Raw genomic sequence first — 144,179 nt, forward strand, 5'->3', positions numbered from 1 at the left:
CGGTGGAAAAAGAATGGAGAAAATTCAAAAGTTATCTTAAGGACTATTATAAACTTAATGAATGTTAGAGTGTTGTGGTTTTCAGGAACAAAAGGATACAGTGATATAAGGTCAGATTATAGAGATAACTAAGATGACAGAGGTTGGAAAGGTATACTTAGAAGTTGCTAAAAAATACTTTGGACATTGGGATGCAGAAAGGGGGGGTATGGGGGAGTCCCGGAAAAGAAGTTTATGAAAAAATGTTATGAAATTATACGTGTTTGTTTGTTTTTATGTGTTTGTTTATGTTTAAAAAATCTGTAAAACCAATAAAATTTTAAAAAAGAAAAAAAGAAAAAAAAGAAGTGGTTTAGTCATGCTGGCCACATGACCCGGAAAGCTGTCTGTGGACAAACACCGGCTCCCTCAGCAATCTTGGTTGCATTTTCAGCACTTACTGGAGACCTTCCTCTTCCAACAAGCCTTCTCAGTAGAGATCTTTTGCTTCCCCAGTCTGCATTTGTGTTGGAATTGCTCTTGGGAGGTTTGAGATGATTTTGATTGTTTTATCACTCGTGTGTTTGCTGCCCTGGGCTACTTTGGGAGGAAGGATGGGATAGAAATGTAACAATCAATCAATCAATCAATCAATCAATCCAAGCTTTGTGCCATATACACATGATGTTGTCATCATCAAAACGTTGTCCCATATTATTTCCCCTTTTGATCCAGATTTTCCATTTACATGAACAACTCTGTAAGTCAAAAACTCCACAATCCATGCAAGAGCTGGCACGCTGATTTCAAGTTCAGTCAAGTCTATGGAGAGGTCAAGGAGAAGGTTGAGAAGCCCCTTGCAACTTGTTCCACATATAAAACAAACAAACAAACAAACAAACAAACAAACAAAACCACTCTCCTTCCAGTGTTCCCCCAGTACTCAATACAGCACTGCCACAGGCCAGTATTTATTGTCATTTTAACGCATGATGAACCCAATTAATGAACTGTGAGAAGGGCAGAAAGCCACATGACAGTGTATGATAGACATCTCTGGGCTTCAGACTTTACAAGATCAGACAGGCTTCATTTTTCTTACTTTTGAAAATTTTCTGCTAAATTGATTTTTCAAGTGTTGTTCTGAATGCACATGTCTCCCATTATATCTCTAGCTGGCTGTGGCAGGCACCGTCACTGCAATCCCAATTAACAATGATGGAAATATTGTTAGTGTGACAACACAAATTAAAGCTTGCTCCCTCAGTCTAAGACCAACAAGTGTCAGATGTAATATGTGCTGAGGAACAAAGTTATTTTTATAATTACAAAGGCTGGAGTAGAAGCATTACAAAGAAAGATAAATACTAAGCATTGACTAGGGTGTGTGGCTTCCACATGATGCCCTTGAGGGAGTGAGGCTATCACTCCATATTCCCAATGTGTCTGATATCCAGAGGCATTGAACGCCTATAATATAATAGAAAGTTGCTCTTCATTTACTTAGCCTAGCCAAAATCACCAGCATATGTCTCATGCAGATGGTCCTAGATGTAATCCCAGACATCCCTTCCCTGCCAGGGAAGAAGGGGTGAGGGAAGATCTACATCAAGAACAAGGAGGGAGGGAAGATCGACATGGGGTTCTGCTGTTCCAGTGAATCATGCCGCCTGAGGCAGTTGCTTCACCTTGCCTCATGGGTGGGCCAGCCCTGAATAGGTTTCTGTGTTCACCAGTGAAAAGTGCAAGAACATTAAGGTCCAATACTGCAGATGTTCATCACTTTCAAATACTGATTTAGGAAGCCAATTTGAGATTCACTTGAGACTTACTTATTATCACAGTACCCAATTTTTTGTGATATTTCAGTGCCTTTTTGCAAACCAATAGCACTCTTGCCACAATCTAACTCTTTCAAAGAAAACCACCTGGATTCTCATACTTTAATCCCTTAGTACCAATTAGTCTTAATTCTTGTGATAGTTAGCACTTTGTGCCAAACTCAAGCAAGTTAACAGCCTATGCATGTCTAGGCAGAAGCAAATACCCATGAGTTCTTTGAAACATGGTCACAGATAAATGTGTGTAATATTGTGGCCTCTTTATACAGCCTTAAGATAAGACTACAAGACTCATGGTGCAATGTATCTGTGAGCAAAATGCAAATGTGCCAGAAACATGCTTTTTTCAAAGTTGAAAAACTGAAGGTCCATGACCTGACATGCTACTGAAATTTAATTGATGGATGTTCCGCGAAAGTATTTTTTCTGATTTCCCACATAAGGAAAGAAAATCTCACAATCAAAATTATATTTAATTTAAATTCCTGCTTTTTGTCACACAGACTCTGCTACAGATACATAGTGCTCGCAAAGAAAGAATTACTTCCATTCTACTCACCCAAAGAAAGTAATGCTATTCCTGCTCAATTTACAGTTCAATTCACGATTTGTTCAGGTGCTCCTCTGCATTTTGTTTTTTAGCCTGCAGACTTTTACAAGCTGCTGTCCTAAAGCATAAAATATACACAAGAAGACTAAGAAAGCATAAAAAACACACAGTGTAATGTGAAGAATTGTTTTATTTCTTTCCCCAACAATTATGATCTTCAGGGTTAAACAGCAGCATCTCTTTTCAGATAGGTAAAAATGGCAAATGTGATGGCCATAATCAAAGACAGAGTTAAATTTAATGAAATGTATATAAATTATTGAATTAAAATTAAAGTTGGTTTGAATTACAATTCTTCCAGAGTTCCATCACAAAAGTAACTTAATTCCTGTTCAATTCACCTTGAAATTATATGAACTATTTCCAGGTGTAATTCAGAGATTTTTGAATTAATTCAGTTCGCCTGAATTAGTTCATTTCAAGCACTATACACAGATATATATAGATAACAATATTTTGTTAAGGTCTGGCTGTTTTCTTTCTTTTTAAACTAAACCTCGACTCCCAAATTTCAATGCCTAAAAAATTACAGAGCCAATATTTTGTTTACTGAAAAATAAAATCAGGGACAGGAAAGCCATTGTGATCCAATGACTAGCTGTCTCAAAATTTTCATCATTCATATATTCAGTAATAACAACCTTTCAAATAACACTTGAAATAGTAATGTACCTGACTAACACAGCAGCTTGCAGGACTTTTCCAGCTGTGTTACGTACAATTGCTTTTCCATTAATAATATTGTACACCTGATGCCCTCATATGAGTGGAATCATGTTTGTTATTTTCTCTGTTGTGTACAGTGAAAACATTCCTATTCTCTTTTCCTCCCCTTTAAGGGACTGGCCTCTGTCCACCCTTTCTAATGTCTTCAAAGTATTTATGCATACCTTCCAACGTGATGTGGCCAAAAATTGGGATGCCATCTTCTGAGGTGGCGCTCCCACACATGTCATGTGACCTGTGCAAAATTATGGCCCTGAAAAAGTGCTTGGGGGGGGCACAGCGCCCTAAAATGAGAATTGTGGAGTGCTTTGCGAAATTGCTGCCCAGAAAAAGATTGTTTTCAGGGTGAAATCGTGGCCCCAAATTGCGTTGAGATCGTGGCACCCAAAATTGCCACCATGCTCTCGCACAAGAAAATGAGATGTCCCAGGACAGTTGAGGGGTATGCATACGTCAGTAGTGGGTGAGGCTAGAGACAAAAGTGGGTCAAGCAACAAATGTAAATTTTATCTCTGTACAGTCGGCTAGTTTCCTCACACACCCCTCTCTCTATCCTCCATTTAAACAAGCAGGAGACACCATTGTCCAAGGGCAGATTCTATCCTGGCAAAAGCCCATGGGGTGTGAAGCAGGCCCAGTCAGGGCAAGGATAGGGTGAAGGCCACATTCACTCCCCAGGCGTGATGGTCCAACACCATTGCTGTTGGCCTTCCCTGTCCCTCATTGGACTAATGCCCTGTAAGTAGGCAGCTTGGTGGCCTTCATTGTAAACATCTCCAGCATCTGTCTCCCTCAGGGTGTCTCCAAGTGGCAGAGTCAACCTAGCAGAAGAAGTGAAGATTATGGGTCATTCCACATGCTGTTCATGCAGGCCCCATAGAATTGTCCCTGCAGTGAAAAGCCAAAGACTCTTCACCTAAGAAGTGGAGGTTTGGAGCTCTTCCTAGGATGGCTCAGACCTTGCCTTTGTGGGCTGTTATTCTGCTTTCCCATTCCCACTTAAAAAGGCACAAGAATGGGATAGATTTGATCACATGAATGAAGAGTGTTTGGTTTCTTCTGCACTTTGAAGAGCTCACGTTTTCTTCCTCTCTCTTCCCTCAGCCACAACACAAGGACTCTCCCCTACCCTCTACAATGCACTGGAATTAAATAAAAGATCATCTCATGTGAAACAAGGCCCCATGAAATGAAACTTCAAAAAGATAAGAAAATCATTCAGGATTCAATAAAAAAAGCCCGGCAAGATATCAGAGTTTGTTTTATTGCACATAAATCAGCAGCAATAATTTAAATTGTGATTAATGCTCTGTATCATTTCTTTCATGTACATCCCTAGATCTCTGCGCTATTATGCAGCTCCTGTCTCTTTAAATTCATGGAGTTTGAGAAAAGTGCCCTCAGTGTCATCCTGATGATAAACAAGATTTATAACTGGCTGTGAGTCAGAGGAAAAGGAGAGCTGATGAAGAAAAAAGAGGATTTCTTTCTTTCCGCATTGGAGCAATGCAATTAAAACGAATAGGAAGGGAGGCTGAGATTAGCAGCACAGTCATTCTGCATTGTGTCTTCTATTGCTTACGTCTCTGCTGGGCTGGACTAAATCAACTAGGGTGAATAGTTCTCCCGACCAAACTTCCTTCTTACCCACCCAGCCAGGGTGGAATCTACACACATATAAAAGCTGTTCTGAAAATGCTTTTTTAAAAAAAGTATTTTTTAAAATACATTGAATTTTCCATAAGGCTCATCATCACCATCTAGTGTCACATTGTATATTGCACTTAAAACACACTTAAAACGTTTTATTTGCAGCTGTATAGCTGAGTCTCAGGGTAATCCTTTAAGCCAGAGTTTTCCATACTGTGTGTCACAACATGTTAGTGTGTCGGCTGCAGTGCGAACGCTCCCCACGAAAGGGGTCAGTTTAACCTCTGGTTTGCTAGTAAAACAGAATCACTGTGTCATGAAATGGTGCATGTCTAACAAGTGTGTCACCAACATGAAAAGTTTGGCAAGATATTTGTGTGTGTTTTTTTTTAAAAAAACCAAGCATAGTTTAGACCAACTTCAAATGGGGATCGTACACTCCAGCTACCTTCAGATGGTCGCTGTTTTGTGGAAGCAATTCGTCGCGGGGGGGGCACAGGGGTGGTTGCCCAGGGTGCAAAAATGTTAGGGGTTCAAAATTTCAACACCCAGTGCTGCCTCAATACAGCTGCTTCCGTCACTGGGCTCCATTGAAAATGGCTTCTCCATACAAACCAGGAAGTGAGCTCTCCAAACAATGGAATGACTCTTTTCTTATTTCTGTAGCTATGATCTCCTGGGTGATGTGGATGCTGTTAGGCAATGTGCATGTGCATGTATACTCTGTCCATTTCCCTCCCTCCCACCCACCTCACCCAACTCCATCTGACCCCAGGCACTGGCAACTTACACTATACTACTGGCTGTATAAAGGTAAAGGTACCCCTGCCCGTTCGGGCCAGTCTTGCCAGACTCTAGGGTTGTGCGCTCATCTCACTCTATAGGCCGGGAGCCAGCGCTGTCCGCAGACACTTCCGGGTCACGTGGCCAGCGTGACAAGCTGCATCTGGCGAGCCAGCGCAGCACACGGAACGCCGTTTACCTTCCCGCTGGTAAGCGGTCCCTATTTATCTACTTGCACCTGGAGGTGCTTTTGAACTGCTAGGTTGGCAGGCGCTGGGACTGAACGACGGGAGCGCACCCCGCCGCGGGGATTCGAACCGCTGACCTTTCGATCGGCAAGTCCTAGGCGCTGAGGCTTTAACCCACAGTGCCACCCGTGACCCTTACTGGCTGTATAACCACCTCACAAATCAGGATGAATGCTCAATAAACTATACTTCGTGCACTGGTTTGAGAGCCAGTGTGATGTAGTGGTTAAGAGCGGTAGATTCGTAATCTGGGGAACGGAGTTCGCGTCTCCACTCCTCCACATGCAGTTGCTGGGTGACCTTGGGCCAGTCACACTTCTTTCAAGTCTCTCAGCCCCACTCACCTCACAGAGTGTTTGTTGTGGGGGAGGAAGGGAAAGGAGAATGTTAGCCGCTTTGAGACTCCTTCGGGCAGTGATAAAGCGGGATATCAAATCCAAACTTCTCTTCTCTTCTGGTAACCTCAAGGCTGGATTACTGTATGTGGGGCTGCCCTTGGGTCTGATTCGTAATCTCCAGCTGGTGTAGAATGAGGCAGCCAGACTGCTGATGGGGGTGTCTGGTGGAGGACACATGACACCATTATTAAAACAACTGTATGGACTGCCCATCTCCTGCTGGGCCATGTTCAAGGTTCTTGCCTTAATTTACAAAGTCCTGAATGACTTAGGTCCAGCTTACCTCAGGGATCGCCTGAACCCTTTTGTCCCAGCTCGATCACTGAGATCATCTGCAGGAGCGTCGTTCCCTGAGTTGGTGAGGCTTATTTGACAACAACAAAAAACTGAGCCTTTCGTGTCATTGTCCCAGTCCTGTGGAATACTCTGACAATAGATTTTCAGCCGGCACCTTCTGTGCCAACTTTTAAATGCCTGCTGAAAGCTTTTCTATTCTGCCAGGCCAATGGAGGCAATTAAGAATGCATTTTCCCACAATGGTTAATTGATGTCTGTATTAAAAATTATAACATGGCTTGTTTTGTATTTTTTTTAATCATTGTAAACTGCTTTGATTTTGTATTTATTTTTTTTTACACGTGGTAAATAAGCATTTTTATAAATGCATAAACAGATAACCTGGAGGGATCTTCTTTTTCGGACACGTTAGCAGGGCAAACAGAGCTGAAAGTTTTCTGAGTGTACCTCTTTGGAAAGGAAATGCCTTCAAAAAGAAGTGGAGAAATGCTACATACAGTAGCTAGCAGCAAGCGGCAGAAACCAGAACCACATGAAAGCAGGTTTCCAGCTCTGGAATTGGAAGATTGCGATGGCAGCTAGCAAAGATGTACATCCTTAACCCAGCGTATCGCCACCTTAATGGAAAATGCTTGTTTGCTCTTTGAATATCACCTTGCTTCCATAAACATGTCAGCACCGTCAACTTAAACAACAACAACACATTTCCAGTTAGGTGATATGTATTGCTGCAGCTAGCAGCTTTGCAACATTTTTAGAACCGAGGGAAACCGAGATGACCATGGTAAACACGGTTCAGAACATTTACGGTAATGTTGGACTTTGAGTCCCAAAGCTGGGAAGCTAGAGACTGACTTCAGTATTTATATCTTCCTGGTGCTGCAAGAGGAGACACAGACATGCACATTCCTAGCTATAAAAGATGAGCTGTGCTGTTATTGGCATAAACATGTTCCAACGAACAGAGAGAAAGGAACAAAAGCGGGGGCAATCGACTCTTAGGGCAACGGAGGGCCGGAAAAGAAGACGAAGAAATAGAGCAAAGCTCTTCTAGGTCACGCTTGGGTCTTGCAACTAGCAGCCTTTGGGATAAGTCCACCCCCTGGGGAGGGCCATCTGCCTCCCCCTCCTTCCTAGGCTTATGGTAACTTCTTGTAAGAGACAGGAGGCATATAAGGAACAGGAGCCAGAATTAGATTTAGGAGGGTTTTTATTTATTTTTGTATTGTGGCATTCTATACCCTGCCTTTCTATGACAAAATCAAACTTGAGGTGGTTTACAAATTAAAAAAAATACGAGTGACACGCTATTGAAAGCTGTCCTAACAATGAAATTAAAAAAGCAGACACACACACACACACACACCAGCAACAGCAACAGCTCCCTCCATTCCCTGCACTTACTCAAAAGCAAACTGCTGACCAAGTTGCTGATTTTCTTCCAGCTTAGTGAAGCAGTAGGCATGGAATCATATAATTGTAAATTCCTATAAAGTTAGATGCAGCTTGCTGGGTGGTGCAGAGGCATTGCATTGGCTTCCTTGCGCAGGAGTTGCTGTTGCTGAGCGGCAGGAGAGGGACAAGGTGGCAGGGAGGTTGACATGCCTGTCAGTGCATTTGCACCACACTGACCTCCCATCGGGCCAGATCATTATCTCTGCCACCCCTCAACCTCACAGACCCCGTTCGACAGGAGGGCAGGACTGCCACCTTACCAATCACCAGGTATCATGATATCAGGTGACCCTTTTTTGACCACATGGTTTGAAAGGAATCTGTGCAGGCAAAGGCACAGCCCACCAAACACTGGTGATCATTGGCACTTACAGAGCACTATACATAGAGCTTTGCAAATTCCAGCTATCAGCCATGCGCTGAGCTTCACAAGGCCTGGCAATCAGCAAAGTCCAGAGAGCAGCACTTTACTGCTTGTCATGTCTTGTGAAGGCCAGGCCGCCTCAAGATCCAGCCACTGGCTGATCACGAGAGCTTGTGAAACCCTGTGCCGTGTCTTCACCTGTCATCTTGCATGACACCCGGTGTAGAGCTGGTTGGAACAGCTTGACTAAAATGGCCTTGCTGGCCAAATGGGGAGTTCTGATGAACTTAATTAGGCCTGCGGACTGGAGGTTCCCCACTGATAATATACAGGTTGCACAGAGAATGATATATCCCTCTAAGTCAGGCCTGGGGAACCTGTGGCCCAACAAATCCTCATTGACCCCAACTCCCATCATCCCTGACCAATGACCAGGCTAGCTGGGGCTGATGGGAGTCAAGTCCTGTGGGTGGCCACAAGTTTCTCACCTGTTGCTCTAAAAATGAAAACCAAAAAAGAAGAAATTGGTGTTAAGAGTCACCCCCCTCCATGTTTACATTAAGTGTACACGATGTTCTTATGTAGAGCATTGTTTTCAGACCTCTTTGATCTTTCTTCCTTTTCAATCCACCTTGGTTTTCTTTCATTTTATGACTGCTTTCCCTGCTTAGTTCACTCTTGTGCAGACTTGAGAAGCGAGGGCTCTTCCAGCGATGGAATGGATGGTTGACTGTTTCGGTTCCTCCCCTGCTCCCACAGATGAAGCTTATCTCTTGTTTCAGTGAGAGGAGGCTTCCAAGAACATGATGCCAGGCAGTAAAAGAAATCACATTTTTGGCAGAGCGAGAACAAAATAAACATCCGTATTCTGCACGATTAGCTCCTTTGCATGTTTTACTGCCTACACCCTTCCAATGGGGGTGGGGGAAGTCAGATAAGTGTTTCAGAGCAAAATCATTGCTAGAAAATTGCTGGTGTGGAATGACAGCACTTTGAAAAAATACTTGGGGGGCAAATAAAGAGTAAAATACTTTCAGAGGGGAAAACTTTTTCTCATATATATATATATATATATATATATATATATATATATATATGGTACTAGGAAACTGGGCTTTTTAGTTGGATGGGGTAAATACCTTTTTCTCCCAAAGGGGAACCTTGACCTGTCTACCCAATCTCTTCCTTCCTTTTCCCTCAGTATTTCTGACATGCATGAGTTTAAGGGTCTACATACACATCTCTCATGCATTGACTTTGTAGATGCAAAAATAAAGAATGAAATGTGTTGATAGGGATGGATGAGCATGTCAGTTTTGGTGTCCCCCAGTTGCTCATATTTCCAACCGTAAATTCAATTCACCACATTTCTGCAAAATTTTGCAGTTGTTGTTTTCTTTCTAAATCCTCATAAAAATTCTTCGGCATTTCAGTCTTGAATATACACATTTTCGCATGCATTTTTTCAGAATGTAATTAATTTTTGTTATTTTCAATACGATATGTGCATTTTTACACATGCTATGCCCAAATGCATGCATTTTCGTTGTTGTTGGAGAACTGCACCACAAATTTCAGAGAAGTGCAAATTTTGAAGGATTGCTGTGTTTTGTTTCAGGAAGTACAGCTTAGCTCAGTTGGTTACAGCATGGTACTGATAGCGCCATGATTGCAGGTTTGATCCCCATGTGGGGCTTCTGCATATTTCTGCATTGCAGGGGGTTAGACTAGATGATCGTCAGGATCCCTTCCAACTCTTCAATTCTATGATCCTTATGAACATGTGTATAAGCATGAATGCAAACGAAACTGAATTCTTATCCCCTCCCTTGGTGCAGATCATTCATATGGAGCCAGATGCATATAGGGTAGATGTCCTGGTGGGGTAGAAAAGCAGACATGATCCCAGCCTCTGCCCTCCCCATGTATAAACTGCCAATCTGCATAGGGCATGGAGTACAGTGAAGACACTATTGAGGGACATCTTAAAATTCACTATAGAATGAGAAGAGGAGCCGGTATCTCAATATATTGATGTTTTCAGAAAGCTATCTGAACCCTCCTTGTTTGTCAGTGTCCTGGAGGATCTGCTGAGAGATAGATTTGTTTGTCGACCGAACGATGAGAACAATCAAAGCCTGTTAATGGCAGAAGTAAACTTGGTCTGGGTCAAAACTCTGGAATTGGCAACAGCCATGGAAGCAGCACTGAGGAACTTAGAGGATCTACACCTGAAGCCTCGTTAGACCCAGAGAGATTTCATAAGCAAATTCCAAACAAAAGTCCAGGCCACAGAAAGGTGCTTCTGTTCATTCAACCTTAGCCTGCAGTCATAAAATGTCCCAGTACCACAGAGGCATCAAAACAAGAGACTCTACCAGAAAACATAGAAAAAGCACATGATATAGAGAATGCACTACTATGTCATGAAAATAACAACAACAACAACAACAACAACAACAACAACAACAACATAAAAAAACAGAAGACTTGCTGTCTTGATAAAGAGGAAGGAGAAGAGAAGGTGATTCATCTGGGACATAATGCCAAGTCAAACCAAGGCTTAGCATGAATGTGGGGTCCTAGAGAAGATATCACGGCTGTGATCTTTTTAGCTTGGTGTAGACCAGCAGCTAAGCCAAGGTTTGCTTTATTGTGTTGCCCAAACCTGGGCTTGTGGTTAAGTTAACTGCTCCTTAACCACATACTCTAGCCAAGGTTTGGTTAAGGAGGAGAGGGCATGACACAAGCCTGGGTGCAGATGATATGCTAAGACAAACCTTAGCATAGCTGCCATGCAGAGCTAAAAGGACTAGAGAGAACCAAGCCCCCATCCCAGTACGCCATGGTTTGATATACTACTGTATTCAGAATGGGCAACAACCATACTAGCAGTAGCCAAGACAGTTTATACCAGCCACATTTATGGCAGCTCCAGTGTCACAGTAGACTACAGTAAGTGTCCAAGTAAGACAATTACCTCATTTGCAGAGGAGAAGCTGAACAATTCAAGTTGGATATTTTGTATAGACTGCTTTGTAGGCTAAAGAGGCCCCAAAGCGACACATAAGAAAAGAAGATACAAATGGAAAAACAACAATAATATAACATTAATCAGCAAAACAAGAAATCAAACGCACACAATCAGTATCCAGATGTGCCCTAGTTTATTAGTGGATGAAATCAGAGGAGGACTTCGATAAATTTATTGTCAAAAGCACCAAAAAGGGTTTATATACTAGTACATTACACCACTTTTAGCATCCAGGATCTTCTGGCAAGGCAGCTCCAGGGGGTCGTGAGACATAATTGGAAAGCCCCTATTAATTTCCCCAGCTTACAGTTACAGTATATTAAGGTTCTATAGCATTGATTAAATTCTTGTTCCTCTAATATTGGCTTTTGTCACCCTGCTTTTCCTCACTCTTGCCTTCCTGACATCCACAGGAAAATTGTGCAAGAGATTCTTAGAAAATGTTGACAGACCAGACCATTGCTTTGTTCACAAATGCACTTAAAACTTTCATAGGCAGAATCTGCAAGCCCCACACCACTTCCCCAGTCATGTTCACCACCTAGGAATTGTGGGTTAGCTCCTTCAAATAAATTGCAGGAGCAACGCTGATGTAATTACATGTGTGAAAAGGAAGAGCAAGAATACTTTCCAAGCAATTAAAAACACCACTGAAAACCTTTGCTGACAACATCTTCATAATGTTAAAATTACAAGTTCTTTCCTGATGAACTGATCTTTTGATTAAAATGGCAACATATAAGTTGCAAGAGAGGGGGGGAGGAGAGAGAGAGATAATACTGCTGATAACAAGGTGGATCAGACTCTGAGGTTTGTGCAATTTAATATCTCAGAGGTTATCATATTCTCAGGCCATCTGAACATTTCTACATTTCCTTCTAAGAAAACAAAGAGGAACTTAGATCTGAGAGTGTTTCCTCCCGGGCTTCCAGTTCTGCTCTGCCTTAATGGAGGCAGACCCCATGAGAGCAGGTGATCGTTGGTGAAGGAAAAACAAGGACGATTGAGGGTAATTATCCTTGCAAATTCCCCACAGGGACAGGAAGGAATGGGCTTCACTTGCAGTTTGTCTGGGTACCTGATTCTCACTCCGAAATGGAATGTGGGGGGCAGGGAGGCACTGAGTGCGAAAGCACTTCACCTGCCGAAAACCCTCCAATGCTGCCATTACGAAGCAGAGGCTCTCCTGTTAATTAGAGCTTAATTTGACTAAAGTACAGGTGTGTGCTAGAAGAGATGAGATCACAATCTGCGGGACAAATTAAATGCAAGGACGTAAAGGTTAGAACTTGAGATAAGACTTCACTCAGTTCAAAAGACGGTGGAGGGAGGGGAGCCTGCAATTTCATTATTTAAAGTTTTCTTCTCTACATATATGATTCAGCAACCCTCTTCTGAATGTTAGTTCAAATTATATTTGTACAAGCGAGGATGGAAGAAATTGATTATAAATATGAAATATAATATCAAATGGAACTGTGTGTGTAAAAAAAAGGGAAAAGGGAGAGAAGCTCTATTTTGCAAAAGGTTTATGATGGAAACTTAGAGCTGACTCTTCTGCATCCTTTATTATTAATGAAGTGAACTGAATAATGCTAAGAGGACTTGGTATTTAATTTAATTGGATATATAATTGCTCATATATCTTCTGTTGGAAGGAAGGATGAAAGGAGTCTGTGAACTGCCAAGGAACCGATAAGGTTCTTTACTGAGTCATCTGCAGTTCGACAGACTGCTCTTCTTCCCAGGCTGAGAGAAAAATGTTGACAACAGGTAACATTTCCTGGGACAGAGTGACTTTTGCAGCTGTTGTTAAAGTTAAAAAACATCAAAGCACAGGATGGAACGATGGAGAAATTTCTGGAACAACAATGGGATATCAGCTCTGCCCAAGGCATGATGGATAACAGCAACAACCGGGGGAAAGAAAGACATAACATCTTACAAGGACAGGAAGAAACACCACAGACAGAATAATTGCCACACACAGGAAGAACAAGGATATAGTTTGAGTTCCTCACTTGTACTTTTATAAATCATTTAATGTGTCAACACAAATATAAGTTATTAATATTGCTGTTGTTGTATGAGCGCTTATTATTATGATGGGAATGTAATTGAAATTAATAAGATTTTGGAATGCAAAAATAAAGAAAATCAACAAATCTAGCACACGGGGGCACTTTAACTAAATTACATAATTTGGTATTTGAATGATTGGTATTAATAATTGTAGTATAAATTGGTATTGTTATAATGAGGCTATAATTGAACTGTAATTGAAAACTCATACAAATATTATTTTAAATATATATTATTTTAAAAAGAGAGTGTTTCCTCTCTCAAATAATTCTTAGCTAATTATACATGTGTCAGTGACATGCTGGATTTTTATTTAGGTAAACTTCCTTCCAACTTTTAGAGCAATCTGTGCATTAGGAGGGGGGGAATAGTCATTCTGGGTGTCTGGCAGTTTTGACTTTGAAGGAAGCTTACAGCTTGAGGCTGAGACCTCATGAATTATAATGGGAACGCACAATGGGGTGGCTCACTCTTGATATCTCTTACACATTCCCTGCCAAGTTCAAAAATTATGAAGGTAATAATCAACTATGTTTCACTCATTGATATTCATGAACATAACAAAGTTTGGTCCATTAATTCAAAAGACAGTGGCCTAGTGGGCTACCAGCTACTGTGGGTGCTTCAGAGTCCTCCTCGGGCATAGAAAGGAATGGAGATATGCAAGAAATCACTCTGGCATTTCTTTTCAAAGCTGGTACAATGAATTCTATCAACAATAGCATTGAAGCAACTTTAGCTGCTGTGACTGGATGGTAGGTGGAGGCCTGCAGGCAAGTCTTCTATGATTCTCTGAACATAGCTAGATATGGGCAGAATGAGTCTCTTTAAAACTCACCTGCTTGTTCATGTGTCTAGTCTACGCAGCCAGATCTTACAAACATTTCACTCAGTAAGTCCATCTGTCTTCAGTTTTCAAGCCTGCAGCCCCAAGCTGGAGAGTTTTGCTGAAGCCTGTTTAATATGCTTAACTGCTATCTGTCTTTTTGCATCTTTGCTAATTTTACGGAGCTTTCTTTTCTTCATAAGGACTATGCTTGTTTTCTCTAATGATGCCCTCAATTGCCCCTGCATGGAGGGCAGGATGTACTGGCACAGTTTATGCAGATTTCCTCCAACAACCGTTTGGTTTTCTTTGCCTGTGCTTGCCTCCGGATCTTCACTTGCACTCTTAGTCTCTGCATGTTTTAATACCTTTTAACCTTCACTTTTGGAGATCTATCAACTTTTTCCTGTACGATCTTGAGCTCTTTTTAAAAGTCTGTTCTATTTTCAGTCTAATAACCACTTGAAGCCTTGACTGGGATTTAGTGCAGCGGCTTCCAGTTTCCTTATCCTGGTTCGAAAAACACACACAAAGAATTATTGTTTCTTTGTTTCTGTTTAAAAAAAATAAAGGAAAAAATTGCAATCCTTTCCAAAAAGAGTGGGGAGTGGGCAAGGGCAGAATGTTCCTCTATGTGTTGTGTATATCTCATAATACCTTTTTCTTCTTCAGTTTTCTAAAACTAGTGTTGGGTGCTGAAAGGATTCATTCTGCATTGCCAAAAATTGCAGAGTGGATTGAAGAGGTTCAAGCCTCTTTGTGCAAGGCCAGGGGATTCTATTATTAAATTTGTATGTCACCCTTTTAGCATTCCCTATGCTATGCTATTTTACTTTCTTGGGTTCCATGATCACTGCAGATGGTGACAGCAGCCATGAAATTAAAAGACACCTGCTTCTTGGGAGAAAAGCAATGACAAACCTAGACAGCATCTTAAAAAGTAGAGACATCACCTTGCCGACAAAGGTCCGTGTAGGTCCGCTATGGTTTTCCCAGTAGTGATGTATGGAAGTGAGAGCTGGACCATAAAGAAGGCTGATCGCCAAAGAATTGATGCTTTTGAATTATGATGCTGGAGTAGACTCTTGAGAGTCCCGTGGACTGCAAGAAGATCAAACCGATCCATTCTTAAGGAAATCAGCCCTGAGTGCTCACTGGAAGGACAGATCCTGAAGCTGAGGCTCCAATACTTTGGCCACCTCATGAGAAGAGAAGACTCCCTGGAAAAGACCCTGATGTTGGGAAAGATGGAGGGCACAAGGAGAAGGGGACGACAGAGGATGAGATGGTTGGACAGTGTTCTCGAAGCTACCAGCATGAGTTTGACCAAACTGCGGGAGGCGGTGGAAGACAGGAGTGCCTGGTGTGCTCTGGTCCAGGGTCAGACACGACTAAACGACTTAACAACAACAACAATGCTATGCTAGGCCCCTGCCTCACCTATTTTAAGACCTCTGATGTGATGAGTTGGCAATGGCTTCTCCAGGCTGCACAAAAGCCTCACTGGAGACACATTTCACTAGTGGCATTGCTACCCCAGAGTACTGTTTGCTCTCCCACCTGCCCTGGTTGCTCACTGTGTCCACGGCCTCACTTAACAGGTAGTGCTAAGGGAAAGAAGAGGCCTCTTTTTGTTTGGGAGGATAAAACAATATGGACCTGTTTGTTTGTGACTTGGACAGTAAGGAGGGAAGAGAGCTTCATTTTTCTTCTTTATTCTTCCCCACCAATATAAAGAAAGAGGAAGGGACCCATTCTCTCTCCCTTTTTACCAGGCAGTGGTGCAAACTCCTTATCCAAGTTAAACTAATTCCATAAGGGAGACTGTTATAGAGAATCAGGTCTGTTATACAAAATCAGAAGACTTTGTAGTTTTCTGAAGCATTTCCTAGATGTCTTCTTGGTCTCCCTGCAAGTTCAGCCATCCCAGTGGATCCATGTGCAGGAATGCATTTTGGTTCTCAGGGGAAGAATTGTAGAAGACTAAGGTGGAATCTACACACATATAAAAAAAAAGTTCTGAAAATGCTTTTTCGAAAACCGTTTTTAAAAATACTTTGAATTTTCCATAAGGCTCACTATCGCCATCTAGTGTCACATTGCATATTGCACTTAAAATACACTTAAAACATTTTATTTGCAGCTGTATAGCTGAGTCCTAAGAGCAGCAGTGCCTGAGATTCTCTCTCCTAATATATTTATTTTCACAAAGCAATTTCCCCTACTTTAGATGCATTTCTGTATGTTGTTTTCACTTATATGCATTATGCATACAATGCGTTAGTATATGCATTTTTGTACATATTACTTGGTTGGAGAACTTCATTGAGAAATTCAGAGAGGTGCACCTTTTGCATGGTGAGTTCCAGTTTGTTCATTGTTTAAGAAACTGCAAATTAGGCAAATTCACTTTGCAATGTGAACTGAATCAAATTCCTCCTCCATCTCTTCCCATGACATATCAGGGGAGTTTGGGGGCAGGCTCAACCAGGAAAGGTGTGTGGAGAGAGAGAGAGAGAGAGAGAGACTTGCCTTCAGATGGAGTCAGTCCCCTGCTTCCCAAGTAGCCTTTTCCACTCAGTCTCTGACTTTTCTGCTCTCTGAGGCTAGTATAGAGTTTCACTGGCACCTCTAGACTTATTGGGACCCAAAGACCTACCAATTCTCCCTCCCTTCCCATCATTCCCCATCGTTTCCATACCAATTTACATATACAGTGGTACCTCGGGTTACATATGCTTCAGGTTACAGACTCTGCTAACGGAGAAAAGTGCTTCAGGTTAAGAACTTTGCTTCAGGATGAGAACAGAAATCATGCTCCAGCGGCGTGGCGGCAGCAGGAGGCCCCATTAGCTAAAGTGGTACCTCAGGTTAAGAACACTTTCAGGTTAAGAACGGACCTCTGGAACGAATTAAGTACTTAACCCGAGGTCCCACTGTACACCTTTTTCATATGTAGCTGTGTGGCGACTGTAGCATCACCAATAGCCTTGGTTTTGTGTCCCTCATGGAAGTTGCCATCTGATGCTGCGGTAACTGAATGCACAAATGAATAGACATGCGAGGTCAGCATTTGGGCAACAGTATCACGAAGGTTGGTCATTTTTGCTACTGTTCCTAAGTTAATTAAAGAAACAGAGCTTTAAAGGCAACTGTGAAATTTGTTGCACAATAAATGCACAGCCTTTCCCCTTTCTAAATCCAGTTTCACTTCTTTCCTTTCCCAACTGATCCAGGGCCCTACTCTCTCTGCCGCCGCCTCTCTCCATGTTGCATGCTTCATTTCCATGGGGGGGGAGGGATGTCTTATGGAGGGCATTTTCCCCTCTGCTTATCTTTTTACTGAGCCATCTGGTAGGTTTAGTTCTTAACCAATAAGAGCAGAGGGTGCAATATCTTTATATGTATCTCGTTAGTCACCCAGCAGATCAGGGCTGAAACCTGATGTAAGAAAACATGACTTACCTCCCCAACTCCCCAAATAGAAGACCTCTCAAATGAACATACTGTCAGTCTATGCCTAAGGGTGGGGGTTTTTTACTCCCCCCCCAAAAAAATCTCATTTAAAAGATCACATGAGGAATGACAGGGTGGGATTGTGGTGAGATAATGTAACAAATTAAGACTCTGTTCTATCGAATATCCCCATAAAGACTTGAGTGGGGGAAATGTTACCCTGGAGGGCTGTTATGCCTAGGGCAGAGCCGGATTTACTGAAGGTAATGGGGCCCTTTATATGTCCAGCTGTCCTTTGTCAACAACAAATTGTCACTGTTTTTGTGTGTTGAATACCGTGTTTTTCGCTCTATAAGACGCACCAGACCATAAGATGCACCTAGTTTTTGGAGGAGTAAAACAAGGAAAAAAAATATTCTGAATCCCAGAAGCCAGAACAATAAGAGGGATTGCTATGCAGTGAAAGCAGCAATCCCTCTTGCTGTTCTGGCTTCTGGGATAGCTGCACAGCCTGCATTCGCTCCATAAGACGCACACACATTTCCCCTTACTTTTTAGGAGGGAAAAAGTGAGTCTTATAGAGCAAAAAATACGGGTATGTGATATATGGTAATTTATGGACCTAACAGGTCCATACACAACACAAAACACTGTTGCTGTATGTAGGTTTTATTTTATTTGTTTTTATCTTATATTTTGGAAATGTAGATCCAGTTTTTTTCCCTAAAATTTTTGGGGGGGGCCCCCAAGACAGTGGGGCCCTAAGCTATAGCTTGTTTAGCTTATACGTAAATCCAGCACTGCCCTAGGGTCATTGTGAAGGCTTCTACTTCCTCCAAGGATATTGCATTGTGGAAGGCATTGATCCGCCTGAAACATAAACAGATTTTAATTAATTTTCCCAAATCACTGGGGAAATAATTCCCTGTGATTGAAAACTGGCACTGTCTGTCATCACGAAAGGTCTGCCTGCCTCTCTGCTCCTTCCACTCTTGAGCTTTTGGTGTTTTTCCAGTCAGCTTGTTTTGTCTGTGAGAAGAGGAAAGGTTTTTTGACAGGCACAGACGCAAAGCTAGTTGGAAGGTTAGGGAGTCCCTGATCCACTTGAGATGCCTTGTTAATAACATGGTCAGACTTGGAAATAGGAGAGCCTTCCCCAAATCACCCTGATTCAACTCTTAATTTGGGGGGCACACAGAGTTGAGGCACTCCTCTGCCTTTGAGTATCAGTTATGACATCTGTGCTCATTCTGCTTGTCTTTCCTTATTCTCCTTTTTAGTGTTGTTCTTTTGTAGATCATTTATCCTGTCTTACTGTGAATTCTTCATAGCTGTGTACAGATTTTTTTGAAGCTAAACCTGTCAAAGTCAAAATTTGTTTAAGCATTCCTCCAGACGCTTCTTCCTTTTCCAATTCTTTCTGTTACTTTGTCAGTTGGTGATGTTCCCGCTTATCTTTCTCCTCAAGCTGGTGAGGCTGGTGCTATGCCTTCCCTTCATTTTTTCTCAGAGGCCATAACTGGCTAAGTCTTGTTATTTTCAGCTGTCAAATATTGTTCAAATTGGGTACTTTCTTTAATTCCATTCTTACTTTGATTTGTTGTTTCATTTTTCTCTTGATTGACTAATTTATAATAAGATCTTAGTCATTCCTCTTTATTGCCTCCTATTTCCAATCTTCTCGTTCTGTTTTGCATTCCTCTCACTACCATATTTCTTTCAGCATGCACTTTTATATAAAGGTTTTTATTAAGTTTTTCAATTTTACATCTTAAAATAAACATTTTACGTACTGTCAAATCTCCAACGATTTTATCTTTCATTCCTGCATATTTTGCTATAACCATTTTAGTTCTCAACTTTTACATCACTCAAACATTAATTACACTGTTGATTTTATCTTAATGCTGCCAGCGTTTTCAGCTGTGTACAATCATTTTCCGTATACTCAATAAATATTTTTCACTCTTCTTTGAATATATGTTCTTCTCACTCTCTTATTCTGTATGTTAAACCTGCAAGCTCTGCATATTCTAACATCTTAATTTGCCAGTCCTCTTTGTCTGGGACCTCCCTCACTTTCCATTTTTGGGCTAACAAAACTCAGTCCACTGTTGTTGCATACATAAATAAATTTTGCTGACATTTAGACACCTCAGTCTGAATTATTCCCAACAAAAAGGACTCTGGTCTTTTTGGGAAAGTTATTTTAAACATTTTTTTCAACTCAGTATAGATCATTTCCCAATATTCTTTTACCTTTTTACATGTCCACCACATGTGAAAAAACGTTCCCTCCATTTTCTGCTTTATACATCTTGGCCAACCTCCTCAGAGTTAAATACCATCTGTGAATCATTTTCATATAATTCTCTTTCAGTGAATAACATGCAGCACATTTCAAATCGTTCTTCCAAAGTTTCTCTCAGAGGCTTAAATCTATGTTGTGTCCTATACCTATTGCCCAGTGTGTCATTAAAGCTTTGACTAGCTCATCTTTTGTTTCCCATTCTAATAAAAAGTTCTACATTTTGTACAATAGCTTGTCCTTATTTTGTAATTATTGTATTTCAAATTGTGAGCTTTGGTCCAGGAATCCATTTTTTTTATACTGTAACTTAAACAGCATATCATGTAGCTGATGATGCTGTAACCAGTCAGTAACTCGGCTCCTTACGTCTTCCACTGGTTTCAGTCTGGGTTCCCTCCCTGTAAGGTCCAACAGATCCCTATAGGTCACCCTTTCTTTCTGCATGCACTTTTGATCTTTTCATCATTGCTTTCTTTTTCTGTTTCACATTTAGTTTAAGATTCTATTACTTACTGTCTAATGTGGGGTAGTTAACAAGGTGCCCTCCAGATATGCTGGGGCTCCACCTCCCTTCCCCCCCCCCTGACCCTAGCCATGCTGGCTGGGGCTGATGGGAGCTGTAAACATTTAGAAGGCACCCTGTTCAATTATCCATTGTCTGTCTTCTGCTTATCTTTCCACTTCCTCACCAGTCTCCACTTATGGAGAGGTCTCCTGTATCCTAAGGCTTCTGGGACACCCAGGGACCATGGAGTTATCCATATGATTCATTTATTTTGGCTTGCCTATCTCTAATTGCTCTGATTTTTAGTTTCATTGTTAGTCCCATTCATTTCATATGTTTTATTTAGGACCTAGTTTTTTATAATATTCTCAGCTTATAAATATATTATGTGCCATGTGTCTGCATCAATTCTAAAAATCTGTTGTGAGTCTATACTGTGCACAAGGACAACTTTCAGGAAATGGGCAGAGAAGGAATGCCATCAAAGACCTCAGAAATTCAATAGACAGCATTTTTAAAAAAATTCTTTTGGCAGAGATAAAGCCTTGCTGGGGCTGTACATAAAATTCTTCAATATAATAAAGTAATTAAAGTGTCATTTCAGATAAACTCTGTTTGTTACTTTTGTTTTAAATGTGGTGGTTGTGCAATAAATTGTCTGAAGCAAGTGTTTGAATCTGGGCTTTTACGACTGCGTGGCTTCCTTTTCACTTATTATCTACCAGCCTTTTCCAAGAAGTAAGTAGCCTGTATGGCACAAACTAAATGTAGCAAAGGATGAGTTGATGATTGCAAGCAGAAGTCACTGGCACTCATACCTGCAAGATGGATTCTTGATGTGGAATATTTTCTCTCTTTAGGTGCATGTTGGAATCTCATGCTTCAGTTGTACTAGATGAACTGTCTTGTTCCCTGCGGTCCCATTACCCATTAGTTTTCACATTAGGGCCAACTTGCTTGGTAAGGTGTTTCTATAACCATTGTACCTGAGGCAGTTAGATCTAGAGATACACAATGAGGTGTGGTATTAAGTGAATCTCTCCCTCTCTCTTGTTCTGAGAGAGAGAGAGAACAATGTGTTCCCATCAATGTATTATTCACCTACCAAATTTTCACCTGGTTGTTTTGAAGTCTCAGTTGCTCTCAGCTTTCAGCACTCAGGTCACATTTATTTTCAGGAAGACTCAAAAGGTTACAATTACAACTGCAGGTTATTCACGTGTCAGGGGTTGACCCACATATTCTCTCCCTTCTCTCACATACTTGTTAATTTCCATTTAGCTTTCTAGACCGCTGTCCCCAGTGATTGTTTCTGGTTTATGAGAGAAAATTTAAACATAATAAAACATAAAGAGTTTTATTTAAAATATATTCATTCTCAAACCAGCCACACTGAATAACTGAAAAGACAGGATGATCAGATCAGCCTGGTAGCATATCGATTGCTGTTCCCTGTATCCATGAAAGCCCACCCTGTTTCTCATCATTCCTTTCTCTCCCCAGGGAGAGGAGACCCCGCTCCTCACAGTCACAGTTGACAGACAGGAGGAGTTTGAAGTACAACAGATCCTGAGCTCTCAATGTCATCTCAGTAGGCTTCAATACCTGATCCACTGGAAGGGTTGGAGTCCAGAAGATTATCTGTGTAAGAACACAGACAATATTCATGCCTCTCACTTAGCTGGGATCGTTATCCAGAGAAACCCAATCCCAATGACCAGGGTGTGTGGCAGCACTTGGGAGAGGGGATGATGTCAAGAGTCACATGGAGGTGTGACGGAGGGCATGGTCAGATCCTGATAAGTGAGAGGAGCTTGGGAAGATAGATCTGGAGGACTCTGGGGAAGGTCCCCGGGGCATGAGGGTAGTGGATTTTGAACTCCAAAAGATGTCTGATTCCGATGAGATTCCCCAGAGGTTAGGGACTGGAGAGCCGCCCTCTGAAGGAAGATCTATCAAACTCTCAGAAGTTTGTGTCATTACTTCAGGCCCGGAGGTGCCTGCCTTGCGTGATGGAAGCCCAAGATACAGTGTCCACCTTGCCTTCGCCACCCAGCCTGCAACTTCCACCACCAGCAGAGAAGCCTACACAACACAGATAAGAGAAGATGGGCAATGGTGGTGGTGTTGCAGTGGGATGTGTGTGTGGCATGTTCCTGTTTTGCCTCAACTGGAGTAATGTGATGTGCTGCCCCTTCATAACCTCCTTTCCAGACACGCACCTCTCAGCTTCTCCAGCCAAGGAGCTGGCTCTGGAACCTTCCTCTGTGACACAGGAGCCTCTCCATTCAGGGAAGGCAGCTGAGAGTAGCAGCAGCAGCAGCAGTAGTAGTAAGCAATAGTAATAGCAATAATAATTTATTATTTATACCACACACATCTGGCTGGGTTTCCCCAGCCACTCTGGGCGGCTTCCAACAATATATTAAAAACACAATAAAACTTCAAACATTAAAATCTTCCCTAAACAGGGCTGCCTTCAGATGTCTTATAAAAATCAGATAGTTGTTTATTTCCTTGACATCTGATGGGAGGGCATTCTATAGGGCAGGCGCCACTACTGAGAAGGCCCTCTGCCTGGTTCCCCCTAACTTCGCTTCTCACAGTGAGGGAGCCACCAGAAGGCCCATCAGTAAACCTGATGCCAAGCCAACATCCACTCTGCCTCCATCACCTAGGACACAGAGACACCAATGCCAGCATCCATGACCCTCCCCTAGCCAGCCCACTAGAAGGAGTGCCCATTTACTTGCCCAGTCCCTGGCCACTTGCCATGCTAAATTTTGGGCCTGCCCCATCCTCCCAAAGGAAAGTGCAGGGAGCATGTTGCTTATTGGTTCATTGGCTTAGCTTGTGCTAGCCATGCTTTTGACATCTTGTACAACTTGCCTTATGTACTGTTCCGATCTGAAAATAAAAGTCTTTGGCAAAAGCCAGAGTCATAAGTCCCTGTTCATCATCAAATGAGGAAAGCCAGGACAAATCCTTGCAACCCCAAGATTGGCACACTGTGTGGGGAAGAATTTTAATGTATTTATCTTATTACATGTATATCTTACCCTTCTAGCCTGATGGAACTCAGTGCGGTGTACATTAAGTTCCCAGGCTGTTTCCCTCCAGGCACTGATCAGACCCAGACCTGTTTAGCTTCAGCACGGCTCTGTATCATGTGTCCCCAGGTCATCTCCTTGGACATGAAATGCCTTCTATCTGGCATCAGCATCTAACCACTGCACTCTCAAGCATTTCTCACTACTGCTTTAACATAGCAAGTCCTCCCTCCCTCCCATCGCACACCCATTATAGATCTGGCAGCTTATGGGCCACACATTCCACTGTATTTTATTACTAACAACTCAGGCTGCGAGGTGAAAGAGACTGGCTTCCATCGCTAGGTTGTAGCATACTTTGTGAACTTGGCAAGGCGTGCGTAAGAGATGTCTTTCCAACAGAATTACTGGTGGTGCGTGTGTGTGTGTGTGTGAGAGAGAGAGAGAGAGAGAGAGAGAGAGAGAGAGAAGGGAGGAATGAAAAGGAAGTAAGTGTGGAGGTTGGTTTGCTTATCTGAGCAATCAGATTGCTCTGCCTCTAAATGTGCATTTGATTTATTATGTTTACCTATTAGATAGTGAGCTGAAACTATTTAAATTATCTGGCCAAGAAAAACCCAAGCGTACTTGCCCCTCCCCCCCCAGCAACCTCTGAGTGCGTGTACAAACATGAACAAACACCAGCACTCTAAGCTCTACTTCTGATAATCTTTCTCTGTCTGCTTTTTATTATTTATTTTTTAAGAGTCTGAAATGAACAAATGGCCTGCTTTAAATTATATCCTGTACCGGAGACCTGGGCATGCAACTTACTTCACTAGCTCCCATGCACCTTTAAATTATGTGGCCATCGCTTGTGTAGCAGGATTGTGGTACAGGCCTCACAGGCAGACACTGGCAAGGCTACACAGATCACATTATTGCACGGATAAACTGTCCTTGAACATGTTCTCTACTGATTTAGAAAAGCAAAGGGCCATTCCCCACATCCAAATCTGATTTACAGTATTGGTTCCCACCTTTGGCCTTAGTTTCTGAAGGGATAAATTCTGGAAGTGATTTCCCATGATTCACAGTGTTTTGGCAGTAGCTCGTGATGCTATTCCATTCTTTTAATGTCTGAGGAATTTAATAATGTATAGATTTTTTTCTGAATGACCATCCTGCTGTTGGTGTCTATCCAGCTTATGTTCCTTACTGTTACTAGCAAAAAACTAAGACGCTGCCACTTGTTTCTGACAATCATTATGAGAAGGATGGGCAGCCTGCTTCTGAAGGGATCTCCCATCAACAGTGCTCAAATTAGCGGGGAAGGGAAAGAAAGGAAGAGGGCCCTTAACTGAACCCACAAGCCCCACTCCAGGGACTGGGCAGAGGAGGAATGGTGGAGACCGCCTCCCCAGCCTGACTCTTCCAGAGAAGAAGTCAGTTCAGAATTACAACAGGGTTTGAGGGAGGTCACAGCTCAGAGGAAGATGAGGGGGAAGAGTTGGGAAATAATGGGAGAGGAGGAGGAGGCAGAGCTGGAGCATCAGGCTGACATGTTATCACTAGAAAGCATTCCAGACCCTCCATCTCCCAGAACCTGGTGAGCCTTAAAAGTAGGAGAGCAAAGAGCTCAAAGACAAATGGCCCTGAGTGACAATTGTCTTCTTTGATGAATGAGGAAGTCGGAGAAAAGGGGGAGGGGTGGAGATTTACTTGTGGGAGACTGTTTAGGATTTCCAGTGGGCTAGGATTGGAATTGTCTGTAATCCTGCCACTTAAGTCACATTGAGTTTGCGCAGTTTGCGTAATTGATGCACAATACAGAACCAAGAGAACTGGTTTTTATTGACGTAGAGCACGTTCCATCCTTCTGTCTTTTCATGCAATGTACTCCGACTGTAAGCCATGGTTTTTGCCAGTTTTTGATGCCAGAGCATCATGAATCCATCAGTTTTGGAGGTTCACCTTTTCCTGTTGCTTCAGATTGTGGTCTTGACATCCTAAGCCTGGATATTTTGGAACAATAGCAGTGGTAGTATGCATATCCCAGTCATGGTCAACGTCTCCTCTCCTCATCTTATGAAATGCCCATATGCTAGTGGTGGATTGCAAGCTATCTTGTCACTGTCCTGGGCCAGCCTGTTGGTGAGTGCAATCCAGGGCTTTTGTGCCTCTTCCGTATGCAAGAATCTCTAGTGTTTGGCTTCTTTACAGAGGCCCAGGTGGCACATTTGCATTAACTTGCATAGAACTACTACCTAAACAATTCCTCGGTTTAGTTAACACCTTGATATAAACAACTTAACAGTGCACCTCTGTTTCCCCATTTTTATCAGTCCATCTGGGACTTTGTTCACTAATCTATGCTTTGTGAAGGGATTTGGCCTAGGCTCAGGGTAGCTGTAGTTTGTTCCTACACTTGCATTCCTGATCCCACAAAAATCTGAAACGTTTTTAAATGTGCAAAAAAAGAAATAGAAAAGAAGAGGTGGTGGTGTCTGGTATGTGGATGGTTTTATACTATTGTACATTGTATTTAAATTCTAACATTTATTTCTAAATTTGTACCTATACCTTTGCATCAACACATGCAAGTATTATCGAAGCCTCTTAAGTCCTTCTTTTCAGCAATGCATCTCCTCATTTGGGGCAATGCGTTAAGTGGCCACTCTAGTCTCAGGCAGAGAGTGCTTCCCATCACTGGGTACCTTGAACTGACAATACCAGGGGTTGAATCCGACACCCTCTGTGTCAGGGAATGGTCGGAACAGGAAGACTGGGAAGTGTGCACTCAGTCTGATCAGCTTCTGTCCGAAGATGATGAGGAGGGGGAAGTTTTGCCCTCCCCTTGCCTACAACAGTTTCAGGAGGAGAGGGAGAGAGAGAGATGCCATACCATCCCAGGAGGAATTATCTAGTTACAAGGTAATGGAAGAAGAAGGGGAGGTGAGAGTGCAGCCTGCAGAGACCTCCCTGGAGAGTATGGGGGATCCTCCATCTCCACAGGCCCGTCGGTCCTTCTGCATCCTAGAACAGAGGAGGCAGAGGGGTGGGACTACTGGGAGTACCCGTTGGCACTCAGGATGTTGCTGGGGACGAAAGAGGCAGGGCTCAGAGTAGCCAACGTCTCTCTTTGTGTGGAGACATGGATTCCTGGCATGCATGCAACCGGATAATTGAATAAAAAGGATTATGAGATATGAACTGTTTGTTATTCTTGCCTTTGATGCTTCTGGAGGAGGAGAGGACTCTCTATGCCTGGCACTCTGTAGGCCAAGCAGGGCCACTCACCTATGGCCCCACTCCCATACTGTGGACAAGCAAAGAGCTATGAAGAGTACAGGAACACCTCAGCAGAATGGGTATTATGTGGCTCCTGTAGTATGCCACAGCACTGTCTGTCTGTCTGTCTGTCTGTCTCTCATGCACACACACTGCTGCACAGAAGGAATTCATTTCATTTCATAGTGCAAAAGATGTATCAGCAACAATACTCCGACTTTCCCCTTAGGACATCCAAACTTCTATGAGTGCTACAAACTAATACGCTGAGAAGGATTATGAAAATCCTCTCATAACATGCCAAATCACTGTATGAATCTTTTAAAATATTATTCAGCAAGTTGAGCTGAACTCTGGGACAGCTTGGCCCACGTTGTCACTGTGTTATATAAAAGTGCCATCAATTACCTTAAAAAAAATACCACCTACCCCCCACCAAACCCCAGTCTGCCGCCACCTCACTCTTTCAGGAGCTTGCTAGGCCATAAAAGAGCACAGCTAACAAGAAGCTAAGCAGCTGTTGTTCTTGGCAAGGGCAGTTAGATTTTCCCTCTGCGTGTGGCAAATTCAGCTGTAGGGAAACAAGAACATCCCATTATTCAAGTGGGAGAGGGTTGCGTTTATTGTGAGCCTTTGAACCATCTCCTTCCCTGACCTTAGACTTCTCCTTAGACTTCTGAAAGTCTAAGAATTTATCTTTAGAGCTGGGGGAGGAAAAGGTGGAAGCAGCCCTTGTGGAAGATTGTTCCCCAAAGGAATGGGGCTACAATGCAAGTACCAGCCCCAGACTCCCCTGTGGGAAAATTATATAATTTGAGGCATTTCTACTGTGGATAAGACCTTTGGCAGCGATGCATGCTCCTAAGGCTTTGCTGGGGAAAGATGCTCTGCTGGGACCCTGTCAGTGGCCATTGGCACCAGGGATGGGGGAGATATTCATTTTGTGTAGGGCAGGAAAGGATGGGCATTGCCCTTTTCAACTGCAAAATGGTGAGGCCCTTGTTATGTTTTTGTAATTCGCACTTCCAGAAACAATATGCAAGCCAAAACTCAGCTGTCCTTAAAAAGCGGCACTTTTCCAAATTTTGTGATACTGTTCTCCAGCATTCTCCCCTTCCCCACAAAAGTGTATAGCAGTGGAAAATATGCCCAGAAATAATAGCGAAAATAACAAACAAAAAGGAATTCTATTGGGGGAAACAGCTTGCAAAAACAGTTATAGTATGAGAACTGTGCACTGAAATGCAGTCAAATCTTCATGAGGGCTTCAAAGCAATATTCGCAAGCAGATGCAAAGATGCAGTGAACTGAATTTAAGATTGGGAAAATGAGAGACACCGAGAGAAACCGAAGTGGGCAGATCCACCCTGCTTCCTAAATTTGCTACTGCTTCTGCTCACCTTTGTTTGCCCACAGGTATGAGGCCTTTTAACATGGGTAGAAAAAGTGATACCAATGGCAGATCAAGGTAAGGAGGAGCCTCCTCATATCCTTCCTGTGGAGAGTTCAGCACTAAAGGAATTAAGAAGCATTTGAGGGAAGAGTCCTAGCCCAGTGGCAAGCTGCTTTGCATGAAGAGGTCCCCCGACGTCTCCCAGTGTGGCTAGGAGAAACGTCCTGCCTGAAATCCTGGACAGCTCCTGTCCATCGGTGCAGACAATGGTGAGCTAGATGGACCAGTGGTCTGACAGGATATAAGACAACTGCCCATCTCCCTTGCTCCTCATGCCCTCTTCAAATGCTTGCAGCATTCCAAGTATAATGCTAAGGTATAAAAGCATAAAACTGGATTGGGGGAGCAGGAGAGGGAAGCAACAGAAACAAAGCTGTACAGTGGTACCTCAGGTTACATATGCTTCAGGTTACAGACTCCATTAACCCAGAAATAGTGCTTCAGGTTAAGAACTTTGCTTCAGGATGAGAACAGAAATTGTGCTCCAGCGGCACGGCAGCAGCAGGAGGCCCCATTAGCTAAAGTGGTGCTTCAGGTTAAGAACAGTTTCAGGTTAAGAACAGACCTCCAGAACGAATTAAGTACTTAACCCGAGGTACCACTGTATACTTTAAAGCCCTAAACGGCCTCGGCCCAGTAGACCTGAAGGAGTGTTTCCACCCTCATCATCCAGCCTGAGGTCCAGCTCTGAGGGCCTTCTGGAGGTTCCCTCACTGTGGGAACTGAGGTTATATGGATCCTAGTGGGAAAGCACATTTCTGCCTTTGAATTATTCTGTTTTTGTGTGTGTGCAGAAGGAAGACTCCCCCGTTTCTGCCAGCCCAGCTCTTTCCCCTGCCCCACACATTCCACAATCTCACAGGCTTCAATTGCTGAATTGCAATTTATCAGGGTTGTTTTTTTTACAAAACCACAACCATTTGTAGGGTAGAAAAGAGGGCAAAATTACACTGTCTAAAGTTTGGGGGCAATTCCACCCCCACCCCCCCACTAGACATCCCCAGACATTTGCTGTTTTGATTATAGCTTATCTCCAGCAGCGAGCTTCTCTTAAATAAGACAGTAATTGCTTGTTTCGAAGACATGTCATTATAATACAAACACGAGAGACGCACGTCATTTCGATGAAGAAAAGAGGAGCTGCGGAAAATGACTTCAAAGTCTTATTCGAGCTCTCTCCCTTCTCCGAGAAGCCCACTGAAAATAAATCACTCACCCAAATTAAGTATGATGTTCCAAACTCGTCTGATGTGATTGTCACGGAATCATAATGCAACATTTGCTATTCAAGCCGCAGCCACCAAAATGCTCCTGATATTGAATTGATTGCACCTCCTTTTACCAGCACAAATTTAGATTAAAAACACTTCCCTCCCCTTCCCTCTCAAGGTCCTTTCATTACCATCAGTCAAGACAGCCATTTGCATCATTTAACCTTTGTACCGTAATCATGATACTTAGCATTTGTATCATGCTTTCAAGTGTTCAGGGTACTTTACACGTATTATTATCTCGTTACAAACCCATATTATTATCCTCCACATTGCGGCAAGTAGAGGGGCAGGAAGACCAAGTCGAAGAGAGTGATTTGCTCAAGGGCAACTGATGAGTTCATGGCACAGGTGAGCTTTGATCCAGGAACTTCCTGTTTTGCAGCTCAGTCTCTTAGCCACATGATCTCATGCAAGCCTCCTTTCAACGACAATGGATTAGGGTATTGTGACACTTCTGATTCCTTTACCACCCTTCAAAGTGCAGGAGAGCATCGCAGACTCATGGACCTTCTCCCCAATCTGCCTCCCCTCACTGAAGTAAATATCTTGTCCCCTCATTTCCCATCTTTAACCATGGTTTACTATTCCATAGGAACACACACTGCCGTGGGTTGACATTAACTATAACCAAGGCTTGGAAGCAGGTCCCCAAGTCCATGCTGTCCAATGTGAACATTTGATCCTGCAATAACGTTTATGTAATATGAACAGCATGCACCAATCAGAACCCAGAAGTCATCCAGGGATTTGGAGTGCGATGTCGCCACCACTCTACTGATGTCACTCAGCTCTATCTCTCCATTCAGTCTGAATCAGAAGATGCTGTAGGTGTGCTGGACTAGTGCCTGGAGGCAACGAGGACCGATAAACTATGACTGAATCCTGACAAGATGGAGGTGCTGTGGATAGGCAGCTCTCATGTCTGGGAATTGGGGAAATAGCCTATTATGGTCAAGGGAGCACATCCCTTCAAAGAGCAGCTACAAAGAACTTGGGAGCAGTCTTTTACTCAATGCTATCACAGTGGAGTACGTATTTCCAGCAATGGCTAGTTTGGCCTCTATGACCATTCCTGGTCCAGAATAGTCTGACATAAGTAATTTATGCCTGGGTGACCTTGTGTTTGAATAATGAGGGACTGCCCTTAAAGATGGCCTGGAAGTGGTAGCGATTGCAGAATGCCGCTGCCCAGTTAGCAGCTAGGGCAGACAAGATGGAAACATGTGATGCTGATCCCAAAAACACTGGGCTGGTTGCTTGTGTGCTACTAGGCCTGGTTGAAGGCACTGGCATCTAAAATCCTCAACAGCTCAGAACCAAAATATCTGCAGAAGAGTGCCTCTTCCAATAGCAGCCAGTACTGAACCTTGTGATCAGTGGAGGGACTCAGCTTGCTGTTCCCCCCTTTCGATTCAGGGTACAAGGACATGCAACAGGGCCTTCTCCACGGTGGCACCTCATCTTCACCTCATGTGTAGGCAGTTTTCTTTACTCAGGTCTTTGGACTGATCCAGCAGGCCTCTTCTTATGCTTTTATAGCTCAGCCCTGACTGTTTAGAAGTGTATCAGAGAGCATGTCAGTAGTTATGGGCACCTAATAATTGGACATGGAAGATATAGATCTCAAGATATAAATCTTGAGCTCTGAAAGTGGCAAACATACTTCTAGGACCTCCTATGGTTCAGAGATGGGAGAAGTGTCTCTTCCAACATTTCCCCCCATCCACACATAATGGTACCTCACTGCAGGCATTTAAAGATGTGGCTGTTCACTCATAAACCAGCATAAAGGGGGAAAAAACATGTTCAGAGTTGCATAGGAATCTGCCTTATACTGAATCAGGCCACTGGTCCATTTAGCTCAGTATTGCGTACAGTGGCTGACAGTGACTTCCCAGTTCCACCCAGCTCTGCATGCATCACTGAGCTAAGGCAGCCCTTCTGAGCTACCATGGAGCTGCAGCAAAGACCCTACCGCTGACCCCATGCATCAGAAGATGGAAAGTGAAACCCCCCCAAATGTACAAAAAAACAGTGGAGCATTGCTATGGGGCATTAACCTCACTGTTCACCGTCTCTGCTGCTTGTTCTTTGTGTCTGGTATATGCAGCTACCTTCTTTCACAGGGTACTCCTCTGATGTTCCTGGAAGATAATTTGTGTAATTAATTGTGCCAACCTTTCATGTGGGAGCTGGAGGGAAAGAACAGAGAAAGGGAAAGTGCCATGGCCTTTAGCATTCTCTTATGAGAACATATTTTCGGTAATCATGGCATCAAGTTGCTTGGCTATGGTTTTCGCTCTACCCTGCAGAGCCAGAAATTTTTGCTGCGACATAATCTTCTCCATTGAATTCCCTTAAAATGTACCTTTGAGCAGCAGTGAAACAAAATCTATGCTCTTTCTGCGTTTGTGGTTCTATCGCTTTTACTTTCACATTTTTTGGTACTGTTTTCAAGATGTGGTCACTGGGAGCATTATAAAATCTGGAGTGACTGTTTTTTAACAAAACCAAACCCTGAATATGAGTCAGTTGCCCACGTTTTCCTTTAGTACCGAAACAGAAAGGTACTAAACTTAATACATAGCAGCCTTCAAAATAATTAGAAGAAACACTCCTTCTTTACAACAGGACAGACTGAATAAATATGATGATTCCACAGTTGAGGACAAGAATCACTCTAGCCAGCACTCTCAGGATGGCAAGCAAGCAGGTGGTTGCTCAATGGCAGAGCAAATGGTTTACACAAAGAAGGTTCTTGGTTCAATCTCCAGCACCCCAAGGTAGTGCTGGGAGAGACCCCCACCTGAAACACTGCAGAACTGCAGCCAATCAGCATGGACAGGACTGAGTTAGATGGACCAATCATCTGACACAGTTCTAGGTATGTTCCTGGGTCCCTATATACATACCCTCCAACATTTCCCTGATGAAAATAGAGACGTCCTGTTCCATGATGATAATGCTACTATTTATACTCCACACATCTTATTGGGTTGCCCCAGCCACTCTGAGCAGCTTACAGCATACAGTGGTACCTCAGGTTAAGTACTTAATTTGTTCCAGAGGTCCGTTCTTAACCTGAAGCACCACTTTAGCTAATGGGGCCTCCTGCTGCCACTGCACCACAGCTGCACGATTTCTGTTCTCACCCTGAAGCAAAGTTCTTAACCTGAGGTAATATTTCTGGGTTAGCGGAGTCTGTAACCTGAAGCATATGTAACCCGAGGTACCACTGTATATAAAAACATAATAAAACATTAAACATTTTTTTAAAAACCTTCCCTATACAGGATTGTTTTCAGACGGCTCGAGGCTTGGATAACTCCATACCCTCCAATATTTCTCCAGTGAAAATAGGGACATCCTAAGGAAAAACAGGACATTCCAGGCTCAAATAAGAGACTGGGATGGCTTCTCTAAATCACGGATGTCCCTGGAAAAGAGGGACACTTGGAGAGTCTGTATATATTCAAACTTCTGCCAATTACAACTAACAAAAGTGGGTTTCAGCCTTCCCGGCTACTTTTATGTCATCTCCAGGTCTTTATGCTGCTCCAGGTCTGAGAAGGCCCTTTTGCAAACTGCCTTTGGTGGGTGAAAATCACATAGCTGTTTGACATCTGCTAGGATGGCATTCCACAGGGTCTGTGTGTCTACCTAAAAGGCCCCAGGCTGGTTCCCTGTAACCTCACCTGTCGCAATGAGGGAACTGCCAGAAGGCCCTCAGAGCTGGATCTCAGTGTCCAGGCTGAACAACGGGGGTATAGATGCTCCTTCAGGTATACAGGGACAAGGCTGTTTAAAGGTCAACACCAACACTTGGAAGTGTGATCAGAAACGTACTGTGAGCCAATGTAGTTCTTTTAGGACCTGTGTTATGCGTTCCCAGTCACCAGTCTAGCTGTTGCATTCTGGATTAGTTGTAGTTTCCAAGTCACCTTCAAAGTTAGCCCCACATAGAGTGCATTTCAGTAGTCCAAGTGGGAGATAACCAGGGCATGTACCGCCCTGGCGAGACAATGTGCAGAATGGGCACACTGAGCTGTCCTAAGTGTTCACAGTCATAGCAGGGTCCCTGTGTGATAGCACTATAATGGTTACTCCAGCCCTGGAAAATCTGAGCAGATGTGGTTCCTAGAAATTAATTATTCCTTTGCTGTAGGAGAATAGCTGGCTGTATGCAAGATGCATGGAGACAAGGGGGAATGAAATGATTTTGTCCAAGCTGTCTGTATACTCTCACGTATCCAGTTTAAAAATTCAGCTGTAATTGTGACCCATTTCAGTAATGAAACATTCATGCCAGACTGTGGAAATGTAAAATACACACCCTGCAGAAAAATGTGGTTAGTATCCAGGACCGATAAGGCAGATGGCTGTGAAAGTTGATGATGAATTATCTTCACAAAAAGGGGAAGGCAGCCAACTGTTCAGGTGGTTGATTTATTTAATGTTATCACAGCCTTTGCTAAGGAACTCAGTTTGCCATGTTTGACTTGTCTACACATCTCCCATTTTATTTTATTTTTAAATGTGTAAGATAAGGCATGAGTCACAAAGGCTGAGGCTATAGCAATGGATATTATAGGGATTACCCTATCAGGTGGGAGGAAATCACTATGTGGTTGATGAAAGGGGTTAAGTCCCCTTCCCTTAACCACTGGTCAGTTTCCATAATGAAGTTTTCATTGATATTGTAATAGAAGATCTGGCGTCCTCTTTCATCATCCCTAGCCAAGGAGAAGAAGGTGCTGGCTAGTTAATAAAGTGAAAAAGCAGGTCAACAAGAATAATTTTTGTGCAGGACACAAGAATAATTTACTACATGACAAATTTAGAAGAGAAAGTGACAAAACGCCAGCTCATCATTCACCTGCTCATCCTCCAATGCAATACATAAAACAAAGAAGTTAGTCTCTGCACAAAGGAATAAGCAGACACAAATCTGGCATGTGACTAAAGTTGGAGCAAGCAGAGCCATGTCTGCATCCATCACTGGTCAAATGAAGAGAGAGAGGGAGGGAGAAGCAGGAAATACTACATGTTCCTTCCTCTCTGCCTATCAGCAATACAGCTCTGTGGTGTTAGCCCCTTCTCATGCTAACTAGCAAGAATATGCATTGGTTATGTTTGGCTGCTAATCTCCCACAACATTAACCACGGAATCATAGATGGAAACAGATCACATAGTCCAGCAGGGGTGGGGAACCTCCCGTTGTTGTTGTTGTTGTTGTTAAATGTGACCTTCCAGAACTCTTCCCAAACCATACCTAAAGCTGGTTATACTCTAAATATAAGTACCGGTATTTTGCCTGCATAGTTTTTTCTGCTGCTATTGCTGTGAACCAGTGAATGATTCTAAGTAAATCTTATTTTTGATCTTATTTCTCAGATTGTTGCCTGATGCTTTGCTAAGCAGGATAAGAAGGAAGAAGCCAGCTTACTTGCTGTGGTCTAAACTACTGAGCCTATTGGTCTTGCCGACCGGAAGGTCAGTGGTTCAAATCTGCACAAAAGGGTGAACTTCCATTGCTCCCAGCTTCTGCCAACCTAGCAGTTCGAAAGCACACTAGTGCAAGTAGATAAATAGATACCGCTGTGGCGGGAAGGTAAATGGCACTTCCATGCACTCTGGCCTCCGTCATGGTGTTCTGTTGCACAACAGACAGCTTTCTGGGTCATGTGGCCAGAAAGCGGTCTGTTGACAAACACTGGCTCCCTCAGCCTGAAAGCGAGATGAGCTCCAGAACCCATAGTCGCCTTTGACTGGACTTAACCGTCCAGGGGTCCTTTACCTTTACCTTTACCTTTACCTTACTTCATAGCTGGACTTAGTCAACACAAGGTTTTGCAGCCTAATCCCTATGCTTTTAATTTTGTTGCCAGGGATGGGATTTTGAAACTCTGTTCCATCCACCCACATGGGCACCTATAGCAATAAATGGCAATTAATATATCCTTTCCTACCAATTAAAACCCATCCCACAAATGTCAAGGTGCTTAATATGCGAACAGGTGAGCTTGGTTAGATGACTGGGGAACCTGGACACTTTTGAAGGGGGGATAAGGACTTCTACGACTATTGCTCTTCATCAGTCTATATGGTACCATCTGGGAATTAAGCAGATGATGCTATGCTCACCTGACTCTTCTTTCATGTTATCCACTCCTAGCACTGACCTGGCTTCCCTAAGGCCAGCTTTCTGCATTGTCCTCACCCCTTCCCAGATAAGAGCAGGTCTTCCTTCTCAATGAGAAGTGAGCAGTGCAACAGTGTACTTGTGACATTTAGAAGTTAGAGAACTTTAGCGGGAAATCAAAATCCATGGCCAGCAAGAACTGAGAAACTCTCACCTAACTGTTGCATACAAGAACTCTGAAAAATGCCACTGAGTAATGAGAAAAGAAAATGCACCATGTCCTCTTCGTGCTTAATGATATGCTCTACTTGACATTATTAAAGCACTTAGAGGAACCCTTGTGCCTCATTCTCTGCCTGCATTTTATTTAAACAACTGCAGACAGCAATGGGCTTTAGTGCTCGCTCGCAGAGGATTTGTTTTTAGCAAATTGCGTCCTGAAGAGAGTACTAATCATGCTGACATGTTCTCCAGAGATGGAACCCATTTAGAAGCGTGCGTAGGAATGCCTGGTGACTCTGCTGGTTTAATTTTGCATTAGTGGGCTGAGATCACCAGGCATTACACTGATTGGAGGAGATTCGCTGCCTGCGCTGCTCCCAGGTTTTGCTGAGTGGCTTGATGGGCAGGGAGATTTACAGCGAGGATTTAGAGGAGGCAGTAATATGCTGCCTTCCGGTCTTGAGCCTACAGAGGAGAAGGTAAAACTGAAAGGGAGGGGAAGGAGATGTGAGAGTCAATAGGATGATGGTCCCAGGGAAGGTATTTTTGGTAACAGAGTGTTCCATCTCAAGTACATGAATTATGGAAGGATTTTTAAAAGCATGAATGGAGACACTGGAGTATTAAAAATGAGCACAAACCTTCTAACTTTTCACGAATGAAAATGTGGTTGCAATCCTATATCCACTTACTTGTCTCTTTAAGCATAAACTCAATTTAATAGGCATATACAGAGATGATTGTACTGCAGTTCTTATACCATGCACTGCTGTTCTTTATAACATATCACTGAAGACCCTTTTCTACTTGCTGTGTGTGTTTTCTCTGGAATTAACTTGCTCTTTGCTGAAGATGTGGAATTCCTTTTCCAGTATACCTGGTAAATCACACTGGTCCTCCTACAACACCTCCTGCAGTCAGCACTTCTAATAGACATTGGTCATGTTGCCATGGGCAACATGTGGCCCTCTAGATGTTCTTGGAATCTACGGTAAGTCCCATGATGCCTGGTCAGGAACAGGGATCATGGGACTTGTAGTCCAGCAACATCTGGAAGACCACAGGTGCTCCATCCCTGGCGTACATGAATGTGCAGCAGAGGCAGCATGCATCTACCCTTCAACCCCACCTCTAGGTGAGATGTGTAATTTCTACATATCTGGCAGTGGGGCTGAAACCTAAGAAGGCGAGTTCGAGTAAACTAACTCTTAACAATCCCAAAAAGAATTCCAGCTGTGCAAAATGAAAAACAAGTAATGTGATTTTCCAGGGACATGTCCTGAGAAATTGGGACTGGTAAATAGAGGCATTTAGAGCTTATGGATCCAATCACCGTCTGAATGATGTTAATGGCAAAGCTCAGCATACCTTCAGTTTTTCTCTAGTTACTGGAGAGGGGTGAGTGTGAGAAAGAAGTGAGTTTTAATTTGGAGGAATTCAAAATACATTTTACAGAAAAAAACTCATTACATTTTTGGCTAGACCTTGACCCTTTTGAATTTGGGTCTGGCCTCAAATGAATTTTGACCCCATCCATGCTGATAGTCTCCCTGCCAGTTCCCTTTGTCTCATTCCAATATAAACAAACTTGCCTTTGAGAAGCTGTGGATGAACCAGGAAGTGCTCACTTGAGAAACAAAGTGTCTTTTCCAACTTCTCTTTAACCTTTACAAGACAATCTAGGGGTGAATTCTCTCCCACTAAAAGCAATGGAACAACAACAACTTCTTCTCCTTCTCCTTCTCCTTCTCCTTCTCCTTCTCCTTCTCCTTCTCCTTCTCCTTCTCCTTACCTTACCTTAGTGTAATCATAACCAATACTGGTTGCTAAAACACATAGAACAGCTTTGCTCAACCAAATGTCCTCAGTATGTTTCATACTACAAATCCCATCAGCCCCCCAACTAGCAGGGTTAATTGGAGCTGAAGGCCAAGGTATTTGGAGCAGAGGCAGCAATGGACACACTTGGGTTTTTATTATTTCTTTAGTTATTTCTCTCCCAGCTCCCATGGATCAGCTACCCCCACAGAGCAACAGAAAGATAGAAAGCGTGCATAATTTGCTTGCCGAATGCAGTAGAATTAATCTGAGACTTAAAGAGCACATCAACCTGAAAGAGGAACTGGGGGAACACTGAAAGAGAAAATGGCAAACACCCTCCCCAGCTCATGAATGAGGGTAAAGCAAGGAGGAGGCCTCAGAGGCTTCTTGGGCACTGGCAAGGGCATGATTGTGCCCACCAGCGCCACTTTGGCGATCCCTGATCTGGAGTGATACAAAAGCTAATTTAGAACTATCTTGTAAAAATGCCTCTTTGGAAGGAAAAAAAGTTCCATCACCATGGTTGGAAACAATATTTGTGATGGCACTAAGCATCTAAACAAAGCGCTTGGTAATTCAAACCAACTGCTGATTTTAAGGTTCTTTCCCCCCTCTTTCCATTCATTTTTGGCACTACATCCCACTGCAGTCTTGACTAGTTTCTTTTAGCTCTGGAAAGAAAAAAAAAAGGTTTGGAAAAAAAATTGAAAGGGGAAGACAGGAATGAGGGAATTCTTACATTGCATGAGTGTGGTTTAATAGTGTGTGCTATTTGTACACATCACTAACTGGGGAAGTTAAATCATTTTTGGATACAAATTGCTTCCAGAATGCTGTTGAACTCAAGTCTTTAAAGTGAAAAATCTTCACTGCCTGTTATTACAAGGACTCTTGCCAGCTAAAACCAGTTTCTCTCAGGATTTTTATTTTTATTGCTATTTGTGCCATGCTGTCTAAGAACCTCATGTTTATGAAGCTTCCATTTTCTTTATTAAACGCATAGAATGTCTTCCATGGGTGATTTTACTAAAGGCAGGTTTGCAAGAGCAGCTCTTTCAGTGTAACCCTTCCTTCATAAGCTTCGGCTCCTGTTTTGTTCTTATAGGATGCTTTCTTCCATGCGTCAACATCACATCACAACCACTCCTGCATTATTATCATCATCAACCTTTATTACGATCCAGAGACCCAACAAATCGTTACAAAGCGATACACAATTCATACAGCCTACCTCCAGGTTAAACAAGCATTATTATTATTTCATTTATTTAATTTATGGAATGCTTCTCATGAAGCATCCTCATGAAAACAGAACGTGTGTGTGTGTGTGTGTGTGTGTGTGTGTGTGTGTGTGTGTGTAACAACAATATTTAAAATCAATTCAGATCCAGTACATATACCAACTGGGAACTGTTTTTTAAAGAGCAAATATTCAGACAACACAGTATCTGAACAACAGCAAAAAAAAAATACTTATTAGGAATGTATAAAAATCGCCTCTGATGATTTGCTAACCTCGTATGAACTTCTTTTAAAAAATTGTTCTCAGTATTCCTCTAAAAAATATGCCCAAGCAAGAACTTCCAACTTCTGCATGAAGTTTCCCCAAACTAACTCCAAATACTTCACTACATGCAGAATCTAGTGGCAACTCCATGTGGCAGTTATACTGTGCTTGTAGCTGGTGAAAATCCTCATAAAACTTAGATTCCAAACCCCTAAATGAACTTTTTTCTCTTGATATTTGGCTGATTTTGGCTCTGGGGAGGTTTCATGAAAGCCACCCCTTTTCTTTCAACAAACAAACAACCTTTCCACTGCCTGCTGGTAATCCTGGCATCAGTGATCATGATCCTCACTGCATTGTCCTCTTGATTCGTCTTCAGAAATCATTGCATCACGAAATTTCATGGCTATGGGACGTTATCACAAAGCCAACTCAGAGTGAGGGCAATGCTTCCTGGTGTCATATAGTGGGGAGTGGAATCACTCTTGCCAATAAGTGCAACAGAGCCTTCTGAAAACTTGCCCAGTTAGTAGGAGACATTGTCTGCAGCCTGTAAAGAGGGTGGCAAAATTTGGCCATTCCATCTCAGCTCTATGACTGAGGGATCTGTCATTAGCTGAATCTGCAACTGCCTAAGTTGGGGCCACTTTATTTCCTGCATTGCAAGAAGTTGGATTAGATGAGCCTTGGGGTCCCTTCCAACTTTACACTTCTATGATTCTATGATTTTTCTTTACAGTGGAGTAGGTACCCCTGCTTCCATACTGTTGACTCATATGAATATAGGGTCCCCATTAGTTAAATCAGTAATGATATACTGGGCAAGAGACTTTGGCTATAATATGCAGTTTGCATCATGGGGGAAGTTATGGAAAGAGGATTTGAAGTTTATAGCCTGCTGTTTGTTAAAAGAAAATAATATGAAAATGATGTACCGTTGGTATCTGACACCCAGCAAAATTGCAAAAATGTATAGAACCAGTTCGAATGTGTGCTGGAAATGTAAAGAGAAAAAGGGTACTTTTTATCATATGTGGTGGTCATGCTTTCTGGGAAATGATATATAACGAGTTGAAGAAAATGTTTAAGATAACTTTTGTTAAAAAACCAGAGATGGGGGTTTTTTTTTGCTAGGCATCATGGGTGAGGAACTACCAAAATAAAATAAAAGACTGTTTATGTATGCGGCGATGGCAATGAGGATGCTTTTGGCCCAGAGATGGAAAGAAGGAGAAGAACCGACCAGAGAAGCGTGGCAGACCAAGTTAATGGAATATGCGGAAATGGCAAGACTGATGGGAAAGATCAGAAGCCAGGAACACCAAGTATTTTTAAAAGACTGGAATAATTTTTAAAATATATTTGAAAGACCGCTGTAAACAGTTGAAATCACTGGCAGGAATACAATGACACTTGCAAAGTAACATGAACTTAGGTTACCATGATTATATAAAAGATGGAGCACAGTAAAAGATGCAGGAATAAAATTTGGAAATGGAACCTATAGAGGGAGGGAAGGAGGTCTAAAGGTTCGAAAGAACCTCTTTTTATTTTTGGAATGGTTATATTTGTTGTGTACGACTTTATGTAAAACTAATAAAAACTTTTTTTTAAAAAAAGAAGACTATAGGGTCTCCATCAGCCCTTATGTGGATGCCACATTTAACAGCTGTGCATATTCCTGCCTGCATACTGGCTCTTGGAAGCCTTCCCAGTTTCCTGGCACATATAATTTTCCAGTGCTTGCCTCCAACAGCGTACGTTTTAACAAAGAGCTCATTTTTGTGTGTAATGCAGCAAACCTTCCTACAATGGATCCATATGTGTTGAACTCTTCACAAATTGGCTCACTCCACCCACAACCAAGTTTGGCTACTGAGTGGGTAAGGAAGTGCTGTGCTGGTGAACCCCTACAGCCCAAATCACAGCGCTGCCACTTAAGCCTTCAGTATCACTTATGAACTTAGGAGACATGTATTTACAGATGATAGGAGGACAGATAGGTTAACCCCAGCATGATGCTCAGAAACTGTATGGAAGAGATTTGAATAGAGTATCCAATCTTGGTGTGTTTGACCCTTTTGGATATACTTTAAGCCCTTGTTGTTGGGTATCTAAGCAGCCACTTACCTGGGTTACCTGTCAGCTGAAACATTTATCAAAGGATCTGCATCCAGTGTCCTAATATTTGGAAGTTAGGCAGGTAGTAATAGAGAGAGGACCTACAGTAAGTGTAGAAAAAGTGTTGTTGTTGGACTACAATCCAATGATCCGAGGTACTGCTGGCTGGGGCTGTTTAGAGTTGTTGTCCAACAACAAATGGAGGACACCATACTGTCTACCCTAGAAACCTGGTGTTTGCCAGATGTCATTGAACTACAACTCCCATCTGCCCCAGCCAGCATGGCCAGTGGTCAGAGATGATGGGAGCTGTAGTCTAACAGCATCTGGAAGGCACCATATTGGGAAAGGCACCAACTATGGAATCCTCCTAAGACATGTTCACCAAGTCCCATCATTACTATCAGGCTAGGTATGTCCTGTTTATCTGAGCTTTCAAAGGTGTGTAAGATGTCTGAGTGGGATTAACTAAGTTGTGGTGTGAGTGGAATGAGGTCCACTCACATAACTGGGACTTCCTGTCTCTCTTCCCCACATATGCCCCTAAATTTGCTCTGGTGGGTTTGGGGAAACCACCACAACAGGTTTAGTGGGTACATGTGGTGGGAGAAGAGGAGGGGAAGTCCTGTTGCACAAGGGGACCTTGTTCCTCACACAAATACTCCACTTAGCACTATGCTGAATTCTGCCCTCTGCTGTAACTGCATTCATTACATTTCTTTCAATATTTTATACTGCTTTTTATTGGTGCCTTGAGGGCTTTTAAAATGGAAAGGTGGCAGAGCAGAAATGTCTTAAATAAATAAGCATGTAGCTATGGGTTTGTGTTTTTGGGGTGGGGGTGTTCGCTTTGGTAGTAGAGTCATCTGGAAGCGGGAACCTTTCTAGCTTTTCACCACTAGACAAATTTGAGGCAGCTTTCTCAAATCAATGATAGCTCCAGCTGGTGGATCAGTCCAAGAAATATTCGAGATTTATCAGGAGATCCTATTCTCTCTCCCACATGGCAGTGCCATCATCAGTAAGCCTCTTGCCTCGAATGAAATATCCAGGCAAATAATGTTCTCCCTATCACCAAACAAGGAGAGAGCACAACCCCTACTTCCTTTGCATCCCATTGCCCAGCTGTAACTTCCCCGTGGATGCATGTGATTAACCTACTAAGCATTATTGGAAACCAAATACATTGTTAACAAACCTAGCCTTTTTATCTCCACTTAGCACACAGTTTTGTGAGTGGTAATGAGCTATTCTGCTAAAAGGGCCTGAGGCAAAGATTGGGAGATTGCGCATGTTATGTAAACACATTTATTTTGGGAACTGGAGGGCTATTTCGTGCTGCACTTAGACCACATTTGTTCTGGCTCCATAATGACCATTTGATTCCATCTGATAATGAGGGAGCGACAATGCAGCCTCCACTGTCAGTGAGTTTGTTTCTGTAGGAATGAGATGGAACAATGTAAGCTTTTAACAGCGAATATTCAGGCTCTGTTAGGAGTAAATAAAAATTGATTCTCTCCCCTCCCCCTCCCCCAAAAGTTGCATGTTCTCAATTAGACTCAATGCACAAACATCTTGATTTACTTTTTAATCAAAAGGTCAAAACTGTTTGGCACCAGAGTCCTAAAGTTGTTGCAAAAAGAAAAAGAAAAAATGGATGCCATAGAACTGGAAAGGGAAATCAATGTGATCAAAGGGTTGGAGCACCTCCCTTACAAGGCAAGGCTAAAGTGTTTGAGGCTTTTTAGTTGAAAAGAAGGATGACTAAGTGGGAACATGATCAAGGTTTACAGAATTATGACTCTTGTTTTTATCCCTCTGTACTAAAACTCAGATCATCCAGTGAAGATGACGGGGAGAGGGTTGAGAATGCATTTCTTTCCACAATGTGGAACTGACTTGAAGAATTCAGGACCCCAAGATGTGCTGATAGTTAGGGGGGAAATTGGGGTTATTCAAAAAATGGAGCCACCCATCTAGCTGACATTGGATCTGGAAGTCAGCACTTTCAGCTACTGATACCACTTGGACCTCCAGTGACAGAACTGGACCCAAGAGTACTTCCAGATTGTGTGCTTCCACTCAACCCTTTGTCCCACATATCACCTTGTCCTGTAAGCCCTCAGCTCACAGGGGGCATCTCAAGTACATGCCTGTAGTTTTGTCATAAAATTGAAGCCATTCCCCAGGTTGTGGGCAAGAAGCATGGCTGTTTCTCTTAAAATCCTTGGTGAAGGATATGGCTTCCTTATGCCACTCCTTGGCTTTCCCACCTCCAGATCCTTCTGACACCAGTCCATTAGCAACATGATGTCCTGTGCAAAAAACAAGCATTCTGAAGCGCTTGAGAAATAAAGCACCACAAGGGTCAATAAGCCATCAGAGATTCTGGAATGGCTCCACTTCAGTAAGACGTTGGATCGTGTGGATCATCAACTTTGTATTTTTTTGGGGGGGGCGCCATTGTCTATGAAACAAAACCCATGTACAAGTGAGGGATAAAGACTTGAGAGAGCCCTGACATTTGTGTAAGTACAAAAAATGAGAGAGAGGGAACCCTAAGGCAATGAGGGGTGGGGGAAACCCAAAACAGACCAACAAAGGCTTCAGTGGCCACTGAAAAAATGGGAAAGTGGGACTGAGTGGGGAGGACAAGAAAATGGAATAGAGAGACCGGATATTCCAATATTATGGTGCAGGTCCCACTGAGAGTAACCCATAACCCCACTTTCCTCAAGCCCAGCCTCAAATGTAAGCAGATAACAGATCAGATCAGGGCCAAGAAAGACTGATTTTAAATGAGTGGTTCTTTAAATAACATGGCAGCTGCCTTCTCCAAGGTTAACAAGATAAATGATCCAATTTACTTTGCCCGTGGATTTAAATTATAATATAAGTTCATTTTTTCAAATGTCTTGGGGCACATCAAAAAAATATTTGGATAAATGAAAGGTCAGATACAGGGAAGTGCTGTTACATATAATCACGCTGACAGCTAGCTCCTAGGAGAAGGATTTCAATAGCCAGCAAAATATGTGTGAATATTTTCTTTCCTTGCTGTGAACATTGGGATATGTTAGAGCATGATTGGCCAGCTCAAGGCTGCATTCCATGTAGTTTGTTCCAGTTTCCTGACGTTTCCAAAACTCTTAATTTCTGCGCATTATCACTAAGCTTTTGCATGAAGTAAAAGCCACTTCCAGAAATATAGCAGAATATAGCACTCATTTCTGTGTTATATGCAAATGGATTTTCCCCCGGAAGCAAATAACATGGCAATGAGTGCTAAGCTTGCACTGTATTCTCCTATATTTCTGGAAGTGGCTTTTACTGCTTGTGAAAGCTCAATGATAAGGCAGAAATTAACACAGGGAAATGGTGGAATTAGCTTCAGTAGGACAGGCAGAGTCTCTAAGAAGTATTTAAGGAGATCCAATCCCCAACATTTATTATTAAAGAAGGGCGCCATGGCTTTATACTGCTGCTCCCAATTCCTGTGTTGTTGTTCTGTAATGTTATCAATTGATTTTGAGAGTAACAGAAATAAAATACAGATACCTTCTCCAATGAAATGGATAAGAGGGCAATATGGTCTAGAGTTTGACTTACAGATTTAATACAAACCACATTTAGTGTGGTTGTATGTATATAAGTATGTGGGGGGGGGAGCAAGTTTTGTGGTTGTGTGAGTATAATTTCTGAGATTTCAAATTCATATTTCCACATAGATTTTTTCCACAGCAAACTTAGATTTTTATTATTACTTTTGACAAATGCCCTCCGGCATGCTCCTAGAAACTATGTTTAAAATGTCTTATTAACACCTTTAGTTTATCAGCGGGGGAAATAAAGTTCTTCAAACTCCTCACCGCTCAATATTTGTGGCCCCAGGATTGGAGGTTGCTTGAGCAAAATCTATTTTGCTAGTTAATAACCATTAAAAGACCATAATTACTATACTTGAGACACATTTATTGCAATTTCAGTGTTGACCTTGTGACTTCCTTCCTTTTCTAGCTCAGGTTCAGTTTAACATAAATATTTAACTTTAAGGAAACTCTGGATTCCTCAAAGTCTGGAGGCAGCCCAGTAAACAGATGAAACAGCAACGGACGTGCAGAACTGAGTGAGTGCACGGAAATGAACAAGTGACCTGAGGGAGTAGATTTGTGTGTGCGCGCGTGAATATGATTTCTTACCTGACCTTCACCACTGAGTCCGATTTCAACAATGTACAATTCTAAAACAAGTTAAGCTGTTCCAAATGGAACAGCACAGTAGAAACTCAGAGCAAGAGGTGCTTTCCACAAAACAAAATACCTTAACTGGCAAAGGCCAGGGTCAAGACGTATGCATCCTCAGCATATGACAAAAACTGTACAATGAAGGTGCAGCAGGTACTATCTCTGTGGGGAGGGAGTTCCACAATTTAGAGCTGCCACGGACGAAGCCCTCTCCTGGGCTGCTCACTGAGGATGGTGGAATAACCAAGAGAGCCCCCTCTGCACAACTCCTGATAAGGGCAGCAGGCACAGAGATATTTGGGGCCGAGACCACTTAGGGCTTAAATCATTAAAGTGAACAACTTTGGTTGGGCCCAGAGATGAACTGGCCACCAGTGCAGTTGCACCTGCTACTATGCACCGTGGCGTTGGTGCTTGCATGCGTATTTTCTGCTCCACCACAGGAAGCAAAACGTCATGGGCCAGCCTGGCCTCAGAGTTGTGCTGCCAGCCAGAGTAGGTGATACTGAACTAGCTAGGCCAATGATCTCACTTGGTAAGAGGATGCATTAGCAGAAAACATTCTCAGGGTTTTTGCTTTTTTAAAAATAAAACCACCACTAGTATGCTATGGGAAGTTCTGGGTGGGATTAAACTAATGAGTCCTGTCAGCAGGTACCCTGGACAAGGACATTCACTTGAGAAATGGTGATTTCACCTCTCCTCTCTCCTCTCCTCTCCTGCCCCACATGCTCCCAAAATTGGTCCTGGAAGGGGGTGTCTGGAGAAACCACCCTGTCCCTGTACACTGCATGGGAGGGAATCGTTCTATCAGACAAGCCCAATGCTGATGGAACAATCGCCATAGCACAATGTTGAATTCCTCCCACTGTACTCATCAAATATAAGAGAAGCAGTCTGTTCATGTATTAAAGAACATTGGGGGGTATTCCGCAAAACATTAGATAAATGAAGATGTACGTAGAAATGCCCACACATAGCTCTGTGTATGTGGGAAGGAAAGGAGAAGAGTTGGCAGGGTGCCCCATGCGTGGCAGCTCACAGGAGAAGGAAGAATGCAGCGGAAGACTAGATTGTTCCCCCCTTTGGTTTTCAAAGACACTGACATTTGGCTAACAGGCCTCAAGCTGTGTTAATAAACGGCTGTCAATCTGAATATTACTTCCAGAAACACGCCTTGCTTCCCACCACTGATGCAGAGTTAAATAAAACATCTTTGAAAAATGTCAAAACGGACCTATGCAGAAGTTATACGGGACTGCAGAAACATTTCTGGAGGGACCTTATTCTGTAGCAGCTAGCAGACACAGCCTGAACTGAACTCTTTCTGCAATACTGACCAAGCATTCCCCATCTCTTCTGACACAAACCTCCAGTTTGAATAGCTGTTTTAACACCTTCTATTGCTGTGCTTTTAATGGCCTTGTTTAGTTGTGCACTTCAATTGCGGGTGGCGATTTTAATGCTTTGATGAAATTGTTTTAATGTGTATTTTAATTATGTGGGTTTGTGTCCTTGGTAATTGGTTATACACTTGCAAACTGCTTAGAAGCCACTTCGGCAATTAAGCGGTATATAAATTAATTAAATGGTAGTAGTAGAAAAAGAAAAAAGGACGCAGGTGGTGCTGTGGGTTAAACCACAGAGCCTAGGACTTGCCGATCAGAAGGTCAGTGGTTCGAATCCCCGCAATGGGGTGAGCTCCTGTTGCTCAGTCCCAGCTCCTGCCCACCTAGCAGTTCAAAAGCATGTCAAAGTCAAGTAGATAAATAGGTACCGCTCTGGCGGGAAGGTAAACGGCATTTCCGTGCGCTGCTCTGGTTTGCCAGAAGCGGCTTAGTCATGCTGGCCACATAACCCAGAAGCTATATGCCGGCTCCTTCGGCCAATAAAACGAGATGAGTGTCGCAACCCCAGAGTCGGGCCACGACTGGACCTAATGGTCAGGGCTCCCTTTACCTTACCTTTAGTAGAAAAAGAAGAAATGTAAAGTAAAATGTTTACACTGGCCAGTGGAAATTAAATGTGATGTACTTGTGCGTTTGGGTGGTTGTTCCTGTTCCTTTTCCTGTTTATTTGAAAATTAGATATCTATGAAAACTAGCCTATGCCATTCAGTTTAGAGAATGGGGAAATTGTCTGTTGATTTATTGCAGGGATGTGCTACATTAATCAAGAGCTGGTTACGGTGAGGGAAAAGGTCTAAGATGTGCTAGCAGATTCTGGCTGGACAGCAAATAAAATGTTTCAGTTTCCAGCTGCAGCTTAAACAAGTGTATGTTGATGCTATGTATGGCTTTACTGTTGATCACACTTACATTTTGCAGTATCTTGCTTCCACTGCTTCGTGGACTGGCCTCAGCACATGAGCATTGCCAAAGACCTGCAAAATAGGCCAAGGGAAGCAAGACTGATCTGTCATTTAGGCATTATTGTGGACAGGCTGTGTGCTATGGGAACAGGCAGCCTCTTGCCCTGCAGTGAAAATCTGCAATCAAGTCCAGTCACAAATGCAGGATGTCTGAGCCCTTGAGAGCATTTGCTGGTGTGCTGAATTACATTTAGAGCTGCTCAAATCTGTCTGTGGATTTGTACGCTTCACCTCTGACCTGGATTTGGAATGGGATTTGGATTCCTGTCTTGCATTAACACCTGTGCCGTATGTGTTTCATGCTAGAAAGCTATGAGCAAGAGAATAAGCAGACAAGAGAGAACGGGTGAAACTGAAACATTGTCAAAATAGTCACATAATTTATATGCTCCTCACCACTGCAGAATAAGTCTATAATATCTGAGGAATTGCTAGGAGAAATGGACTGTCTTGACCTTAGGCAATTTAATATTGTTCCCCATTGGATCTTGGAAGGCTGGGTCTGCCAATCCGAATCTTGATTCATCCTACGAATGCAGAATCCTGATGGGGTCTCCCTTTGCTCATTCTGTCCCATGGCTGCAGGTGCCCCAGCAACACAGAGAGATTTATGCTCCATACCCTCCAACATTTCTCCGCTGAAAATAGGGACGTCCCATTCCATAATGATAATTTTACTATTTATACCCCACACGTCTTACTGGGTTGCCCCAGCCACTCTGGACAACTTCCAACATATATAAAAACATAATAAAACATTAAACATTTTTAAAAAACTTCCCTATACAGGATTGTTTTCCGACGCATCAGATAACTCCATACCCTGTAACATTTCTCCAGGGAAATAGGGACACCCTTCCCTACCCTCCAACATTTCTCCGATGAAAATAGGGACATCCTAAGGAAAAGTGGGACATTCAGGGATAAAATCAGAAACCGGGACAGCTTCTCTAAATCAGGGATGTCCCTGGAAAATAGGGACATTTGGAGGGCCTGATGCTCCCGTCCAGTGCTGATCAAATTCATTGGATGCCTTGCCCTTTTCCTTAAACTGTATAGCCTGTCATAAACAACAACAAAATCTTGCAGCATCTTAAAACTAACATTTTGTAGACTCTGGTCTAGGACTGTGCTAAAATTTTCTTTAGCTCCCCCCCCCCGCCCCCCCATTTCCCATTAGTTAAGGAGATAAGAAATTGCATTTGAAAATTCTCAAGAGGGAGAGGAAATTCAGTGATCTTCTCATTGGTCAGGTGAATGGTTTTTGTTCCACTTACCTTACTTTTGAGCTGTCCTTTCTTTCATTCACCAAATCATCTCTCTGGTCACCTGCATTCTGCAGCCTTCTTGGATGCTCCCACTTCCGGAGAACCTCATGATGGCCTCATCTGGCCTATGCTGCAGACATGGGAAGGTGGGAAGGCTGCTTACAGTGCATCTGATAAATGTTTAGTGCAGTCTTTACTTTTGAAAAAAATCTGTGTGAAAAGAGGTAAAAGGAAGAACAAAATAAGGGTGTGTACTGGTCTCAGGCTCTTGGTAGCCAGCTTCCCTTTCCTAATCTTCAATTAAAGCCCAGGGGTAATTCAGCCTATGGCAATTTTTCAAATCAGAAAATATGGGCACCTGGGGAGGCTGCAGACCATTGGGATAATGTTTAATGAACACACACACACACACACACACACACACACACACACACACACCACTCTCAGCCACTTCATGATCACAAGGTCATCACCAAAATTATAACACGATCTCCAAAGCTCCTGGAGAACGAGGTAGGAAAACAGAAGATGTTTTCCCTGGGAAAGAATACTTAAAAGAAATTGGAGAAGTGGGGCTGGAGGAGCATCATTTCAAGAGTGCATGAAAGCTTGTGCTGTAATAGTTAAGTCTTTGAAGATGCTATAAACTTTGTACTGTTATAAACATTAGCTGCTCACCCAACCAGAAACGTAAGTATGAAATAAAATAAGCATGATTGGAAGCAAAGTGTTTCCTTGCACGGAAGAGTCTTGGGGCTTCGTCAGATATTCCTTGTCGGCTAAAATTGCTATATATGAATCTGCCCTAATTTCTAGCCAACCTCACCTCTTTCACTATTGGGACTCTAAGCAAAGCTTCTTGGCTAGCTCCCCAAGCATCTCAGTTATATCTTAGCAAAACTGTGAGATCTGGTACTCGAGCAGAAGAAAAACAACACCATCCCTCTACAAATAAGGTAAAAATCCACAACAAATTCACCCAGAGAGCATTAAATAAGTATAGTTGGATACTATATAGCTTTGCCCTGCACAGCCGTTGCTTGATGCTCATTATTATTTCTTTATATACCACTCAGATGCCAAAATGGCTTCTAAACAGTTCAAAACTATAAAATCAATTATAAAATCCATACATAAATTGCACAGTAACAATTCAATGTGGGGCATTAAAACATCAGTAGACAGCTGGGGTCACTTCCAGAACATTCGTTTTGCATTGGGCTCCCCTCTCCCAAGTCATTATTTGGCACTATCACCTGGTTCTGGCTGGAAGACCTCAGGGTTCTAGGAGCTACTGATGTGTTTGATTGAATCTATGTCACCCTTTGATTCAAAATTTCCAGGCTGGTTTACAATAACAAATGAAAACATAATAAAATAGCACAAAGACAGTGCCAAAAGCAATCACAAGAAGAAATACATATGCAGGTGCCTAAGTTATGTTAGAGTACTTCTCTGGAGTTAGCGAGACCCCATGGCTGAAAAGACCCTCTGATCTGTGCCCCAGGCCTCCAATCTCACTTCAGATGGCAGAGGAACCCAGAAGAAAGCTTCTAATTAAGTTGTTAGTGTGCAAGCTGGTTGATGTGGAGAAGACAGTCACTCAATCCCAATCCATACTGGGCTTTGAAACTAAGCACTAGCACTTTGAATTGTGTTCAGACAAGAAGCCAGTTGAGCTCTTTAAGCACTGTTGAGATATGCTCTGGCCTAGTTAGTAGCCTAGCAGCTGTTTTTTGGATTGACATCAGTTTCTGGACAATCTTCCAAGATATGAACATAAGAGCCCTACTGGATCAAGGTCCATTCTGTTCTCAGAGTGGCCCATGGGAAGTCCACAAGCAGGACATGAGCACAACAGCACTCTCCACTCTAGTATTCCTTAGCAACTGGTATTCACCTTCAGTGCTGGAGGTAGCACACAGTCAAGACTAGTAGCCATTCATAGCTTTGTTCTCCATTTCTAATGCCCTTTTATAGCTGTCCAAGTTGGTGGCCCTCAAGGGTACAACCTCCTACAGTAAACTAGCCTGAGCATGGAACAAAGTAGATCGCTAGGTCTGCAGTCTGCCTGTGTCTTCCTCAAAGACAGTCTTTCCATGTTTTCATCTCATATCTGCCTTCCTTCCTTCCTTCCTTTTTTTCCATATTCAATGTGCATTTAAGTTCCTTAGAAGGAAAAAGAAGAAAAGAATTTGCTCTTTTGGTTTGCAGATCATCTGGGCTTTTACAGCACATCCACACACGCGCACACTTTGGATGCTTTCTGCCCTTCACAGTGAGTCTGCCTGCCAAGCTGATTCTACCTCCCACCGAGCAGAAATGCCTGAAGGGTACATTTGCTGAGAGAGGAGAACCAGAAGGCTTCTTTTCCTTAATTCATATAGAGAGAAAAGCAGCTTTCACTGCATGCTACCGCTTGGGGTGACATGCATTGCTCTCATCCCTTCTATGTGCATTAATTAATTAATACCATTACATAACGGGTCCCATCTGCCAGCTGACACCAAGGTCAAGCCCTACCTGACTCACAAAGAGGCATAAAGAAGTCTGAACGGATGCTTCCAGAATAAGGCTGTCATACAAAGAGTTTGGTGCCACATTAAAGATGATCAAATTTGTCATGGCATAAGCCAAGGATGGCGAGCCTGTTGCACTTCCAGATGGTGTAGGACTCCAGCTCCCATGCACCCCAGCCAGCATGGCTAGTGGTCAGAGATAATGGGAGCTGTAGTCTAACACCAGCTGGAGAGCCGCAGATTCTTCATCCCTGGAATAAGGTTTGGTGATCCAGAGTCCATTTCATCAGCTGCATGTGAGTCAGATTATCTCCATTATCTTGAACCAAGGGAGTCACAACATGGTGCCACAGGCATCACTGTAGTTGCAATGCCTTTCCTTAGTGCCCACAGGTAGGGGCTCCAGACCCTAAGTGAGGGAAGGGTTTTTGTGGTGCCAAATGAAAGGTGAATCATGGCAAGAACGTTTCCCTTACCTTCCTTGGGAAGTGGCAAGGCTCTGAGTTTTTATGACTCATCTCCCTTGCCCCAGGCACATGTGAAACCCAGCTCTGACTGCCTTAACATCTAGGATCTGCCCCACCATGAGGCAGAGCAAGGCAGCAGCCTCAGGTGACAAATTCTGAGGGGTGGAAAGTAGCAGAAAGAAACATAACCACCCACTGTGGTCATACCAAGGAGGAAGTCTCCTTCTTCTTGAACGCTTGAGGTCTTCTGCTGTGCAGAAATTAATCCTGAAGCCTGTGAATCTGCTCCAGGGAAGTCAAGGTTGTGAGCATCTGCTTCAAGGTAGACAGGCTGATGAACCTAGTTACCTTGTGGCTCCATGTGGTTTGCCTGCCCTAAGCTAGTGGGACATGGGTGGCTCTGTGGAGAGGGACACGGGTGGTGCTGTGGTCTAAACCACAGAGCCTAGGGCTTGCCAATCAGAAGGTTGGCAGTTTGAATCCCCGCGACGGGGTGAGCTCCCGTTGCTCAGTCCCTGCTCTTGCCAACCTAGCAGTTCGGAAGCACGTCAAAGTCCAAGTAGATAAATAGGTACGACTCCGGCGGGAAGGTAAACGGCGTTTCTGTGCGCTGCTCTGGTTCGCCAGAAGTGGCTTAGTCATGTGGGCCACATGACCTGGAAGCTGTACGCTGCCTCCCTCGGCCAATAAAGCGAGATGAGCGCTGCAACCCCAGAGTCGTTCGCAACTGGACCTAATGGTCAGGGGTCCCTTTACCTTTAAGCTAGCTTAGTGCCCTAGCATGGCCAGTGCACCAAAATGATGACATGAGGCAATCCAACTAGGGCAGCATGCTCTTCCCACCTGGAATCTGGGGCAGGGTGGGAAGTATCAGTGGCACGTCTTGCCTTAGGTGTCAAAAGGTCTTGGGCTGGCCCTGTTAACACCTTTCAGATAAACAGCTCCTTGATCTCATATATAACTGGGAGAAATTCACCTCTAGTCAGGGAAGTGCTTTGCCAACAGGACTAGATAAGAATCCTTCAAGGCCTGAATTTCAAGGCACTCCTTTTGAATGTTCCAATTTGCTATTCCTTTGCTGTTCCACTGTAGTTAAAGCAGGATGTCTGTGTTTCGTACCATGCAGCATTCAATGAAGACAAGGGGGTCAAAGAAAATGGGTCAGGGGAGGCAATGGGGAATATGTCCCAGAGCACACCAGGCTTATTTTTAGGCCCCAGTCCACTGAGATAAACCAAATTTCTGCTGCTGTGACCCTTCCTCACACAGTACAATAGTGTAATGTTTACTCAGGAGTAAGTCCTTTGGTGTCTAATGGGACTTAATTCCAGATAAGTGGATACAGGATAGCAACCTAAGTTTGTTTTAGGGTTGGCATTGAAGAAAAACGAGTTTCCTGTGACTTCTACAGCTGTATGGCAGGCTGTTCAACAGGTTAGGCCAGGCTTCCTCACCCTTGGCCCTCCAGATGTTTTGACACTACAATCATCCCTAGCCACTGGTCCTGCTAGCTAGGGATCATGGGAGTTGTAGGTCAAAAACATCTGGAGGGCCGAGGTTGAGGAAGCCTGGGTTAGGCCTTTTCTGGTCTGGAACTGCAATTATGGAAAAATTTCCAGCATGACAGTACTCTTTTTATTTCTGTGTTATGCCAGGCAGCCATGTTGTGTCTCATTATGCCATGCCCACGAGTCAAAATGTGCCCATTGGTCCAAAAAGGCCGACAACCTCTTTTCTAGTAATTTCCAGCAGCAAATCAGAAATGACAGAAGAAAAGCACCTCTTATTATTCAACAAAGTTGTCCCAACATCTTTGGTTTAAACCATATATTGTAGAAGAAATTTCAGGAATGTCTGAAAGTCCCCACTAAAAATTGGTGACTATGCATCATAAGACAAAGACTAATAAAATTAGAGAAACAGAGAGGCAAAATAGACATTCACTGGAGAGCCATAAATGCTTCATAAATCAATTCAATTTTTTATGACTTGCCTGGAATTTGGATTTTGAGTTTATTGCAATTGCAGAACTGCCCTGAATGACTGCCCAATTCAATTCCAACACAGGTACTCCCTTAACCCGTAAAAAACATTTGTTTCATGCCTATTCTCCAAGTTTTTTATTGCTAGCTTTATAGAAAAAAACGTTTTATAACTGCAATCAATCAAGGCTCCTCTTGCTTGCTTGTTAAATCAAAAACCACGCATACCAGAAAGTAAGATATTTGCAGGATTTGAGGTCATGTTTATTTTTATAAAAAAAAATTAAAGCAAAGACTGTTGTCCTTGCTTCTTGCAATGTCATCTGGATTAAGCTTGGCTGTCCTGTAACTGCTTCCCAATCCCCAGCAGTGCAGAGATCTTTATTATGAATTGTCAGACCTGCTCAATAAACTTTCCATCCCTTTGATTTCCTGAGCCCTTCTGATTGTGGAGTTCAGCACCCCCTTGGGAATTCCTACTGCATAAAGCAATCTGCAAATGTTCCCCTTGCTTGTAAATGTTTTTGAATTTATAAGTAAGAAAGCTATTTCATGGATGATTAGAAGGGTTTTTATTTATTAAAATGTCATGCCATCCAGACTACTGGCTTGACTCTCAGGCAATGTCTCAGGCATAATAATGAAAAGTTCCTGGTTTAAATAGGGTGCAGATCCTGGGCCCGGCTTCCAGATTACCTTTAATCTCCTTATTTTCTAGATGGGAAACTATTTCCTCTGTCATTTCACTCTCCTCCTGCTGCAAGCGGTTTGTGTGGCTGCTGCTGGTGCCTTTTTTAGGCAGCAGGGCAGAAGTGTGCTACTGAATCATAGCATGAGTAAGAATAAAAAAGATGGAAAATCATGTGTATCATTGTCATTGTTTTGAAGCTGCTCAAGAAGTATTTTGAAGGCTACACGATGCTGAACTTCTCTTTGTGACTGGCAAGAAAGGGAGGAGGAATTCAAGGCTGTGCCCTTCTGTCCATACCATCAGTGGAAGCATTTCCGCTTCCCAGATGAACCCCCTCTCTTCCCCCCACCCACACTATGGGATAAGAGGTCTACTTCATTCTTTACGCCACTCGCTCAAAGAGCTAACCTGTCTGTCCATGCCAGTTTTTGCTTCCTGTGCAATCAGCTCAAGTCCAAGCTTTTTTTGTTTAGTCGTTTAGTTGTGTCCGACTCTTCGTGACCCCATGGACCAGAGCATGCCAGGCACTTCTGTCTTCCACTGCCTCCCGCAGTTTGGTCAAACTCATGCTGGTAGCTTTGAGAACACTGTTCAACCATCTCGTCCTCTGTCGTCCCCTTCTCCTTGTGCCCTCCATCTTTCCCAGCATCAGGGTCTTTTTCAGGGAGTCTTCTCTTCTCATAAGGTGGCCAAAGTATTGGAGCCTCAGCTTCACGATCTGTCCTTCCAGTGAGCACTCAGGGCTGATTTCCTTAAGAATTGATAGGTTTGATCTTCTTGCAGTCCATGGGACTCTCAAGTGTCTCCCCCAGCACCATAATTCAAAAGCATCAATTCTTCGGCGATCAGCCTTCTTTATGGTCCAGCTCTCACTTCCATACATCACTTCTGGGAAAACCATAGCTTTAACTATAGTGGAAATCATTGGTTTGTTGTGCTAGTAGACAAAGTAGGGCTATCATCTCCAGCACTTGCCCTAAATCTGATGGGAGGTCTCCTCACAACTCTCATGCCTCTGTTTGCAGGGATCATGGTCTTCACCTTCCACGTGCCTACATGCCACCACCCTTTTGCTTTCTACTTGCTCCTCTCAGGCAGGAACAAGAGGGAACCTTTCCATCAATTCAAATAGAGCACATTTCCCTCCTTACTATAGAGCGAGAAGCCTCAGATTTCTCACTCTTAAAAGGATCAGACAAAGAAGAATGAACAAACCCATTGAAGGGCTTTCCTTAAGACAACAGTGGAGGGTGTCTGATCCAATAATCTAGTGTCAAAAGCCAGAAGTTGCCAACTTGACAAAAAGAATTAACACAAGGAGGCATTCTCACTGACAGTCAATGGTCAGGGATGGTGGGCATTGCAGTCCAACAACATTGGGAGGGTACCACACATTGGCCAGTTCTGCCCAATTGAATCTCCAGTTGAATGTCATCCAGTAGAGCTAATCTAAGCAGTTCCAATGCCAGAACGAAAAGGGCCAAGGAAAAATGTATCACTTAGGCAGTGTTTTTTTCTAAATAAAAAATAGGTGCCAGTACTCACCATGGGACGCAGGTGGCGCTGTGGGTAAAACCTCAGTGCCTAGGACTTGCCGATCACATGGTCGGCGGTTCGAATCCCCGTGGCGGGGTGAGCTCCCGTCGTTTGGTCCCAGCTCCTGCCCACCTAGCAGTTCGAAAGCACCCTTAAGTGCAAGTAGATAAATAGGTACCGCTTTATAGCGGGAAGGTAAACGGCGTTTCCGTGTACTGCTCTGGTGCCGGTTCGCCAGAGCAGCTTCGTCACGCTGGCCACGTGACCCGGAAGTGTCTGCGGACAGTGCTGGCTCCCGGCCTCTAGAGTGAGATGAGCGCACAACCCTAGAGTCTGTCAAGACTGGCCCATATGGGCAGGGGTACCTTTACCTTTACCTTTACCTTTACCTTTACCTTTACTCACCATGAAGTTGTTGTAGAAAGTGCCATACTTTTTAACCACAACGAAAAGGTGCTGTTACTGCTTACGCCTGAGTACCCCCTGAAAAAATCAGTGCATCTAGGGCTTCCTGACATTTGCTCAGTCAAGATTATTTCTGAACCTTGGCCAAAAAAGGAAGATTGAACACTGTTAAGAGATGGTGGGAGAACCCTGGAAAACCAGATTTTTGAACCAAACAGGAATCCTAAACAAACAGTGCAGATTCCCCGATGTTGACAGTTGCCCTCCAACTCATGAGGGACAAATGGAAACAAGACAGAGAAGGTCAGGACAAGAGCGTTCATCTCCACTTTTGCCTCTACATGAATAGCATCATGTGGAGGAATAAATGCCTGATTATGACTTTTGTCAGCAAACCATCCATCAAAAATATCACAGTGACATGACAGTGCATTTTTTAAAAACCCAAATGAAGTGTTTACTCAACTATGCAATATAGCAAACATCAAGCTAAAGCAATTAGGTTATTGAAAACATTGCCACTCCATGTATTAAACCATGAATATTCGCAAGTTCCCTTCTAATCCTGTTTCTGAAAGGAAAATGTTGCATTTGTGAACAGATGGATGCCACAGAATCAGGACAGAGGAAAGACCTGGAGGCAATTTTCATGGAGATGTAAGAAGGGGTTAAAAAACACACAACACCTCAGGATTTTATGTCAACTGGAATATGGTGGATTAGCCAAATCAGTCTGCCTAACTAATGAAGCTATTACTCATTTCCACAGCAGTAAGCAAGCAACCATGTTGAGGCCAGGGCCATGAAAATAAATGTGGGCCAGGGTTCCCACCACTGATATATGAATATGCAAACAGATGTACCCCTTCCTAAAGGGCAGTAGCAAATTGCATAAAACCCAGTTTTTAAGGATCATAGAATAGATGTTTACAGAATAGATGGAACTTGTAAAACACACTGAGCTTTAAGAACAAATCTCCAGTGAGCTTTCATACAATCTTTTGCTTTAAATTAGAATAGCAGACAATCCTGCAAAGAAGTATTATTGCTAGTGTGCAGTAGTGTCAAAGAAAAGAAGTATCCATTCTTTGTGCTAATGAACAATAGGGAACAACAGGAAAACATGGAAGTTTTCTTACCATCTCATGCACTTGCCAGATCGAAGAGGCACCACCAATTACCCTGGTGCTCTAGGTGATGATGTCATCATTCCTGCACCAAAATAAATAAATCCCAGAAAAGTGTTTCTCCGTACTTCCTCTCCACCTATGACAGTGCCTAGGAATGATTCAGTTGAAGCACATATTGTTTTGATTCTCTGGCTTTTGTAAACCTCATGTGGTAATTTTGTTGTATCTCCATGTGGAGTCTACCACAGCACTGTGGTCTGCTGTCACATTTTCCTAAAATAGATAAAAGAGAGGGAGAAGAGAAAGTGAAATGTTTGAGCAGCTGACTCTCCAAAATTCTGAGTCAAGCACAAAAGACCATCAGGAGTAGATCGATATTACACTCCCTCAAATAATACACGTGGGACTCTTCATTGTGTTGCTGTTAATGAGGTTTTAAAATAAATTTTCTAAGGAGTTAAATGCCAGACTTTGTTAAAAAAAAAAGTAAATCCCACCTGTTCTCAAAAGTCAGTCCTCGCAGTCCTGTAAATGGGATGGTGTGGAGTGATATCAGCCCCAACTTTAAATTATACATGTTGATATCAACTACGTGTGAACCTGCTCCCACTTGCATGCATTCAGGGCTCTAACATTTTTATGCGCTTCCCATAGAAGTCCCCACCATGGTACTATGTACCTGGAAACATTTGGCTTTCAAAGTCATAAAGCCGGGAATGCTAAGGTGTTGCAATACAGGGCACCCTCCTTGAGAGGCTGGATGAATCCTATATTTCAAACATTGTTATGAGGCACATAAAATCTGGCATGAGATTTGGGTTTTGGGTGTAGACTGAGGGGGTAATGAGTGCAGTACAATTCCCAGAATGGATCTCATTTGTCAAACAAGATTTATTTACCCATGCAGCAACTGCCAAGTCCACCCTTAAGGCGGTCTGGCAGGTTTGGAAATAGCAAAAGGATACCTTCTGCCCAGGTTTTCCTCACTTATTCCATTTCACTGTCACTCAGAATTTGCATGTGATGATAGTCGGCTTCCTGTGCAGCCGCTGGCTGAGGCAGGGCTTTATAGATCAGGGACTGTAGTCTATAAAGCCCTTTTGCACCATCCCAACTGCTCCCAAGGGGCATGTGGAAAACTCAACTTAAGTAATCCAGTATTTCATGGTTGGTATGGTACCTAGCTGGGAATTTAATCAACAACCAAATATTAAAGAGCAGGCTCTGAGGAATCTTGCTCTCTTTGAGCAAATATTAGGCTCTGCAATGCATGCAGAATGCAGAATGTGAGTTGGTCTCCAGACTGTAAACAATAACAAAAACAATAGGAATAATAATAATAATGATAATACAGCCTTTTGGCTGGCATTTTAAAATGTGACAGGGGTTATTTTGTTATGTAAGGTAAAGGACCCCTGGATGGTTAAGTCCAGTCACAGGTGACTATGGGGTTGTGGTGCTCATCTTGCTTTCAGGCCAAGGGAGCTGGAGTTTGTCCACAGACAGCTTTCCAGGTCATGTGGCCAGCATGACTAAACTGCTTCTGGTGCAACAGAACACCATGACGGAAACCAGAGTGCACGGAAACGCCATTTACCTTCCTCCCACAGTGGTACCTATTTATCTACTTGCACCGGCGTGCTTTCAAACTGCTATGTTGGCAGGAGCTGGAACACAGCAACGGGAGCTCACTCCATCACGGGGATTCAAAACGCCGACCTTCCGACTGGCAAGCCCAAGAGGCTCAGTGGTTTAGACCATGACGTCTACCCAATGTGGGTTCTGCACTGGGAGAAAAGTGTGGTATTAAATAAAGAAATAAACTTGAAGAGTAGTTTACAAGACTGAAGAAATGAGGATACCGAGGAGGAGGAGGAGGAGGAGGAGGTGGGCGGAATGCTCCTCTTGGTTTTTTGATAAAACAGCTCAATGAGATGCTTTTAACAAAAAACTAGAACATTCTTATTATAGTGAAACCCAACCAGGCTATGTGCTTTCTTTCTGGCTGAAGCAGAAGATAGCTGCTAACTGTGAAGCACAGTTCTATTAATGAATATTCATTATTGCAAAGCTATCCACAAACCTCTGCTCTTGCAGAGTTGTTAAATAAAAATCTGTGGTATCTTCTTCCCTCAGAACCTGGATGGTTGTGTGTGTGTGTGTGTGTGTTTTAAATGCCAGCACCAAATCTTAGAGCATATTATATCATAAAGGGGCAAATGCAAACACCATTTCCCTCACCACTTGGTAGCAACAGTTTGCCTCCACATATCTCTGATGAGGAGTATGGCTTTCCATGGTGAACAGTGTGGCTTCTAGGCAGCACCAGTGCCAGGACTACTCTTATTAAGAAATCCATTAACACACAGTGTGTATCTTCACACTGGCCTTGTACCCAACCAAACCGGATTCCAAGCTTCCCTGCTGCAGCTGGTACCAACTCTGCTGTGTCAGCAAAATTCACACGCCCACTCTTGCATCGGCCTGCTGGGAATGGGATTAACAACAGCCTGCGCCAGTTCATGTATTTGTTCAGCATATAAAGCTTTTAACGAGGGAGGATCAGACATACCCACACACTTGAGGTTTACATGAAAGGGATCGTGGCGCTGCACCAGCTAGCTGTGACCCCCTCCACCACACCTAAGAGCCACTCCCACTGCTGTCCATGCATGCATACATACATACCCTCCAGGTGTCCTGATTTTCCAGGGACAGTCTGTCTGACAGATTTCATCCACAGCACCTCTAGATAGAACAGGGAAAGATTTTTGTCTGAAAGCTTGGAGAGCCATCGCAAACCACTGTAAACTATACAGAACTGCATGGACCAAGGCAGCTTCCTATGTGCAAAATATACACAGTGATGTTCAAAACTGTAATATCCTATCTCTACACCCACACAGCTTGGTACTCCAGGAAAAGCATTGTTTTATTCTTCAGTGCTGATAGTACTAATGAACAGTGGTGGCAATCCTTCACCATTAAGAGTGAGAGATGGACTATGACAAATGGGCTGAAAATGTTGTCTTCTGCTTCACTTTGATTCGCATTGCTTTGAAAGAGCAAATAAAACACACATAGGCCCCAAATGGTAAAGCAAAAAGCATTCTTTATTTACCATTTATTCATATTTACAAGGATGGCTTAGGATTCTAAGCCACCATGCATGGCTGCCTTGTGCAGGAGAGTGTGAGCTTGGCAAACTACAAAGTATATTTCGTTAGTCTCAACCCTGCTCAATCCATGCAGAGTTGCTTATACCCAAAGTTACTGGCTTAAAATGTAGTGTGAGGTGATTTCTCCCAGCTGAATATCAAAGCATATTTGCCCGTGGTTGTGCACATCAGCATGGTTGGATATGTTTACATGTTGTCTGTTTTCTGCCCACACTAGGGAGGTGAAGAAGTGGTGTGGATGTATTCGTGTGGTTTGCATTTTCAAACTGGATCAGAGCTGGGTGTGTGGGAGGAAATACAGCAAAAGGCAGTATTTTTCAAGAAACTACAGGAGAGCTGTGAGTTCACAGCTTCACACGTCACTGGATGCAGAGTACATGGGAGTGTGTACACAGCCAGAGATTCAGACTCTCTGCAGGGAGGCATGGAAAAATACTCCAAGCCTGATTGTTTTGTTCCTCATGCAAGAGTGAAATCCTCATGTTCCCTCAGTGGTAGGAGTGTCCTGAAAGACCAGTTCCTTGACGACAGAAAGCCCAGAGATAATTATATTGCTGCATAAGATACCAGGGTGTATGTGTGGAATTCGTTTTGCCTTCAGAAGATGCAGTGGCTGATACCAGATATTTACATATTTGTTGTGAAAGCTGTCATTAAGTGTCTTTTGAGGACTTAGAGAGGAGTTGAGAATGAGTCCAGAAGAACTAACAAAACTCTGAAATACAATAATTATTATTTCAGATATTTCTATGCTGCCTTCCAGGGCAAATCTCTGCAAACAGGGGTATCTGCATGTGTCACGAGCATGAATAAAGACATTAAAAAAAGAACAAAATCTCACTACCATAATAAACTAAAACAGCCGTCTCAAAGCAGCTTCTAAATGGTTTTAAACTAATCGTGAGAAGGGAATGCTGACGGGAGCTGAGGAGTGTTCTGTTTGGAACAAATTGTCCCTGAGGGATGAGCGTAAAAAGGTTATGGTTGTTGAAATTGGGGATGACTAGAACTAGACATTTTGAGTACAGGGGCGCTCCTGACAGCAACTCAGAGAGGTCAAAGCCTCAAGGCGTAAAACACACATGTGAAAGACATTTGGAGAAAGACAAGGTGTACAGGTGTTTATATACTCATGCTAGAAACCTCTGAGGCAAGATGGGTGAGTTGGAGAGCTTCATCTTTGTTGTTGTTGTTTAGTTGTTTAGTTGAGACATCTACTTCTGCTTCATTGACTATGCAAAAGCCTTTGACTGTGTCGACCACAGCAAACTATGGCAAGTTCTTAAAGAAATGGGAGTGCCTGATCACCTCATCTGTCTCCTGAGAAATCTCTATGTGGGACAAGAAACTACAGTTAGAACTGGATATGGAACAACTGATTGGTTCAAAATTGGGAAAGGTGTACGACAAGGCTGTATATTGTCTCCCTGCTTATTTAACTTTTTTGCAGAATTCATCATATGAAAGGCTGGGCTGGATGAATCCCAAACCGGAATTAAGATTGCCGGAAGAAATATCAACAACTTCAGATATGCAGATGACACAGCCTTGATGGCAGAAAGTGAGGAGGAATTAAAGAACCTTTTAATGAGGGTGAAAGAGGAGAGCACAAAATATGGTGTGAAGCTCAGCATCAAAAAAATGAAGATCATGGCCACTGAGCCAATCACCTCCTGGCAAATAGAAGGGGAAGAAATTGAGGCAGTGAGAGATTTTACTTTCTTGGGCTCCATGATCACTGCAGATGGTGACAGCAGTCACGAAATTAAAAGATGCCTGCTTCTTGGGAGAAAAGCGATGGCAAACCTAGACAGCTTCATCTTAGAGGGGAGTGTGTATGTATACAAAGTGGGCATGATGGAAACATGATAGAATGGAGAGAGCCAGTGGGACATAGTTGTTATCTCTGGATATAAATTCTGTGGGAAGGACAGGGAAGGGGGTACTGGAGGTGGTGTCACTTAAGAATGACATAGAGTACTAGCAGCTAGAAATCCCCAAAAGTGTGGGGGCTCTTCCACAGAATCGCTGTGGATGGTAATACCGGCCGCAAATTTGGTCCTGGAGACATGCTCTTGGGTCCCTTTGATGTCTAGGGTGATCTTGAAAGGGATACTGACATCAAGGAGGTCTCTCAAGGAAGCAGAGCTGAAGTAATGGGTGCCTTCCATTCTGAATACCCTAAATACTTTGCGCTCAAGAGTAGAGGGTGCACAATTCTCAATTTAAAAGTTGACTGATGCCTTCTGGAACCTGGTGCGAGATGTAAGCGTTGTTGAACCAATAACACTGACCATAATACTATCAAATTCGACATATATGTAACTGGGGGATTTCTAAGAAAACCCAGCACAGCCACACTTGACTTCAAAACAGGAAACTTATCAAAAGTGAGAGAATAGGTTGAAGTTGGTTGAAGCAAGGAGGCTGCATCCTCATGGCCTCACCCTCACCACTGTTCTGCGTCACCCCAATCCTGTCCAAGTGTGCAGAGTGCTGCAGGTATCATGAGGAAACCCACTTCCCAAAAGCATATGTGTTCCTACTGAACACCACAGCAAATGGGACAGAGTCCTGGCCTTAAAAGTTTGCAAGGTAACTACTGTGTCGTTCTTTTCTTTTTTGCTAACACAAAATACTGCTTTCAGTATGTTAAGAATTTAGTTTTAAAAAATAAATATTATGGGTAGAATGCAAGAAAGAACCCTTTATTAACAGGGCTCTCTTGGCCTATAATATCTATTAATACGAGGCTTGGCAGCTGCTAAAAGGAGTGCCAGGAATCTCATGGTTTCCTTAAATGCGTAAGGGTGGATAAAAGGACTGCTCATTAAAGTAACCTGATTGGTTTCATGTACCTTTGACTGTTTTTGTACCAGAAAATGCAGTAATAATAACCAAGGGAGGGGTTGTTGTTTTTCTACTCCGAGAAGACCTGAGCACCTGCAATTACCACTGAAATCAATCGGATTTCCAAACCAATTCCTGGATGTGGAAATCATATATTTTGTTCCTTTCTGAAAAAACACAACGGTGCCTGTTGTGCTTTCACAGCTGATTAGTGGCAGAAGAAGAAGCCAAAGGATTTCTCTTTGTCTCCTTGGCACTCAGCTTTCAGGAATAAAAGAGACGGGGATAAATAAATGTTCCCGACTAGAGTACAGAAAGTAGATTAACTAATGGGCCTGCCATGCTCAAACTGGGGCATCTGCTCACATGTTCTTCTTTGACACAAGTGACCCTTTGTAGTTACATATACAAACACACACACTGTGGCTCTTTGTTATCTGTGATCAGCGTGTCTGTTCCATTCAGCCAGAGTGACCACATTCTTCTCTCCCGGTCCCCGCCCCCACCCCCATCTCTCTCAATTGCAGCCGCAGTCCATGTTACCACAGCAAATGAAAGAGGCAACCCAAAAGGAGTTTGAAATTGCCTGCGCTCTTAAGAAAGGGAAGTGACTTTCCAGGGAAATCCAGGACTGGAAAGCTGGGATGGATTTCAGGCATACTGAGAGAGACCAGTTCCTTCAGTCATACTCGGACAGACCTACAAACCCGTTCAAAGGGAGATCCTGACGGAAGATAATATTATTGTGCCAGGACTAAAATTGTAAATCTATATGGCCTCACTCTTGCTGCCCTAGAAGTAGTTAAACCTAACACCTAATGTGCAGGGGTTGTTTTTTATTTAATGCATGGTCAGTGGTAAGGAAAAAATACTTTGTACATGATCGTCAACCTTTTTTATGATTAAAAAAAGGCACACAAGTTCTCAGTGAGCCCTAAATCACTCCTAGAGGGTTCCAATCATCTTGCTTGAATGCAGCACAGTTAAGAGGCATGGGGGTGGGAATAGTTGCCAGCCTAAAATAAAACGAGGGAGTGTCATTTTCCTTCCAAAATTCCTTGGAACAGCACTGCGTCAGGGCATTCTGGTAGGGGCTTATGGCAGCTATTAGCGGTCACCAATGTCTATTCAACCACTGCTGGATCCAGGTATACCCAGTACTCTTGAATGCATGGAGTGAATGGGAGCCTTGAATGGCTCGTTTCATTCATTTCAAGACAAATGCTGATTGGTCCAAATGAGCCCCATTCAGTACTGCTTTCCATTTGTCCTGAAATGAATGCACACCTTTTAGAGCCAAGAACTCTCAAACAGAAGAGTATGAACTCTGATTCTGGTGCCACCTCCCCATCTGCTGTGCTCTAGCTTTGGACTGGCTCACTTCCAGGTGGGCATATTTGTCTTATGGCCAAAGCTGATACCAATCCTTCCTGAAGCCTTCATAAAGTTTGTTGAACTAAGTAGGTTGCCAAAGGAGTGGGGCTGCTTCTCAGCAGAGGGCCCAATATCGGTGCAACCCAGTCTGGAGGCTCTTCCTCCTTATCTAACCCAAAAGGAGATTGGGGAAAGCAGATCATTGGTTTGTCAGCTCTGGCCATCTGACAAAATATTGGAGCATGTTGACCCAGACAAACTTTGAAGTGATATGTAAGAATGATTGTGTTATTTTCTTCAAAATGGAATGGCTCTGCAACCCATGACCACAAGCAACATTTATTGATGTCATAAACATCACATGGCACATGGAAACAGTAAGATGTTTCATCGTATTCTCAATTCCTCCTTTTAATATATATTTGAGCTGCCCGTCTGAATGATGACTGATGGGAATGGAAATGCTTCCCATTTTTCCACTCTTAAGTTCAGTTGCCCACATTTCCACGTCAGTTTGCATTAAAAAAAAAAAGTCTTCATGGAAACGAAACATCACTATGAGAAGAAGACATTAATGAAATGTAAAGTATATATCTTCAAAATCAATGTAAAATATTGGTGCATCTTTAAACTCAACAGAAACTACAAATTTCATTAGACTATTGCAATAATTTAATGTTTTCAACACCAATTGTTTAAACGTTTTCAAAGAAAAAAACCTGCCTAGGCCAGCTGTCCACTAGCTCCATCTGGTACGCAGGGTGAGACCCTACCTGCCCATGGACTGTCTCACCAGAGTGGTGCATGCTCTAGTTATCTCTTGCTTGGACTACTGCAATGCGCTCTACGTGGGGCTACCTTTGAAGGTGACCCGGAAACTACAATTAATCCAGAATGTGGCAGTTAGACTGGTGACTGGGAGTGGCTGCCAAGACCACATAACACCAGTCTTGAAAGATCTACATTGGCTCGCAGTATGTTTCTGAGCACAATTCTAAGTGTTGGTGCTGACCTTTAAAGCCCTAAACAGCCTCAGCCCAGTGTATCTGAAGGAGCGTGTCCACTCCCATCGTTCTGCCCAGAAGCAGAGGTCCAGCTCCAAGGGCCTTCTGGCGGTTCCTTCACTGCGAGAATTGAGGTTACAGGGAATCACCAGGTAGAGGGCCTTCTTGGTAGTGGCGCCAGCCCTGTGGAACGCCCTCCCATCAGATGACAAGGAAAAAAACAACTATATGACTTTGAGAAGACATCTGAAGGCAGCCCTGTTTAGGGAAGTTTTTAATGTTTGATGTTTTATTGTGTTTTTAATATCCTGTTGGAAGCCACCCAGAGGTTGGGGAAACCCAGCCAGATGGGTAGGGTATAAGTAATAAATTATTGTTATTATTATAAAAGTAAGAAGATTTCTGGGGGTTGAACCCACCCCCTTTATGCAGAAATATGATGCTTGGGGTAGCTTGGGGTAGCATGATCACAGCCATTTCTGGAGATCCATGCACTTTTACCCATGACTGCCCCTATGCTTCAAATTATACCCCTCACCCAATGTTTAAAGTTTGCCCTTGTAAGAATGCCCCTGCAGCTGTAGTTCTGCAGTTTGGCAAGCTTTATCCAGTTCTGGCAGAAAATGAAAAAAGTTATAAACTTTCCCGTTGTTGTTGTTGTTGTTGTTGTTGTTGTTGTTGTTGTTGTTGTTTTAAAAAACCATGCATGAAAACCCCAGATGCAACTGCCTACAATTTGGCAGAAAATCCACTTTTGAAGGTCTGCTATGCCCACACATTTTATCCACTTCTGTGAAAGGGGGTGGGGTGGGGTTCAGTTATAGCTATTTCTGTATTCCCTACTAAACGGAACAGGTTTTGGGTGTGGGCAGATCTTTTTTGCAGATCTAATTTGGTCCCAAATAACGAGTCGAATTGGAGAGACACAGAATGGTTCCAAAACTTATCAGGCTGCTTCCCAAAGCTACAGATACAAGTCAAATCTTGCAGACAATGTATTAAATGAGCTTATGGATCAGGTTTACACGCAAAAGGCCTTTTTTTGCTTAAAAAAAAATGTGATTATCTTGTGTAGATAATTTTGCTAGATCTTTTATTTTTTAAGTAACCACAAAAAAATGTTCTTTAAGTTTTTCATCGCTTTTATCATTATCATCTCAAATAGCCAGCCCTTGAAATTTGCTGCGAACCTTGCCCCCTGCCTGCTGAAATCTTTGTCCTTGCTCCCATCTCCACCAGCATAAAAAAATCTGAAATGGCTCCCATCCTGGACAAAATTATTTTATTTTTATTATTACATTTTTATCCTACTTTTTCTCTGAATAGTTGAAGGTGGCATGCTTTCTTTCCTCCATTTTGTCCTCACAATGACCCTGTAAGGTAGTTACAGATAGGTAGCCGTGTTGGTCTGCCATAGTCAAAACAAAAAAATTCCTTCCAGTAGCACCTTAAAGACCAACTAAGTTAGTTCTTGGTATGAGCTTTCGTGTGCAAAGCTCACGAAGTGAGGTAGGTTAGGCTGAGAGACAGTGCCTGGTCCAAGTCACCCAGCGAGCTTCATGGCTAAGTGGGGATTTGAACCTTGAACTCTCCCAGGTCCTAGTCTGACATTCTAACCACTACACTACCTCTCTTACTTAGAAGCAAGCATGAAATGTGGAAATTGCTTCTGAGTCAATACAGGTAGTATTTACAGGCTGCAAAATGGCATCGTTATTCATATGCTGCGTTTGCAGGCATTTAAAAACAATCACCATATGCCAACAAAATATGAAGAATGAATATGTAGTTAAAATGAACCCAGGGAGTAAGATGACCTTGCAATGAGGTTATTACTGGAATTTGACCTGCATGTATATAGTGCTTTGCTGTAGCCCAGAATGCTTTTTATAGTGTTAATCCTTCCTAAATGGTAATGTGGGAGGCACAGCACACTTAAGCACAGAGGAAAGAATCTGTTTGTGAATAAACACCATGCTTGCAGTTGTACACAAGCAGTAAGTAAATCCCATCCCGAGATGACTTAATAACTCGCTTATTTATTTTTGACAAAAATATTGGAATGTTATTTGTGTACCCTTGCAGATCCTGCTCCTCCTGCCTGAGCTTGCAGCCACTTTTGCCGTTCGCTGCCAGGAACCAAAGGAAAGGAAATATTTCTTAAACCGCTGCACTTGTATCCATTCCAATAACGAAAAATAAATGTTTCCTAAGTGCTGGCAGTACATCCCACAAAGCCAGCAAATGATCCCTTTAACTCAGTGAATTATAGAATTCTTTCTCTTAAAATGGATTGGGGAACCAGGGTGGGTGAGGGTCGAAGATGGGTGCAGTCTCAAACTTATGTTGGAGAGCCAACATTGAAAGCAATAAACTCATTTTGAGGAAGCTGGATTAAACGTGATTTCTATTCTTCGACATGGTTCAAGGGGTGTGGTGGCGTGGAGTCAATGATTTTACGGCACATAGTTTCTGGACAGTTTCGTCACCTTCACCCCAATCCCACAATTCGTACTTTTAATTCTCTTGACCTTTGTGTTCATCCTTTGCTGGTGACAGAAGACACATGTATGTTGTTAGTGGTTTCTACGCTATTACTCAGCGGTTTCAGTTGCTGGTCACATTCCTAAACTGCAGCTTTTGGATATGCTTTGGTGCACGTTTTGAAAAATCCATGACATTGAAATAACAGCGAATTTTAGAGAAGCTTGGAAAAAGAATATGTTGGTGGGAATGGTCAGAACTTGGCTTGCAAACTGAAAGTGACCAGTTGCTCTCTTTTCATTTGCAACCTGCTGAATTTTCTTTCCTTTTTAACTGCGGCTGAAGATGAGACATTTCCAAAGGAGAACACTCTGTGCTCTGTATAAAACAGCATGAATGACCGCGTGTGCTTTTTCAATTTCAGCTGACCTTTGATACTTTCGCCAGATGGGAATTCTTGACGAGAATCTAATTGGATATGTACTTTCCACATCCTCGGCCCATTTGGCCAATTGGCAGAGAGTTTGGGCGATTTTTATTAATAAAAAATGCTGCATTAACTGTCTCTCCAATCTGGCTGTAGAGCAACATAAGTAAAAGGTGGAGGAGCAGGGAGAGAGAGAACGAGAGAGGGGGAGAGAGGGAGATTTGTTCAGGAAAAGAGGAGGTGGTGAAAGAGAAATGAAGTGAAAACAATTGGAAATAAGTAGAAGTGAGCACTAGCGATTTTAGGTATAACCAAACAGAATGTTGTACAGTAAATATGTTATACATTAAATAGGTATGTGTATTTTTAAATCCATTTGTGTTAGATGGAAGGGGCACAATTTAAAGCTTGAACAGATTGGATGTTGAAGGAAAATGAGGAAGTAGTGCACTTTCAATACAGGAGTTGCTCTTCTGCTAATACAACCCACAAGCCCTGCCTCTGCTACACCCAGTGATGGATTTATGTATAGGCTAAGTAGGTGAAGCCTAGGGCCTCTAAATCTAGGGGGCCTCACCAGCCCACCCAGTCCCCAGTGGCCAGTCTCCCCTCTCCCAAAATCGCAAACCCAAGACTTCATGTGAGGGCAGGACAACTTGGGCCTCTAAATCTAGAGGGCCTCGCTAGGCTGCCCTTTCCCCAGTGCCACAGTCTTCCCTCTCCCAAAATTGTAAACCCAAGACTTCATGCAAGGGCAGGGCAACTCAGACCCAGCAACTATAAATAAAATCCATCTAGACTGCCTTGGTGCAGGGGCTCCCTTAGGAGCGGCCTGCAGGGCCCAATGTGGCCCAATTGCTCCAATTGCCTTAAGGTCAGCCCTGATGAGACTGTGCAGGGGTTGGACTGACAAGCCCTGCACCTTCTAGGTCCCTGGTGTCACTATTCAGAGTACAGACTCAAGGACTTGTTATGGAAATAAAGGGGGGCACTTATTGGAAACCAGTTTTGTCACCTCTTCCCCCCAAACTCTAAGACAATGAGCCCAGTCACCTTTTTATTCACAGTTACATAAGCACTACACTACAGCATGGCCATAAACCTGTACGTTCAACTGCTGAAATATACATCCAATATGTAGCAATGGAGATTTGTGTTACTGCTTTATGAATGAACACTGTGTTTTATGAATGGACTCTTTATTTTGTGAATTACCTAAGAACCACCAATAGGGAGCTCTAGAATCTGAAAGCTAACCAATTGGGTACTACCAAATAGTGACCCCTATTGCTGAAAGCAGGTAACCAGCAGGGAATGCTTCAGCTCAGCCTTTGCACTGTTTACTGAACACCCCCTGATGTGCAGATAATGGAGAAAGCTTGTAAATTGTATCCCTTCCGGCATCCTGGCCAACTCTATTACGCTGGTGTAAACCCTGGTGCACCAGAAGCCCAGAATAGCAGCAGATAAAATCTGCTCATATGTCAGCAACTGATAAGACTTGTGAATCAGTTCTTCCAAAGTCTTCCTAAATTATAAAGCTCCAAAATACAGGCCAAAAGAGAGCAGGTCTGGGAAGAGCGAGGCTTACAATCAGCACCACCAGTGAAAAGGCCCTGCTCCGTGTAGCTCCTGCCCTGTCATTTGGTAGGGTGCCCACTTGCCCTCCTTCTTGACATGGAATGCTCTCTATAGGAGTCTCCAGGTCCAGTACAAAGACCATAAGAAGGGAGAGCAGGGACCTTGAAGTTCCCAACAGCTGTTAATCAAGCAAGCAAGCACACAGGTCACCTTTGTCACAGTCAGGACACCTATGTCCTGGTCAGGTCTGCGCCCAATCTTGTTTTTGTACAATCTTGTTTGTCCTCAGTAACCAAAATTATATTATCAGCATATACAAGCAGAAAAGTTGTTTTCCTTCATTTGCAAGGAATCATAGAAAACAAAGTGGCACTAATAAAGTAAAGTTCCAGGGTGGCAACAGAAAGCAAACTAAAAATGCTTTTTCAGTTCATCAAAACTATCCAGCAATATCAAGTTATAGGAAAACTGGTGCTATTAACAGTAATCCTTCTAGTTGGTTAATTGGTTCGGCAACTTCCATGCACATGACACGTGATGCTAACCCCACCCCAAGAGTTAAATGATAACTAATCAGAGGCAGCTACAGTTGCAAATGGCAACAAAATCTGTGAAAGGAAGAGGAGCAGGTTTGCTCAAGTGTGTTGCAGGTAGAAATAGTATGTGTAATGAAGGGAGAGCAGTAGTCTACTTGCTTGAATTAACAAATAAGAAAGTTTTGAGAATTTAAATTCTAGATTAAAATTGATTACTTAATTGAGAAGGGGATTGTAAGAAAAACACTGGGGCCTAATTTGAATAGTATAGTGCCTGGTATCTGGTGGGCAATCTCATCCTTTATTTCCACACTGTGGCTGCAGACCAAAGCACTTGTCAGGAGAGCTATGAGATTCAGGTGAGGGTCAGATGCCTTGTCAATCCCAGCAAGTATATAACAGGAAGACCTGGCCTGCCCAGGCCTGCCCACCCCTGGCAAGGAGGAGGGAGGAGCCAGCCCTCATGTGACAAAACGTCTTCAGCCAGCCCTGGTTCAGGCTTCATTTCAAATGTCTGTAGTGATACCAGTCATCCTCTGAGCATGTGCCCAGTGACTTCCCCACACTGGTGATAAAATCATGGAGCACATTTGCAAGCGAGGCTTGTATCAAGTTCTGAGATTCTTATACCAGCAATGGAAATTGTTAAAAAAAACCCAAAACCCACACAACTCCATAGTCTGGAATGTTTGTTCTGTTTATCAGTGGCATACCAGCTCCTGCTATCAGGGATCACACTTCTGCATACAAGTGTCATTCACAGTCCAGCTGTGTAGAATACAATTTTACAATGTAAGCAACTCTCTGAAAATGTCCTTCATTTACACAATTTCTAGAAATAGCAAAACCCAAACTTTCTTAGTGCAGGATACAAATATTTGATTCTCATTTTCTCTCTCTCTCTCTCTCTCTCTCTCTCTCTCTCTCTCTCACACACACACACACACACACACACACCCATACAGGCCAAATGAGACAAGAGTGTATGATCATGATTCAAAAACATGCTTAGTAGCTGCATGTCTTTGTTTCCAAAAAGCAGCTGCAGATTAGGGCTGTGATGGTAGTGAGGAGTTAACCCATTCCATCCCTTCACTGACCTGCTGAGAATTTGTCCCCCAAATCTTCTACAAGTGCATGCCCCATTTTGAAGAACCTAAAATCGGATCAAATAATAGTTGGGGTGGGCTCATCAGAGAAATGTTGCAAAGAGAAAGAGTTCAAACCATTTCCCTCCATGTCACTGCCCCGGTCTACTGAGCCAGCCCACCCCTCAGCTGCTTTCTCTAAACAGCAATACAAACACAGTTTTTGAACTATGCGCTTGAAATCACATCTAGCTTGACTAGTTGCAAATACTGAACCTCGCGTTTTAAAAATGATCTTCTGCTACCCTAAATAAATAAATAAATAATCAACAAATCAATCTGAATGGGTTTCACAGACCCTCCACGTGTCCCTATTTCCCAGGGACAGTCCCAGATTTACAGAAGCTGCCCCGGTTTCTGATTCGATCTCAGAATGTCCCACTTTTACTTAGGACGTCCCTATTTTTGTTGGAGAAATATTGGACGGTATGGAGTTATGCGACCCCTGAGCCAAGGAGATAAGTAACCTTTAGAAGATACCTGAAGGCAACCCTGTATAAAGGAGGTTTTTAAAAATGTTTAATGTGTTATTATGTTGTTATATATGTTGGAAGCCTCCCAGAGTGGCTGGGACAACCCAGTCAGATGGCCAGGGTATAAATAATAAAATTATTATTATTACTGAATAGGATGTCCCTATTTTCACTGGAGAAATTTGTTGGAGGGTATGGTTTCATATGCTCACTCCTATTAGACTGGGGTTCAGAGAGGGGTGTGAAGATGCCTAGGAGGAAATGAAAGAAAGAAAGAAAGCACACAAGCTCTGCCTTCAAAGAAGCACATGTTTCTAGGGCAAATCCGTGTACAGTACGTCCAGTATCCAAGTACAGTAAACTGCCAACTGCAAGCAGAACTTGGAAACGGAATCTTCTCAGGGTGATTTCTGTGCACGAAGGGAAAGGCTGCGTTTCCCTTCCAAGGCAAACAGCAACACATTTTGAGCCTCTAGAATCAAAGTGTTTCGAACAACCGCAACTTACAGAGGCCCATCAGTGCCGAGGGAGCAGCGCTTGCCAAACCCGCCTTTTATCCATATTATCATGTTATAGTCACCACACTGGCTTCTTTTTCAGCGTAATTCAATCCTACATACACTGCGGTAATTGAAACCATGTGACCGATGTACTTAATAGTTTGATATTCTCGACCTCGGGCTGAATTGTGATATATGTTATGTGTCTGGGCACTATCCAAACCAAGCAAGTCCAGGAGGCTGTTTCTTTTTCTTATTTTATATCATATATTGTTATCACGAAATGATTTATTTCTTGTTAAGAGGGGCCCATTTTATGAACCTCACCTATGTGCCTCATGGACTTACTTTACTCCGTCGTCCCACTCTACCTGGGTGCTGCTTTAAAATGTTTGTATCACAACAGGAAAAGTAGGTTATTTGCCTTGATTGGTCTTCAAAATAAAACATGAAAGTGCACTTCACATTCAGGTGAAGGATCACGGTTAACTACAGACAAATGTGCAAAATCTGTCCTCCTTTTGGCCTCCTCTTATGTTTCTGAATTCTTTCCTTATTCCATACCAAACCAGTCTCCCTCACCTAAATTGGCCTCTGGGACTAGACCCACTTATGGCTAAACTGTATGATGCTAATCATATGAATGCAATTAAAATGTAGGGGTTTTTTTGCTATATAGACAGCAGACAGCAGCCGCGGGTGGCAGAGGGTGGGGAAGTTGAGGAACCTCAGACCCACAGTAGGTCTCTTTCTCTCTCTGTCACAGGCTGGGCAAAAATCTCCTATTGAAAGCTGCTCTTTAAATTTCAATTTGCATTGGCACCAATGAAATGCAAAGAGGAGGAAAGAAGGTTTTTGGAAAGAGGAGAAAGAGTTAAACTTTCCCTCCTCATCTGCCACCATAGAGCTAAAGTGGTACCTCAGATTAAGAACTTAATTCATTCCGGAGGTCCATTCTTAACCTGAAACTGTTCTTAACCTGAGGTACCACTTTAGCTAATGTGGCCTCCCGCTGCCGCTGCTGCGTAATTTCTGTTCTCATCCTGAAGCAAAGTTCTTAACCTGAGGTACTATTTCTGGGTTAGAGGAGTCTGTAGCCTGAAGCATCTGTAACTTGAAGCGTTGGTTACCCAAGGTACCACAGAAACTCCTTTAGAATGCCCAATAAAATATTTGAGGAGGCTGCCCCCTCCAGGTTGATTGGCATTGCTATTCAAATGGTGTGCATGTGCTGCGTCTTGCCTTCCCATCTCTAGGCTTACCTCCCCCCCCCCAATATTTTATTCAAGTTAGCACTGCCATGGCCCAAGGAGGCTCAGACTCCCCCACAGATGTTATTTGTGTGCGCGTGCACTCATACATGGTCTCTTCAAATGTAGACAAGTAGAGTGTGCTCCTCCTCCGTGGCATACCCTCCAACATTTCTCTGATGAAAACAGGGACGTCTCATTCCATAATCATAATTTTACTATTCATACCCCACACATCTTACTCAGCCATTCTGGGTGGCTTCCACCATATATTAAAACATAATAAAACATTTAAAAAACAAAAACAAAAAGCTTCCCTATACAGGATTGCCTTCAGATGGCTTGGGGGGGTTGGATAACTCCATACCCTCCAACATTTCTCTAATCAAAATAGGGATGTCCTGAGGAAAAGCGGGACATTCCGGGATCAAATCAGAAACCAGGATGGCTTTTCTAAATCAGGGCATCCCTGGGAAATAGGGATACTTGGAGGGTCTGCCATGGCCATTTATTAGTTTAAATGGTACTTTGTACAAGTCCCCCTCCATGTAAAGGTAAAGGTAAAGATACCCCTGACCGTTAGGTCCAGTCACGGACGACTCTGGGGTTGCACGCTCATCTCGTTCTATAGGCCAAGGGAGCTGGCATTTGTCCGTAGACAGCTTCCGGGTCATGTGGCTAGCATGACTAAGCTGCTTCTGGTGAACCAGAGCAGTGCACAGAAACTCTGTTTACCTTCCCGCTGGAGCGGTACCTATTTATCTACTTGCACTTTGACATGCTTTTGAACTGCTAGGTTGGCAGGAGCTGGGACCGAGCAATGGGAGCTCACCCTGTCATGGGGATTCGAACTGCCAGCCTTCCAATTGGCAAGCCCTAGGCTCTGTGGTTTAGACCACAGCACCACCCGCGTCCCTTCCCCCTCCATGTGCTATCCACTTATTCAAGTTAGTGCAATAGGCATATGTAAGTCAACCAGTCATAAGCCCTTGTTCCTTAAAATTATAAGCTAGTCAGAGTCCTCCAGTGCATTAATTTTTGTAAAACAAAAAATCAATAGGGTTACTTCCCCACCCCCAGCGCACCAGCCACTGTGTAGCGCCTGCATTTAAAATTATTGCTCTCTCAAAGGGCTGGTCCACACAGCCATCCATTCATTGATTCATAGGGCTCTGTGCAAAGTAGAATATGCAGGGATCAACTCTGAGGCCTCCCCTGTGTAATGTTCCTTTTGTGGTGAATGGTTCACGCATATAGGTGTACAGATTACTTAGCGTATATGTGTCATTTGAAGTGTGACACATATACACAGAACTCACTCTCACTTCCATGTTCCACCATATAAACCTGGGGCCTGCATCAAGTCCTTCTCTTATACAGAGCAATAGGGCGATAGTTGACAGGGAAAAAAATGCATGTAGTGGATGTTATTTTTTCCAGCAGCCCCATTTCCTATGCCTCGGAATCACATGAGTCACAATACTTCCTGAAGTCTGGGGAACAATGGATTCATGCCCATGCAACGTCTGCTAGCAGAGGAGTGACAGGCATGTCTTTCAGGTGCATACAGAGCTTGTAAATTAATTATTGCAGCGGTTGGAAAAAATCCACATGAATTAATTTACAATTAGTGCTTCCTGCAGGGACCAGCGCTCCTGTCAGTTTGGTACGCGGTCTCCCCTGCAGGCAGCCAACTGGCCCTGCGGATGAGAGGGGGAGTGTATCCTTTCAACAGGCAAAATGAATGCAGGCACTCCCAAGCAGGTCTGGCCAAGGAGCACACACGCATCTGCCAGAACATTATCTATCTACGCAGTCATTCCCACTCATCGCAAAAGCCAATATGCATGAAAATAATTAGACGCCCAAATGTTGCAACTGATTGGGTAGAGCAGAACCAGAGCCAATGGACGTGCCCTTGGAGGGCTGTGGAAGGTGACAGCAAGTACCACTGCAGTTCGGTGTGAAAAGTTGCCAGAGTCCACCTAGTCACTTCTGATAGCTTGAGGAAGAACCTCCTATTAGAATTAGCAAAGCCACTGCGCAGTATGGCACCTGGCCCTTTCCTGAGAGACTCTCTTCTCTATGTTCCTCCACAGCTTTTCCAAAATTTATTATTACTTTTACAATTGCATACATAAATCAGTCTCCACCAGCTGTGTAACCTTACCGCATAATCAGTAGATCCACAGTAGCCATTGCACTGGTCTCGTGTCACCCATTTTTGATGAACATAAAATAAAAGCCTCCCAGTTTTGTTGAAAAAATCTGGATCATTGGGGTTCTTCCTTCCCGTAAATGTTGATACCTTTTGCATATTTTAAAGTACAGTTATACATTTTCTTGTTTTGTTTTTTTATAAAACAGTTTTTGTTTTTTTACAATCAAGTGGTGTGTATATTTTATGAAATAAACAGACTAGTAGTTTTACTCATCAGCGTAATATTCCAAAACTTCCTCAGCCACTGATCAAATAACAAACCCACCACATGCAGACAAAAGTGCCTTTTGTTTTATAGCACCTCCAGTTTCATAGGCAGCTTAGAGACATCCCTAATAATCTTCCTGGCATGTAATACAATCTATGTGTCATTTTAGTGGAGTTTTCTTTCAGGGTCATACGAATCACACACCTGGTCCATCTCTTTTCTGGTACATTTAAATTATACTCTGTGAGGGGACTGGGCAGATGCTGAATAGTTTAAACAGGCCGATGAGGTGCTGGAGTTGCTCATATCCAATTCTCTTCAGGCCTCTGGGCTCACCCCCACCTACCCACGACACACCGTGTGAGTCGCTGCTAATGCTCACAAATGTTTACCATTCAGGCTTGTATTCTGCTGGTTCCCCAACACCATGTTTCACATTCCTTCTAGTCAACCATGTTGTGGAAGGACTGCCCCCACCACTTAAGCCAGGAGTCAGCAAACTTTTTCAGCAGGGGGCCAGTCCACTGTCCCTCAGACCTTGTGGGGGGCCAGAATATATATTTTTGGGGGGGGGCGGATTGAACGAATTCCTATGACCCACAAATAACCCAGAGATGCATTTTAAATAAAAGCACACATTCTACCGGTACTCATGTAAAAACACCAGGCAGCCCCCACAAATAACCCAGAGATGCATTTTAAATAAAAGGACACATTCTACTCATGTAAAAACATGCTTATTCCCGGACCGTCCGCAGGCCACATTTAGAAGGCGATTGGGCCGGATCCAGCCCCCGGGCCTTAGTTTGCCTACCCATGACTTAAGCCCACAAGTGCATCATTCAGATGTTTTCACTGGATTATCTATCCAGTCTCTTCCTCACTGGATTCCGTTACCAACTCAAGTTTTACCCCTCAGATTTGCATTACCTCAGTGTGCTCAAAATGTGACACGTGCTCGTTTCAGTAAACTGAAGCTGTTATGTGACAATGGTTTGCCCTTCAAGGTAGATATTGGGTCTCTTGTAGATATTGGGTCTCTTGTGGACTGAGGGGCAGTTGTTGTTGTTGTTTTAACTTCTTTTAAATGCAGAATGAAAATGTAGTTTCATGGAAGCCCTGGACTAAGTCAATGGAACCCCAGTAGCTCCCTAGTACCATGGCAATACTCATTATTAGATAATATCAAAAATATAACTAGCATTACACACACACCGTTAAGACCATGTTCATGGAAGACAATCTTACTCGGCCACAAGTGATCACCAAAGAAGAAGTGTGTGTGTGTTTAGTGCACCTCAGAGGCAACTGTAAATCCATGCTTTGTCAACAAATAATGAACTATCGGCCGTTTGTCCTCCTTGGGCTGGGTGTGCTCAAGGCAGCTGTACAGAAATTCATTAAACAATAAGAGGTCCAATGATACGTCTCCTTGTTTTGCCTTTACTGTTCACATAAGATATGTAACCTTCCAGCCAAGAAGCTAACCAGAGAAAAGGATAGGCCAACCAAGACAGAACCAGAAGAAGGGCAGGACAAAAATGGAAAAAATAAGATGGAGAAAGAAAAGGAAAATGGAGGCAGCAGGAAGGGGGTGGGGTCTTAGCCTGACCATTTCAAAAGTTACATCCAGCACTGTGTAGTTTAAAATGCATTTGCAAACTCATTTTTAATTCTTTATATTAAAAAAACCCCTGCCAGTTACAAAGTACCACAAGGGTCTCCGTAATGAGCTTGAAAGGAAATACCATTTATCACAGGATATATGGGAGGCCAGAAATCAAATCATCCTACGTGCTACGACCACCTTGACTGCCTCCGCTGCTGCTCCAGTTTTGAAAGAGGATTTTAATTTTCAGCTTATATGGGTCAGAGTCTGCGCTGTACCCAATGCCCAGTTTTCTATTAACCATAACATCCGTGGGGGAAATGGACATCTCTCCCAGATTTAACAGACTTTTGCATTTGGACACGTGTTAAGAAGTGGTTGCACTTAGAAGAAGAAGAAGAAGAAGAGTTTGGATTTGATATTCCGCCTTTCACTCCCTTTAAGGAGTCTCAAAGCGGCTAACATCCTCCTTTCCCTTCCTCCCCCACAACAAACACTCTGTGAGGTGAGTGGGGCTGAGAGACTTCAGAGAAGTGTGACTAGCCCAAGGTCACCCAGCAGCTGCATGTGGAGGAGCGGAGAAGCGAACCCGGTTCCCCAGATTACGTGACTACCGCTCTTAACCACTACACCATACTGGCTCTAGCATGAAATCATGTGAAATGGTTCACTCGGTAGGTGCACAAACTCCCATGCACTCTGCATCCAGTTGGTGGGGTGCAGAACCATGGAACCATAGAGTTGGAAGGAACCACAAGGGCCATCTAGTCCAACCCCCTGTGATGCAGGAATCTTTTGCCCAGCGTGGGGCTCATACCCACAACCCTGAAATTCAGAGTCCCATGTTCTACTGACTGAGCCAATGTATATGTACACATGACATTAACCACCATCTACATCTATCTTGTCATTTTTTAATGGATTTCTACATTTCAATGCATTCCCTCCCCCCCCAGCAAACCAGTTTTGATCCAAATCTAATTCCTCTCTAAAAACAATGGATAGAATGGGCATCTCCAGCATAACCCAAGTGGCTTGATGTCTTGACCGCTTGCTACTCCAGGAGGTGGAATAGCCTGTAAGGTTTCCAGTGCTCCAGTTTGCTCCCACTGACCACCTTGGAAAACATATCAGTTACTTTTTGCACATACTCTGGCCATGGTTAACCATGCTTTAGTAACCCCTCATTTGGACTACTGAAATTTGCTTGATGTGGGCCTGCCCTTTATGTGGGCCTTCAGAGACTGCAGCACAGGGCGCTGATGGGTCATACTAGTCCTTAAGGATCCCAAATTGCCAAGCCCAATTCAGGAGCTATAGTTTTGATATAAATAATTTTGAGACCATCTTGGCTGTGAGTCCCGGAAGACCTGCTCCCTGCCTTGCAGACCTTTTCCCACCTGTCCTGGGAGGGCAAAGTCCTGACTCCAGCTACAAAAGCTGAGGTTGTTGACTAGACTCAGGCTCGGGTGGTTTTTTGGGGGGCAGGTGTTGTTGCTGTTGGGTTGTTATATCTTTATTTTAGATCTTCTTGTGATTTTGGAGGAAATTGTTGGGTTGTGTATTTTTAAATGTTTTGTTTATAGTTTATAACTGCTTCTGTTATGTTGTAGTTATGTATATATTTTTTAAGGTCGTAAGCTACCTTGAGCATGGTTTTTGAACTGTGGAAAGGCAGCATACAAAGAAAATTATGTATGTATGTATGTATGTATGTATGTATGTATGTATGTATGTATAAAAACCCTAAATATCTCATGACCTGATTACCTGAAGGAGCACCTCCTCCCATACTGTCGTGCCTGAACCGTGAGATCAGCTGGAGAAGCCCTTCTGGCAATACCATCTTTGAATGAGATCAGAGGGGCCTTCTCAGCAATGGCTTTCTGGCTTAGGAACACCCTCTTCCCTGAGGTTAGGCTGGCATCAACTTTATCAATCTTTCGGTGCCAGCTGAATGCCTTTCTTTTCTGCCAGGCACGTGAAGCCTGAGACAGGTGTGAGAGATGCTGACGGTTTCATCTTCTGACTATGCTTTGCTTGTCTTGCTGTGTTGTTGCTACCCAACTCTGAGAAATGTTTTAGAAATAAAGTAAATATAGAAATGCAAGGGCAAAGATGCTCTTGGGGAAGAGCTAAAGCTCCAGGAAAGAGCATCTACCTTGCAAGCAGAAGGTCCCAGGTTCAATCCTGGGCAGAACTGTTAGGTTGTGGGTGAACATATCAGATGACACAGCGATTCTTCAAACAGCTCTTGCTTATTCACAGGCCAGAACAGAACTGAACTGAAGGGTTCAGCCAGCCTGCTTATATAGAGCTCCACTACAACGCAACTGTAACACTTTCTGTAACTATCCAATCACCAAACATCACTTTCAATTCCTTATTTGCATATGTGGACCTGAGTGAAAACTATCTACAGTATCCCCCTGCTGGCCCAGGGTGAGAACTTCAGTACATAACAAGAACCACTGCCAATCAGTGCAGAAAGTACCAGGCTAGATAGACCAATGGTCTGACTCCATATAATGAGACTTGCTCTGTAAGTCAAAAACCACACAAAAACAATAAGGTTTTGCTTTTGCAGCTTCCAACTCAGACAGCAATATTACTACACAGAAAGTATTATTACTTTCTGGTGACTTCAGAGGGCTTTATCTGTGTTACTCATCCATACTCTCTGGGCTTTTATGTGGGGCTGCCCTGGTTGACTATTTGGAGACAGCAACACAGAATATCAATGGGCCTTCCTGCACAGGACCATGGGACACCAGCTCTTAAGGAGTGTGTGTGAAGGAGTGTGTGTGTTTATGTCTGTGTGTTACATCAAAGTGTTCCCCTCCCGAGGCATGCCAGTGTGCTGAGATAATGGCTTGAGATATCAGGAAGTGAATTTGTTCTTAGACCAAAATACAAATAAGAAGTCAAAATACATTCTCCTGCAGAAGGGGAATGGCAACTGATCAGGTCTGGGGATTATGGCTGGCTAGCATCTGGGGAGTGAATGGATCTCAACTAGGGCTCCAATTGCATCGTCAAATAGTTGGAGGAAAATTGTTATGAAAGCCAGAGGAACATGCTAGATTGCTAGAGCTGTCCTAGTTAAACTGGAGGGAAGTATCCAATATCTTTTTGGGGTAAGCCATGAACCAACTGCAAGGATATACTGCATATTTCAGTCCTTGGATCAACAAAGGAAGCCTGCCAAGCATCAGATTATATATTCCACAGCTGAAGTGTTTGTATAACTTTTCAGTGGCTACCATTTAAAGAAAGAAAACGATGGGTCTTTTTTAAAAAAGAAGGAAAAAAAGAACACATATTCCCCGAACTTGACATGTTCATAATGTACCGCCAGCAATCATTTTGTACTTGGAAGGCAAAGTTACTGCTATCTTCTCTGAGCCCCAAGTGCATGCAAACAAGTACAGACTAGCGCTTTTGTGTTGTATAATCCAGGCATTTCATCACATTCATTTTGGCTGGTCTGCAATCAAGTTTCTTTTTTCATTTAACTCTCCAAGTACAGAGGAATAGTTTCAGAATGTGAAGCACAGGCTCTGTCGTTCTCTCTGCGAAATATGAAACATCTAAATAAACAGGAGCATCATTGAGAGGTTGGGACTGGCTGCTGTACAATTCAATATACAACTGATTCCCTTCGCCAAAGGGGAGAACAGATATAAGTTCATCATATGGGTTATAGTGTTCATTTTTAAAAAATCTAGCAGGTAATGAACAAATAAAATCCTACTCAACACCAGAAAAGGAAACTATCATAGCCCACACTGTAAAGTTTGGGGCACTGAACTGGAGGAGGGGGAGAAGTTGGGCAGAGCTTGCTTACGTATCCAGACATGAGCCCCTCTCTCAAGGATTTAGAAGCTCCATATGCATTATAAACCCCTCCCCTCAAGAGAAACTACTTGAGGCAAATTCACCATGTCTCAAGAGCATGACTGGCAGACTAAGGTATATCTGTGGCAGCGATCCTATATGCGATAATGGCATACCTTCAAACACATTGAGGCAAAAAAAAAAAAAAACCTGGGTTGCCATATTTGGGGGCTAGACTTCCATATGAGTCATGAGAGATTGTGGCCCCCCAAAAGTGCTTTTTTCAGGGTGGGATTGCAGCTCCCCAAATGGCCACCATGCTCTCACGTGAAAAAAATGGGATGTCCCAGTTTTCTCAGGACATATGAGGGGTATGCAATAGAAACACAGAGATAAGTAAGTAATTGAAAAGTAAATGGACAGACTGCCACATCAGCTGCATAATGGTGAGACAGTAAACAAAGGGCTTCCAGGTACTCCAGCTCCCATCAGCGCTTACCAGCAAGGCCCATGGTCAAGGATGATGGAAGCTGGAGTCCAGCAACATTTGGAAGGATTGAAATATCTCACCCCTGCTGTAGAAACTTATGCAGGAACAGTAACATTCTGGTTGCGGACACCATTTTGCTCTGGATATCAAAGAGGTGAATAGGCTATGTGATTTGTTTTTACCATTGAAAATGGCATCTTGAATTTCAGTGTTACACAGGGGTGCTGTACACTATTCAAGAGGGCTTCTACCATGTCAGGAAACGAAACGGAAAAAAACTGTGCTAAAAATGTGATGCTTTTATCTAGCCAGTAACAGTAATTATAGAAAGCATATGGAAGCAATTTCCCATTCCCAATTGTACTATTAATTAGTCTAACCTTTCTCGTTATTGGCCTTTACACTGCCTTATTGTGTGTTAATGTGAAATATCCCCTTCCCTGAGCTGTAAAGTTCACTGAAAGTATGTTATATATGGTACTAACTATGCCTCCTTGAAGCTTTCATATTCACAGACTATAAACTGAATGCCCCCTTTGCTACCCTCCTCTAGCTTTATGCATTATTGAAAAAACTTAAATCAATGGACGCTCCAACACCTTTTTCCAATGTTGTTTTCAAACTAGAGAATTGCCTCGCGGTGTTCAGCAGAAAGCACAAGGTAGCAGAAAGTGCAAAGCCTTTTATAGACAAAGCTTTGAAATTCAGCCAGTTTTTTCGATTTCTGTTACAGAAATCAAGCAGCCCTCCCATTAGCAGTGTGGGAAACAATGGGAAGAAGGACCTCAGCGAGTGAATGCATAATGGATTCTAAATTGCCCATGAGAGGGGCACAAACCTTAACTTTTGAATACTCACTTCTGAAACTTAGGTTCTGTTACCATCATTAATGGGAACATCCCATTTTAAAAGCAGAACTGTGATTAACACATACCAATAGCAGAAGGCTGCATGGATCTATATGGAAGAATCAAACACACTACAATTTAGATGTGCAATAATTCTAAGTATGTGCATCAAATTAGGACTTAACAAAGAGAACAGTGGTAGTCCTTCGAAGCTAAGAGAAAGCACCTGTGTATCTATGTCTGTATGGCTCTTCCCACCTACGAAATGTTCACAGGAAAACAATGCAGAGAAGGGTGTTCTACTTTTCAAAGGCAATCCTCTATTTCAAGGGCTGCCCGAAGAAAAGTCTTCTGCTTGATAGGGGTGTGCAGTGACCACAAGTTTTGGTTCAGACTTCAGGACACTGCTTCAGGAAACAACTCACCTCAGCTGAAGGTAAAGATACGAGAGAAAGTCGATTCTGCTCACATTGAAAGAACCCACCTAATTCATAGTTTTTGAAACAAGATACAAACAGAAATATGCCCATCCTTGAAAATTCACAATCTCCAAATCTTGCAATGCAGTTCGTCAGCCAAGTAATGCATATAAAAATGCAGATATTGGTGTAAAGTGTGCATATAAATGCATATATCAGTGAAAACAAAAAGTAGAAATGCATTACATTAGAGAATATTGCTTGCCAAAATAGATAGTAGACAGTGTCAAGGAGGGGGTGGCTTTCCCAAGGCATCCTTCCAAGCTACTAATCGATCACACACAGGTGCATGCAAAAAAAGGGGAGCGATTTATTAGAATAATTTCACACTAAAGTGATGAATTTTCAGAAAGATCTTGAGAGAGAGAGAGAGAGAGATTTTCAAATTGCTGCAGAATTGTGGACTGCCGAAATTAAGATTGGGAAAATGAGAAGCCTAACAAGCCAAAATCAACATATTAGTCATATTTGTTAGCTGCCCAATTTTGGCTCAGAGTCCATCCATTCTCCTGTTCTTGAGTGTCATCCAATTAAACACACAAATCTCTTCCTAGACAAACACCACTCTCCCTCTGCCTCCGCCAGGAAAAAATGGTTTATTAGTGCCTTAGAATACTGTAAATAACTAGTTCCGGGTTTTAGCTGCTATCGGCTTGAAGCTTAAGGATTACCATTTTCCCCTCAAGCTCCACCAGCTCTCCTCCCTCTGTTTTCTTTTCCACCCATTATCCTTCAGCTAGACCACATTCTCCACAAATCACTTCAGGTTAAAAGTTTATGCTGCCCCACAACCTCTGCTCCTCAACACCCCACCCCCCAAAGAAGTTTTGTTATATGGTGAGTATAATTTTCAACTGTTATTTCGGCTTTTTTATGTATATTCAACAAACCCGGTTTTAAAGCATAAATAAAATTTAGATCCTAAGAACAAGTCCTCTTGGACAGGGCTTGCAGGCTGTCGGTTAATTAGCTTCAAGGGAGATATTTCCTTCCTCTGAATGTTCTTCTGGAATGAAGTTATTATCTAAACAAACTCTAAGGTTTCAGGCCTCTGAGAAAGGAATATTGCTCCTATCCATCTATTCTGTCATTTCTTAACTCATAAAAGAAATTCCGGTATTGACCGCTCCCCGCTTAAAACGGGGGGCGCCCTTTGCATGGACGCGCGCAGCCCTAGGTCTGGAGTGGCCCCATCAGCATAGGCTTGGCTTTGCCTTCCCTCAGGTGGGATACCTGGAGGTCTCCGCCTACCTCAGTCAGTTGTCCAATCCCACCTGGGGGAAGCGTTGCCAAGGAGACCAGGCCAGGTAGGGGAGGGATTACCTGCCCACACAATAGAGGAAGGATCTTACCTGGGAATCCTCACTTGGCTCCAGAGCTTCTCCCACCCTACCCACCCTCAGTTAATGTCTTATTTGCAGGTTAACTTTTCTTCATAGGTTTTGAAGGTTAACTTATCTTCACAGGTATGCGGGCGCTGCTACGTTAAGGTCGCCCCATCCCCTCTGCAGGGAGGTGGGACCAATTCGGATGGTCCGCCCCCGCCACTTAATGGATCCAAATGGTTTCCAGAGAGTGGTAGGGGATGCTTTATCCCATGTTGATGGCCTTTCAGCTGATTCCCTGGTGGCCCGCTGGAATGTGGAGTTAACCAGGGCTATTGACTGTTTGGCTCCGAAGCGCCCTCTCCGATTGCATGGAGCCCGGACAGCCCCGTGGTTTTCCACGGATCTGAGGGCAATGAAACAATTGTTGAGACGGCTAGAGCGCCGGTGGCAGATAACTCATTCAGAATCTGACCGGACACAGGTTAGAGCTCAACGTCGAGCCTACCAAGTGGCGATAGCGACGGCGAAGAAGAATTTCTTCACTGCCTCTATTGCAGCTGCAGAAAACAGCAGCAGGAGACTTTTTCAGGTGGTTCACAATTTAGCGGAACCACCTGCAACATCGGGGCCCAGTACGGGCCACATGTTCTCCTGCAATGATTTTGCAAAGTTTTTTGCAGATAAAATCGCTCAGATTCGGGAAGAAGTAGACTCCACCGTGGGAGCAGGACCGGGGCGGGAGAGTGCTAGAGTTCTGTCTAGTCAAGTTGAGTGGGATCAATTCCAATCTGTTACCTCCGAGGATGTGGACAGGCTGCTTGGACGAGTGAAACCAACCACCTGTCTCCTGGATCCTTGCCCATCCTGGCTTATAAAAGCTAGCCGGGAAGGGCTGGGCGATGGGCTTCGTGGGGTGGTGAATGCTTCCCTCCGTGAGGGAGCCTTCCCAGACCCGCTGAAAGAGGCGGTTATTAAACCGCTTCTTAAAAAAACATATTTAGATGCGGCCACGATGGCCAACTATCGCCCAGTCTCAAATCTTCCATTCCTGGGCAAGGTGATTGAGCGAGCGGTTGCCGAACAACTCCAGGCACGCCTGGAAGAAGCGGACCATTTGGATCCCTTCCAGTCGGGATTCAGGCCTCATCATGGGACTGAAACTGCCTTGGTCGCACTGGTTGATGATCTCCGGCGGGCTAGGGACAAAGGTGAGAGCTGTTTCCTAGTTCTGCTGGATCTCTCAGCGGCCTTTGACACCATCAACCATAACATCCTTCTGGACCGTCTAGAGGGGCTGGGAGCTGGGGGCACTGTCATACAGTGGTTCCGCTCCTTCCTCCTGGGCCGTGTCCAGAAAGTGGTGGTGGGGGATGAGTGTTCAGACCCCTGGGCTCTCACTTGTGGGGTGCCTCAGGGTTCTGTCCTCTCCCCCATGCTTTTCAACATTTACATGCAGCCGCTGGGAGAGATCATCAGGAGGTTTGGGCTGGGTGTTCATCAGTATGCGGATGATACCCAGCTCTACCTCTCTTTTAAATCAGAACCAGTGAAGGCGGTGAAGGTCCTGCGTGAGTGTCTGGAGGTGGTTGGAAGATGGATGGCGGCTAACAGATTGAGGTTGAATCCTGACAAGACAGAAGTACTGTTTTTGGGGGACAGGAGGCGGGCAGGTGTGGAGGATTCCCTGGTCCTGAATGGGGTAACTGTGCCCCTGAAGGACCAGGTGCGCAGCCTGGGAGTCATTTTGGACTCACAGCTGTCCATGGAGGCACAGGTCAAATCTGTGTCCAGGGCAGCTGTTTACCAGCTCCATCTGGTACGTAGGCTGAGACCCTATCTGCCTGCGGACTGTCTCGCCAGAGTGGTGCATGCTCTGGTTATCTCCCGCTTGAACTACTGCAATGCGCTCTACGTGGGGCTACCTTTGAAGGTGACTCGGAAACTACAACTAATCCAGAATGCGGCAGCTAGACTGGTGACTGGGGGCGGCCGCCGGGACCATATAACACCGGTCTTGAAAGACCTACATTGGCTCCCAGTACGTTTCCGAGCACAATTCAAAGTGTTGGTGCTGACCTTTAAAGCCCTAAACGGCCTCAGTCCAGTATACCTGAAGCAGCGTCTCCACCCCCATCATTCTGCCCGGACGCTGAGGTCCAGCGCCGAGGGCCTTCTGGCGGTTCCCTCATTGCGAGAAGCAAAGCTACAGGGAACCAGGCAGAGGGCCTTCTCGGTAGTGGCGCCCACCCTGTGGAACGCCCTTCCAGCAGATGTCAAAGCGATAAACAACTACCTGACATTCAGAAGACATCTTAAGGCAGCCCTGTTCAGGGAAGTTTTTAACATGTGATATTTTACTGTATTTTTGGTTTTTATGGAAGCCGCCCAGAGTGTCTGGGGAGGCCCAGCCAGATGGGCGGGGTATAAATAATAAATTATTATATTATTATTATAAAGGGCCGGAAAGGAATTTCCCTGCATTGGCAGGTTTCGCCTTTCCCGTAGCAAAACGTCATAACTTTGGCGGTATCAGGCCTTGGGCGGAATCCTTTAGTCCATCTTTCTCTTTGCGGCGGCGATACCAGGGTTCCCCATTAAAGGGGTTCTGAAGGGAGGCTTTGACCGTACGCCGAAAGGTTGTCATTGCTCTCCCCTGCGGCGGCGACGTAACGGGGGCGGCTATCTCTGCTTGAACATATGTTCTCTAGAGCCGGCCCATCCCCCCCACACACACACTGGATAAGCTTCCTAGATCCCCGGCTGGGGACTGGGGAGGGAGAATGCCCAATGCCTGAGCCAAGGTCTACCCACATTTGAAATTTAATAAAGTTGTGGCCAATTTAATCCCATAGCACGTTGTCTTGAGTCGTTATTCCACATGACGGGGGGGGGGCACTCGGGATCTGGGGACTCCGCCTGTCCACGCAATTACTGTTTTCAAAGCCCCAAAACTCAAGTGCATGTCCTGTTTTCCTTGTGACTTTCCTCAACCTGGTGCCCTCCAGATAAAGGTTAGACTGCAGCCTCTGGAGGGCATCAGATTGGGGAAAGGGGCTTTAGGTTGTACAGAAACACCTGCAGGCAAATTCAGACAGAAGAAAAACTGGAATTTCCGCAGGCTAGTTCTTTTAAGCAGCAAGTTGTTGCAGGGGTAAGCCGTTCCCTGTTGTGTCCTGTTTGTTGGAGGCTAACTCATGCTAGGAGCAAAACTTTGGACTAGATCCACATTTGATGCTCCTTAGAAAATGGATTCCATACAGAGGGGCTATCCTGCTTTGTTTTCATAATAGTCCTGTGAGGAAGGTTGAGAGGTGAAGAGAACTGCAAGCAGCAGCCTACGCCCTGGTTCTTTTTACTTCAGTGATATGCAGTCAGTGGACTAGGGGTACTAAGCTAGTCTCCTAAATGTTTCCCTGGTGTCTCCTTCCCAAAGCACGTGAGATGTGATGATCCAACGGGTCCAAGAGCCCTCCAGCCACCTTTCCAAAGCTTTCCTGGCTTTGGGAATGAGGCAGGAGGTCTCCAGCACCCTGTCAGAGACCTTCCCAAAGCCCAGGAAGCTTCTACCCAGCTTAGGAAGGGAGGCTCAATGTTCACACATGCAGCATTGCCACCGCCTCACCAATTGCCCTCGCTAGCTCTGGTTCCCTACGAAAAATTTCACCACACACCGGTGTTCACCTGCACCCACAACAGCACTGATTTGGCTGGAGGTCCTTAGAGGTTGCTTGCAGTATCTTTGTAAGGTTAGTGAGCTGGCTTGGGTGCACTTTTTATGTTGCAGTTGGAAGGTTCTGCCCAAAGGCACCTTCAGCCCTGCAAACCATGGACAACATCCACCTATAGCAACATGGTTTGAGGCCTGGCTTCCTGAAGAAACACCAACTTCCACAGCAACTTGCCTGTAGACTTGGCTCTTCAGAGGTCCTTCTCCAAATGATTCTCAGGTGAAGATGGCCTCTGTGGCACCCCAGCAGGTTAACGCCTAGTTAATGTATTTTCTCCATTTTTTCCCCCACCTGAAAGAGTTTTTCATGGATGTGGGTGCCTTTACTATCCTACTGTTCCATTGATTTAGCTGGGTGGTTTGTTTGTTTTGTATTTTTATTCCATTGCTTTGGTAAACTGCCCTGATAATTGCCTGTGGCATAAAAGGGTAGCATAAAAATCTGGTGGAGGCATTGACTGATAGACAAATAAACCTCTGTCCATCTGAGTTCAAGTAAAGAAGCAGCTCATCACTTCACAAAGAACCACAGGTATCCCTGTCTCTTTCTTTTAATCTCAGGGGAAGGCCCAGGTGGGAGAAAATCAGGATGCCTCATGAAATTAGTTGTTTCCATTTACAAACCAGCAATAACAACTCTCATCTCAGTCCAAAACAGGGGTGTGTGTTATCAGATGGATGCCCGCCCCTTGCCTTCATCCACAGGGTCCCATTCATTTCAAAGGCATAATTGTACAGATTGGCAGCCTTCTCTGAATTGCATGTGGAGTTTATTTCATGGCAGGAAGTGAGGAATGGGGGAGAAATGAAATTCAGCTAACACTAAAAGCCCAGTTTACCTAATCTGCACTGAAAAATGCTTGGGGGGGGAATGTAAACATTAGGAGCACTTTGCACTAAAATGCTGAGATGTTTTCTTCTGAGAACTTTTAAGAAGAAAATTGCAAACTGATGTGAAAATGTGGAGAACCGAACTTAAGGCAGGAAAAATGAGAAACTGAGAGAAACCAGAATTGACAGATTCACCCAACCCTACAGGGAGCACCAGGTGTACACCGGAGTTCCTGCAGCCTGATTAGTTTTCTGTATTGGGCGGGATTTTTTCATTGCTTAATTGCAATTTAGCCGAGATTTAAATAATGTCTCTTGTAGATATTAAAGACCTCTGCTAATGATACACACGGAGGTGTTAATCCTTGCCATCACGGCTGTTAATACGCAATTACTTTCAAAGTCACTGTGTGGGTTTCTTGGCACCGTGTAGCAGCAAGGCCTTGAAGCCAAGAAAGAAAGAAAGAAAGAAAGAAAGAAAGAAAGAAAGAAAGAAAGAAAGAAAGAAAGAAAGAGGGGGAAGTTGTTTGCAGCTCTTTGCAGCTCTGAGGATCGTAGTGCCTCTTGCTAGAAACATGTACTTTGCTCTCTCTCATTGCCTTGTGAAGTTAGCCCCAAATATTTGTGTGGGAGAAGGTCAAAAGTGTCAGGTGACACGCTTTCCACTCTGTCTTTCCTTTTGCAGAAGCTGTGATGCTGAACCCAACAAAAAGAACGCACAGTGCCAGGCAGACATGGGCAACGCTGACCTGCCCCTTTCGTGGCTGATTAATGTGGCTTGCTCTGCTCTCTGACACGGGCAGATTCCTGGGCAACAGGTGACTTGTATTACATTCTGTTGAATTTTTAACACGATGTGCTCCAACTGCAGCTTAATGGTGGGCGAGTAATCTTTTCTTTAGATACTCAAAATGCATTTTGTTCACAGAGCCCTGATAGGATTAGAGGAGGCATTAGAGTAATTAAGGTCAGGGGGACTGCCATTTACTAAATCCCTAAGCCCAACTCTTTACTCCAATATTATTCGGGAATATTGCAGGTCAAAGGGTCAACTGCTATAGTCTCTTGCCTTCTGTCTGGCCGTAACATATGGGTACATTTTCATGCAGACAATGCCAAACTTACAATAAGCCGGGCTTTTGTGGGTGCCTGCCTCGCAAATGAAATGCAAACTAATAACTGTCGGCAGAGCCTCTCAGCAATTGCACCTGCACATTATGACCCATCTGGCAAAACATCTGAAGAATATTGCTTTCACGATATCAAGGTGTGGATCTATGCACAACTTAATTTCAAATGAGCTCATCCAAGATACAATCAAAACTTGATTTCAGCAATGAAAAAAAAAGTCAGATTTCCCAAAACGTTTGGCTCACCAATCAGTTCATGAATTACAGAATTGCGATGACTTGCTTATTTTATTTAAAATTATAGACCACTGCTTGTTGTAAAAATAACACAATTCACAAAATAAAATCAACAAAATAACAAACAAACAAATATCAGTGCCAAGGAATGCCTGCATGATCAGCTAGGTTTTCACCGGCCAGAAGAATGCCAGTGCTATAGGTATCCCTTAAGCCTGGGTGATGCATTGATACATTGTCCAGCACCGGTTTGAGGGCCAGAACACAATGGTACCATCACCCAGCGGCATATCACAGGTGGGGTTTGCCTGCCTTACCTTCCTTTTCCACTGCCTCCTTCCTCCCTGCACCAGGTGCTGGCAGTGGCAGGAGCAGGGGCAGTTTCAGCCCAGCGCCCAATGGTGCCCCTTCCTTTTCAACTTTGTGACATATCACTATATTGCTTCCTTTGTTGTAGAGTGATAAAAGTAACTCTTACAAATGTTCAGTTGGGGTACAAATGCATGTAGACTAGAGGGGAGTGGCTGATACTTCCTCTTTTACCACTTGCTTAAACATCTGAAGAAGAAGAAGAAGAAGAAGAGTTTGGATTTGATATCCCGCCTTTCACTCCCCTTCAGGAGTCTCAAAGCGGCTAACATTCTCCTTTCCCTTCCTCCCCCACAACAAACACTCTGTGAGGTGAGTGGGGCTGAGAGACTTCACAGAAGTGTGACTGGCCCAAGGTCACCCAGCAGCTGCATGTGGAGGAGCGGAGACACGAACCCGGTTTCCCAGATTACGTGACTACCGCTCTTAACCACTACACCACACTGGCACACTGAAGAGAAGAGAAGAGGGTTGATGGACCCTCATCTCATGCTCTAATAAATGTGTATAGATCAGGGGCAAAGCTTCTACCACAAACCTCCTCCCCACAATCCAAACAGTGGAAGGGCCTGTCTGCAACAGATTTCTGCTTTCTGCAACAGACTTTATGAAATTGCACTACCTGGCCATTTACAAAGGTGGCCTTCTGGTGGGATCCGTAGGAGATGATTGCATTGCTTGTCATGAGTCTTCCCTGTCTGCGTTAGGTCATGGTTTCCTACAGAATCAGACTTCATCTATTTATTTAGATCCCTAGGCTACTCTATCCTTCAGGCTCGATCAGGGTGCAATTTAAAAATATAAGACATGGTAAAAATATATAGCACGTATCATTAAATATATATATGAAAACATACAATTAAAATAACCTCACACTAAAATAACCCCTGTCTTTATTTCTGACTACTAAATAAATGCCTGTATTCAGGGCTAAGGTCAGTTAAGAAAAAAAAAAGGGAGTGGTATTTACTGTAGGCTATTAGAATGTGTGTAATAGACTGGGGAAATGTTTCATCTTATCTGGAAGCCTATGTCTACTGCCTCCTTCGTTCCCTCAAGCCTCCATTTCAAAATATAGGCTCCCTTTTGCCTTCAGGCATCCTTAGACAGCTCCTGGAAAAAAGCTTTACATTATGAGATGAATATGAGAAAAATTAGCAGTTTGTTTTCTTTGCTCTCCCATCATTCTGCACCTGTGTTTTAGACTTTGGCACCACTACAGTATAAGGCCCCCTTCCATGGGACCACCCATTTCCTGAAAAGATGGTCGATGACAATTCCACATTTTTTTCAGCCTGGGTGGGCAAATTCACTGAACTTTCAGGGGATGGCATAGCAGAGGGGAAGGGGAATGACACTCCTCTGCCACCAGCCTCCTAGAACCAGTTGTTTCTAATTTGGGGTGGAATACCCAGTAGAAATGATGCTAAATCATGATGCCGTGCCATTACAGGGGTGTGTGTGGAGAGATGGCTGACCCCTGTAGTTTATCACCCACATCTTGTAATGGGTGATACCCTGCCTTTGAGATTCCATGTAGCGGTGGGGAACTGGATCTGACCAGTGGGCCTGATCTTTCTCTCCCCCAGCCTTGTTGGCCAAGTTTGGCATGTGGGTGGAGCCAGTCACCTGACATCGCTGCCACATGCAGCACCATGAGCTATTTGTCAGGGCTTACATAGATAGCATTGTGCGATCAGCTGATCGGAGACTTGCTGTCTTAGAAATCAAACTCAGCTGATTTGGCACAGTGTCTCTTGCACTTGGCAACGAAGGCGGAGCCAGCCTGACTTTCTGCTGCCGGCAAAACTCTAGCCTCCCTACGGCTAGAACTGACCCTGTCATGCAGAAAAGTGACACAGAGCTACTTCAGGTGGTGGAATCAAACGGAAGGCAGGGATTTATGTTTGAAGGGCAAAGCAAACCTTCAGCACGTGGGGTGCCATTTAGTGCTCTACTTCAGGCAACAAAAAATGTCTTGGACCAACACTGGCTGCAAGTCAGTCTATAGCCTCACCTCCTATCCACTCTCTTCACACACATGACCCCTGCTCTCAGCATAGTGAAAATAATCAGAAAGAGGATAGCAGCTGTTGGTGGGAAGCCTGAATGCTGAATGCCCCACAAGCATTAATAGTGTTCCCCAAACTTGGGTCTCCAGCTGTTTTTTGGACTACAACTCCCATCATCCCTAGCTAGCAAGACCAGCGGTTGGGGATGATGGGAAACACTGCATTAGAAGATCCAACAATGGCCTTACACCATTGTCGTGACCAGGGGTAGCCAGCATGACACACCTTCACGATGTGGTTGAACTCTAGCTCTCGTCATCCCTGAGCACAATGGCCAGGGCTGATGGGAGTTGGAGTCCAACAACGAAACAAAATGACAAATATTTTGACCTGGTTTACAACAGATTCCTATGTACTGTTGATGGGGGAAAGGATAAAAAAGTCGGGGGGGAGGGTTGCTACAGAATTTGGCATGCTGCTAGCATTTAGCTAAGTGAAAAGAGAGAGATGGGTCTACTTAATTTCTCTTATTACTGGCTGCTTTACAACTAGACTAAAGATTAGTTGGACTTGCATTTTAAGCAATAAGCATCTGTCACCTCTACAGCTTGGCAGAAAGAGCTGTGTAGCTGGGAAAAGATTATTGTAGCTCGACTCCTACACTAATAACCAAATCTTTCCTCACACTTGTCAGTAGCTTACAATTGTCAGCAATAATTTCTGGGATTCCTGGAAATCATTCCTCAAAAGAAAGAAGCATTTTGCCTGTTGGTATTTAATATGTAGATTCAAGACTTTAATTTAAACATTAGGCCTTTAATGAAATGTATTCAACATTTTTGCTTCTACTTGGAAAGTGGCTTGCTTGTTTGCGATGCTTCTGTGCACGTCTTAAGATATTGTAACCAAATTTTGCGTGTTGGTTGCCTGCTATCAAGAAATGGGTTTTCATCTGAGTTTGGTTACAACTGGACACCATTTTGAATCAAGATGGTGGGCTGAATCTTTCAAAACTGCATTGATTTTAACCACTGATTTCAAAACGGCACTTTTTTTTGTTCTTGGAATTCCTGAACAACACTGGATCCAAAGCCACTAGTATTCTATAAGCGGAGAAGCTTAACTTGTGAGTTATCATTTATTTAGTATCCTTCCTATTTTCCACCATGGGACTTAAGGCAGCATATATGGGAATTCCCAGGGTGTCTCTCATCCAGACAGTGCCCACCTTGAAACAGTTTCAGCAAGATAACTCCATCATGTGCTCTGTGCTCTGGGATGCCTGCAAACTTTGCTACCCTGCATATTTGTCTAAAGCAAGCATGGCCAAACTAGGCCCTCCAGCTGTTTTGGGACTACAATTCCCACCATCCCTGACCACCGGACCTGTTAGCTAGGGATGATGGGAGCTGTAGTTCCAAAAGAGCTGGAGGGCCAAGTTTGGCCATGCCTGGTCTAAAGGCTCCCAATATTTTTTGCCTCTTCATTTGATTTTGTAATGAACAAGTTTGAACATTACAGCATGTGCATTTGTGACCTCGTCCTATAATTGCTTTTATGCTTGACATTTTTTTATTTGCCCTGAGTAAAAATAAGTTTTGCAGCTATAGACCAGTTATATGTGAGCACATCTATTTGATGAACGACTTCCCTTGTTTCATAACTCCCACCATACTCGTTCCATTTTGCTAATTTTTACTGAAGAACAAGAACATCTATGCAATGCTTTTTAACATTCCCAGCTTGTATAAAGCTAGTCTCACTCCCTCTTCCCCCGAGCTGGCATTGATTTCACCGTTTAGTGCACTTTTACATTTTTATTTTGCGGAGGGAGGGGGGAAGTCCCTTAACTAGCAAATTGGCCAACCCTGTTTCTCCTACAGCCGCTGGGTTGCCAGATGCAAAACAAAACAGGGATCCTGCGCTTCAGAGTATCTGCTACACTTGAGGACACTTCAGAAAGCCCAGTCGGTGCAGCGAGCAGCAATGTATCTCCTGAAAGACATCATTCTGTGCTATCGCTTGACTCTGCACTAGTCTATGTTTCTCCTTCAGGCATTAACTCAAGGCACCAATCTTGATCTTTAAAGCACAAAATGGCTGGGACCCAACATATCTAGGAGACTCTCTGTTCTCTTGTGTCTGACTGCAGTATCTTTTAGACCAAGGGAAACTTTTTCAGCCCAGGGACCACATTTCTTTCTGGGCAACTTTCTGGGGTCCCCATGTCAAAGGCAAACATGGGCAGAACAATGATTTTAAAAATAAATAAATAGTAGTAGTAGCAGTTTATAATATAAAAACACAAAAATACATACCATAATAACAAACAATAACACTAACTCCCCAACCCACGGACAGTTTTAAAGGCCATATATATGTGTATAAATATATATGTGTGTAAATTAAACCATACATCCTAAGGACACCACAGTCTCTGCTGTCCCTCATTCCAAGGAAATCAAACTCTGGGTAAGCTCTTAGAACCCCTGGAATTCTGCACTGCTCAGAGATTGGGGTGGTATGCAACAGTATTATCAACCTTCAGGGTCACAGAAAGGAGGGAGAACTGGTGCAACGAAGGATTTCCTCTTTTAATCAAATCACAGCTTCAAGGGAGGGTTATTTGTCATGCGCACAAGAAGGATGGAAACAATCACATTCTCCCTGTCTATGGCTGCAGTTACATCTGATCATTATAAGCACACATGCCTCAATCTACTGTTTGAATTCAGAAAAGAAAAATAAAGGTTAAATGCAACAACACATAAATGCGATTTAAATTTATGCTGGGGGTGTGACCAAGGGTTATACCATTCCCTAAAAGCACACAGCTTTCCCCCAAAGAAGTATTTGGCTGAAGCTCTGTGTTTTAAATATATGCTGTGGATATGTCATAACTAGTTTGGCCCTAAGAGATGGTATCTTTTATTAATATCTTCTATCCACTAAGTGATAATATGAAGTATATTTCATATTTGCATCTGATCACTATCCCCAAATCCTCACAATTCCAGATCTAACCTGAGACTTAGCTCAGCTGGGTGGCATTGTCAATACCAACTTCAATTTCTGATGCTTGTGGTTCATGACCATTTTCATGTCATATTTACAAGATGACTATTTCTAGGAGAGCCTCTACTGGTGTTTGCCTCCCACCAGTTCTGAGAATAGGCCATCTGTTTTCTGTCTTTTACCAGTTTACCAGTTGCTGATCTACAAATGGATATTCCCAAAGGAAAGGTTAGTTCAGAATCTTCCAAGATCTATGAAGACAGCTCCACATTAATAGCAATCCTCTCAGCCAGGAGAGATAAGAAACATCTGCTACAAGTGGCCTATGCAAAGACTTGGCCTGGATAGATTAAAATTATTTACCATGTTGGCTCCAGGATCTGCAGAACAGAACTAGATGAGGTTAGTCAAACAAAAACTCTATGGCTGGAAGCCAAAATGCTACTTTACGCTAGTTTTGCACTGGTGGGATTTTTAAGTTTTATTTTCTTTGAACAGCCCCCCAAATGCCACATCACAAACTTCTTCTGCAATAGCCCTTTAAAATGTCTTTGTCATATAGCTGGGCGAGGGAGCTTGGTGGGGAGAAAAGGCTGTTCAAGAAACACAACTTCAAACCACTTTGGGGCACACAACTTTTATTTGTCTAGAGGTTGTTTAGATCCCAACCTAGTGGTTTAGAGTAGCATTGACTCCTCAGGCATGATTCCTTAAGGAAATATCCTCAGTAGTGTGTGTGTGTGTGTGTGTGTGTGTGTGCGCGCGCGCGCACACGTTCATGTGCGCGCCATAATATTCCTATTTCCAAAAGTTGCTGAATTTTCTTTATCCCAGTTAGCATCTGTATTGGATTTGAATTGATTTTTTTAGTATGTTCTGTTGTTGTTTTAAGCAATAATAATGAGCTCCCTCCAGCTGTACCATGGCTCTGGAGGTACCATGCCTCCGAATACCAGTCATGACCTACCTGTAGGTCTTTCAGAAGCATCCCATTGGCCACGACGATGTGAGCATGTTAGACTAGGAGGGTCTCTTACCTGATCCAGCAGGGCTCTTCTTACATTCCTAAATTGACAGAGGTCTGTTAACCAAAGACAGGGACTAGTAGTTTGCACTGACATTTGTGTTTCTTACTGGTGCTTCACATTTCATTTGCCTATCTTTAATTAGGTCCAAGATGGGTTGTTTAATTATTCTGACAAGTTGTCAAGGATGTTTTGAATCCAAAAATAGAACACAAGACAGTTCATTTCTGCTTTCCTATAACTTTCTCAGGGACGCAGGTGGCACAGTGGTCTAAACCACTGAGCCTCGTGGGCTTGCCGATCAGGAGGTCGGCGGTTCGAATCCCCGTGGTGGGGTGAGCTCCCGTTGCTCGGTCCCAGCTCCTACCAACCTAGCAATTTGAAAGCACACCAAAAAGTGCAAGTAGATAAATAGGTACCACTCTGGCGGGAAGGTAAACGGCGTTTCCGTGGGCTGCTCTGGTTTCAGTGTTCCATTGCACCAGAAGCAGCTTAGTCATGTTGGCCACATGACCCAGAAAAACTGTGGACAAACACTGGCTCCCTCAGCTTGTAAAGCGAGGTCCTTTACCTTTACCTTTTTTTTATAACATTCTCAATAAATGTTCTCAGAATGGTTTTACAACCAGTCTTTTTTCCCAGGGAACCCTGGGAATTGTAACTTTGTGGAGTCTCTTAAGAATTCCCAGTAGCCTATAAAAAAACTACATTTCCCAGGGTTCTTTGGGGGAAGCTATGACTGTTTAAAGTGGTGTGACACAGTGCAAATGGGGCCCATGAATTTTTAAAGCCAAAGCATCCATTTTCCTTGGCATTTCTAAGTGGCAGAAACTATGGAAAGAGAGAGAAGTTACTATAAATGAAATTCTGATGAGGCTGAAGTGAAATTGTCTTTAAGTGATTAAATAATGTGCATTTATGGAAAGAAGATGTCTGGGCCCTTGGGCAAAGGGCGGGGTGTGGGTTGTGTGGGGAGGGTCTCTCGATTTGTTTATAAATGAATATCTGCTTCTACTGAAGCCACTTCCTGTTGGTTCCTGCTAAAGTGCTTCAGAGATCGACTGCCCTCAAATGTTTTGAAGACTGGAGTTCTGTTTGTCGTTTAGCCAAACCTAAACAGTTTAACCTCAGCAATATTCACTTTAGGGCTGCACAAGACGAACGTAAACAGTGGATCATAGTAACAAGCTGCCCAGTGCCATTCAAGCAGAGGTGTATTTTAAACCACATTCAGAGGTTAAGACAACGAAGACCTTCTGCAAATTCTACAGAACTGGAAGGAGAAACGCCGAGGCAAAACAGAAATAGAATATTAGCAAACTCTTTTAGCTGAAAGGACGAAAGAAGCCCCAGGCAGTGTCGTTCCTTCCATATGATACCTAAAGAAAGTTTGTGTGGTCTGGGAAGACCAATCCCAGTTTTTACATCCAGTCAGTTGAGAAGGTACCATATAATGATGGAGGAGTAGCATGAGCCCCTTCTCATCTCCACGTAGATAGAAGGTGTCCAGTTCAAATTGGACCTTCTACACGAATTGAGCCAAATCATGCGGCAGTCCAGTTCGTGGAATGCTTCAGGAAAAGGTCACATGAACTAGGCCTCTGTGCAAGTGATCTTGCAGGCAGAAAGCCCAGATGTTCCACACTTGGTAGAGGGGAAGCAAGGGTGGCCCAAAGGATTTCAAAAATCTATAGCTCCTCAAATTTTGTGATGCAGTTCGCCAACCAAAAAATTTTCTAAAGGGAATAGATGGAGGAAAAGATGTAGAACATGTATGTACTGAAACTCTGGAAAACGCTATATTTAAAAAGTGTACAAAAATGATTATATGCGGGGAAAGAATGCACAACATACTAGTGAAATATAATGTACATAAGGTGCCAGGGCAGATTACAACGCTACATTATACAAGCACACAGATAATACTGTTATCATTATTAAACAAGTAAAACCAAATGGAACAGAACAGGATAGCTCAGTCAGTAGAGCATGAAACTCTTAATATCAGGGTTGTGGGTTTGAGCTCCACATTGGGCCAAAAGATTCCTGCATTGCAGGGGATTGGACTAGATGACCCTTGGGTCACTTCTAAGTCTACAGATCTATGATGCTATGATTCTAGAGTACATTAGGGAAACATGCTTAGGGGGGAAATGTGTACATTAGGCAAAATTGCATGCAGAAATGTGCATATTCAGAGGAATGAGCAGGAAATGTATATAAACTTTTGTAAGGAAATGGACCAAACTGAACATAAGGTTAGAACAATGGGAGAGGACCTGAAGAGGACAGATTTGTCCATCCCTAACACAGAGATCACCTAACCACACATCTCCCCAGGATGGTAAGATGTGGTTGGTTTTTATTTAAATTGCAATTATTCTTCCTAAATTTGCATCTCTACAGATAAATTAGCATTGACTTTCATCCCTTTTTTGTTTATTTATCATCCTGTATAGTGGTCCTCAAAGCACTACACATTGCCACTCAGCCATTAAAGCTAATAAAAAAATAAGTTTAAAAAATCAGCATGGGGTGGGGGAGGAAGAATGTTTGAAACCGTGTGTTTCTGTATTGACCATCTTGTGAAGGTCAAGGTCCCAGACCAAGGTCCCATAAAGTATTGCTGATGGGGCTGGTTAGGTAAATTCCAGCCAAGTATTGCTGATGGGGCTAGTTAGGTAAATCCCAACCAAAGAGTTCTACTCTGAGTATAGAGCCATTGAAATGAATAGACTTCATTTAGGCATGTACATTAATTTAAACATATCTACTCAGAGCAGAACTAGAAATGGATCTTCCTCAATGAATCATCTGAATTAATTCATAAACATTAATTCACACATTTATGTAATATATATATGATCTGAAGCAGAACAATTATTTATAGCTAATTTGCTATTATTAATGATTTAGGCGTTTCTTCAAGTCACAGAAGATAATGAAAAAACAAAGTTATCCAGACCACTGAGGGACTGCAAACAATTAATTCAACACCAGTGTTTACACTCATTTCTCTCATTTCCCCCTCTTTGCTTTCTTCAGCAAATCCAGCTTAAAGGATGACATTCTTCTTCCATCTTCATGCAGTTAATTAAGTTTCCTCATACTGGGAGAAAATAAATTCTGACCCCCCCCCCCGGTGCACTTTCAACTATTGCAAAAAAAAAAAAAAGATGGTTTCTCATCTGGTTTTTGCCCTCTGAGTCAACTGTGTTTCTCCAAAATACACATTTACAAGAAGCTGATTGTTGAGACATTTACACTCTATAAAGAAATCATAGTGTGGACTTTAAATGCGCGCACACTGTTTCCATTGGGTCGAGGCCTGTGACTCACTGGTAATGCAAGTTCAATCTCTAGCATCTTCAAGTATGGCTGGGAAATACTTCTGAAGACCTGGAGAGCTCTGCCAATCAATGTAGAGATAATAGTGAGCCAGCTGAACCAATTATATGACTCACAGATATGAGCTAGTTGAACTAGTGTTACAAGGCAGCTTCTGATGTGCCATTTTTCAGGTGGGATTTGCCAAATGAGCATATTTCTTAGTACTTGTTTAGCTTACAACAAACCGACCCATTATAGGGTGCTTTTGCCAAATGCTAAACCAGCCAGTTACAACCAGTGTTGTACACTTAACTCCGTCAGTTTTGAAAGGGGATTCCTCTGTAGAAGTCTGTCCATGTATCTGAATTCCCAAGGTATAATGGTGCAGGAACAGAAAGTTTTGAGAAGAAGAAAAAGAGGTAGGATGTGCTGAAATCAGAGTATAGCTGCCATAACTGTCCATAAAATTCACAGCAAGTAGATTAAGCAATTATCCTAATTAGGTCTCATATCTTTAGAGTAAAGGAACCTCAGTGAACAGGTTTCACCCTTGTGGGCTTATATTTCATGGTTTGCCTCGTCCTGGCCATTACTGTGTTATAGTCCACTATTATTCAACCATTTTCGCTTTAAAAGAATTGCATTTTCACATTATGACCTACCCATACACCCCCACCCAGGCACCTTGTATCCTTTGTTTGGCTTTTTCTGTATGTTCATACTAGGGCTGCCCCTCTGCTCACTCCTGTCTCCTACCTTCCTGCTGTTCCCCCCACATTAACCCCCTGGAGCTTATGCGTGTTGGAATCCAACATCTGGAGGGCCACCTACTCCAGATCCCTACAATACAGGCTGGAGGATAGCCAAAGACAAAATAAAATGGAATATAAATCAAGATCCTCAGAGGGGCAGTACCACAGGCACACAATGTGTCATCTTTCCAAAAGGAAGGCGAGGAAAGCCCAATGATACTATATGCTTATCCTGAGATCATCTCTGAGAAACATCTGGATGGAACCTGGAAAGCTCTTAATGGGAATATAACTTTGATTAGGCGCAACTGTGAATTATATCACAATCTTCTCTGGGGATATGGAGCTCATGAGGCGTACAGCTGTCCTTGGAGATCACAGGCAGAAAACGGAGAAGGCACGAATCCTCTCATTTGGGAACTGCAGCAAGGAGTCCAGAAGGCCCCCAAGGCTACAGTCCAATCTAGAGGAGGCCCTTCAATAGTGCCTAATATAATGGAGATGGTCTCTCCTTTGAAGCTTTGCTTTCCCCCTGCCAACATTGCCACCAGCTTCTTTTCGTTCATTTCCAACCAGCTGTTCTTCATCCAGGTGCTAATCTAATCCAGGCTGGAGAGTGAGATGGGCTGGGAGAGTGCCAGACATCAAGAAGCCAGGCCTAGGCAAAAGATGGAAAGCAGAGCTGAGCCAGACTGATGTGACTCTCAACTTCCATGTCAACATTTTCATGTGTGGTAAAGAAGCGCCTTCCCTTGAACAACTAAGCAAATCGCACGTTTGTCTGTTCTTCATTCAGGTTCTGGACATCCTAGCTCAGAAGCATGCAAAAGCCCACAAAGATTTTTAAGGCTGCAGAGCAGTCTTCGTCTCTAAATATACACAGAAATTACCACATGCAAATTTTATGCAAACTAGTGTTGCCTTTCGATGATACGAATTCTCCTTTTTTGGCATTTCATATCTGGCTGCTCTCAGGGGGCTGCTGTCATGGCTGGCCTGACCATTAAGCAGAGGGAGATATTGGAAGACAGAACTATCTGCACTAGGTAGCCTCCCCTGGGTCCTGGTCTCAAATGTGCTGTGCTGCTGCCAGTACTGAAGGAAGATTCAACTTCCAACCCAATTGGCTTCTGTTGGTGGAATGAGGCATGGAGGTACAATCTTGTCCTTTGCCCCAGGCCAACCCAAGCAGCAATTCTAGATCTAGGTTAGACATTTGATCAAAATTTGAAGGAAAGGTGGATTCCACCAAGAAGGACATAACTGAGCAGGAACATCTCTCATATAAAGTTTAAACTGCATTCAAATAAATGAATGGGAGCTGAGAAAAGGAGCCAGTTATTGTAATTGGTTGGGTGTGTGTGTGTTTTTTAGCCAGTTAGTGACTGACCTACATGTATGTTTGCAACCAGGCCTAAAGGTCAGCCTTAAATTGTTTGGCAGTCTATGCCAATCCTTTCGTTATTTTTTTAAAAGCAGGACTGCCAGACTCTGCTATGTTTATTCCAGTGTTTTCATTTTATATCCTAGCAGTTGCTGTTTACAGAGAAAGCAAAGATTTTCCCCTTGCAGAATGTTATCCTGTCTTTGCCCAGATTTTATTCGTGTTTTCCTCTCTCTGTGTGTGTGTCCTCATAACCCTTTGGCGAAGCAATTTGAGAAAGGGGCAAAGAAGAGTGTAATTTTCCTGGCAGGCGAGAGTGTAATTTTCGTAGCTGGAGTATATAGCATGCTCCTAGAACTTCTCCTCCAAAATACTTTGCATCCTGTTACAGTCTATCACTTGACTCGGCTGGTAGTTACTTCCCATAGGGGTCATGCACAATTAGCAAAAGCTTTCAGTCACTGAACACAGGAGCCAAAGTGTCTCTGGAGCACGCTCATTCTCACTTGTATACCCTGGCAACATTAAACTGCACTCCATGCATCTACAGCTCATTAAGCTAACTAGTGGCTACTTTCTAAATAATAATTAGACTGCCTAGAAAGCACATTTTCTCTTCAACTCCCCAGAAACTCAAGATGTGCAGCAGGGGCCCTCAGACATACCTGAAGGAGGCATGACCATCCACTGTGCTGGTTGCCACATGCTGACCATTGCTTCATGTGGCGACCTACATCATGGCAGTGAGCACCTTCTCAACTGACTTGGCTGAGACTGACTTCCTGGACAACAAGGAGTACATGAGGGCTTACTTCCTCAGTGGAGCTTTGCTTCAGCAACAAGGCCTACGCAACCTGTCATGTCTCTGATCTTGCTCTTCAGCCCTGACTTAAAAACATAAGAAGAGCCATACTGGATCTGACCAAAGTCCCATGCTCGTTCTACATTCTAGCCAACAAGATGCCTCAGAACGACAAAAACAAACAAACAACAAAGGCAGGTTATGAGAGCAATCGTGTTTTCCCACGCCCCTATCATAGGCAGTGGTTTTTTCCTTTAAAAAAAATGTTTCGGGGTACTCTCATTTTGACTCAAGAAAATCACCATTTGAAGAAGAAGAAGAAGAAGAGGAGGAGGAGGAGGAGGAGGAGGAGGAGGAGGAGTAGTAGTAGTCTGGATTTGATATCCCGCCTTTCACTCTCTTTCATAGAATCATAGAATCATAGAATCATAGAGTTGGAAGAGACCACAAGGGCCATCGAGTCCAACCCCCTGCCAAGCAGGAAACACCATCAGAGCACTCCTGACATATGGTTGTCAAGCCTCTGCTTAAAGACCTCCAAAGTAGGAGACTTCACCACACTCCTTGGCAGCAAATTCCACTGTCGAACAGCTCTTACTGTCAGGAAGTTCTTCCTAATGTTTAGGTGGAATCTTCTTTCTTGTAGTTTGGCTCCATTGCTCCGTGTCCGCTTCTCTGGAGCAGCAGAAAACAACCTTTCTCCCTCCTCTATGTGACATCCTTTTATATATTTGAACATGGCTATCATATCACCCCTTAACCTCCTCTTCTCCAGGCTAAACATGCCCAGCTCCCTTAGCCGTTCCTCATAAGGCATCGTTTCCAGGCCTTTGACCATTTTGGTTGCCCTCCTCTGGACACGTTCCAGTTTGTCAGTGTCCTTCTTGAATTGTGGTGCCCAGAACTGGACACAGTACTCCAGGTGAGGTCTGACCAGAGCAGAATACAGTGGCACTATTACTTCCCTTGATCTAGATGCTATACTCCTATTGATGAGGCCCAGAATTGCATTGGCTTTTTTAGCTGCCGCGTCACACTGTTGGCTCATGTCAAGTTTGTGGTCAACCAAGACTCCTAGATCCTTTTCACATGTACTGCTCTCAAGCCAGGTGTCACCCATCTTGTATTTGTGCCAAAGACTTCAGAGAAGTGTGACTAGCCCAAGGTCACCCAGCAGCTGCATGTGGAAGAGCGGAGACACGAACCCGGTTCCCCAGATTACAAGACTACCGCTCTTAACCACTACACCACACTGATTTGATAGTTCAAATCAGGAAAAATAAATACAGTAAACACAACAAAACTGACCAATCACAGAGCTAGATTCCAACTCCTACTTCACACATTAAACGCTCACTTCCGTCTGAGACTCAGAAAACACCATGACATGAAATGAAGCCGCCATCGGGAGTAGCAACAGAACTGATGATTCACCATGCTAGAGAAGAAATGTTTAGTTTCTTCTCCCATTAGATTCACAAAATGTTTAGGGGTATGCGTACCCCTGCGTCCCCCCAGAAAAAAAGCACTGATCATAGGCATCAGCACCTAGGAGGCTGAAGCACTTTTGAGGGGGGGGCTGTGTTTTTTAGGGAACCAGACCCCTCAATGTTCAGTGGGTGTTCATCACACGCATGGTGTCAGAAGGTCGCTTCAGGCCCCTGCAATCTTCTTTAAAAGTTGCCGCCTCTGCTCCTGTCTGTATTCAGACAAAGGCAAACTTCTGAATCCCACTAATACTGAAAGTAATATATAGCCATCATGGCTTGTAGCCATTATAGCCTTAGCTTATCTTTTTTAAGACAACCATGTTGGTGGCCATAAATTCTAAAGGCCAACTATGAGATGTGTGAAGTAGCACTTCCATTGATCTATCCCAAATCTTCCAGTGTGACGCTTCCATGGGGGACCCCAGGCTCTAGTGTTAGACGAAAGGGAAAAAAACCTTCACTCTCTTCATTTTTTTCTGCAAGGTTTTATGCACGTCTATCATGTCCTCCTGCCCATTACTTGCCTCCCCCACCCCCCTGGAAAGTAAAAAGCCTCAAACATTGTTACTTCTCTTCATAGAGCAATTGCTCCATCCCTCTGATCATTTTGGTTGCCCTTGTCTGAACCTTTTCCAGTTCTACAATCCATGTAGATTGTGCTTTCCATGAGGTGTGCTGACAAGAACTGTGCACAGTGTTTTCCAAGTGTGGTTGCCCCACAGATTTGTAGAAGGGCATTGCAATGTTGGTAGTTTTGCCAGCTGCCTCCTGGCATGCCCTCAAATCCCAATGACTCATTGGTTTGGACTCCCCAACTCGCCCCAGTATAATTCCTGGCTCCTGCTTCAATCCTGACTGCTATCTGTGGCCCAGAACTGAGAGCGATGGAGGAGAAGCCGCAACCGTTGCTCTCACCCTATGGGCAGGACAGAAGGAAGAGTTCATGCAGAAGGTGTCGCAAACCAAGGGTGTAGTTTGAAGGCAGGGAATGCAGCCTCCCTGCTGAAGCTGAAGCTGATGGAAACCACCTGGGAGCTCTGTGTACACCCTCTTAATTTCTGTAATGAAGCTGATCAATATAAAACATGAAATAGTGTGCAATATGGGAAAGCAATCCATGTATATCTATTCTGAATTCTGGATAGAGTTAAGGGCGCTCCCGTTCTGTGCCCCTCTAGCCTCCCTGAGCCACAGGTAAACAATTCATTCTGAAAAATAGCTCTGTTCAGACAAGTTTCAGCCTCTGCATGTACAATGAGCATTTCATGGGATGGGCCATAGCTCAGAGCTAGAGCACATGCTTTGTATGCAAAGTGTCCCAGGTTCAATTCATGACAACTCCAGGTAGGGCTGGGAAAGATCCTTGCCTGAAATCCTGCCTGTCAGTGTAGACAGTATTGAACTGGGTGCACTGACTTGTTATCAAGCAACTTCCTATGTTTCTGACACTGTACAGTGGGGAAACAGAAGGACTTTTACACACACACACACACACACACACACACACACACACAGTATGTGCATTTGGGGATGTGTCTGCATGTGGGCAGACATGCATGTATCATAGAATCGTAGGGTGCATCTTGCGTCTTTGGATGGAGAGAGGTGTGCGAGTGTGTGTCGAAAGTAGCCTAATTTACAAAGATAACATTTGCCGTCATAGTTCCACTCACTTTTGCCTCTGAATAATAGAATTGTAAAATTGTAGAGTTGGAAGGGGCTATAAGGATCATCTAGTCCAGTGTTTCCCAACCTTTTTTGGGCAAAGGCACACTTGTTTCATGAAAAAAATCTCGAGGCACACCACCATTACAGCCCCGTAACGTCAGCGCGCAGCGTCACGCCAGGAGGGACGCACGAAAGTGTAAGTTTCAATTTTTTTCCCTCCCCCTTGCCTTCCTTCTGTGCCAACCGCCAAAAAGCCAAGAAAAAAGCCAAGACTTTAGGGCAGCAGGTCGACACGGAAGAAGCTCCTACCTAAGGACAGGTGCGACGGCCGTGTCCTCTTCTGCCACACTTGGCAGCCCTGCCTCACGGTCGTGACTCCCACCCTGATTTCTCCCCGCAGGTCGAGCGGCACAGGCAGCCCAATGTGTCCAGCCCAGACACAAGCCCCGCTTCCCCACTCTAGATCCTGAATGCGACCAAGTGCTCTGGACTCCCGAGCAGGGTGGAAAAGAGGACTCGCATCTGGTAGCCTCCGGGCTCCTCGCCTGCTCGAGGGATGGCATGGCAGGCAAGCTGCCGGCCGTCGCCATCGCCGCCCCCTCATGCGAGTGGACCTGCCCGGAGTGGTGGGCCGGGGGAGGTTCGCTCTCTGTGGGGATGTGGCCCGCACACGCGGCTCCGCTTCCTCCTGCCCAGGGCTGAGCTCCTTACCCGTGATCTCGGTCTCGCGCACGCGGATCCCACTTATTCCGAAGCTCGCGCCACTAGCCGGGGCTCTCACACCGTGCCAGGGCGAGGCGGCGCGGCCCACTGACGTCATCGCGGCTCGCCGCCGCCCTCGACTTCCCTGTTCCCTCCCCTCCCTCGGGTCGCCATGGTTACCGAGGACTGCAAGCTGCTCGGGCGAGCGTGGGGCATTAAGTGGGAGAAGGAAAATTAAAATTAAAACTCGCCTGAAGGCCGCCTCTCCGGATATGAAGCTATCTTTCGAATTTTTTAATTTTTCCCGCGGCACACCAGGCAACGTCTCGCGGCACACTAGTGTGCCGTGGAACAGTGGTTGGGAAACACTGATCTAGTCCAATCCCCTGTGATGCAGGAATCTTTTGCCCAATGTGGGGCTCAAACTCATGACGCTAAGATTAAGAGCCTCATGCTCTACTGACTGAGCTATGCCAGCAGCCACAGACATGTACCCTCAGGGAGGCTGCCCAGAAGGGAATGCAACTGTTGGGCTGAAAATGTCCCACCATTCCTGGACTAATCTTACATCTTTTTAGCAGATTTCATGGTTGAATTCCAGCTCAACTCTTAACCCTGGTGGTACGCGGTGATCTCTGTGAACACACACTTAATGTGGGAGTTTCTTTGCACATGTAAACACATATAGGTCTGGGAACACTTACATAACCAATCAGCATAGCTTGTTATATAAGAATCTTGAGTTTGCTAGCATTTAGACTGAAGTGGAAAACAGGCACGTGGGTTAAAAGCCACAGTTTGTGACTGACTGAATATGTGATTCAACTGATAATATTTCATAGTGTTGAGTCGGGTGAAGGATGTGTGAAAACATTTGCAAACCCCAAGACCCATCTGGATCCAGCCGCACTGCAGCAAGGAGAAACATGTCGGAAATGTTAACTGATTAGCAGGTTCCCATGCTAATTAATTAGGCTGCTGGATTAACCCAGCTGTAGGATTGCATTAGCACTGGTACTTTATCAGAAAATCAATAGATTCCATTGAACGACTCCCATCGAAAAACCAACCCAGATCCAGCTGGCAATACCTTTTGCCTCAAGGCACATCATGTCTCTGTGAGTCTGATAGCAACTAAAGGAGAAGAGTGCTAGGCAGAGAGAATGAATGAAAGAGAAAACTCTTCCCTAACCAAACATGCTGATTTTATCATTGATTTAACTTAATCTGATTTTTCCCCCTGTTCCCCCGACCTTCTTCACCAGTCCTGCTTTGAAATACTTGGGTATTTATAGAATTGCCACCAACATATTTATATACCATAATTATCGTGCAGTTCTTTGATCAAAGACAATTTTCCACTCCAGTTGCTTCTCTGGAATCAGAGTAGAGGAAATGACTTCAGACCCCTGACTCTGAGCATCTTTGGCTTCTCTCGGGATGCTGCAAGTTATGCAGGATTGCTTAAGAATAACAAAGGACCTTGAGTGAAGCCAGATGATTCTGCACGCAAGGTCCTTCCTTACACGCTGCAGAAGCGTGTACCTAAAAGAAGAACAGTCACTGCAATTTTAGCATACCCTAGCCCAGCATGCCATAGAATGGCCCTGTAAGGCAGGCAAATAATATAATGATTGCATGTAAACAGAAGGGCCTGCCAGATCCATCTAGTCCAGCAGCGTGTTCTCACAATAGCCAAGCAGATTGCAATATTATTCTCTCTAGTGGCTCTGTGGGTTAAACCACAGAGCCTAGGACTTGCCGATCAGAAGGTCGGCGGTTCGAATCCCTGCGGCAGGGTGAGCTCCCGTTGCTTGGTCCCTGCTCCTGCCAACCTAGCAGTTCAAAAGCACGTCAAAGTGCAAGTAGATAAATAGGTACCGCTCGGGTGGGAAGGTAAACGGTGTTTCCATGCGCTGCTCTGTCAGCTTAGTCATGCTGGTCACATGACCCGGAAGCTGTACGCCGGCTCCCTCGGCCAATAAAGCAAGATGAGCGCCGCAACCCCAGAGTCAGTCACGACTGGACCTAATGGTCAGGGGTCCTTTACCTTAATATTCCTTCATCTTTGGAACAATTTCCCCAGGGAGGCACCTAATACCAACTTTACTATCATTTTGGAGCCAGATAAGAACAATTTTATTCTCCCAAACAGATGGGCAGCTTTAGTGATATTGATGTTAGAGTTGTTCAATCTGAACTTTAATATGTGTTTTTTATCATTGTTACTGTAGTGATAGTTACAGATAGGTAGCCGTATTGGTCTGCCATAGTCAAAATAAAAAAATTCCTTCTAGTAGCACCTTAAAGACCAACTAAGTTAGTTCTTGGTATGAGCTTTCGTGTGCATGCACACGAAAGCTCATACCAAGAACTAACTTAGTTGGTCTTTAAGGTGCTACTGGAAGGAATTTTTTTATTTTGACTGTAGTGATAGTCTTCATTGTTTCATTATGTTTCAACTGTGTTTTTACTATTTTATATAGAGGGATAAAGATAGATATTGATATATAATTACTTTTGGTTCTATAAAGCGATATACAAGTCTAATCAATCATATCAACAGGCTTAGAAAAGATTTACTTATTTGCAGCTAGTGAATTCACTGTTTATATGAGATTTGACTTGAGGGCTTCCCTGCTGGCCATTTTTGACACTACCATACACCAGCAAACGGCATCAGACAAGGTTTCACCATCCATCTTCTTAGTCTGAAGGAACTGATTCCTTAAGTTTCAGTGGCGTAGCGTGGGTTGTCAGCACCCGGGGCAAGGCAAGTAATTTGTGCCCCCTAACCCGTGGATTTGCGCCCCCTAACCCGTGGATTTGCACCCCCTAACCCTAACCCCCAGATGTTGTGCCCGGTGCGGCCGGACCCCCCTGCACCCCCCACGCTATGCCACTGTTAAGTTTTCTTCTTTTTCAGCCAGAGAAAACCTCATGTTTACAATAGCCTCCGCATTGTGCCCTACAATTGTACTGGTTTGTCCTTCAGTGTTCCAGATTAAACTGAAAAGATGATAATGACATAATAATCTCTTCCCCAAGCTGAATTTTTTTAATCATCAGTTCATAAGGCATCTCCCGACATATTTCTGTTAACCTAAAAGCAGCCGATTTCAACTGGGCCTGCAGTGCAGTGGGGTGGATGAAGGCAAGGATCAACCTTTTCCTCTCTTGTTGATTCACCCCAAAATTCTATCAGTCACACAGGTGAAAACATACCGCCACTTATATTATGAATGTTTTCCCATTAACAGCCAATAGCAGCCAAGTGTTAATAATTTTAATAACCTTTTGGCTATCTAGAGAATCTGATTGAAGAACCTTAAGAATTTTTTGTCTGCTGTACAGAGGTTTTCTTTTTGTAGCAATTTTGTATGGTTCTTCACATGCTGTACATTTATTATTTTGATATATGCTCATTTTGGGGGGGTATCTATTTCAGCTACTGTATTACACAGGTTTATATTTGGCATTTCATTTTCTGGATCCATTTTTCTGGATTTTTGTTTTCTGGTTTCTCCCTGTCTCCCCCACCCTCAATAAGGTTCTACTCCATTTTTATGTAATAATTCTTTTCTGCCAGATGATTAAGCCAGAGATCCCATCTAGAGCCTCTTAGAAACTCCAGCAGACTAAATGCACTACGGTACTTCACTCACATAACGTTTGACCAGGCAGGGACCTCTTTACGGCCTGCTCTACTCTTTCCTTTTCAAAAGGCAGACAAGACGAGTACTCTAAGAGAACCAAAGAAAACAAAATAAATGGAGCTGGAAAACTCTCTGGGGTTCGGCTTGGATATTGAGTAAAAACACTGGAATAAACAGGGCTGACATTGGCTCTCCTGCCAGAGAGTGTGCTGGCATACTCTGCCAGTCTCCGCTGGCTGAACTTTGTCCCTGGTTATACTGGCATATAGCTATGGAAATCGAAATCACTATTTTGCATTCCTGTAACAAGAGGTCATGGGACAAAAGAGTTTCCCACTTCCACCCTCCTGTCAAATTTCCTTGATTTGTAGGGTAGCAATGACTATTTGTAGGGTTGCAGTGACTAACACAGAATGAATGGAGCATACAACCGCCTTGTGGTGTTTTTTTATTTCTATAATTATTAAAAGTGTGGTCTTTAAATATTTCAACCCCCAAATTATCAGCTCCTGGGACCAGAGGTACAGTTAGATACAAATCCTGGGAGCTTTGGAACACCTCATTCAGATAGATAATTCCAAACCCTGGACTTAATCCCTACCACCACCTACACAACCCCAGACATTACTTGGTAATGGGCCTTGCTTCACTACTTCTAAACGTGGCAATAATGATGATGATGACAACAACAACAACAACAACAACAACAACAACAACAACAACAACAACAACAACAACAACATATTTATACCCCGCCCATCTGACTGGGCTTCCCCAGCCACTCTGGGTGGCTTCCAACCAAATATTAAAACACAGTAATCCATCAAACATTAAAAGCTTCCCTAAACAAGGCTGCCTTCAGATGTCTTCTAAAAGTCTGGTACTTGTTGTTCTCTTTGACATCTGGTGGGAGGGCGTTCCACAGGGCGGGTGCCACTACCAAGAAGGTCCTCTGCCTGGTTCCCTGTAACTTGGCTTCTCGCAGTGCGGGAACCGCCAGAAGGACCTCAGCACTGGACCTCAATGTCCGGGATGAACAATGGGGATGGAGACGCTCCTTCGGGTATACTAGACCAAGGTCGTTTACGGCTTTAAAGGTCAGCACCAACTTTGAATTGTGCTCGGAAACGTACTGGGAGCCAATGTAGGTCTTTCAAGACTGGTGTTATGTGGTCTTGGTGGCTGCTCCCAGTCACCAGCATTCTGGATTAGTTGTAGTTTCCGGGTCACCTTCAAAGGTAGCCCCACATAGAGCGCATTGCAGTAATCCAAGCGAGAGATAACCAGAGCATACACCACTCTGGTGAGACAGTCCACTGGCAGGTAGGGTCTCAGCCTGCATACCAGATGGAGCTGGTAAACAGCTGTCCTGGACACAGAATTGACCTGTGCCTCCCTGGACAGCTGTGAGTCCAAAATGACTCCCAGGCTGCGCACCTGGTCCTTCAGGGGAATAGTTACCCATTTCAGGACCAGGGAGTCTTCCACACCCGCCCGCCTCCTATCCTCCTCCTGCTAAACTTGGGGGCCCTCTCATTCATTCTGCCAAGTAAGGCCCTGACCTGATGTCATCACTGCCTGGGACTCTCACTTTTAAAGCTGTGACATACACGTATGGATATAGATATGTTTCAAGGTTGCCTCCTTGTTTATTGTCACCAAGCAGGGTATGGCATGCCCCAGAAATCATAGGTTTGTACAGTTCTATAATAAAGGAAGTTGAAGATATGCAATGTCTGTTGCAACCAGTTCTGCTCAAGGATCTGTCGCTTGATTCCTCCTGGCTCCCTAGAGACCCTTCAACCAAGTCTGCTGTTCTTCATGCTTGGGCGGATTCTCATGTGTGCACAAAAGTGCGAACTTCGACTGGCTATGGTTACAAGCTGCTAAAGACCAAAATGGCAAAAATATATTCAAGTTGATATAGGAACCAATTAGGGATTTTTAGAAGATAAACTTTTGATAATGCGTGATTTTATGGGGTGTGCACTCATGCTTTTGTTTTGTTGTTTTTTAAAAATAGGCATTTGTATAAATAAGCACTATGGTAAGGGGTAGGGAATCTGGGACCTCCACATATTGCAGGACTACAACTCCCATTATCCTTGACCATTGGCCATACTGGCTGGAGCTGATGGGAATTGAAATCCAACAACATCTGGAGGGAGACAGGTTCCCCAACTTTGGCTTTTTGCTTTCCCTGGCTCTAAGCTTGGGGGCATTTGGCGAATTATGGTAGGGTTTTTGTTTTGGACAACTGTTCAATTACTTCAACACTGGATCGTGCTTCTGAGGATTGATTTTGGATTTTCTAAGCTTGGGCTGAAGACATAGCTCAGCAGTACTGCCCATGATTTTGGTGCAGATGGCTTGGAGTTCCCTGACAGCCCCAGTTAAAAGGCAGCGGGGTTAGAAAAGTCCTCGTCTTGAATTCTCAGTTAGAACACTGTCCTGGGTCAGACAGACTTGGCTCAATATGAACTGACTTCATGCACTCAAGTTACAGCCCAAGGTGCAGCAAAAAAACCTCTTTGACCCGAATCTATTGTGAAAGGCAGGAGAACAATGCACATACTGTGGGCAAAAACATTCTTCCTCCAAGTCTTTGATAAAACAGTCACACTGGTGCAGCCTGAGGGCCAAAGCAGATGTGACACACAATTAGCAATCGCTAATCTTCAGTAAGCAGCAGGCATGACACATCTGATCTACCTGAGGGTAGGGGGACTTTAGCCATTTCCCCCCATTGTCACTGCATCTGGATTCTTTGCTATGTACATTGGAAGGAAAGTTCCTATTACAATGAAAGTCTTTCTTCCAATTCAAATAGCAGGTGTGGGGACACACACCCATGTAGACCACAACCAGAGGAGGGGAGCAGGCAGGCAAAATGTTGAATCTTCCAGGACCCTGACCCAGATTACTACACACACACACACACACACACACACACACACTTGTTAATTATACATTAACAGCATCATGTGAAACTTGACTTTGAGTAAAGATCCATACAGTGGTACCTCGCGTTAAGTACTTAATTCGTTCCGGAGGTCTGTTCTTAACATGAAACTGTTCTTAACCTGAAGCACCACTTTAGCTAATGGGGCCTCCTGCTGCCGCCACGCCTCTGGAGCACAATTTCTGTTCTCATCCTGAAGCCAAGTTCTTAACCTGAAGCACTATTTCTGGGTTAGCAGAGTCTGTAACCTGAAGCGTATGTAACCTGAAGCGTATGTAACCTGAGGTAGCACTGTAATTTATTAATACCACTTGTATCATCTGAAGCCTACAGATATAAAACTTCTAGGAATTCATTTTGTGTTAATAGTCTTCTGTATCACACATTTTTAAAAAAATGTTTGGTGTGATCAAGGTCCCTCCCTTCCTCTTTACACACACACACACACACACACACACACACACACACTTGCAGGTGTGCCCCTGCACTGAAGACAAGGATTAAGCCATTTTGAGGCCTTCATAGAGAAAATAAAAACAAGCTGAACTTTAAAAGAATGACCCAGAAAAGACATGACTGTTCACTGACAAACGAAATCTACCAGGGGATTGGGAGCACGCAACAAATCTGTGCCAGCCTGTAGCATTTGCAGTGCAAATCTCCCAAGCTGTCTTAAGATTCATCTGTTCCCATCCCAGAACAGTTATGTAAATCTGCATTCTCATCAGCAACATCAGAGGGAGCAGATGGAAAGGCCCCGAGGGAAGCTGGCATGCAGCAAATCTCATGTGTGCCTGATCATCTCCAAAGATGTGTCTATGTGCAATTCCCATGGCCTTATCCTCCCAGGGCAATTGTTTCAAAAGAAAAGGGAATGGAATGGAATTCTCATCAATGGATGTGTAAGACTTTCACTCCTCTTTAATACCTGTTAAATTCCTTCCATGCCTCACCCAAACAGGACCTTTCAGGTTTGCCTCAAAATTTAAGTTTGGGTGACACTAGAGCAGTGTTTCCCAACCGGTGTTCCGCGGCACACGAGTGTGCCGTGAGACATCGGCTGGTGTGCCGCGAGATGCCTGGAGGGAGGCGGGCGAGTCGGGCGGCGAGAGGCGGGGCGGCGGCGGCGAGGAGAGGCCGCGCCTCCTGCTGCTGCCTGGCGCTCCTCCTCGCAGCCGGCAGCGCTGCCTGGGCGCCTCCGTGCGACTCTGCCTCGCTGGGTTTGGTCTCCCAGCAGAGACGGGTCACACGCGCCCCTCCCTCCCTCCCTCAGCCTGCGCGGAGGGAGAGCCAGAGAGAGGCATCGCTCCTGCGCTCCGAGGCGGATTGAGCGCAGCTGAGAGGAGCTGCCGAGGGAAAAAACTTTCACTTTTGTGCGTCCCTCCCGGCGTGACGCTGCGCGCTGACGTCACGGGGCGGGGCTTTAATGGTGGTGTGCCGCGAGATTTTTTTTCAGTAAACAGGTGTGCCGTTGCCCAAAAACGTTTGGGAAACACTGCACTAGAGAGCCAGGGAGGCTTAGTAGCTAGAGTGCCCAACTAGGAACTGGGAGACCAGACTTCGAATCCCCCACCCAGACATTAAGCTTACTGGGTGACCTTGGGCCAGCCACTCTCAATCTCAGACTAACTTACTTCACAGGGTTGTTGTGAGGGTAAAATGTGAGGGAGGAAAACTATGTACACCCTGGAAGAAAGGTGGAATACAAATGTAATAAAATAACAAAAGGAAACTCAGCATAAGAATTCACTTCTTTTAATTTCACAGGAATGTTCAGGGACTTTGGCAGTGCTGTGTAATGGTTAGTGTTGGATTAGGACTAAAGAGACTGAGATTCAAATCCTCACTCTGCCATGTTGGTGTAACCTTGGTCCACCTGTAATCTCTCAGCCTACTTCATAATGTTTTTCTGAAAAAAGAACATGGGGGGGTGTATGCCATTTTGCATTTCTTGGAAGAAAGCAGCATATAAATGTAGTAAATGAATACATACAATGTGACAAACCCTTCATCATGTTTTAAAAACAGCATGCATACTAACTTATTCTTCCATTTCAAAGATGACAAACATTCTAATGGTACTTTTAGCCTCATCTGCATTGTACATTTAAAGCACTATAAGACCACTTTAAATACTCACAGGTTCTCCCAAAGGATCATGGGAACAATAGAGTGGTTTAGCAGTCAATCTCTCTTCCCAGAGAACTCTGCAAACTTTTTTTAACAGGAGGGGAACAGGAGTTTCCAAAAAATTCCCAGCACCCTTAGCAAATCACAGTTCCTGCGATTCTTAATATGAGTGCTTTAAATGTATGGTGCAGATATGGCCTTTCTTCTTTCCCTTTTATGGTTATAATTCCAAGGTACTCTGAAATTCACTTATCTCATTAGATACAGATGGTACAAATTAGGAACATGGGCATACCAGAAGGAAGGAAGTGAGACTGAAAGTGTTGAGGAAATATCTTCCATTGGTATAAATTTATATTTAATGGAAGGAATCATGGATATTTATTGTTAAGTACAGTAATAGAATAGTTTATTTTAAAAAACAATTTTAACGTATCACGGTTTGTGTAGATTATTTTGTTCATCTGCATTTCCTATGTCCTTTAGAAAGAATATGGGCCCACAATTTTGTATCAATATTTCATACAGAAAACAATCCATAATCTTGATTGCTTGATGCATACACTCAATGTGAAATAAACCGTCACACTGCATTCTGTATTTGAAGTTCCATGTACTTTTTACCATATGGAGATTATCTTTATATATGAGAGGAAATTGTAATTGATGTCCAGTGAAACTTTCATGGGGCCAGAGGGTGGGATTTTATTACTTCATGTCAGGAGAAATATCCCATATCCATCAGCAGCCCTGAGAGAGTCTTGTCTAGCCCCAAAGACGTGCTCAGTAAGGGGAGGATTCAAAAGTGGGTGGTTTTTTTCTTTTAAAAGAAGTGAAACCTAGGCTGCAATCCTATGCACATTAACTTGTGAATAAGTCCCATTGGAACTCAATAAGGCCTACATCTGAGGAGGCATGCCTAGGTTTGTGCCATGGACTGGCTGGATGAAGAAGAGTGGTGGGAGGCACCAGCTAGGGAACCCCCAAGGGAAGAAGGCCCAGAGCCAGGGGTTGGTGAGGGGACGAAGAAGGAGCAGACTGGGAGAAGGAAGTGTAAGAAGCTGAAGAGGTAACAGGGGTCAGTGAGCAGGAAGAGTCTGTAGCAGAGAGCAGTCCAAAACCAGAGGCAGAAGTGGAGGCTGAAGAGGAGGAGGGCCAAGAAGCAGAAATGAGACACATTACTGAAGAAGCCAGGGGGTCCCTCATCCTGCTATGACTAGCTCCCCTCCCCCCTGATTTCCCAGAACCCACAGAGGTATGAAGAGGGTGGGGCAAAAACAGACAAGGCGTCACTGTCTCTCATTCCTTGGGGAAGACCTGGGTGAGGGGAGCAGATGTAGAGAGCTGTAGGAAAGTGGGGGAGCAGTGAAGAAGCAAATAAGTTAACTTCACTGACAGTGTGAATTGTTAGTGACCTTCTCCTGGCTCCTGCTCTTGATAGATTGTGTTACTAAAACCACTTTTTGTGGCTTAGACAAAAAAGTGACACTCCGGGATTTGCTGCAGTTGAAGGGACAAGGCAAGATGCCCACATTCTCTCCCTTGAATGCATTTTTCTGCATTTGTAGGCTGACCTTCTGTCAAGGCACTCAGGTGGTCTACAAGTTATAATACTGGTGCACCATTTAATAGATGCAATACAAAAGGAAAAAGAGGTGAGGAAATGTGCAAATCCAGGTACCACTTTTTATGTAACGTTACATAATGGGTATTATGGCCAGGTGCAAAGGCTACTGAGAGAGACATTTCCAGCAGGGGAAGAGTCAAATTGCTATTGATGTCAGCCAGACCAATGGTGTAGTCCCTGCTGTCTCACATCTCCCTCAGCTGCAGCCAGATTGAAATAATATTGAACTTCAGTGGACTGAATTGCACGGCTGCTTAGTCACCCACCTTTGTGCTCAAGCCAACCCAGATCCTATGATACCTGCTATTTCCAGCGGTCCCTTCCTGCCAAAGAAACAGATCCTTCACCTACTGCCTGTGGATTACCCAAGTGCTCAGGAACAGGGAGTGTGAAACCTTACCATCTTTGCAATACCAGATTAAGCACGCATCAGGGCAGCAACGGAGCGCCTTGGTCCTGAAGTTATTTTTAGGCAGCAATTTCTTACAGGAACAGACTTTGATGTAATACAGCTGTGCTCTTGCTACAGAAATAAAAGGAACAGACTCATCTCTCACATAACCTGGTGTATGTCAAGCACGATGGCAGGTGTCTGGCCACTGAAATGAAAGATTTCACTGGAGGAAGAAATGCTTTTACAATGGTATAGAGGCCAAGAGTCTTCAAAGAATTCAGTTCATCAATGTCTGCTCACAGAAGAAGAAGAAGAAGAAGAAGAAGAAGAAGAAGAAGAAGAAGAAGAAGAAGAAGAAGAAGAATTATAAATACTATTTTTAAGCAAAGATGGAAATCTTTTCCCATTTGGGGGGATACTCAACCTAGCAGGGTGACAGGCCGGGTAAATATAGTTGGTCATAGCTGCTATCTGGATAAAGGTGTACTCCAGTTGGTAACTATGTATGGACATCCCTGGGCCAAGATTGCTTGTCTATCGTGATCTTAGTGCAAAACACTCTATATAGGGCTTCCCTTGGGCTTAACCTGAAAACCACATCTGGTGTGGAATGCAGCAACTAGATTGTTGACTCAGGTAACCCAACAACACCATGTAACACCTCTGCATGAATGTAATTTTTATTAAGACAACAATATGTGGGGAGTGGAGGTTTTAACCTTCTCCTCCTCAGCTACAGCCCAAATGACCCACTACCCCAATGTGCTTAGCACTGAAGTGGGGGGGGGGGACTCGTATAGCTGTCACATGTAGTTTAGATTTCAAACCTTTAAAGTTTCCTGTATCCCTAAAATGGTAAAGTTGACCAACCTATCTTTGCAAGATGCTTAAATCATCTTCATAATTCTATAGAAAAATGAGAAAATAGAATGAATCCAGAGACTGATCCCCCTAAGACTTGGTTGTCCGATAGTGGAAGTCAGAAACGCATGTACTTGACATTTCTTTGGCCCAATTAACAGCAGCTGTTTCAAACAATTCAGGATATGAGCCAACACTGCCATATGATTGCTTCATCCTGAGTCCTCATCCTGAGTTTCCAATCCACCCTAACATTGTACTGTGCAAATGATAACTGGCACGACTCTGGTTTCATTACTGCTAAGTGTGTGCAATCTCAGTTTATATTCATTTATGTGTGTTTCTTCATTGTGCTTGCAACCCCTTAGTTGTCAAAGTGTGCTATCATCATACCACAAGGACATCTGACTACTGCCTGGAATTTGCATGGAGACAGGCCATAGCTTAGGAGTTGAATGTGCGGTCCGCATAAATAAAGTCCCAAGTTAAATTCCAGGCATCTTTCTACTTTAAAACAGAGTTGGGGAACTTGTGACCCTCCAGAAGTTGTTGGACTAAGATTCTAATCTTCCCTGACCATTCACCATATTCACTTCTCTTACTTGGCAATGCAAGTAGAATGCATATGAATCAGCTCTTACTTTTAGGAAAGCACCTCTTCATGTGATGACGGAACGCATCCTGGTAGGTGAGTGGAAAGTGCTGGACAATCTGGCCAACTTCCAGCCCATGGTCTACCAACAAATGGTCATGTGAAAGGGCAGTAAAAGTGTTTCATACTAAAGTAATAGTGTCTTTTGTTGTGTTGAGGTGCACAGAGGAGCTGGCTCTCAGTTTCAGTCCCTAAGGTTCCCCCCTCGCCTCTCTGTGCTCCATTTCACATAAGGCACTTTGGCACGAAAGATTTATATAAGTGCACATTTAAATATGCCTTCTAATCAACGCACACTAACAAAACATATTCTTGAGTAACCGTGAAGTTTCAGCCAAGTTGATTGCTTTGCAGTTTTGTGCAAATGATGAGCTGCTTCCAAGCTGAGATTTGCTCTGCCAAGTTGAAGCCTAGAGCAAGCCAAGTTATAACTTCCTGAAAAAATGAAAAGTCATTATGAAACACGAGCATAAATTATCCAGAGCTTGGTGCATGGTACAGATACATGACATGCTTCTTCTAGAATGAAAACGGTGCTGAACTACACCTGGGTGCTTTTGTTTTTTAACAACAACAACAACAACAACAACAACAACAACAACAAATTAACTTACTTTGATCCTGCTTTTTCCCATTTTATTTTCTACTTTACACCAAGCGCCATTTATATTCATTCCAAATTATATCCTCCCTCCCTGTCTATTCAACCCAAGCGGCCCTTGAGGTAGGTTACAATAAAATAATGCACAGCGTGTCAGATAATGTATAATCATACAAAATGCTCCTCGTATGTAACAGGAAAATGCCTGAGGAGGAACGATAGCCTTCCGCAGCAAATTAGCAAGAAAATCAGGCAAAAGCATTCCAGGGTAAGACATTCCACAAGCGGTCATCATGTCCTATTAAGTGAACACTTTGCGCAACTAATAACTTCCTCATTCTAGTACTGATGCATAGATATCTGAACATGGTTCAAGCCATTAACCAAATCAACTTAGTTATCTAAAAGTGAACTGCGAGGTCAGACCATCATGGAAGTCACTAGGCTGCCCCAGCCCCCCTCTATAGGGAAGTTGTTAAATGTGTTATTATGTTATGTTGGAAGCAGCCCAGAGTGGCTGGGGCAACCCAGTCAGGTGGTGGGGTATTAATAAAAAGTATTATTATTACTACTACTACTATTATTATTATTATTATTATTATTATTACTACTACTACTACTACTACTACTATTATCTAGGATGTCCCTATTTTCATTGGAGAAATGTTGGAGGGTTTGAAATAGCCTAGTGAGATGAATTCGGAAGAGCAGCATTTAAGCAGAGGCTTGACAACCATATGTCAGGAGTGCTCTGATGGTGTTTCCTGCTTGGCAGGGGGTTGGACTCGATGGCCCTTGTGGTCTCTTCCAACTCTATGATTCTATGATTCTATGCATGGCATTCACTCAACCTTTCAATTGGAGTGGTCAGCAGAGTTCTGCTTTCCCATCATTGCAATTTCCTCTTGCATACAAAATAGAGGGGAGCCTCATTTGAGAAGCCCAATTTATGCAATGGTGCTGCTATGCTAATTTTAACTTATATGCATACATTTTTGGAATGCTACTTGATCAGATCTTAAACCTTTCTGTCTGTCTGTCTATCTATCTGTCTTTTCTTTCTTTCTTTCTTTCTTTCTTTCTTTCTTTCTTTCTTTCTTTCTTTCTTTCTTTCATCTAAAAAATCATATTCAACTACAATTATACTCTGTAAAACCTCTGCCATTCTGCGGGGAGTGGTAAAGAATACTAAAAACAATTACTGTATTCAAGGACTTGTGGGACCAACTGAGGAGATGCATAATTAAATTTCTTGTTTCTCCAACTAATTAGGTCTGCTTTGCATCATATATGACTTTTTCCCTCTGCAGAGATTATCTCCTTCTGAGAGGAAAACACCAAGAATGTAGCATAAGAAAGCGGTTCCTATATATCGAGATTATGGTATATTAGCAATAGTCCTTAAACCACCATTAGGTTGGAACATAGGAAGCTGCCTTTATACCATGTCAGAGCCCAGAATTGTCTACTCTGACTGGCAGGTGATCTCCAAGAACTTGGGCAGTAGTCTGCCTCATCATTTCCTACTTTTATAATTGAAAATGGCAGGGAATGAATCTGGGACCTTCTGCATGCAGAGATTTCCCGCTCTTCAATTGGCTTCTTGTGTGTCAGATTTTCTGTGCACTGGCATGCCTTAGGTATTGGTCACAGTGATGTGTCTAAAACAATCATTTGCAATGTGGAAGAAATATTTATATGAGTGCTCTACAGCCTAGCAATAATATTTTCCAGAGGCAATCTGCAAACAGGTCAAAGTGACCCTGGATATCAGCACAAAAGCCCTCAAAATCTACTCATGCTTAACTCAAGTTCCTCAGTGTTGCCAACGTTTACAGCTGTTCTAAGTTAACTGTGTGTGTCTCAGAGTATGATGGTCTGTCCATGCTGTGATCTGGCTCACATGGGGCAGGCTCTGCCAGCCACTGTCTTTCCAGATAGTGCTTGGGGGTGATTGGGCAACTTTCCCACTAGATTCCATGGTGGAATGAATGAATGAATGAATGAATGAATGAATGAATGAATGAATTTGCTTGCTTGCAAATAGGCACCTTCCCTTTGCACTACTGTTGGGTGCTGAATTGAGGCAGGTGTCCTATAACGGGGGCGGGGGGTGGAGGAAAGAAGGAAAGAAACACAGTCTATACTTAAACATTGTATTCAACTAGTGCATAGAGATCTTTTCAATTGGAGGACAGTGTTAACCAGAGATTAGAAGCAATTTGAATACAATATTCCCCATTTATCACATTCAAATAATTCACATAGCTTTAAAAGACAGAAAGCAACAACTCATAATCAAAGCACTTAAAATGCTTGGGAAATGAATCGTAGCTCTGGGTTCTGTAAACTACCCTTTTCTAAGAGAAAAGGGAGAACTTCCACTTGCCTCTCTTTCTTTCTTTCTTTCTTTCTTTCTTTCTTTCTTTCTTTCTTTCTTTCTTTCCTTCCTTCCTTCCTTCCTTCCTTCCTTCCTTCCTTCCTTCCTTCCTTCCTTCCTTCCTTTTATTTTGTTACTTGGATTGTGAACTGTAAAAATGATGTGATGATATTTTCTTAAGAATGGTTCTGATGATACCGGACTCAAAACAAAAATTCCACAAGGTCAAAAATTTATTTCTTACTTTGATCATTTGGCAGTTTGTTATTTAAACAGAACACTCAGAAACAATCTCAGTGATGCAGTCTTTAAAAATCTATGCTAGCCCTATTTACAGGAATGTATTACTTGCATTTCTATGTATCTTCTTTGTAAACTGCATAATTGGAGATCCAGACCATGCAGAAGAGCTGCATTTGGGACGTTTGCCCAATTTTAGAGGTGATATTGAAGCAGCTCTTGTGACCTCATCCCCCTACTCACATTATTGGAAAGCATGGAGCAAGCAACTGAAGAGTTTCCCTGTGATTTACAGGTATCTGCTCATAAGCCTAATGCTATATTCAGATAGTGATTATTATTACAATTTAAATGTATGCTTCTTCATACTAGCGTGAACATCATACTAAAACAATATACATTAACAGATGTTATTGGAGTACAACTCCCATCATTCATCACTATTTGCAAAAGATAAGCCAGCTAAGGATGATAGCAGTTGCAGTCCAACACTGCTAGACAATACGCCAAAAATGCTATCCATAATCAATCACCTGGCAAAACAATGTAAGTAAATTCACAGTGTAGAAGGTCAAATGAAACCATCCCCAAGGTTCTCTCACTTAGAGGCTACAAACCTGAAAAGAGAAATATATACACACACACGCAAGCTTACCCCAGTAAGTTCTAGCATGGTTTGCACAAACACATACACACACTTTAAAAAACAAAAAAAACACATTGATTTGATGAAGGAGAATCAATATGTGTGTCATGATACAGTATAGCTGAAACAATTTTTCAACTTCACCCTGAATAAATACAAAGAAACACATCAATAAAAAGAACCACTCCTGTTTTAAAATTACTATCAACTTGGTTGATTCAAAGAATGTTGCAACACGGAAGGGAAACAAAAAAAAAATTGCATGTTCACATTGACTCTCTGAATCAATATGCAGTAAATATGTCGGGAGTTGAACGCAAGAGGATCTGTATTTCATCAACACGGCATCACTGAAGAGTCTCAAGGCAATTCTTGACCTGAAGAAAACTGCTTACTATCACAGCTGGGAGAAGGGGGAAAACGTTATCTGCTCCCCTAAAATGAATGACGTCTCAAATTTCTGTCCCCAGAAGCTCATGAAATATCCCAAGACGTTTTAGATGGGGAAGGTAATTGTGAAGCTGAAAGGGGGGAGGGGGAGAGCCATGCTATCAGCAACCATCACGTTCCTTCTCCTGGAGCCCTTTAGGCAACGGGCACCACATCCAAGTCAGGAGCCAGCAACTAATGCACTCTAAGCTAGATGGTGTAGTGGTTAGAGTGTCAGACTAGGACTTGAGAGACCAGGGTTCAAATCCCCACTCAGCCATGAAGCCCATTGGGTGACCTTAGGCTAGTTGCTATCTCTAAGCCTAACCTACCTGTGAAGATACAATAAAGAGTGGGAGAAGCATGTATGCTTTCTTGAGCTCCTTGGACAAGAGATCTAATACAGTTACGACCATTTCACATGGGAGTTCTGTTCCCGGCCCCCGCATGTGTTGGCGGAGCATGTAAAAGCATGCCCCCCCCCCGTTTCACCCCATTCCGCACTTTTAATGACATGTTTTTTGACATTCTTGGTGACTTCTAGATTCAGCAATGTGCAGGTGTGCATGATCGTATGTCTCTTGCGTTAATCAGTGTTATTGCCTGTAATGAATGAATGAATGAATGAATGAATGTTTGTGCCCATCTATTGTTCTGATTGTACCATGTTTGGCTTTCTCCACTCTGTCCACCACCATTGCAACATCATTTTCGTGCCGCTTACCATTCTCTGGAGGCTACACTGCCCCTTCCCCATGCGCTCCTGTGATGGACAGCCTAGCAGAAGTTAAATACTCAGCAAACGATTCCTGGTTTCTCGAAGTATGTGCTTCTTCTCTCTGTGTGCTTTTGATAGGCACTTGAAAGAAGTGCAGCCCTGCAGGTGGTGGGCTTCCAGCTAGCACAGCAGAAGGTTCAGGGTGGTGTGCAGCAGGCCATGTCAAGCTAAGTCAAGCTTAACAGACATCAAGCTTGATGAAAGATGGCTCATAAGCTGATTGGCTGAGCAAGCAGGGAAACTCCGAGGCAGAACTTTTAGAGTCTCTGGTAAATTTACTCAGGCAAGCTAGCTTATGAAGAGAAAGTTCTTTTCTGTAGAGCGCAGACACAATTCCCCATGACATTTGGACCAGGAAACAGTGGTTTTGGGATTCCTCAACTAGCCCAGTACTGTGCTGTCTCAAACAAAGGCCAAGATGGCGCCTCCTCCTATTCCATGAACAGAAGCTGACAAGACTGGCCAATGCATCTTACTTCAACACTAGGGATTGGGAAGTGTCTTCGTTGCATTTTGAGGGCAGCAGACTCATTTAGGGCAGCCCGTACCACCCTGTCCTCCCAACATCTCAATCATAGGTCATTTGCATGGCATGCAGAAGGTCTGTGGTTCAACCCCCAGAATATACAGGTAGAGCCAGTCAGTGTAGTCATTAATGAGCTAGATGGATCAATGGACACAGTATAAGGGAGTTTCCTGTCTTGCTCTGCTCCTCAGTATCTGCTGGCCATCTCACTCTGCTTAATGGTAGGGCTGGCCCTCGAAGGTTCCCTCCACAAAAGGATATGAAACCAGGATCCGGAGATGGAGGGAGTTCACAGGCATATGGCATGGCTCATTCCCAAGAGCATTGGTATCTGAACCAGACCACTTTTTTAATTTCATAAAATAATTTGGGAGGGGCACAGGGAGGAGATTCAAGTTAAACTATTACTAGCGGACGGCAGTTTCATGTTCTGATTTAGGTCAGATTGATTGATTGGTTGTTGTTGAAAGTAATTAATTTGAGGGGTTGGAGGCACAGAAGAAAACAAAGCCTTTTTGTAGAGTTTTGTACCAATTCCAGTTGATCGGTGTGCTGCGGAATTGTGACTCAGAGATGAACTACACCTATCAAGGACAGAAACTGGCCTGCAGGAAACAATGAAGTATAATCCAATGGCTTTAACAATGTTTGCAGAAAATACAGAAAAGTGTGCCTTCTACTCTGTATACATAAAGGTTTGATTCAGCTATATCAGGAGTGTGTGTAGGCTGCTATATTCTACTTTTAGCTGTGCATTTTCTCTCATTCTGGTCTATTTTCTGAGGCTCTCTCTGCTTTCTCTCTCTGCTTTGATCCATGCTCTGGATTCCAAGATGCTTTATCTAAAATTAAGCTCTGTGTTCCTCATGGGAATCTAAAAGCAGCTATAACCTTTTCCCCTTTAAGCCAAAGTGCATGGAATTTATAGGCACAGGAGCCCCTTAAGAGTGGATTAAGCCTGCCAAAATGCAGACAAATAGGTCCAGGGACCTATTGTGGGAAATATAAAGGGATTCGATTTCATCCATAATCTTTGGGAGAGGGGAGAAGGGCTTTGTTTACTTCATTCCTTAAAATTAATTCAGATGCGTCCAAGCAATACATATTCTTGCTTGTACATTTTTAAAAACTTTGCAGCTTCACAATTGCCTTTATGGGGGAGGGGGTTCTCTTTGCTCTCAAAGGCTTCTGTTAGGCCATACAGTGTGAGGGTCTACTTATGAAGAGCTCTATGGGGTTTGTTGAAGCATGGCAAGGTAGGATTTTGTGTTTTTTTTAAAAAAAATTAAGCTTGTAACATATATATATACTCTTACACGGGAAGACACCCGAAGACACCAAAACCTGCATTCCTGTACCCGTGAAAATCTACGAAAGCAAATATATATATATATATATATATATATATATATATATATATATATAACTCTCCACAGCTGTACTTTACCCAAAAAAAACCAATCAAGGTTTCTTCAGTGTCCCTCAGTCAACATTTTAGCCTCACTTCTTGCAAAGCTCAGAGACTTAGAGAAATGTGGAAATACATAGGAAAGCATAGTTATAGAGCACAGAACAGCACAGAAACAGAATGATAGAAGGCTTTGGATGCGCCTCAATTTGAATCAGGGAATTTACTGACATTACATTTTGACTCATGAGGGGGAAATCCCCCCAAAAATCCTGATTTGCTTCATTAATTGGCCTCACGCAAAGCCAATGCACACCCCTAATTTCTACATTACCTCAGACTAAAGTAGTTTAAATGTCTAACTGATAAGATTCTATCAATCTGGACCATACCATTCATTTAGTTATCCATATACAATCGTATAATGGGAGAGAGTGGAGGGAGGGGGGTTATTGGTTGGTGTTTTTCATGTTCTTGTTTTTATTATGTATTTTGTGTTTTATATTGTATTTTTTTACAATATAAACCACCCTGAGATCTACAGATGAAGGGCAGTATGCAAATTTATTTAATGAATAAATAAATAGATTTCAGGTCACACTCAGTAACTGTAAAAAGGTATTGGACTGAAAAATGCAATTCAGAACTAAACTCAGCTGGGGGATTTGTAGGAGCTGGTTTTTTCCCCAAATTTACTCCACTTTGGGACCTCATTGCAGATTATTATTTTTTGCATTTTGTGAGATGGTATTTGGTATATCAGTCCCTGGAGTTATGGTTTGTGTGTACTGTAAGCTGGGTTGAATGTGTAGAAAGATGGGAGAGATATTTTTAATATTAAGTACTGTCCCCCATGTGAAATTGCTCATGGCTAATTACTGCAAGGACATGATTCATAATCCTGCATACATGCTCTACACGCATAGCATCTCAAGCAGGAAATATTTTTTATTACTGCTGGTTTGATCTGTGATCATGGAGGGAAAAGAACAAGGGACTCTCCTGCAAAAAGCCAGCCACAAGATAGTCCAGGATTCAGCCCTAAGCAAGAGAATTACTGGGATAATGGTTTATGGTAGGAGTGTCTACTGAACACAAGATTCAGTTCATCACTTCAGAAAATATCCTGGATCAGTCTGAGGTACTTTGTAGGTTCATTGACTCAGCTCAGAGTCAAGAAATAAAAATATCTCTCTCACTCTCTCTCCTCTTGACAGAAGTAGATAAAATATGCCGGCATAGCCACATCTGCCAAATTACTGGCAAATGGATCGAGGGTTTTTTGTGTTGGGCAGCTTTGAGGTTTGACTTTTTTAAAAAAGGAAAAGTCTATAACATTTATATATTTGAGCAGAATTGGATGGAATTTTTAGGGAAGGTTGCCTGTACTGAGGGAATGAATCCTGCCAAATTTTAAAAATATCTATGCAGTGGTTTCCTCACAAGGGGAACATTCTGTTTGGGGGTGAATAAAAAAAGGGATCACTTCACTTCTCCTAAAGTTTTGTGGGCTATCGATTTCAAAATGGCTGGCTTGTGTGACAACTCATGAAGGAACTTGCAGACATCTTGGGAGCTTTGTGCTAGGCACCTTTTAAGACAATTGGGAGTGTCAAATCATTCCTTCTGATTACAGGTTTGAACTGTAAGTCACAAAGAAGCTCTCCATCTACGCTTTCCCCACTTTGGTGTTTGCCCTCTTTTCCCCATCAGCCCCCCTGGTGCTATTCCTTATATGGCAAGCTTTGAGATGTTGCTTTTGCTTTTAGAAAATGCGTGTCTGCAGCATCTGCTAGAGCACTTCAGGGAACCCCCACATGCCACCTTGCACAGATTCTGCTTCATCTCTGAAAAGTCCCTCCAAGGCACCCAGCTTTGGCACAGGAATTGGATTTCATCCAAATCCAATAAGCACCCAAGTTAATGGTTTATTACTTGGTTTCTACTCCTTGGTGAATTACTTTGTGGCTTGCCGGCTGCTCAAGAAATCTTCCTAAGAAATTAGGCTGGACAATATTCTAATCCCAACATGTTGAAGATGCCTAGAAAAACACCTGCGGCAACAGCAGAAGCAGCTGCTATGGTTATAACGTAGCAAGATGGTGAATGGAAAAATAATTGGGTTTTCTTGATAATCAAGTTCCCACTACGAGGAGGTATTTATCACTTTTTAATGACTTTTTAATCAGCTTCTAGGGAATAAACTGTACGTAGTAATGGAGAAAACTAAAAAAGAGAGGAAAGACTAGAGCAGGAGGAGACTGCACCTTGTGGCATTTCAGCTTTCCAAGGGAACTGGAAGCATTTGAAAGGACTTGGTGTTTTCAAGACAATGCAAATCCAAACTCCTACTGCACCTCCCTTTGCAAGCATAGCATATCCTGGTGATTTCGCAGCTAAGTATGTGGATCCGCACATTTAAAAACAAAACAATAGATCAGCATTATAAATCTGTGATACGGCCTTTGCTAATTGAGTTCACTCAAAATTCATTGATCATGTCTGAGCAAGGCCTTCCAAATTCACCTTGAATTCCACTTCAGTTGGCAACCTAGGTTTGAGTGTTCCTTCTGCCCCTTCCCCTCAGCCAAAAGTTACTAGCCTTGTTGAAACCAAGCGAACAGGAAAAGAGACGAAGTTTGGGCCTTTGTTGCATAACTACCTGCCCTTTTCTAATGGAGTGTCCGAACTACCTGAGACTCTTTGATGGGGAGGTGTCCCGGCTCTTTTTACCTGCAGTTTCCCCTCTGCTACTTCAAACACAAAAAATCTCTTTGTGCAATCATCAGTGCTATCGAGCAGCAGAAGGCGAAATGCCTTCCTTTCTTTCCCCATGCTCTCATAAGCGTACAAATACACGTTTGTTATTTAATTTGTTTCTTGGGGCCCCTTCATGACTTGCAAACCACAATTTTTAAAGCCACCTCAGCCTAACTCCCATTTAGTTAGCACCAACAGTTTGTGGTTAAGGGGCACCTCCCATTTTTTTTTAATGTATTAATCATTCAGCAAAGTTAACACGTCTTTGGGGCAGTTGGGTGGTTCCTCATTTCCTCTATCTAACTCTCCAGAAAGCTCAACAGTCATTCCCAAGCCCAGCAAAGCCTTTGTGTTCCTCAGCGATGATGGAATTGTGACCTGATTAGTAGCTGCAGTACAGTGGTACATTGGTTCTCAAATGCCTTGGTTCTCAAACAACTTGGAACCCAAACACTGCAAACCTGGAAATAAGTGTTCTGGTTTGCCAACTTTTTTCGGAAGCTGAACGTGCTCCGTTTTGAGCGTTACCCTTCCAATTTGAGCGCCACACTTCTGTTTTGAGTGTTACACTGAGGTCTGTCTGTTTTTGCTATTTATTTTGCATTTTTGTTTTTGTGGTTCTTTTTCTTTTTCTGACTGTGTGGAACCCAGTTCAACTACTGATTGATTGTTTGACTAGAGTATATTGTTTATTGCTTTCATCTTATGGATCAGTGGTCTCGTTAGATAGTAAAATTCATGTTATATTGCTGTTTTAGAGGTTGTTTTTAAATGTCTGGAACGGATTAACCCATTTTGCATTACTTTCTATGGGGAAGCATGCCTTGGTTTTGGAATGCTTTGGTTTTGGAATGGACTTCCGGAACGGATAAAGTTTGAGAGCCAAGGTACCACTGTATCCTGCATTTGCACCAATGAAACCAAAGAATGTTCCCCAAATGTCAGCTACATGCTATAGACTCACAGAACTGTACAGTTCGAAGGAATCATGGGGGTGATCTAGCCCAACCCCCTGCAATGCAGGAATCTTTTGCCCAGTGTGGGGCTTGAACCTGCAACTCTGGGATTAAAGGTCTCTTGCTCTACAGGCTCCCATTTACATACATTTTATTTCTGTACACAAAAGGTACCTGGGACAAAGCATGTTGCATTTGTAGCACATTTCTCCCAGTTTATCTAACAAACAGGGGTTAAAAATAAATAAATCTTTGAACATTTTGTGCTGAAAAAAAATCCAATAAAATTGACCCCCCCCCCAAAAAAAACATGCTTAAATTCCCATGCAAACCTTTCTTTCTGAAAAAGCAAAAATAGCCTGGAACAACAAAAGTCCCGAAGTCTACTGATTTGTGCCATTGGGGTGCTTTTCTGTCCTTGCCAGGGGAAAGTACTGGGGTGGGGGGGAGCTGTTCTATGTGGTTTTCAAAACTAATCTGAATTAAACTTGGAATAGATAAATCCCTCCCAAATCATGATTCATTTATTATTTCTAATTGCAGAATAGAAGGAAAATGTTGATAGGATTACAGGTTTAATGGGCGAGCTGCATTGACGGGGGGGGGGTCTTACTTGACAATGTTGAAAATATGTACAGGGGATGTCACAAGATTCATGCACCACATTGCTATAAGAAAGATCTTCCCTCTCCTGACATATGCTTGGATGATAAGGGGAGAAACCCAACTGGTTCTTTTCGGGTGTGTTTTTTGTCGATGGGAAAGTGAAGAGGGTAGCTGTGCCAATTCAGATAGTTTCCCAGTTCAATTCCACCTGAATTCTTGATGAATTTATCGGTGCTGACAGAAAAGGTCACGCTCAGTTTTGCAACAACTAATGGTGTGTCAGAATCTCTCCTTCTGTTTCTCAGAGGTTTTCTTTCCCTGAGAAAGAGGCTTCTATGTTCCTGCCTCGTTCTTGGAGCAATTTAGACTTTCTGCAGAATTCTGGTGAGTGTATGATTTGTGAGCTTATTTTCTTATTGCAAGGTGGCTTAAGTTTCCAGTCCATCTGCTTCATGTTCTGATGTGCCAACAGTTCTTCTGAATCCACACCTTACTAGCAGTTACCAAGTGCTACATTTTCAAAACATTTGTTTTACTTTGGGTCCTTAGAAGAGTAGCAGTGTTTTGGTTAAATAATTAAGCCATCGAGACCTGAAGCTTTTCATACTATTCTTATTTTTCTTGGGCTATGAACAAAGCCTGAAACAAAGTTATGATCACTATAAAATGGAAAAAATGAATCTTTTTTTTTTAAAAAAAAAAGTTGCAGAGCACAGAGTGTTCCAAAAATGAAGCCAAGATCCCAATTATAACCTGAATGGAACACATAATTTGCACATAGGGGAAGGAATTCATGCCCCAAGATCATACATTGCCAATGGGTGTCAAATGGCATATTTTCTTCGAATACTATCAGAAAAAAAACCAAAACGGTAGTCAATCAGTGAACACCCATGAAGCCAAAGGCTGTGAAATGTTTTAAATTTAATTCCCATTATGAGTCAAAGGTAGGCAGTTTTTCATGTGGAAAAGCATAAATAATGGTAAATCTGGTGTACTGTTACAGTATAGAATAAGAAGCAGAGGTTATCGGTGTTATTCTTCTGTTGGCCAAAAACATTTGAAATTAGGATTTGCAGGAGCACTCATAATAGGGTTGCCATATGTCCAGAATTTCCTGGACATATACGGAATAATGCAGCCACAAGGAGTGTGTTCACCCTTGGCTGACCTATGCTGGTGCCCTGGGTCAGCGCTGCCTGCAGGGGTGCAGGGAGCTAGTCGAACCAGAGCCTATGCAACCACTCACCTTCTGTAATCGATAAGGTTGAGGCTTAAATTCTGCCAAAAACCAAAACTAAAATTTGAGTCAAGTGTGACTTTGTTTAGGGGGGAGGCCTCTAGGTCTGAACACGCAAAGTAAATTCAGCAGTTACTGGAGACTAAAGACTGAGAAGGGTTGTGCTTAGGAATCTGATCTTCACAAATTCTGAGTCCTGGTTCTGAGGGGAAGCACTCTCATATCAGTTTAACAGCCATGCCTTTCTCCAAAGAATCATGGGAACTGTAGTTCATTAAGGGTGCAGAGAGTTGTTACAAGAGTTGTTACAAGATGAGGAGTGCTCTTCGGCCTCGTGGAGCCTTCAATGTGGGGTTCTTCAGGGTTCAATGTTAACCCCCATGCTGTTTAACATGTACATGAAACTGCTGAGTGCGGTTCTATGGAATTTTAGAGTATATTGTCAACAATCTGCTGATGACACACAACTCTACTTCTCCTTTACATCTGCACGTGAGGTATGTGATGTGCTGGACCATTGTCTTGCCTCGGTAAGGGACTGGAGGAGAGCCAACAAACTGAAACTCAATCTAGATAAGTCTGAGGCACTGTTAGTGGGCACCAGGTGGATGGGAGGCTGCCTGCTCTTGATGGGGTTACATTCTCTCTGGAGGAACATTTATGCAGCTTGGGAGTACTATGGGAACCGTCTTTCAGATTTGGCAACTTATAACTGCACTATTCTCTATATATTTTTGGCACAACATTTACTGTGACAAAAGCAGTCAACTTTAGAGTTATTTCTCTGAACTCAAAATGGAACGTTACTGTTGCTCCTCCAGTCTCTTCCTCTCACCCACCCTCCTTTTAAGAAGGTTACAGCTTTTCATTTGTTAATTTGTTGCGTGTTGAGTCCCACAAGGCCACCCCCCACCAAATAATTCACACTTCACACATCAATTTTTGTTTAAGGTTTTTGGCATGATTTTGGCCACAACTTTATTAAAATACAAATACGTGAGTGGTTGCTTAGGCATTGGTTATGACTATCTGTCCTTGCCCAGGGACAGAGCTGGCCTTCCAGATTCCAGCGGAAGCCAGCGTGGGAAACAAGTATTGGGTGAGAAAGTGAAGCTGGGTAACAGTCCCACACCTCTCACCCTCATGTTCCTGTGGGGCTTGCACGGCCCAAGTCCGACTCCGGGGACAAGGACGAAAAGAATGGCAAGCCCCTGGATTCCTTTAACGGAATTCCCTTTCCGCACCACCATTGGAGGGGTAGGCACTTACCGCTCCACCAACCAATTTTAACCAATGCCTAACCGCCAACCTTACAAGTTGTGACTTATTTGCTACGCAGTAGGCGAAACCCAAATGGCACCAGCCAATCAGCCAAATGGTAAATTCCTACCAGGCCCCCGCACCAAGGCGGACGACCCCATGACAGGCATAGCAAGGTCAAGTGAACCAGAAAACCCCACCTATTTAAAGGGAGGGTGGGCGGGTGATCCGATGCAGAGGCCAAGAGGACGCCCCGACAATGGCGACCTGTATTTAAAGCCTCTGCTCCTCCTCCAGAATTGGCCACATGCAAAACTCCCCAGTAACCCAATTAACCCTTTAAGAGTTTTGCCTTTCTCCACAACCGCCCAGTTTTACAGCAGGGTGGCTTGTATTTCCCAACCGCAACACGTGCTCTCATTTGAAGGAGAACACGCTTTGCCATTAGAAATCTGAAATGGACTGTAAATTCCCCACAGATGGCGCATGCCGACTCTCATTAAAATGCTACATGAGTAAATCTTCTTCATAACTTTTCCTTCGGGCAACTTGTAAACATGGTAAGAACTGTAATGTAGGAAGACCAAATCCCAAGCTCCTTTTAAAAAACAACAACCAACAATTTAAAAAATGTTTTTGCTTAGTGGACAAATATTCCTGTCCTTAAGAGCTACCCAGTATGTCATCTGAGACAGAGTCTCACCTTACTAGTATTTTAACTGAAGTAGGACACAGCGTCCTTTGTGCTTCACCTGAGTGAAGAGATGCTAGGAATCAGTCACTAGTCGTGGCAAAGGCTTTCCACAGTAGTAAATCAATTTAATCTGGCAGAAATATAATTATAAGGGCAGAAGCTCTTAACATTTTTATTATGGTGCCTGCCAGGTCAAGAAGAAGCCTCGAACAAATTTCTCTCTCTCCTCCTCTTTTACAATAAGGCAACCTTGACAATGTCTCTGCTTCTTTAAATGCCACAGACTGTTTTTCTTTCTCTACACCAAATAGTGGGAGGTCTAGAACAGCCTTGGAAGGGTTTGTTTCCTTTGGCAGAGAGAGAATGAGAGGCTCCGTGAGGCATCTGACTGGACGGTGAACAAATTTCCACTAAAAGTCAAGCATTCTGAAGTCTTTTTGATATCAGTGGATGACTAAGCATAGTCTAAACTCACAACAACTAAAATTAATGGGTTACCTTTGAAAGGATCGTGCTAGAGAAGCATGAGTCCAATTCACTTTCACCTATAATTCCAGTCCATTTCTACATTGGTTTTTTAAAAACACTAATGCCACACCATCGGAGCTCCATTCTCTGGTTGCAAAATTCTGCACTTTTCACAGGTAGTGTAATGAATATAGGGGTTGCTCGTGCGTAAGTTGCCGCCACTCCTGGCTATGTTGCCTTGTTAAACCTTTTCTGTCTGGACAGCCCTTCACTTCGTGGCTGCCTCAGTCGCTAGCAGAATCCGTCAGTGGGCGTTTCTTAAACCTTTTCCAGCATAAAAGCTGTTTGACCCCAAGTCTCCTCCTACTCTCCCTGCGCGGAAGTCTTCTGCGCAGGGAGGGTGTGGGTAGTGGAGGACCCGTGCTCTCCCCGCTGGTCTCCGGAGAGGAGTCTTGGAGCCCCCTCGCTGATTCCCCCATCTGCCCCCCTTTATCCCTGGTGTTACGCTGATTTCCTTCCCCAGCTGATGAGCTGCCTCTCTCCCTGCTGGGCCCTTCTCCAGCATCGCTTGAGAGCCTTGCCTCCGCCTCTGGCTCCGATGTCAGTTTCTTCCAGTTTAGGAAGTTGGATTTATGCATGTGATGGCAGGCAACAGAGTCTTCTCCCCAATACCATACCTGCTTTTATATTTTAAAAAATACTTTTTGTGGGAAAGTAGGAGGAGCACTCCTAGTGATGTTCAGGCAAAGTCGTGAAGAGGGTCTTTACTGTCATTTTGAGGATGTTAAAAATTCTCTAGTGTTCCCTAGCCCCATATCAATCTAAAATTTCTAAGCTGGTGCAGGCTGATTTCTTCCTTCCGATCATGGGACATTGGTCAAAGGGTGTGGGGGGGGATAAATCAGTGGACCACACACAGCAGTGGCTGACACAACAATATGTCTCTTGCGGTTCCTTGGAGAAAACTCTGTGGTTAAACTAGTTTAGCGCCTATAATGCAAACATGCCCTGTCAACACAGAATGAGTGTGGGCTCCAAGAACATATTTGCCAACCCTCTTATTTTCTATTTGTTATAAAAACAAGATTGTTCTACTGCAGCAACTACTTGGAGGAAGTAACAGTTTCATAGACTATCAAGGTGCTGCTTTGTTTTCGAAGGAACCTGAGTCAGGGAATGGGTGGCCATTTTACGGGACAGCGAGGCAAACCGGTTTGCTTCCTATCTCCCACACTTGCAAAATGACCACCACAATTTGGTACCATCAAAAGGAGGTATGGTGAATTGGAAACAGCCATTTTGATTCTGGTGAGGAGATGCACCTCCATTGGCAATCATCTCAGGTTTCATTAGAAGAACAGAGGGAACAGGAAACTGCATCATTTACAGCAAGTTTTTTTAAGGAAAGAAAGTAAGAAGGAAGGATGGCAGGATGGCAGGACAGACTCAGAAACGTTCACTGCTTCAGGAAGCATTTCCTCCACTACAAATTGACCTTAGTTTGTCGGTAGTGATATCACCCAATTGTTGCATACAGTGTTTTCTCTTGCTGCATAGTGTTTTGAGGTACGAGAAATATTGTGACATTGGTTTTAAGGGGAGTTTATTGATTTATGTTTGTGGTGATTGTATTTATCGTATCTGGTATCTTGTGCTGACCTTAGGGTGAAAGGCAGGCTACGCACTTTACAAATAAATAAATAAAATTGTGTTCTGTTCTTTATAGGATCCCAAATTGGCTGGGCTGATCCATGGAAAGAAAGAAAGAAAGAAAGAAAGAAAGAAAGAAAGAAAGAAAGAAAGAAAGAAAGACTTTGCTTGTTTGCATTGAATGGAATCACACAGTTGCATTTTGACACGACTTCCATCTCAATGAATGCATGCAAAGGAAATAAATCTTACTCAACCATTAATGGTACTTAAATATGTTTAGATCTCAACATCAGTGCTTTTCCCCCCTAAAAAAAATGTTTAGGGGTACTCTGATTTTCCCACTCATATTGAAATACTGCCCCTCAATGAGGCTAAACTTAGATTCACAAAATGTTTAAGGGTATGCATACCCCTGTGTACCCCCAGAAAAAAAAACACTGCTCAACATGATAGCATTCCTGTTGAACATCAGGCACCAAAATACCAACCTTCTTAAAGCTAATTTTTATCCCATAAAGAAAACAAAGCCTTAAAATCAATGTCTGAAACTGCATTAACCATACTGCAGTAAGGAGATTGAGGTATACAAATGGCCAATAGCTCAGAAAAAATAAATATCCCTCTGGTTTTAACTTACTTATGAAAAGGACATCTGGGTCTGGGTCAGGCTATGAATTGCAGTACTAAAACACGTTGTAAGTTATTTGCCATATGAAAGGAAAATAGCTGTTATGGCACTATATGTGAATGAACTGCAATTCCACCTTGAATGATCTGTGAGAAGAGAAAGAACATAATAAAGCAATGAAATAGAGAAACAATCTATAGGGTCTGTTGCTTTCTGAGAAAATAAGGCACCAAGAGAACATACATACTCTGCTCCTTGCAGTCAGCTCTGATTCTGGAAGCCCTCGGGGCATAGAAACATATAAAATAAAGGTGGCAAGGCAAAGAAACAGAGAGCAAATGCGCTCTGTCATGCTGATGCAACAAATCCACTTTTAAAAAAAGAAACAATATTTTGGTTAGAAAAGTGATAAGGTAATAACAACAACAACAACAACAACAACAACAACAATAAATTTTATTTGTACCCCGCCCTCCCCAGCCAAAGCCAGGCTCAAAGCGGCTAACATCATATAAATAACAGTATACATAATGCATTAAAATGTGTGGAACAAATGACAGGAAGACATATAAACATCCTGCAAGCAAACCGGGACAGACACTTACTGTCGTGTAACCACTTCACAAACAAATCAAAATGAATGCTCAATAAAAACTGGAGATAGTCCATCCTTTGTATAAATTTTGTCAAGGTGAATGCTCAAGTAAACAGGTCAACTGGGAGAGCCTTGAGTGTATTTGGGTGGACATGCTTCGAATTCTCCTTGTTATATATTGGGAACCCAGATCAGACAGAGTTTCCTATCCAGGTTCCTGAATGTGCTTCCTTCAGATCCTACCTCTCAATGCAGGAAGGCCTGAAGTGAACTCAACATTCACAAAGATGTGGAATTGTTCCTTGTAAGCACAACCTTACCCACTCTTTTACCACTTTTAAGGCCGTGCAGTCTCAAGCAAATGCATGAACAGGGCTAAAGACTGTCTCACACTGCGGCACACACAACACAATATGGCTGGGGGCACTATCATAGTCTTCTTTCACTGTATATGTGTGTCGTTCAGAGTTTATTTTATTGGGATGCTTTCTGTTTTGGCACAAAAGAGCTGGAAAATCACCCTTATAGGTGTCGCCTCGTTGCTTCCATTAAAAATATCACATGCAAAATTCGCTTTCCAACAACATCCTGAAACTTTCTGAAAGAGCCCCTCCGAGACGTCTTCTCTCCCTGACCCTCTCACCTCCCAAATTTTGTAGCAGATGGCTGTCCTCAGACCCTTCAAGCCTTTACTTAGGCACACATCCTTCTGTTTTAAACACACAATATTCTCTGAATAAAGAATACAGATCCAAATCCTGTGAGAATAAACAAGGGAGAGTAGAAACAATTACACATTTCTCCCTTGTGCGTTAAAACTGAAGACAGACATCTGCTGTAGCTATTTTTTCATTTTTTTCCTTTTTTTGTAACCAAGCTATTCCAACTACAACAGCTTATCTGAAAACCTACTGTGAGCACATAATCATCCAGGGGGATAATATTTTGAACATTCGCATCTGGGGCTCTCTGGAGAGACAACACATCTCTGGGAAGGAGAGTTCAGTGGTACATAGGGGTGGATGGCCTGGTTGGTTTTTGTTTCTCTCACTTCCCCCATATTAAATTAAGTTCTCTGTGTTTCCTCTTCTGTTTGAGGTTTTTTGTTTTTTTAAGTCCTCACAATAATTTGTCAGGATTTTTATATAAAGGTAAAGGGACCCCTGACCATTAGGTCCAGTTGTGACCGACTCTGAGGTTGCGGCGCTCATCTCGCTTTATTGGCCAAGGGAGCCGGCGTACAGCTTCCGGGCCATGTGGCCAGCATGACTAAGCCACTCCTGGTGAACCAGAGCAGTGCACAGAAATGCCATTGACCTTCCTGCCTAAGCAGTACCTATTAATCTACTTGCACTTTGACGTGCTTTCGAACTGCTAGGTTGGCAGGAGCAGGGACTGAGCAACGGGAGCTCACCCCGTCGTGGGGATTCGAACTGCCGACCTTCTGATTGGCAAGTCCTAGGCTCTATGGTTTAACACACAGCGCCACCTAATTGGTTACTGGGCACAATTCAGATTGCTGGTTTTTACCTATAAAGCCCTAAATGGCTGAATACCGCAATACCTCAAGGACCACCTCTCCTGATATGAACCGACCCAGACACTGTGATCATGTTCTGAGGCCCTTTTTCGTGTGCCTCCTCCACGAGAGGTCTGGAGCATGGGGCTTTTCTGCAGTGGCTCCCCATTTGTGGAATCCTCTCCCCAGGGAGGCTCGCCTGGCCCCCTTGCTACATAGCTTTAAGTGCCAGACAAAAACATTCCTCTTCTCCTTTGGCTAATTAAACAATGGATATGTTTTTAAATTGTTTATGTTTGTCATTATGGTGTGTATTTTGTGTTTTTATATTGTAAGCCACCCTGCAATTTTTTGATGAAGGGTAGTATAGAAATTTTAATTATTATTATCATCATCATCATCTGGCTGCTCTAGCTTAGCCGCATGGCTCTCACAAGCCACTCTTGAGTTCTATACCAATAACTTAGGAACTTTCACCACTGTAACTAAGCCATGTTTTACTGTCTGTGCAACTTTTTCTGATTGCCGTATGGAAAAGCACATGAATCTGGCCTTTGGAGAGTTTTAAGTAAACCAGTTTTAACCTGCCAAACGTGTGGGGGTTTTTTATGCTGGGGAAGAGGGAAGTTTTGGAATTTAAGAAGGTATATTTCAAAGGTCTAGCAGCCTATATGTCCCCACTTTACTTCGTTGCATATTTTAAATCTCTGCTCGGGTTCTCTCATCAAAGAACACTTGCCCCAAACATGGATCTTGGCATCCAGAAAGTCTCCTTTCTATATACCATTCCCCACCCCACCAGAACCAACATATACGTGACTTAGATCAGGCTGCAGATTAATTAAATATGTACTATATATCAGTCATTAGGACCCATGAATCATAGACTGCCCAATTTAATTAAAATGCAAGCCACAATGCTTTGTTTTTACTAGCAATGATGTTATTGGTGTCCCCAGGGATCAAATTCCATCCAGCACTACAACACTTCACCCATGATGCCTGCTCTTACATGTAGCTGTGAATTTACATCTGCAGTGATTGATTCTATATTTTGAACATTTAAATGGGAGAAGGGTATTTTTTTCAAGCTCTAACTTCCTTGCCAACTACTAAAAACCCTAAAATATTTTAAAAAACAAACAAAAACAAAACTCTCATTGGTTTGTTAATGTTGTCCTGGAAAATAAAACCCCGTTTTTTAATTTTCTGTGCTTTCTTGAATGTGTGGGTCTCCACTCAGGGGAAATTAACTCCTTACGGTTTAAATGACTGCATAGGGTTTAATCAAATCTCCTCCCAACCACAGGAGAATAGATGGTTTATGCCATATATTTCGCTTTCAAATAAATGTATTGAAGTTTTCATTTAGCTCATTTACAGTACAATCTTATGCATGTGTGTTTCTGTGTGTGGTGTCATGGGGTGAGTGCATGTTTGAATAGCATGCACACACATGTATCGGGACACACAGAGAGAGTGAAAAACTAGAAAATGGAGAGAAGCAAAAAATGATGATATTATTATTATTATTATTATTATTATTATTATTATTATTATTATTATATATCCCACCCATCCCCACATCCAAATGTTGTTTAGGGTTGGCTGCAAAAGACTTTGCAGAAGATTACAGTGTCTAATATTCCTGCTTCCAACCAATCAGTGCACATACAGCATTTTAAACATTTGGGAAACAGGGTGTGATAAATATCTCTAATATCTGAACTATGAAGGACGAAGACTTTTAGTAGCCCCGTGTGGTTCATGTGGAAACAGTTTATACAAATACATAACAAAGACCATGTTTGGGTGCTTGCACATGAGTTTGTCTCCTTCCATACAAGCTGGCACATCTATACACAATAACATCTTCTCATGAGCAAGTTATGGGCCATTATTTGCATTGGTGGGTGGTGCCCACTGCAACTGGTAGAGTGGAAGACAGGTGAGACCAACAATCAGTGAAGCCAGAGCCAATGACAGAGCCGTCTCATTCTAGCCTTATCTCTATCCAACTCCCTGCTAACTTCTACAAATGGAACACTGAACCTAAGAATGAGGAAGCTGGCAACCAGGGCCACTACCACACTTGCCCTAATTGGCCAGCCTCCAAAGGTTATGTAGACCAGCAGATTAGCGAAGTGGCATACAGGAAGAAGTAGGGAGAAAAGGAAATTAGCAATCATTGCAAAATCACTGAAACGGTTTTTGAGACTGCCAAAAATGTTTGGAAAAGTGTTTCGCCCTACCATTAAACCCTACTTATAATTAAAAAACAACGATACAACCTACTGAAGTATATACAATAATAGTACTTACATTTAAAATAAAGCCTACCTATTTCTCTCAGCAGCCTGAACTTTCAGTTGCCCCACTGTGTTTATTTTTGAATTCGCAGTGCCTTCATTTCCTGCTGTGAAACACTCTTCCAGCAGAGAACAGCAGGCATACTTTCTGTCATATCTTGAAAACTTTTTTTTTTAGACTTTGCAGCTATTTATTTATTTAGCCGGCCACTTTAATGACTATTTGTATTATTTTTCATGGTGTTTTATGTTTTAGCTTTGTTCACTGCCTTGATATTTTATATGGTGGCATGGAAATATTTTTAGAAATAAATGAATAAAGCAGGGCCGGCATACTTCGCTCGGCAATGCAGTCCACATCACAAAAAAACACTATACTCTGGTTGACACCAGCCATTCCTGATAATATCGCAGCTGTTTCGAACTCGAATCCTCCACACAATTTGGAACCCTGTGTAATCAGGCTTCCTGGTTGTGCAAAGCAGCCTCTGTGCATACAGCTCATCTTCTATGCAGTGAGCAAAGGTTTTGGGGAGGAGTAGAGACAGGAGAGACAATGACTTGGGGGCAGGGGGGAAGCACATGCAGCCTCATTTCACATGGAGCAACCACATGTAGGTGTCAGAGACCAGACTGAGGATTACAGCTCTGATGGGGAATGGTGGAAACCTCCCCCTCTTCCTGCTCCTGACCAGGATTCTGAAGCTGCCCAATGGAGCAGTATAGATTTAGAGAATTGGTTTGCAGAGGGACATAGTTCGGAAAACAACAGCTGGGCAGAGCTGAGTGGGGAACAGCTAGGAGAAACCGAACAGAAAGAGAAAGAGGTAACTGACTGCCCTTTGCTAGAAAGTGTCCAGCCTATATCTCCAAGGGCAAGGAGAGCTGATAAGGTTGCTACGCAGAAGGCTCAGTGGTTGCACAATCAGGTTGCAAGAAGGGAGAAGTGATGAAGATAACTGGGGGGGGGGAGTAGGAGGGAAGCTTAACTGGGAACACCTTTCCTCTGAGAATGGCTGCATTGTTCTTTTGCTGTGATCATTAAACACTCTTAAACTGGTAAGGGACTCTAACTGCTTTATTCTGCTGATGCGTGGCCAAAGCGGGAGAGGAAGCCGTTCCTCCGAAGCCTGACACCAATCAAATTTGGTGACATGAAAAGCTTGTTCCTAGGGAAGAGAAATTCTAATTTGGAAATTAAAAATGGCTTTGAGACAATAACGAATCAGGGATGTAAAAAGCCTTATGCTGCTGCCACCACCCAATAACTTCCCAATGCCTCCATATGCTAGGGGGACACAGGAACTACATTGTGAACTACACATTGATTTATGCAACTATGCCTAATACAGATTTTTTTCCAAAGAAACTTTCCCTGAAATTTTTATGTTATTTTCACTAAAGTATGCCAAAAAAAAATCACACATTACCCTATGCAATTTTTTGCACACATTACTTGGCTAAAGAGCTGCATTTCCAAATTTGAAGAAATGTGGGGTTTTTTAAAGGTTGTCTACATTTCAGTAGTGCTGGTAGGTTGGCATTGAATTGCAAAGTGCACTGAATTTATCCCCCATTGCTACTGTGAACACTCCCCCTGTATTTGAGTCCTCAACAAAAAAATAGACAGGCCCTTTTTCACCATGAGAGAAAGGGTAGGCAGCAACCCACTTACCCTTTCCAATGTCAAACAAGCTGGTATCTTTCATTATTGTGCTGCCTTTCACTAAAATCTACAGCAGAATAGCTGGTGAACAGGTTACATTCCCTTCTCTGCAGTAGAACAAGGCCACACCAATTAGAGCTGAACCACACTGACAAAGTAGCAGGGAGTCATCCAATGATAATACAAATCCAAA

The 144,179-nt window shown here is 43.3% G+C and overlaps 2 long non-coding RNA genes across 3 annotated transcripts; one reads left to right on the forward strand and one right to left on the reverse strand.

The window, feature by feature from the left end:
- Nucleotides 1–18,593: 18,593 nt before the first annotated feature.
- On the reverse strand, nt 18,594–107,111 carry LOC310688767. Of its 2 annotated transcripts, XR_014517161.1 has the most exons (6): nt 106,793–107,111; nt 58,052–58,315; nt 49,322–49,522; nt 21,671–21,877; nt 21,384–21,566; nt 18,594–18,619 (listed from the first exon to the last, which is right to left on the reverse strand). It is a non-coding gene; the product is annotated as an uncharacterized lncRNA (long non-coding RNA). The 2 variants fall into 2 exon arrangements; XR_014517162.1 differs by lacking the exons at nt 49,322–49,522; nt 58,052–58,315; nt 106,793–107,111 and adding an exon at nt 23,625–23,780.
- LOC310688801 lies at nt 85,195–91,296 on the forward strand. The gene is made up of 2 exons (XR_014517196.1): nt 85,195–85,377; nt 91,112–91,296. It is a non-coding gene; the product is annotated as an uncharacterized lncRNA (long non-coding RNA).
- Nucleotides 107,112–144,179: the final 37,068 nt, after the last annotated feature.

This window comes from Podarcis liolepis (assembly GCF_965112155.1).
Source record: "Podarcis liolepis genome assembly, chromosome: 11".
In the NCBI taxonomy this organism is placed as follows: Eukaryota; Metazoa; Chordata; class Lepidosauria; order Squamata; family Lacertidae; genus Podarcis; species Podarcis liolepis.